General features: G+C 40.0%; 1 protein-coding gene across 2 annotated transcripts; it reads right to left on the bottom strand.

Moving 5' to 3' along the window:
• Positions 1–25,787: 25,787 nt before the first annotated feature.
• On the bottom strand, positions 25,788–136,699 carry ATP10A (ATPase phospholipid transporting 10A (putative)). Of its 2 annotated transcripts, XM_051806897.1 has the most exons (21): positions 136,067–136,699; positions 92,511–92,715; positions 76,179–76,264; positions 69,606–69,712; positions 69,372–69,503; positions 66,842–66,975; positions 64,929–65,181; positions 54,266–54,483; positions 52,544–52,738; positions 50,538–51,099; positions 45,645–45,748; positions 45,349–45,475; positions 42,798–42,982; positions 41,125–41,446; positions 39,119–39,195; positions 35,229–35,354; positions 30,797–30,997; positions 28,509–28,589; positions 28,314–28,418; positions 27,785–27,972; positions 25,788–27,099 (listed from the first exon to the last, which is right to left on the bottom strand). In XM_051806897.1, the coding sequence occupies exons 1-21, from the start codon at positions 136,504–136,506 to the stop codon at positions 26,394–26,396; spliced, it is 4,554 nt and encodes a 1,517-aa protein (XP_051662857.1). In that variant the 5' UTR covers positions 136,507–136,699; the 3' UTR covers positions 25,788–26,393. The 2 variants fall into 2 exon arrangements, 1 of the variants encoding a protein (XP_051662857.1); XR_007907641.1 differs by lacking the exons at positions 25,788–27,099; positions 27,785–27,972 and adding an exon at positions 30,068–30,182 and having other exon boundaries at positions 28,404–28,418.
• Positions 136,700–144,179: the final 7,480 nt, after the last annotated feature.

Here is a 144,179-nt window from a genome sequence, read left to right as displayed (position 1 = left end):
TTGCCAAGTGGGAAGACAAACTTCGTACTTAACTTCAGAGGGTTTGGAATTAGTTTCTATCAAGCAGAGACTATTAGTTTCTATTAGCAGAGACCATTAAGCAATTCTGAGTATTGTTAAGAATCTAAAACTCTAATTCTTTTCTAAATTCTACTTCCATGGGAATATCCATGTGAAGGTTTTCACAGAGATCTGAGTAACATTCAAAATAAATCTTGCAACATTTGTCAATCCTTGTTTTAAGAGAACTTTTTAAAATGTTCAAATGAAAGAATTTCCAAAAATGGTTAGCCATTATATAGAAAACAAAAAGTTTGTGGACAGATAAGAAGGGACAAAAACCAAGCTGTGACATAAACTAAGTTGTTTCAGTATATGAAACATCCACTTTGTATCTTTGACTTCTGCAGCATCCTGTGGCAATGAGTTCAATGGCTTCATTATGTACTTTGTACAGAGTATGCCTTCAGAAGTCTTTGTTCATGTTATTTTCACTCTCTTCTTTCCCATGTATTGGCAGGTACTGTGCTGGAGCAGCACTTCAGCAAGCAGCAGCAGCAGCTCATGGGGCAAACCATAGTGAGGGGCTGGGAAGTTACCTATTCTTCCCCTTCTGGCAATTACCACTTGGCCCAGGATTAAAGCTTGCCTTGATTAAAGTGTCCCCCTGGATCACCTAGGATCTGCCCAGCCCTCCCTCTGTGTGGAGCAGCTTTCCTGGTGTGTTCTCCAAAGAGCATCTTGACTCTGAAAACTGCAGAGCTGCATTTCCTCTGCACAGCACTTGTTAAGTCATGCCGGAGGGTAAGAGGGTCTTAAGAACATCTGGATTATAATTAAACAGGAATTTACAGTAACTAGACCTAAATGGCTTGAACAACAAATTTACTGCTGATAAAGCGAGATGAATTTACCAGGGTAATCCTCTGTGTTTTCTTCTGTCTTGAATAAAATGTAGCTTTGTAATTTATATTGGGGAACACTGGGAAAGCTTCATTTTCACTTGAGGGCTAATTGCAGGTCCAATCAAGACTTTATCAATGACATTATCCAGCAGTATTACTGTTTGCCTGAGTTCACTGGGCTCATCGGAGAAATATAGCGTTCAAGCTGCTGATTAAGAAGTGCAAAACCAGATTCAGGGCAGATAAACCCTCACTCGTGATGTTTTAAATTATCCCATTAAAGCTACAGCGAAAGTACACAAAGAGTTTGCAGCATGGCCTGTAGTTTATTTTTCTAAAGACCTCCTCATTCAGCAGAGGCACATCAGGATAAATTCTCAACACTCAGACTCAATGCTTGCATGTCACTGATATTCATAATCTGATACTCATAACAGGGTAGGACATTGAGGTTACACCTGAATTAAACACACTTGGGACTCCTCTCTGGCAACAGGCCAGCAAGTATGAGTCCACACTCATCACATTTTTCAGTATCTCTTCCTTTTGGGAAATAATATTAATGCTGATGCCTTACACTTGCCATATCTCTGTGCTGTTACAGTTAGATGTCATTTTTGATGAACGGCAGACAACGTTTTTACTCCTTTAATGCATGGGGAACTGCTAAAGAGGGGGTTCCCAATACACTGCTAACAGAAAACGAGGCTCTGAGAGGCTGACTTTTAGGGCAGCACTTGTTTGATGTCACACAGCCCTCAGTGCTGTGTCCTCATACACTGCATCACAGATTCACTTTGGAAGGAGCCAATGGACTAATTTGGCATGTCAAAGCTAATGTTGCAAAATCCTTGGGCATATCAATGTTTCAAAGCACAGCCATAAATGTCAGCAACTTCAGCGATGGAATGAGTCACAACAAAATTATGGCTTGACCTGTCATGAAGAGTAGGCTCTGAAAAAGTGGTACTCCTGCCTGTGTTTTGCAATGTATGTCGTTGGCTGAGGTCACATTGAGAAGTCACTGTTGACTGTTTAACAGAAAGAAATGTTATACAACCTGGTGCTTAGAAACTATTCCTTAATTTTTGCTTGTGCTTTGCACATTCATTTATTTTTCCCATTTCTTTCCGCAAGGTTATCCCTGCTGTATGAACGTCCCTGTGACATGCTACTGCCTTTCAGTGTTAATGTCACAGATACAGGGCTTTTTCGCACTGTGACTCTGTTCCTGTATGTAAAACAACACAGCTAACCTTGGAAGACCACAAAAAAAGCTATTGGTCCTCCCTTTATCATTGTCACCCAATCCATTAATAATTGAGTCTTCATTTATGGCCTATCCCTGCTCAGTAAGTTCAGGATTAAATGGAAGGGTTTCCTTAACTGAACTCCTCAGGGCTCATTCCTTTCCTCTGGCAAAAGGACTTGTGAGATAAGATTCAAGCTTGATGTCTTGGATGTGTGGAAAAAGTCCCATCCCTTATTTCCAACAGCTTTTTCTTCTAACAGTTCAAGTCCTTCTTAAGGTCATTCTGAGGGCTCAAGGGGATCCTTTGTTCTTGTGCCAGCTCTGTGTGGATGCAAACCATCACCTCAGGACACTAAATTTTCCAGTTTGCGAAGGTGGAAATCTGCTTCTGCTTCAGAAAATGGGGTCTGACTTGTGAGGGCATTTGGGAATGAATGGGAGGTGCCATCTTTGTGACTCACTCTGTCAGGCAAGATGCAAAGTAGGGTAAAGACTGTATAGCAGCAACAGGGAATAAATAGGTTTCTGTTTTGCATAGCTGTTATCCAGGGAGATAGGGCTAGAGCAAACATATTCAGTGATAAGTCTCCTTTTTTTGTCTCATCACTGGGTGTAAAAATCACTGCTCTAAGCTTGAGCAGGAAGGATTTGATGCACAGCAAGAAGTGGCCAGAATAAATGAGGAGGCATGAACACGGACCAAAGTGGGTTTGTGCTGAGAGGAGCACCTGCAGTTCTTGCGAAGACAACTACAGGGATGTCTCTGCAAATCCAGCCTCTTTATTTTTATTGTAAAAAAATTAGAAAACCTGCACAGCAGGGAAATGAAACTCCCCATGCGTCTCTAGAAATGGTGGTTCACACTCCTCCAGAGGTTCTTATTCCCTTGATAGTCTTTAGAGGGCAATGAGGTGATCTGTGGAGGACTCCTTCAGCTATTAGTCTTCCTGGGACTGAGTGGTACTGCAGAGAATTAAAACTCCCAGAAGACAATGGCCATTCCCATGGCCTCAATACATTTTATTTCTGTAAGTGGAAGAAAGGTTACAACAGAATTATTCATCCTACCCCCACCCCCATAACTTCCTTCATTGCTGCTGTATAAATTAAAGCTTGCAAGGGTTTTTCTCCTGAGCAGATTCTCAGGGAGAGTGCAAAACTCATTAAATCGAAACAAATGTTCAACCCTTTCCTGTTATTTCCCTCTCCAGTTGGCCTGTTAAAGAAAATAAAAAAAATCCTAAAACCGAAATAGAAAAAGGTAGGAGTTTCCTGTTCTGCTAACTAAAGGGAAAGGCCAAGCTGAACCATGGTGCAAACAGTGAGACCATCCATCCAAGCCTTCAACTGGGGCTGACCAAGAAGGGAGAAGTAGTCTCAGGAGTGGGTGGAGGGATGCTGAGCCCCAGGAATAGCTGGTGGACAACGGGGAATGAGGCATGTGTCTCCTTCCTGGAGCACTCTCTCGGGCCACCCCTAGGTGGAGACCTCTGTGCAGGCAGCATGCCAACAACCAGCAGCTTGAGGAAAGGCTTTAGTTCAGAATCACAAATCACAGAATATTCTGAGTTGGAAGGGGCCCACAAGAAGCATGGAGTCCAACTCATAAGGGAATGGCCCCTCTGGGGATCAAACCCACAACCCTGGCATTATTAGCACTGTACTGTAACCACTGCCATTTACTGAGAGAAGCAGCACTCAGGTTGACTCCAGCCATGGTGCAATGAAGAAAAATGCCACAGAGATACATTGGCTTCATGGAAACATGGAGTAAGCTTGCCCCTGCAGCAATTAGATGGAATTGTAAACAATGAAACTGCATAAGGAATTTGAAGGGGTAAAATGGCCACACAATGCCAAACAGAGACCTTCACAATCTCAAGTTGTGAAAACACAATACCAATGAACAAAATACAGGTAAACCCACAATTTCCTGGAAACTTTGGGTGGACTTTACTGGGGTCCATTGGTGCTGGAAATAGCTGTATTTCTGCATGGTAACTTGCCAGCACTGTAGGTATGGGTTTGGTAGGAACACCAGAGCCCACATGGCAGTTTTCCTTTGCCCTGGTGTGAACTAATGTCTTCATAACTCTCTGTCAGTGAATTGTATTAGCTACAGTTCAGAGTAATCAGTCTCTCTTGGGAAGTTACCATTTGACTTTAGCACTTGCCCTTACTAAGTAATACTATAAATCTTTGAATCATCTGGCTGCCTTTGATCTAGCTGGAAGTCTGTTGAATACTTGGTGACTGGAGTGGAGGAGAGAGAGAGAGAAGTACCTCTTTGCTGTGCTAAAGTCATTCAGAGTGCTGAAAAAAGGGAGAGGGCTTATCTTCCTAATGAAATTAGTTCAGTTTGCAATGTTACAATTTGTGTTATCACACTTCAGAGCTGGGGAGGAATAATTATTTTCTTAAGTGTATATTTTTTTGGAAAGTGAAAAGATATATTTAGTTGTATCTTAAAATGACTTCAAAATAAGATCCTGCCAATAGCATAACTCACAGGTTGTTTGTAAGTGGCACTTCGATGCATTATAAAACAAAATATTTGAATAAGACAGATTCAGGGGGAGGGTGGGGCATATACTCTTTGCAGGTGGAGCACCCACGGCACCCACATGGGGAACCAGGTGCTAGAGTAGAGTATGCTACATTTGTAACATAAAACCTCTGAGTCATAAATTTAAGAAATTGCAATCCAGAAAAAGCACTGGATTTCCCGAGGGTGCAATTTAACTCATTAAGTTCAGATCTTGCACAGTCATCTGGAGTCCCTTAGAAGCTAACGAACAGACTCAGCTCATTGCACGTGTACCGGAATGTGGAACTGACCTTGCTTCTTCTTCCTAGTTACCTGAGTGCTGCTGTTGGCCCTACCCCTTCACACAGGCAAAGAGGCAATTTCTTGTCCCCTGCACACTTGTTACCTATGTTCTTGTGACATTGTGAATAGGAGAACAGACCCAAATCCTATAACCGGCTTAGCATGGGCTGTATCAGCATTTGGAATAGATAGTATCTGGTGGGCAGCTCTCTTGGGGTGGATCAGTCATTAGTAAAGGGTATTAGGTGCAGCACTGCAAGATGTTCTGTGGGAGGTGCTTTAATGAGAGCCAACGTGTTCTGTTGAAGCTATATTGGCCTTATCACACCACAGCAACATCACAGAGACCACTTTGCCCCGAAATCTGTTCAGAAAAATGAGAGTGATGGCTCTGCCAAACAATGCATAAAAAAAAAACACAAAAGGAAAAGAAGCTCATTGTACTCAATATTTGCAAGACCATCAGCCACACCCATCAGCAATCATATCTATTAACATGATTACTATTGATAATGTACCCTTCAGTTCCGAGCTTCCTTAATTTGAATATTCATGGCACTCAGGTACCAGCTGAAAAGCTTCTGATTTTTTTTCCCTGAATATTACTGGGCAAAATTATTATCACTGATGAGAAATTTTTGAAAAATGCCTTTCTCTGAGAATTTAATTTTGGCATCCTTTTTTGTAATATTTGGTACTCTGTGAGTGCCTGCAACAAGAGCAGAAATGGGAAAGAAATGCATCCTTGAGCACATGTTTGGTGCTCAAATTCAGCTGCAGCACCAGATCTGAATGACACAGCAAAGTAGGAAAATCATCTTTTACTCCTGAATGCTCTTGAGGTCAAAAGGGAGAAAATGCACCATTCAGCTATAGAGACTTCCAGTTTCTGAGGCAATCACTTCTTTTTTGCTGTTTTCAGCTACTTGTGCTACCGTCTGTTATAAAAAATTACTCCCACACCCTTTATATCCTTGTACTATGCTTGTTTATGCAGTTCTGCTGAGGCACTTATGAAACAAACTGAGGAAGCTTGAAACTAATCTTCCTGTTAAATTACACACATGTGTGAATACATATATATTTCTCTGGAGACTGGTACTCAGGCATCCCTGGATACCTTTATATATCTCCTAAGGAGAAAAGTGTATCTGCCTATACCAAAAGCTTATGTTTATCTGTATACCTATACCTATATCTATATCATAGAATCAAAGAATGGCTTGGGTTGGAAGGGACCTTGAAAATCGTCTAGTTCCAACTCCTGTTCAGTGGGCAGGGACACCTTTCACTAGACCAGGTTGCTCAGAGTTCCAGTTCAACCTGGCCTTGAACACTTCCAGGGATGGGGCATCCACAACTTTTCTGGCAACCTGTTCCAGTGCCCCACCACCCTCATAGTAAAGAATTTCTTCCTCATATCAAATCTAAACCTATTCTCTTTCACTTTGAAGCCATTCTCCCTTGTCCTGTCCCTACACACCCTTGTGAGAAATCCCTCTCTGTCTTTCTTGTAGGCTCCCTTCAGGTACTGGGGGGCCGCAATTAGGTCACAACGAAACTGTTTCTTTTCCAGGCTGAATAATCTCAAATCTCTTAGCCTTTCCTCATAGGAGGGTTGCTCCATCAGTTTGAGAGAGGTGCTCTAATCAACTTGGTAGCCCTTCTCTGGTCAATGTTCTTCCTGTGATGGGTGATAGTCCAGATGTTCCCAGAGCTGTATGATCTCTGTTTCCACACACAAAGAAAAAGTAGAAATAAATGTGTGAAATAGACAAAACTCCAATGTTTATTCCTGTATTTGAAATTAAATCATCGAGGGCTCTGATTTGCTCATGCAAAGCAACAGTGGGATCCTTGCCTCAGACAATCTTACATGGACTCAAGCCTTCTGCAACTTAGAAATGCTCAGAGGGAAATTATGAGCTCAGTCTATATTGTTGCAGGTATGTCCACAAATGTGTTATGCAGTGTAGTTTTCTGGTTACCTACTCCTAAAATGTATGTTGTACATAGGTCTATAAATACCCCAGAAGAAAGAAGGGCTGTATGCCTTGTGACTAGCTTTCCAGTCCTTATGGGAAATATTAGTTTCAGCTTAAAATATACCAGGGTTTAGTGGTCTTGAATTTCTTATGAAAAAGGAAAGCTTTTGATCTTCAGGAAGGAATGCTGATTGGAAAACAAGTTTGATTTGTATTTTTTGAGGAAAAACATTGGTATTTTTTATTATATGCCAGGACAACACTAACTCTTTCCCATTTTTTTGTGAGCAGTAGGGAAAGTGTATTTTGTGAAACACACTTTAACTGTCTTTATGGTTTGATGTATGTGAGACTCAGCACACTGACAAAATGTGTTTGGTGAAAACAACAGGCAAGAAAGCCATGTGCCAGACTACTGAGAATCGGGCAATGAAAGAACTTTTCTCTCCTGTAACAGAATCAGAGGTGTAAGTTACAAAAACCACACTGCCTGCTTTCCTCCAATATGTGTGACTCACCTCTGTGACTGCTCACCTGGATGCAATATGGGACATTTGAGGAGGGAAAGTGTTGCAACAATAGTTGTAAAAAAGTGAAGGAAAACCAAAGAGTAGGTGTTGTGGTGCATTTTCTGCCTCCTTTAGTTAGTTCACTCTACCATTAGAAAGTGGTCCCCTCTTCCCACACTTGCAACAGAGCACTCCCACAGTGTAAAACAAGCCAAAGCAACAACCTTCAGCCCAGCTGTCAGGATCAGCTCACTAGCCAGTGCTGGTGTCTGAAGATAAAATGTCAGGAGGAGGTTGTATGAGAAATACTAATTCCCACTAATGGTTGAGAGCAGAGGCATGAGCAACAGTTTGATATGATGCATTTTCTTCCGTACTGAAACAGGTCATCTTGGATCTGTTCCAGACAGCTTATTCTTGGCTTGTAATAGAGTGAATAAATATCACTCCTTGCTTGTAAGGCAGGTCCAAGCAGGTAGCTTTCCCCTGAGGATGCTCCATCAACCACTGTTCAGCTCTACCATGTTCCTTTGATTAGGTTGAGTGCATTATATAGTAATAACCCTCTTCAGAACTTCAAAAATCTGTATTAGAACCAGCAAACAGGGATTGCTTGGCAGCGTGGATGGATGATCAGCCTGGGTCTGGTGACAGCAGCAGCATCAGCAACAGCAGCAGGGTATCATTACTTGGCAAAAGCTGCAGCAGGCCAAAAACAAGAGTGAGTTCAAGGAAGCTTAAAAAACATGTCCCTGGAGGTTGTTGTTGCAGCTCAAGTCCTTATATCTGTATCCACAGACCGTGTAAGTGAGCAGTGGCAGCGATCACTCCCTAAGGGAGATGCCACTGACCTGCTTGCCCAGGGCAGCTACTCTCTTACACCTGCCCTGTGGCTACCTCTGCCTCCAAATATCCCTCCTATGTAAATGACCACAGAGACCATTTATATACCTGTTTAATTTGCAACTAAACTCTGCATGGGTAAAGCAGAAGAACTCCTTCTGTGGGGAGGTGTGATGCCAGGAGAAAAAGTCCTTGTGATGGAGTGAAGAAGGAAGGGGCACTTCAGTTCTCCTTTGACTATTTGTTCCCCTCTTTGTGTTAATTGGTAACCAAAAAAAAAAAAAAAAAGAAAAAGGTAATGTAGAAACAATAAGCAAAATGAACAAACCTAGAATCCATCCTTTGCTGTCAAGAATTCTGCACCACAAATGCCAAAAAGCCACCAAAATACCCAAGGCTGCAGGTGCAGGTCCTTGCTCTGAGGGCACTGCAGCCAAGCTAAGCACATGCCCTGTGAGAGGGAAGAACAGCTCATGTCACTTTTGTGGCGACAGTGAGCACAGCACTGCAGCATATTTGCTGCAGGAGCAACACTCTCACTGTTGTGTTTTATGTGGCAATGAAGCACCTTCCAAGAGTGTAAAGCTGCTGGGTCAAAGCCCATGGGGAGCTGTGTTCTTGCTGGTGTTAATTATAACCAAGTGGAATCAGGGTGAGGTATGGCAGCCATTACACTGGGGCACAAGCCACTACCTCAAAAAAAAAAAAAAGGCATTTCTGACTGTCTTTTTTCCAAGCCTACACAAGAGTTCAGATTTCCCAGGATAGACACGCTGACCTCTGCAGTTCCCAAGCACAGCCAGATTGCTCTAGGCTGTTGGCCCTCACATCACTAACTTTTTAAAGGAAGGGAAAACCCCTTAGAAAATCCAGAGTTTTCCTTTAAGCTTTACTTTATCCTTCTATAGAATCACCGGAGGCTTCCTTTAAAATGAATAGGGTAATGTCTACCTCTTTCCAGTATCCATACTGCCTGGCAAAGACATAATACATGTCTGTTACTGCTGTGGTGGTCTCTTGGGGGTGCAGCATTTTCCTCCAAAGCCTTTCAGGGACTCTTGATAGCCCTCTGGGGCAGAGCCTGAAAGCACCTCACAACCAACCCAAGGGATATCCTCTAGCCTTCTGGAGAAGCCTGAAGTAATCTCATTTCCCTTACAAATAAACTCTCCCCAGGAAAACCTCTGATCTCACGATTTGGAATAATACTCTTCATGTAGATCCTGCTACAAAGGATGAAGAGCTCTGCCTGGAATTGGAAGGGTGCACTTAAAATAAGAAACCTTGGTCCTATTGAGTGCCTTGTACATGCTTTTGGTTGCTCAGCCAGCAGGTCCAGACAGCAGTGTGCTGCAGGCTGGACATTTGCAGCCCTTCAGGAAATCCAGGACTGAGAACCAGTGTGCTGATCGCCAGCACTCACCCCCTCATCACGTGCTGCCTTCTCATGTCTCTTCTTGTCCACCTTAAAGATTATGCAATGAATGAAAATCCATCTAATGGAGCTTGGTCTGCAAACATGGCAGGCTGGGGAGGTCTGGATGGTCCCCAGAGCACCACATGATATTTAGGGCCATTTTAAATTATTTTTAATAGAGCAAGTGTCTCTAGTTTAACCATGTTGAAAGCATCTGAATTATGTCTACAAACCTAACAGGTACCAAAAGGAATTCCTGCTGAGCTTTTACATGAAAGATTTCTTCTGCTCGTTGCTGAAGGCAATCATCTCTACATCTTTTCAGGGCTTGTAACCTCAAAGATCAAAACCCAAATCCCTTAGTCATATTTTTGTCCCTGAAATCCTGTATCCTGCTTTTTACCTTTTACCAGCAAAGGTCTGTGATTTCAGAGTGCAGCTGGTGGCCCCTGTACCTCTCTGGGCTCAGCCCTTTTCTTCTCCTTTCTTTTGTGTATACGTACTTCTTCCAGTTTACCAGCTTCATTAAATAAATGGATGGCTGTTATGATTATGCTCCATGCTGAGTTAAATGTTACTAGCAGTGTTAAAGGATTGCTATAGAACAAAATGCCTTCGGGGTAAAAATACAGTAGTCAAAATACAATTTAAAGCAGATGGGTTTCAAAAGTGCTTTAGTTGGGCAAACATAATGCATACTTTTTTTATCAAAATATATCCAGATCAATATTTGAAATCACATGGGGTCTCTGCTGGAATATGACTGCAATAAAAATTACTCTGTCTGAGATTTCACACTGGGCTTTCTTTGCTCTTTAATTGAGGGAGAGGTTAGAGAAATGCTGATGCTGAGGGTACCGGGATACCTCTGAAAGTCCTTCAGCTTTTCTTTGGTATTTTCTGACCAAGGGATATAAGGAAATGGAAGTCAGGCATAGCATTTTCTTCAGGCCCTGCGAAGTTGCAAGACACAGGGTTATAAAGTTATGATGTTACTGAGCCCTAAAAGCGGTTGTTTTTTGAAAGTAACATTCATTAATTATGATTTTCTTTTCTCGTTGGGATACTTGTACTTGGATTTGTGCTACCCTCAACTTTTCAGAAAGAAAAAAAACAGAAGAAAGTGTTTAACAGCACTTTAACACTGTAAACTTTCAAGGTCTTTATTTTTTTTTTTCAGTGGGAATGGTTGTTCTGACTGATGTGCACGGTTTGCAAAAATCTAGTAGGAACATGTGGATATTGGAAAAACCCATGTAATTTCTAACTGTTAATGTCCCATCTACCTCCCTAAGACTCCAAGCCCTCTGCAATTTATCTCATCCTGGTCTTGATGTGGCTTTTTATATTATTACCCCTGCAGGGATGAAAACAAGCCCCACTGACAAATAACTACATGCACCACAGAAATGCAGCTTCTGGACCAACCTCCCCATCTGTACCTTGGGCCAAGGGCCAGACACTGGAGCTGAGAAAAAAAAAAGAGATAAAACTCTGATTTACTCATTTTCTATACACCTGCACGCAAGCAGATGCAGAATATCCTTGCCATGGTGATGCAAGTGCACACATTGTCAAAGAATTTAAAGGATGGATAATAACTTCCTAACTGCATTTTTAAGGAAAGTGCATATGCCTGCTAACAAGCTGTAGAGGAGTAGCATGGAAATCGGCATCCCTCTGCCCTACTGAGCCTAGCAAATGCTATTTAGAGCAGTTTGTTTTAATTTTATTGGAGAGATTTGCTTTAAAAGCTTGTATTCTCTATAGTATTATGCAACATATGCCCTGAAAGGCATGTTATTTAATCTGTTTTCTTGTTTGTGTACAAGATAGTTAATGCAAAAGGGAAAAAAGGGAATGCAGAGGTTTTCTACTGTCCTCCCCTTAGCAGCTTTTTGAGGAGGGTTGAGCAGAAAAAGCAAGGGACATAGTGTTTCTGCTCTGGTAAAAATGACTCTGAGTGGATGCACTTTGGATGGGCAGGGATGAAACCTGGAGGTGTGGAGTCAAACTCTGCCTAGCTCCTTGTGAAGGAGGGGAGACTGTGCTGTCCATTAGCATAAACAAGATAAGGATTGTCTGTTTTGGTGTTTCACAGGCACTCCAGCCATTTCAGGGCATGGCAACAACCTTACAGGGCAACTGCTATCTGACACTGTTGACAAGTCGCATGGGTACAGCTGGGCCTCCTCACACGATAGCATTGATGCCTCAGTCCAAATCTTCAACCAGAAAGTGGTGAAACTTGGAAAAAAAGATCTTATTTTTTAGCACAAACCAAAATGCAGGATTGTTTCTGTTGCTAACCCCAAGAATGAATGGCTCTATAGGCCCTGTCTGTACCATGTCATGAAAAGAAATCTAGGACAATTTCTACTGGAAAGAGACTTTCATTTGGGGGTGGAGTGGGCTGTGTGTGAGGTGCTGCTCTACAGAAAGCAGTCTCCTTCCTTGGTTCAGCTTCAGGCTTTCTGTCTGGTATTCAGCTTCTGGCCTCATCCTGCACTTATCCCATGGAATGAACTGAAATGGCTATGCTCACACAGGGCTCTGGAGAGCACCCTCAGCCCTGTGTTCAGATGTGGTTGCTGAAGCATTGCCAGGGTGGTGTTTTGGGGTGTTTCTGCTCTCAGGAAAGGCAGCTCCATTTTCCCACATTTTGCCAGCAAGAAGTGATTCCCAGGAACAAAAGTACATAAAAGCCCTGTCGGTGGAGATGTTTTCCCAAGGAGAGATTGGGAGGATATAAGGTTGAAGAAAGGTGAAAAGGGAAAAGGCTGTATGCAGTTTCTGGACAGGTATTATATAGAAAAAATTCCTATGCCATTGTTGGTGTCCTCAGCAGCTGACTCTTTGCCAAGACACGAACCAAACCTTCAGGGCCCGAGCAACTTTGGTGAGGCCCAGAGACCCAGCAGGTTCCCCACCACTGGCCGTAACTTCATCCAAGACAGGTAGTTCTCCATCTTAAAAAAGCACAATAAAATGGGATACCAAACTTTTGCTGATCCCCAGTCCTTTGTGACAAGCTCGTGGTGGTGGAAGCAGTCACAGCTCCAGGCCCTTGATACTGCTGGACTCTGCAGGACTCCTCACCTGCATGATGTAGTTGTGATTAAAATACCCAGGGCAGCACCTCACTTGGCTAATTAAAGGATTTTTCTTGGCACAAAGGAACCTTCTCAAGCAGTGGCTGAAGGAAATAGGACAAATCCTGACATCAGAAGTGGCAGTGCTTCAGCTTGAGCCTCCTAAATCCTTTATCTTTTGTGGGATGATCTGACTGCCACGAGTGACCATACTTTGAAAAATTTGTAAAATTTCTGATAGCAAAATTCCTCTTAAACATACTTGGCATCAGGCCATGCTGGCCTTTTTCATGCTGCCAGGGTATCCCTGGCAGTGACGGTGCCCAGGAGGATGTGAGGTGCATGAGAGTAATGGCAGCTCTGGTGAGGGAATGCAAAAAAGATCTGAGATTTCACTAAATACTTCCATAGAGATCCAGAGTGCTGCTCAGATTGACAGGAATTTTCCCATGGAGCAAGGCTTGTACTATAGCTTCCTACCATGAGGGGAGAGAATAAAACAGGGCTCTCATTTTTTGAGAGCATGAGGAAGGACCCACTCCTCAGGAAGAGGTTTTCCTTCAATAACTGAGTATGAAAACAAGCCCTCCAAAAAAATGAAAAGGGGAAAAACAAGGTAGTGGCCAGGCTCAAAAGCAATATTTGGGGTGGAATGCTTTGTAATCATGCACAGCTATGTTCTAGGTTCTTGATCTACCTCACAGATGTGTTGTGGCCAGTAACTCTAGATGTACTTCAGTTAGAAAATAATAATAGTAAAAAAAATGCACAGTACTCAGCTGGCACCTTCCTAAATCAATTCAGATGATGGAAATCAAATTATGGGAAAGAAAAAGTACTTGATTTTGTTTACCTTTTGATATTTTTAGGGAAACAAGCACTTTAAAAACCTGATGGTATTTTACCGAGTAGATGAAAAAATATATGGTGGGCTGATCCTGACTGGACAGCAGGATTACTCTCCTCCTCAGTTGACAGGGGAAAGAAAATATAAGAAAAGACTCGTGGGTGGAAATAAGGACAGGGAAAGATCACTCATCAGTTATTGTCACTGGCAAAACAGACTTAACTTGAGGAAATTAATTAAATTTATTACCAATCAAATGAGAGTAGGATAATGACAAACAAAACCAAATCTTAAAACACCTTCCCCTCAACCCTACCTTCTTCCCACATTCAACCTCACTCCTGCTTTCCTCTGCATCCTCCCCACCACCTGCACAGGGGGACAGGGAATGGAGTCTGGGACCAGTACATCACTCATCATCTCTGCCACTCCCTCCTCCTCAGGGGGAGGACTCCTTGCACTCTTCCCCTGCTCCCGTATGGGGTCCCTTCCATGGGAGACAATCTTCCATGAACTTCTCCAATGTGAGTCCTTCCCACAGGCTGCAGTTCTTCATAAACTGCTCCAGGGCGAGTCCCTTCCATGGGGTGCAGTCCTTTATGAACAGGTTACTCCAGAGTGGGTCCAACCCTGGAGCAGGTTTGCTGGCAGGACCTCTGACCCCAGGGGGGATCCATGCCACAGGTCCTGTCCTGCCAGGAGCCTGCTCCAGTGTGGGCTTCCCATGGGGTCACAGCCTCCTTTGGGCATCGTTCTGCTCCAGTGTGGGGTCCTCCATGGGCTGCAGGGGGACAGGCTGCCTCACCACAGTTTTCTGTGCAAGGCTAAGAGTTGGACTTGATGATCCTTGTGGGTCCCTTCCTACTCAGCATATTCTGTGATCCTGTGATTCACCATGGGTTGCAGGGGAACCTCTGCTCCAGCGCCTGGAGCACCTCCTCCCTGCTTCTTTACTGACCTCAGTTTCTTCAGGGTTGTTGCTGTTACATATTCTCATTCCTCTCTTTCAGCTGCTGTTGCACAGGGGGTTTTGCCCCTTCTTAAATCTGTTATGCCAGAGGCCTGCCGTTGTCACTGATGGGCTCAGCCTTGGCCAGCAGCAGGTCTTTATTGGAGCTGGCTGGCATTGGCTCCACTGGACACAGGGGAAGCTTTTGGCATCTTCTCACAGAAGCCACCCCCGTAGCCCCCTCATTACCAAAACCCTGCCATGCAAAACCCAATACAAAATAAAAAAAGAAACCTGAATATTCCTAGACAAGCCCAAATTAATTCATACATTGAGGGGAAACAAATTGAAGTGCTGGTAGTTTAATAACAAAAAAATCATACAAATTTTTTTGAGTTGTGGAAAAAGTTGGGGAGTGTCCCCAAGTTAAGGCAGCCTGTGGAGTAACAGGAAAAGAAAGGGTCAAGCTTTTCCCAGCTACCTTCAGCTGCATCGTTTAAACAATGTGCTTTCTCAGGTTGGTGGAAAGAGATGGATAATTGTGAAAACAGGGGTGTAAAAAGAGAGGGTGTATCTGCACAGATGCAAAGGCTGGATGCTGAGCATAAAAACTTCAATTTTAGGGTAGTCTAAGCCTGTGTGTCTAATCCAGCTTTTTTTTCTCCTTTCTTAAACTGTGCTAAATCCCAAGATGATGTTTGATGGTAGGTGCTTTGATATAACCTTCTTACCTTCTCAGAGCAAGCACATGTGGAAGATACAAAAAGGGGCTGCCAGCAGGTGCTTCCTGAAGGGGAACTTCTGGCTGCAGAGGTGGTCGGCACTTTTCGGCTGTGGGGTGAGAGGTTGCACGAGAGTCAGGAGAGTTGCTCTGTTCCTGCTGGGTTTCATTTCATGGTTTGAATGGGAGTCATCAGTCAGTTTTCCTCCTGGGCACGTGGCTGAAACAAGCAAGGAACCTCTGTCCTGGTAGTCTGATAGATGAACAGTTCAGTCTATGACTCTTACACGGGCCTTGAGGCAATTTGCTCTGGCCTGCAAATACAAGATACAGCCATGCTGGGTGCCAAAATGAGATGTCAAGTTGCGCTGCCCTTTTCAGCGAGATGAGAAATATGCCTCAGACATGAACACAAATATCTCGGAGGCCTGCCTACAAACCCTGCAGGTTTTTGTATAAGGGAGTAAACCTGACATCTGTACATAGAGCAGGCTCTCAAATACAGGCATACCCAGCTCCTCTGCTCGTTCACTGGGCTTTCATCTGCACACTAGGAATTTGGGCAGGGAAGATGGCAGCTGCCTCTGCAGGGGTGGCATTCTGTCCCTACCAGTAGCCCGGAGAGACCATGGCAGCACCTGCAGCACACACACATCTTGTACCCTGCCAGGCTCTGCTGCATCCTGTGGCACCCAACAGCACTCTGCTGCATCCTGTCATGTCCCCCTACAGCCTGCTGCCCTGACACTGAAGCAGAGTTCATTTACTCTTTCTGCCTGTGCTGGGGCAGGGGAAAGGTGCTGCCTTCCCAACCAGCCCTCCTTGGTTAGTGCAGAGATGGCAGCTAAATGTGAGTGGGATGGTTTATTCAGCTGTACCCGTTGACTGAATACATGTCACTGAGGTAATTTAGGCCGGGGAGATGGCTCACTCCTCAGCTGGTCTATAAAGGACTGGAGAGAGGGACTCTGAATGCCAAGATTTGTGGAGCCACACGTGTTATCAAGGAGAGGAAAAGAAAGAAAACACCTTACTAAAACTGATCAGCATTGTGGCTTCTTTTATTTTGTAATGCTAGAAACAAAATTAATTCCCCCCACTATTACTCTTTCTCTGCTGGCTTGTGTGTTATTTCTTTGTTTGGTCTAAAGCCTGCACTACCAGGGAAAAGCTCTAGAACCAGCCCCACATGGGAAGCTCCTGATGACCTGTGGGAGGCAGCAGACAAGTTTGCCTTTGTGTGATGGTTTATTTTGGAGGTTTATTTTGGAAGTTTATTTTGGAGGTTTGACACAGCCTGACACAGATGAACACCTGCTGTGCCCATTCCCCTGTGCAGACCAAAGGGACCCTTGGTGCCTTTGGGCTGAGGACAGCTTTCCCAGAAACTCAGACCCTTGAAAAAATGGGGAGAGGAGATAAAAGTAGTAATTAGGTATAGGGTTAGCTAGCAGTGCATATGCTCTTTTGGGAAACTTGAAAAACAATTTCAATATAGTATGGCACTTTTCCATATTAACGGTAGTGTAAAAATATCCTGACCTTTGACATGGTCTTCATAAACCTGTCTCAAATTGGTTTCTTAAGGATAAGTTGCACATAAATCTGAAGCAAATATAATTGAAAATATTACAGATTTTAACTTTGTAAGGAGCAAAATCTGGTTTTCCTACTTGGAGGCACCTTGTTACAGGTTTAAAATATCCACACTGCTTTCAAATTAATGGAACAAGTTTTTTTTTAATTAACTTTTTTTTTCTCCCTCTGTGCAGAAGCATTTTCTATTTGTAGATAACAAGTGTCTGGAAAAGAAGGTCAGTACTGGGAATAGAGGGATACAAGGGCTTTTTTGGACTTAAAGCAGGTGATAAATAAAAAATAAAAATAAAAAAGCCCACTCTGTGGTAATATAGTCACTCATATTTTTCCTGTTTTTTGTTTTTGTTTGTTTTTTTTTTTTTTTCCTGCTTCAAACACCAGGAAATGTAAATTGCCTCTTTCTTCAGACAGCACTAAATTACCTCTAAGTAGTGTTTAAGAGCCTATTATTTAGAACTGAAGAAGTCTGCACGCTCCCTTCTGCTTGCTTTGAAAAACAAAAGTGTTCTTCTCTTCAAAACCCAGTAGTGGGTTCCAATGGCTCCGGAGAGCTGTGCTGCCCCTGGCCTGACCCAGTTGGAAACAGTATCCTCTGGGCTGTGCTGTGGACCCATCCTTGAGGATGGATGAGGATGATGAGCTGAAGAACTGCTGCTGGTGCAGGGCTGCTGAGCAGGAGAATTTCTGCACTCAGAGAAGAAGACAGGCTGATTTTTGTTATTTTTTAGCAGCCTTTCTCTCCATTCTGTGGTGCCAGGGGATGAAAAATATGGGTGGTGCACTTATGCATAAAAATTTATGTGGTAAAGCACCTCCTGGTGTACACAGGCTTAGGAGGGCTTCTGTCCCCAAGCTGTCCCTTGTCAACCACCCTTCCACTCATAAAAATGTGATATTTTGTATTTTATTTTTATAAAGGATCTCTGGGACAAAGAACAAACCCTGGCTGCAGTACATGGGATGAAATTGCTGTAGTGCTACACAGAGAAGTAAAATTGGCTGGAACAAGATCTGAGTGAATGTTTATATCAGACTGAGGAGAGAACAGGGAGCTGGGGGGAGAAGAAGAGTCCATGAGTGCTTGTTTGGAATGCATTTGGGTGAGGCTTAGGTTGGCTATTAGGAAGAAATTCTTTACAGAGAGGGTAATGAGGCATTGGAATGGGCTGCCCAGGGAAGTGGTGGATTCTCCATCCCTGGGGGTTTTTAAGATGAGACTGGATGTGGCACTTAGTGCCATGGTCTAGTAACCATGGTCATAGTGGATCAAGAGTTGGACTTGATGATCTTGGAGGTCCTTTCCAACCCAGCTGACTCTATGATTCTATGATTCTGTGTGTTTCCTCTGCTTGTGCTGCTGCCCCTGGAGGGAGATGTGCAGGGCCTGGAGGTGCCCCGTGCAATAGGGAAGGGGCAGATTTGCCAGAGGCTGGGAGAGGGCTGGGATGGTCCCCCACCTCCACTGTCACCTCTTCCCAGTGGGGACCGGTGGGGGCAGAGGTGTCTACCGAAACCTCTTGATATTTGATGTGCCCCCAAAACCTCATGACAGGAGACATCATTTGACTTCAGTCTTGGATGATCTGGCAAGGTAGTGGTTGCTGATGGGCTACAACAGCAGCCAACTGAATGTGATAAAACCACATGGGGTATTTTTGGAAAATCCAACATATTTCTTTCTCTCCTTAGCACAGAATAATCCAAGACCCTGGCTTCCTTGCATTGTGGGCCTTGCTTAAAGCAACACTTAATGGGCAGAAAATGCTCCACCTGGTTTTGATGGTTGTAGATCCATGAATTAGTTCACTCTTAATCTCCAAAACTCAGAAAAATTCACATAATCTGAAGCTCTTGGTACCTTCACTGATTTCGATAATTTCCACAGGGACCCAGGGGAGAGAGTCTTTCCCTGCAGTACCTCCAGTAGTGTCGTCGTTCGCCCTTGTTTTCAGCATGACACCAACTCAAACTTTCTATTTCCATCATCTTTCAAGGAGCCGAATATTGAATTTCTTTCAGTTATAATGGTTCTATTGAATTCCTGGGTGTTTAGTACAACAAACCAGCTACAAAGTTAATTGTGTCTGCGAAATGACAGGGATCTTACAAACTGCAAACACCCAACCCACTCGGGATAAAATTAGTTCATGGAGCTTTAACAGTACACACGGCTGATTGAAAGAGTTTTTTTGGTAATTTGGGTTTTTAGTAAACACAACCCCCATATTTTCATCAGCATTTTGATTAAAAAAAGGAAGAGCTTTACATTTTCAGGTTTTTAAGGTGAAAAGCTCAATATCCCCCTTCTTGCTCTGAAATGTGGGAGCATTTGCACATAACCAATAGGATGAGAAGCAGTGTCAGTCCCTTCAGCGGGCAGCTGGAGGGGGTTGTGAAGGACGTGCCGGACAAGACACTACTTAAACTAGAGGCATCTCTACTGTTTCCATTAGCACACTCCTGTTTTGTTTCTAGGTGTGTAAATAGTGAGCAATATCTCAGTTACGGTTTGAGTTTCTGAAAGTCCAAGCGGCTTTTTGTGGGCATTGTGTTTTGGGGAGGAAAATGAGGAAGGGTGGAAAGGTGGGAACTGCATCCAAGCAAGTCTGGCTGCAAGGACAGTTCAGTGCCTTTGTGCACGTAAAACAGGTTGTCCAGGAATAAACCAGAAACTTTAAAACCTTCAGCTTTTGGAAAATGTGATGAATAAGCACGAATAATATACCACTGGGAATTTTGGGCCAGGAAACGCTAACTTTAGCTACAGCAGTGCTGTGTGAAAGGATTGCAGGGCCAGAGTGAGAGGCCCCTTGGTCCAGTTTTGAGTCAACACTGCCTCTGGAAACCCGCACTCTGTCCTAGCTAGGGCAACTGCCCAGATAATAAAGAGAAGTTAAAGTGCCAACTCGTCTCCCTGTTGAGGGAACAGGCACTCCACCCAGTTTGAGTGGTTTTTATTTGCCTTGTGCCAGCTCTTCACTGACACCTTTTCCAGTCTCTCAGAGGGCTCTTCCAAGCATTTTATGTTCGCTAAGAGACTATTTCCATGCATGGTGTATTTCCATGCATTGTATATTTCCAGGTATGCTGCAGCAACAGCCATGACCAAGCTAAATGTTGATGTCTTTAATTTCCTTTTAAGAAGGTTCTTCTTTAGTCAGACCTTGCACAGGGCTACATCATAGGCAGGCGCATGCAAGATAGGCTGATGAAACAGGACTATTATAGGTGACCCAACTAAAGTCCTTCCACCAGCAGAGTTGGCTGCAGGACCTGGCTGTCTTTGTCTGCCCTGGCTATAATATGCTAAACCTCCTCTTGAAAGGATTTATGGAGGGCTGGACTTCATGTATCAGGAAGACATTACTGCACGGAGCAAAAAGCTGTGCTTAAAGACACACGGAAGCTGCTGTTCAAAATAGAGATAATTCCTCATGCAACTGTGTGAAAAACCTTCCTTAAAAGTTAGTCCTTTCTTTTAACTGCTCTTTTCCCATGTAAATTAAACACACTCTTCATGACACTGTTACCATTTTCAACAACTGCTTCTAATTCTATATTTTGAGATTTAGGGGTGGCCACTCCCACAGAAAACTCCAGGAAATTTTGAAACACACAAAGTACCAGTGATCCCTCTGAATGTGTGATACACTACAGGGTTTCGCAGCCCAGGACAGCTGGAAAACACTCAATTTGATATGGTTTTCCAGACCTAGAGACACTTCTACATCTTTCCCTGTTGAACCTCTTAAGCCAGGGCAAAATATTATGCTGGGTTTTTTTCAACTGAAGATACATGGGCTGTGATCATGCAGTCTCCTTCAGCATGAAGAACCCTCATGAGAGGCACATGAGATGACCACTGGAGCTATTGCTAATGGAAAAGGTGCCTGTACCTACAGTGCAGCAACATCATGTATATGTGCTTCAAGGGGCCCCTTCAGATGGCAGCAGAGGACTCCCCATAGTGTCTTTAACTGCCAGAAGTGCAGCCATCCCAGGGGCTTTCCAATGCTCAGGATTTATATTAGCATGGGAGAGAAACAAGGAGTCATTTATGCAATAAATGAGATTCCTCATGGAGCAGATAGTTTCCCTGTCATGTTATCTGCTGCTTCTCTTCCCAGTCACTAGCAGCCCAAAGTTGTCCTGGACACTGCAAGCACATTTGTGGTCTCAGCCTAGTGAGCAGTGGAGGGCTGCTTGCATCCTGCGTGCATGGGTGAGCACTGGGGTCCCCACTGCTCTGGCTCCCGCCCTGGTTTTTGACACAGGGAGGAACACTGGAACTAGTACTGGGACCTGCCCTGGTCCCTGGTTTGGGAAAACTCCTGACCAGGGTACAGCCAGCATGTTCCTGTTTGCAAAGCAAGTGCCAACCTACCTCCATCCGAGTCATCATTAGTTTGGCATCCAATCCCATTATCCGTTCTCAGCTGCAAGTAACATGTCGAATTCGCTTGTGGTGCAGCTCTAGTGAAATTTAAGCCCCATGGAGTAAAGTCCACCAGCAGGCAGAAAGGAAGATGTGCAGAACCTTCGCAAAGGCAAACACAATGTGGCTGGAAAACTCTGAAGATCCCCTCATCTCTCCAACAGCCTTGGGACTTATGAATAGCATCCAACAGTGCCTTTCCTTCTCCACTTTGCTACATCTGCGTGACCCTTTCTCTAGAAGGTTCTGCAGTGTCTTTGGCATATACTTGCTACTGCTCCATCACAGCTCATGGCTTGTATCAGAATAATTTTCTGGAACTGCCACTTGCACTGTTACAAAAGCACAGTGCTGAATTTAATGCTGGACTGAACAATGCCCAAGACACAGATCAGTCTGAATCAAGAACTAACTGCTGCAAAAACATGAGGCTTTTAAAAATTCATTTATTTAGTTCAAATTTTGATGCAGATTTTATGTTTGTTTTATGAATTGTCAATCCCAGATGATTCAACCACACGCACTTCTGACAGAGTTTAAGTTGAACATCTCCACATACTGAAATCAGTATTTGTGCAAAACCCTTTCATAAAGCAATTTTAATGGATAAACCTCAAATCCTACCTATCTGCTGTATGTGGATCAGGTGGTCAGCCTATAATGTTTAGAATGTATAAGCCTGGAGTAGAGCAAAAAGTGATCATGACACTAGAAAGGTGGCTCAAGGCATAACAAAGCAGTACTTGCTGATTAAGTGGGTACAGCCTTCAGGAGATGTACTGGGAGCAAGCACGGACTGCTGCCCTTGGCAGTGAATTGGGTGTGAATAAAGGACAAGTCGAGCTTCTGTGCAAGGTAGTTGAGGAAGTTATATAATAGAAGCAAGAGCTGTCTCTCTTTGAATAATTTGAAAGAGTCTGAGGAAATTTTAATCAGGGAGTAGGGCTGTGGTTCCCCAGCCTGTGCAGGAGAGTGGCAAGCAGGTTCATGACTGTCTGGGCACCCAGAGCAGTGATGTATAGCTGGAAAATCTTGAGAAACATATTGGTGCATTATTTTGCTCCTGTTTTGACATTTATGTGCCCTGTTCTAGTGCCCTGGTATATGTGGGAGATATGATTTCTGAGATTAGAGTCCCAACCTGATAGAAGAGTTCTGGCTGTTTGTAAAACATATCCAGAAGAAATTTTAAAATGGTTAAATCACCAAGAAGTTGGTTCACATAAATAAGAGTAAGAAATATGGAACACTGTGATGCTTAATTCACAAGTCGCTTCTTCTCAGTCATCAATTTCACCTGGACTACTTCAGCCAGCAATGGTGAGCAGATGTAGAAGTGCTTGCTGAGTTCACTGCAAATATTTGAAACAGTGTGCAGGGGGCTGTTGTTGGTAAAAGACCAAGCACAGGTATTGTTTTAATTGCCTTGTGGAATCTTTTAATAAATAGCTGCATGCTTTTTGTGGATTGGCCTCACAAATTTAAAGCTTTGTTTTGCCTGATATAACAACTGCTCAACTGCACCAACAGGAATAACTTTAAAAGTTTACTGCTATTTTATTAAAATCAATGTATACAGCTTCAAAAGGCAATTAGTATTTATTTAGCTAAAATGTTTCAAATATTAATCGCAACTTCAAAATGTTGACAAGCACTAAAGCCCAGCAAGTAACATGCTTTGATGTGTTTGTCTTCTGGCAGCTGCAGAGAGAACTGATTTAAAATGTAAATAATTAGTTTGCCTAATATTTTCTTTCAAAATGTGAAATCTGTTTGGTTTTTTCCCCCTCAAAATTGTGGTTTAAATTACATATATATAAATATATGATTTTACAATGTGTCTCCCAAAAGAAAATGGATTCAACTTGCTTCCTGACATCTTACTGACTTAGTTCTGTGCCTCTAGGTAACTCACTGTTTAGATTTGGCACATGTTGGCCTCAGTGTGGCAAATTTTCCTATTTATCTGTAGGCACACAAGCAACCCTGCTGAGGCCACTTCTCCATTAAGGTCAGCAGGATTACTTAGTTTATTTAAGATTAAATTCATACATTTTTTAAGGATTGCTGCCATGATAAAGATATTTTGTCTTTTAGTATGAAGGGAATATTTACACCTTAGGCATTTCAAAATATACTTTTAAGGAAATTTTGCAACAAAATAGACCAATTATTGAGGCCTGATTCCCAGCTGGGGTAAGTCAGCTTGCAGACATTAGAGGGGCTATGGTGGTTGTAGCAGCTGAGGTTCTAGATCCACAGTTTCCCTAAATATATGATGCAGATGTACAACTTTTATACTCACAGTGGCAACTAAACAGATATCCGGCAATGCAGGAACACCTCGCAGTCCCAAAGGAACCCTTTTAACGCCTTACCTACACAAATAGTCTTTGAAACACTGAAAGCACAACAACTAAACTGAATTTTGTATCACAAAGGCATGACCAGAGAGGAATTTCAGTTCTTTTCGAAAAGGATATAATGACATAGAGCTCAGTGATGCTCCAGGTCTTTCTGCTGCCAGCATGAGGCAAGTCCCATGAAGGCCTGTGGGACACCAATCCTGCTTGTGGAAAGATGCAGAGGAGTCAAAAAGCTCGAGAGAGCCTCACTAGGCTGTTGGGGCTGCTGCAGTAACTGATAGAGGGCACACACATGTGACATCCCTGGTAAGCTCCTGCTATGACTGAATTTAACGCCCTGCAAACCTATGAATTCTGCCCACGTCATATTGGATACTGTGTCCTTCTGTGATATCCTGTTTTACAAGCAGATGAAGGTTTCTAACCAGATGGCAATATTTACACATTTCAAAGTGGCATTCAATTTCCCCTCTGACATTAAAAGACGCTGAAGCTCCACACAGATAAGTTATTTACAATGGCAATCTTTGCACAGTCTGTGTTAAATACAGCCAGCTGACCTTGCAAAAAATTACCTACAAAGTCATCCCAACAGAGTTTCTATCAAGACTGAGAAGGCTGGTAGAGCAAGTAGAGATGTCTGGGCCTACCTCACCTGACTAGAGACCTTTGCAAAGGCGGTCTACAGCTGAGATGAGTCCTGCAGGCTCCCTTCCCAGTGACTGGAGGGTGTGTGTCAACACCGACACCCCAGAGGCTCCTGGCTTGTGTTGGCATCTGCCCACCTACCTTTGTGGAAACCATGTGCCCACTAACTGTACCATTTTTATCACAATTAATATAAAGCAGAGCAACGTCAAGAGTTTTCAGTCAGTAACAAATTAGTTGAAGGGTGTGCCTTCCTCTGCTAAAATCTACACACATAAACCCATGTTCCTCTTTAACTCAAGGGTAAAAGGAAGAGGTTCTGCTTCACATTCATTTTTTTCAACTCAAATCATGTGCTAAAAGCTATTCACAGGAGACTGCAATAGCGAGTCCCTTAGTGTCTTTGCCCTGTCTCTAGTCAATTCTAATCCCAAAATGCAGTTTAGCTACGTGTGGATGTGTCATGTTTCATCAGGGTAACACATTTACAGACTGACTGCTCTTATTTACATTGCTTTCATCTCTCCCTTTCATTGGCATTTTACAGGATCATATTATCAATTCAGCCTTTGGGAAAGAGGCCAGTGTATAAATCTTTAGAAAAAAAAAGATCCTGAGTAGATTAGCAAGTGACAGATGGTAGGCACCGTGTCTTACCATGCTGAGGCAATCCACATGGGAGGCAGGTTGCCAGGCACAGAGTATGTCATGAACAAGTTCTGGCCTCACACAACTGATGGCGAGCAAGGCAAAGGCCATCCAAAAACTTGTGATGAGGAAAAGAAGTGCAGCAGCTGCTTCATACGCAGTCATGGTGACCAGGTATGAAAGAACCAACCAGCTTTCCAAGGCTAAACCCCCCAGGATCCACAGGGCTGGCACAGTGCAGCTGCACACCCACGTACCAGTGGCAGTTTGTGATTCACAAGCAATGGCTCAGGCATAAGCTCAGAAAGCAGCTCCCTGCTTTTGGGACTGGAGCTAGCCTGCTTTAGACCAGGCTCAAATACTCTGCATAGCACTGCACCCTTGCAGCTGGTCATTCCCCTTCACCATCCCCAAGGACTCAATTTAATCTGGCTGAAACAACAGCAAAGGTGCCTAACAAAATTCCACCCTGCCGGTCCTCCACCCCAGCAGCAAGCAGGACAGACCTCTTAAGCAACAGCAGCCTATTCATGGTAGTGCTCCAGCACAGATCACAGGTTTCCCACCTCAAATGCTACAGCAGACACAATATACCAGTTCTTTGCCACCAAATCCTCCCTCATAAACAAGCAGCAGCTTTTTGTTGGAAGTTGAACAGCCTGATGCAAGGCTATGCCCAGCCAAATGCTACCTACTCCAAGTGAAGGGCTGACTTACAATTAACGCCAGACTGGGAAGTCATTTTGCAATATGGATGCTTATTTATTTATTGTTTTATCATGACACATAAAATACTATGGCTGCAATATCAGAACATGGTGTCATTTATAAAATACCAGTATTATTAATGCGTTGGAAAGATACTGTTAACATTTACAGAGAGGTGTATAATAATTCCATAGCTTTGCTTAATGGGTTGCTTCAGTGACAAAACACCCTGGCAAGCAAATGATGGGTGGAATACAGTAACTCTTTATTATCATGATTTTCCTCCTTAATTACTAAATGGCCTATAATGATATCAATAATTGTTGCTGAATCTAATCCTTTTGAATATGGTAGATAGATCCTTTGCTTTTACAGTATGTGTCAGAATAAAAGAGAAGCATCTGAAAAATAAGGAGATGGCATTTCCTTACAAAATGAGATGAAAAAATAAAACAATATATGGAACTTTCAAGTGTTTCTTTTCATATTTAAAGCTCTTATTTCAATATACTGTATTTAAACATTCTTAAATAATCATTCTGTACCTTTGATCTTCTGTTTCACCTTTGGAAACAAATAGAGTAATCTCACTATAAATGTGTGCAAATAGAAAATATATAAATATATTTACGGCCCACATCATAAAAAGGTGGTCTCGGAATTGTCATTTTTACAGTGATCAGTTGGGGTTCCTTTCATTTTGTCCTGCAAGTTATTTGAGCTCTGTTCTTTTAAGCCTTTGAAGTCCACATGAAGAGAAGAGCCAAGCACACACATACTGTCCTGTGTTTCATTTTGTAAACTGCTTGATGACGCCTGTAAAACAGTCCCAATGTGACTGAACAGTGGAGTTGATGTGATCCACTTCAACAAACTGAAGTCTGCTTGGTCGACTGCTGAGCTCCATGGGAATGTTGTTGCCACAGGCAACGTCTCCACCTCTGAAGTGCCGCATCTAACTTCATGAAATCCCATGGACCTTTCCAGACTACTTGCTGATGAGGGGAGCTTGTTTTCCCCATACAATACAGCACCGTGGGGAGAGACAGCCACAGTCTGATCTGTTTTATGTTCTGCCTTTGTTTGCTCTTGGAAAAGTGACTCACTTGTTTGAGGAGATGTTGGCAAAGGTGTGCTTTGGTTATTAGCCTTATAACAATCACTAGCATTTGAGCCAAGGCTTGGTGAGAAACTGTCTGCAAAGGGTTGTGTCTGACGTATCGTCTCCTTTACATTCAACTTGGTCAGAAGTTGGGTGCGAATCTCTGGGGCCAGTTTACTCAACTGGCGTCCAAGCTGAAGCTGGGTTGGGAATAGTGTTCCCTGAAGGGTTCTGTACAGGAATCTGCAAGAGGAGAATGTGCATGTGAAAAGAAATGAAAGAAGGAAATACCCAATATGTTATTAAGAGAAAATATTCAAGACAAAAGTACAACACAGAAAAATAAGAATGTTCTATATGTTTTTCTTATGCTTGACACAAGCAAGCTTGCAGATGGAAAGCTCTGAGTGCTATGCTAATATTTTGATTAATAACAAGCAGAGTAATAAATCTATGTCTTTAGCCAGTGATCCACCTTGTGATTACACGCAGTCTTTCATCCTTCCTGGTGAGGAATCAAAGGCAATGGGGATCAGCCTCCTACATCCACAAATAGCCAAGTAGGTCTACAACATACTATCAGAAATTCTGTACTGTGCACTTTATGTGAGGATGGATTGAATCCGGAAGCATCACAGAAAACCTCACAGGGTAGCAAATCTCTGCATGGCCAGGAATTTCAACCAACAGTCTATAATTATCCTGATCCTGTGGTCTATGGCCATGAGCTGTGGTCTTTTCTTGTGGTCAGGAGCACAGAATAGGTTAGACAACCTGACTTCATAAAATCAGCTGCTGAAAAAAACTGATTTGGCTGGTAAGGCAAAATGAAAGAGAGGGAGTGGAAAAAGAAATGCTTCTTGCCCTCCCAATCACATGCATAAAGTGCCTTCATATATGAGAAAAGATATGAGAGAAGATACAATACCTGGGCAGCAATGCAACGACTGGTGATATAATGCAAGTGAAATAGAATATAGGGTCTCCCATCAGCCTTTCCATAGTCCAGTAGGGATTGGATGGAGGATGGCAGACTGGGCAGGAAGCATTGTAAACCAGAGCCACAAAGAAAAATAAAATGATACTAAAGATGCAAGATGACCAGTGGAGAAAAGTCTATACCAAAACAAAAAAAAACAACAACAAAAGTATAATGAATCTTTATATTCTGAGAAATTTGCTGTGACTCTTAATTAAAACTTAATTTCTGGAGTCAAATCCATGCACAGCAAAGAGTTTAGAACCTTGTATACTTAAAAATTCTTATTATAGATAAAACTCTACAAAGCTGTTTGCAGATCACAGTTTAAAACCTTTTTCATGTTTGTTTAAAATGCTTACTAAAAATAGAATATGCTGAGGGAAAGAAACAACAATCTTCTGTTTTTTAAAGATAGTCCTAAGGGAAGAATTATGTACATGCCAGTGAGTTTCAGTGTAGGCTGTGGGTACCTTACCCAAGTTTTGGTTTCGATAGCCAAATGCAGTATGATGGTGAAAAGAGCTATTGTGGTGATGGGAGTTCCCCAGGAGAAGATGTCCACCTCCGAATCATAGTAAGTCTGTAAGAAAGGAGACAGAACTTAGCCTAAGCTGTATTGCCAGTTCTCCTCAAAATGCTTAAAATAGAAAGGCTTAAACCAAACACTTACAAAATAGGGTATGAAGAAGCAAACCAGACTTTGGTACATAGCATCAATCATGTTCATCCAAAACATGTGTGGTTGGTACTCCTGTGCCATTAAAAAAAAAAAAAGAAAATCAGATCATAACGAAAATGCTATTTGCCAGGATAGTTATTTTGAGGGGTATATTTCAATGGGCAGTTTTAAGGGCTTGGGCAAATACCTTCATAACTTCGCCAATCACTCAGCTAAGCTGGGGGATGAAGCCTGAAGAGTCTACCTGCAAGTCACTCTGTTCTGGGATAAAAGTCATTTGCCTCTTTTCTTTATTTTTTTTCCTGGTAGAGGGTATAAATTGATGCTCAGGCCAGGAAACATTTATGAATGTGCCCAACTTTATGCACTACAGTTAGACTGCTGATTTCAGGAGGAGCTCTGAGAGTTTTAAGAACATGAATAAATGGCTTCTACATCACATACACACAAGCACAGAGTATTTATTCACAAAAGAGAAACCAGAAAATTCACATATACTTAGAGAAGAAGATCCACAACGTCAAGCTTTAGTGGTAATTCATGCATCAATATATGATATGTTACAAATATGTACATAAAACATACATACATATATCTTTATGCATGTGCAGAAAATTGATTGCTAAAAACAATATTAAACTAACATTTTGGTTTAAAGAACTATACAGTTGCAGAGGTATGGATGGTCATTTAAAGTACCCAGATATAAGAAAAAATAGTTTGTAAATGGCAAAAGTTTTATTTAATTTTGGGATATAGTCTACATCTCAAACCACTAGGTTCATCAGGGCTCCTTCCCTTTATGGAGAATATCAGTGCAGCCTAAAAATGGGAATTAAAAGATGCTTGGAAAAAATTATGGTGATATTTGGCTTACTGAACTAACACGTAGTTAATTACTGCATCAGGTTGTTCAGAGGGACTATGGAATTACCACTGTTGGAGACATTCAAAACTAGACTAGTTAAAGACCTGAGAAACTTCATTTAGGTTTGAAGCTGTTTTGACCAGGGGTCTGGATCAGATGGCCTCCAGAGCCATTTAAATTATTCTGTAATTCTATAGGCTTCGAATTGGTGATATTTTTTTGAAAGAGATCCTACCTGAAGCAGGATTTTTAAGTTTTTAAAATGCCTTTTTAGGTAATTATGTGAAGAATATGACCAATAGATTCCAAAAAAAACTTAGATTGATCTCTGGGCTTGTCTATGAGAAATAATTGTACTGTGAACCTGGGAGAGTTCTCAGTTTGCCAGCTGAAGATAGACACAACCTCCAACAAGCTTAAGCCATTACAAGATTTCTATCACCTTAAAAATATGCAAGAAAGGAAGGTATTAATATTACAGATTTTTAAAGTGCAATGCACTGGAACAGAAGAAATATAGAAAATGGAAAACAACAGATGAAAAAGACAGAACTTGGACTAACAGACTAAAAATAAGTTACACTAAAATGCTCTTTTCATGTTTCCAGGACGATGTCTACAATGCCACTACATGTGTGGGGTACCAAATGCAGGTGTACACTTAGAGGTAAAAAACACTCACTGTCTCCTCTCAGAAGACACAATGTCAGACACTTTTAAGAAGGTTTTTCCTTGGAAGGAATGTCTCTGTATGGATAGTTTTGCCAAGCAGCAAGATTTCCCACAGTACACTGTATCTGTAATTACCAGAAATGGTTTGGCTTGAATCCCTCCTGGAATTCCTTCTGTTTTCATTGTACAATTCAAGCAGGTGAGGATGAGGTGTTTTCAACAGATATTTCAGCTGAATCTGTCATCTGCTGGTGACTACCTCCCTCAGATACTAAGTCTATTGACCATGCTTACTTCCAAAGCCATCTTTCTCTTCAGACTGTTTGTAAAGGGTTGGGGCCTGAAGTTTTGAGTAAGTACTTTGAGGTTATTCTGTGAAAGCACTAAGTTGCAAGGTGCAATCCGTTTTACCTTTATGGTTATTTGTGAGCCTGAGAGATGTTCAGCTTAGACTGACTTAAAGCATCCAGCCTTCTCTCCTGTCACATATTAACAATATAGCTGGTTGGGGGTTTTTTGTTCATTTGTTGGAAGGGGGGTGGTTTTGTTTATGTTTTGGCTTCATTTTTTGTTTAAGTGTACTTCTGACATTTTGACTCAAATAAGAAATATCACAAAATAATAATACTGACTTCTCAGACTGTTTTTATCAGTCAATTAGCCTTTGGGACCTGGGTTGGTTTTCAGTTGAAACTAAAGATGTTTAGTAAAGAAATTACAATAAGCAAGAAGTTTTTACCTCCATATTCTGTCCACTTTTATAAAGCTGAGGTACAGCAATTAACACTTCAGCGGGCACATCCTTATCCAGAACACCAGTGATGAGTTGTGGAAGAGAAGAGAAGAGTAAATTAAAGAAGATGAGATACCACTGGTCAATCATTGATGAGCCAGAGAATCCACAGTAGAACTGGTACCAGAAGAGAAGGGCCACAAACATCTGAAAAAAAATCAATAATGCTGTAAATACAAGAAGATAAGGAGGATCATCATCCCATTGTGTTCTGAAATGATTCCAATTTCAGTTTCTGCAAGGACTTATCTATGAATGCTAAACTTATGAACAATCCTTCTGAGGATACCTAGTCTAACTCATTTCCTGATGTATGGACCTCTTAGCTAAGCTGCAAACATTTGGCATGCCTGCAAGCCTTTGTGCTGCTGGAACCTCAGATCTCAGGCATCAGGGATGACTTCACATAAAATTAACTTTTGGTTCAAGTGAAATGATGAGGTGCAATTTAACTAACTGTAAAAAGCTCTCCCAACCACCACTGACCTCTAGGTATATGAATACTGATGTCATAGCACTCACATGACTATTATAAGAACAAACATTTCCATAATAATATCCTCTGCTGGCTTGAGATGTTTTGGGAGGCTTTTCTGGTCTACAATAGATAAATGAAAAGCTTTTTAGCAAGGCCAACATGAGACCAGCAGCAGCAAGGAAGATTAAACTGTAAGGTCTAGAAAAGTTGTCTTAACTATTCTATCTCTGTATTTTGACATTCAGCAAATTAGCAGTGCTGTAAAGATTTCTCAGTCTCCCTTACTCTTCACCTCTGTAAAGAAATCAGCTGCATACACAGCTGCAGGGGGATGGTTCGTGTAGTTGGGCTGGAATCACTCAAAAAGAAACAAACCAGACAACTGATTTCTTCTACGCTCTCTTCGGCATGAAGAATCTTGAGGGTTTTAGGGCTCAGGAGAGGTGCTAACCTCACCTGTTGATGGAGGATTTGAGGCCTAGGAAAAGACAGGCAGCTTCCAAGAAAAGGAAATAAACTCCCAGGCTTGGTTCTCCTAAAACTACAATTTTTATTATTCTCTGTAAAGGGATTAACACTAAACGAAAGGCAACTAGACAAATGTTGGAAACTGTTCCTCAAGGGTTTTCCTCATTTTAACCATGAAGAAGGGAAATGACATGACCTTTCCTTTCACTTCCTCCTCATTTTGCATTCTGTTCTCAAAAAGCTTTCAGCCAGCTGAAGAACATTAACCCTTCACGAATTTTAGACATACAGAGGAAAATATAGATCTGTTCTATCTGTGCGCAAAAATGTGGTTGAAATTTAAACACAGGAGGAAAAACTGTCTATGGTCTGCTTAGTCAGTGAAAGCTGCTGTAAAGAAAGTAAGCCTATCTTGTGAAGTGAAATTGCCACACTGTAAGAAGGTCAGTCCTGCAGTACATAAATGTATATATTTGTGTATATACATAGTAGACATATGCTCAGGTAATGTTTGCATACTACATTGAAGTGGCTTGTATATCAGAGGCAACATACATCTCACTGTTTGCAAGCTCATACTATAAATTAACCTATTAAAAGTTAAATAGTAGTATTTTTTTAAGGATCATCTCCAGAAATGTTTCTGTAAATACCTTTCAAGAAAAATATCTTCCTCTGGCCCAAATTGAGTTACCAAAGCTTCAGTACAGTTGGGTGGGACATGGCAATTTCATTCCAAAATTGAACATATTTAGAAAATTATTTCCTTTCCACACCCAAAACCAAACAAAATTCCTTGCGTTATTTCTCAAAAAGAAATTGCAATAAATACATAAATTTAGATACCTTTCTCTCACTCATTTAAAATAAAAGAAAATGCAGCTAATCCAGGAACTAAGAAATTTTCTCTCTAGAGCCTTGCTAATAGCAACCTCTCTTGGAAACAGTTTGGTTCTGACAAAAATGGGTAGTCTGATTAAAATACAGTCAGCTGAAAATTTTACTAGCACCTCTAGTATGGGTCTCAGCAGTACTGTTGAAGAAAGCTGTACAAACAAATGAAATTTCAGCAGCCAAGCTTAAATCAGACTTTTTTCCCCTGAAATTTTATTTTGTATTAAATAAATGTTTAATTCAATTTCAGAAAACATGTTCTCTTTTGCTTCTGTGCATTACCCCCCGAATAAGATAAAACAAATTTAGATAAAGATTTTAAATAAAAAAGGTTTCCTTTCTTTCCCTGCCAGATGAGACTGTTTTACGAAATGTGGTCCCAGACAGAATCTCTCAGTGAATGAACAGGATGTCAAAAAATGTTCAGTGCTGTCTTGCAGACATAATGTCTAAAGAGGAAGATGTGCATGCTTGTGGAAGTAGAATTTTGTTTACATGAAATCCCTTTTCATCAAGCTCATATATTTCTAGTAATTCTATATTTTAGTTTATATTTTACTTGTATTTTTATCGTCTCCACCAAGCCAAACACCTTTTTGTATAAGTCATTGAAGTTTCCAAATGGCTTTTGCAGCAATGTGGAGTTTAAACTTTGAGTTAAGCAGGTTCTAGTGGAGAACGGAGAGTTTCATAGTATGAGCAAATGGCGAAAAACACACTTGAAGAAACAGAAAACTTGCAGAACATTTGCAGTGTAGCTATCTCAAGTCTCTGTGGAGAATCATCCAGAATAGTCTCTTGCAAAACGATCAGGTTTCCTTTTATAATAATCTTTCCTTCAGGGCAGGCACTGTGTCAGACATATTCACGTCTATATGCTGGATACCCAATTACAGCTTTAGAGTCAGTAGCAACAAGTATTTCTCAGAAAGCTCTAAAGGGCATCAAAACAGAGCCAACACAAAGAGATTTCCTCAGTTATTTTCTAGCCTTGAGGCGGGAGCGTCTGAAAATGTCTTACTAAAACTGGCATAAGTAATCAAGGGGAGTTGTACCAAAGAAAATGGAAGATTTTAAAAAACTGAACAAAAATGTAGATGTATAAATGGCATCTCTGACTGCTTATTGCTGGAATGTCTTATGTTTTTTACTTCTGGTTTTTTTTAGCTATTATTTTGATATAAGATGGCTATGCATACACTTCTTGGAAGTTCAGACTTGATACCGTCAATTGGTATCTTGAAATATCCAGCACTGCGGGTGGGAGTACAGATGTTCGGCATCATTCAGGATCAAGCCTTAAAATTCAGGTCTTTGAACACCGGCACATATTTCACTGCTGTCCTTCAACTGGTGTCTCTCCACTCAGTGCAGCATTACTTGAATCTGCTTGCTAGTTCTGACTCAGGCAGCACCTCAGACCGCAAAGTCCCTTCTTTCTTCTGTGTCTGGAAGGACATTTGCATGCAGTTTCTGGTCTGACCACAGAAGGCATTCTAACATGCTTGTTTTAACACAAAGATGCTTTATTAATTCTTTAACACCCTTAGGTACTCCTGTGATGTTCAAAATTTTGAGCAAATTATAGTTTTCTCCTGATAAAAACTGAGGATTAGATTAAAATTGGAAAGCAACTTTTACAAAACTGAAAGCTACTTTTTTTTTTCTGATACTGAGGATAAAATCCAGCCTCCTGCACACAATTCATATATTGCCCTCTGGAGCAAACAGAGGTGTGAGTGGTCTAGTTCTCCTCTTTTTCCTGCTTCTTCATATGCCTTGCTCCCAAGGTGATTTGCAGCTGTTGCAAGTGAGCAAATCTACGTGCCTGTCAGTGACTGCCACCCAGCTGGTGGAGTTCTTAGTTGTCTTGTTAGGCAGCTTTCAATCAATCATCTTTGTACTTCAAGATCAATGCAAAGGGCCTTTGTTGAGGCGAAGGAGTTGAGCTGCCAGTGGCTCAATGCCCAGTACTGGATTCACTCCTGTTTCATACACCAGGGAAGAAATACAGACCCCTTGTCTGTTCTTTACCATGGTGTGCTTCCTTGCTAATGCACTCTTTTGCTTAGCTGGGTGTAAGATAAATCAGGAAAACAACTTCCTGGTTTCTGCATCTGAGACACAGAAAGGACTCAAATTATCTCAAGTCACTAGAGAATATGTGCAGCGATTCATAAGCAATGATGAGATATGGTCAGAAAGAGAAAACACATTCAACCACTACTTTGGACCAATGCTGGTGGCTTTGGCATTACAGACTCCTGTATCTAGCCAACTAAATTCTGCAAAACTACTTTATAAAGAAACTTCTCTGAAGCAGTGCTTGTTATTTCTGTTACCTAATTTGCACATTCAGCAGCACACTGTAGCTGTTATGGAGTGGGTCCTGTATTTCTGCAAATGGCAGCCAGCTGTCTTTCAACTCTGCAAATTTCTTTGCAAATAAACCATTTTAAGGCTGACCTAATGCTCACTTAGCACAAAATAAACCCTGGAAACATGTGGTGCTACAAAGGTTCCAAGTCAAACACTTACTGCATTTTTGTAGAAGAAATACAGCACCATGTTGGCGAGTCGAGAATAACACCAGTGGCCATGAACAAGCAAAAGCTTCTCCAAATGCCTGAACCTTGGGATTGCAAAGTCACTTGCCATCACCGCCTTAAATGAAAGAAAAGTTGGAATCCTTAATGTAAAGCGTCACTTTCAACAACAATGAATTTAGTCATCTTCTCGACTCATACAGTCAATAGAAACTGTACTCATGAGGAATGAAATCCATTACAGCGCACATGAAAGGCAGCTATTGCTCCTTTGATTTGAAATACCCGTGAGCAAACCCAGCAGCTTGGCAGAACACGCGATGCGACCTGGTCGTCGCCCAAAGGAGATTACAGTCTACATTCCAGATGGTGAAAAGCAACAGCAAAAGGCGAGAGGTGGGAGAAAGGTTGGCAATGGCAGTTGCCTGAGCATGAAGGCTCAGGGTCTGTGTGTGAACATCTTGGTGGCTGTAACATCTTTCTCTGTGAAAACTACAGTATGCTTACAGGGCAAAATGAATTTCCAAAGAATAAAATGGAAAAGTACAATTAAGTGGTTGCATCATAATTACTGGACATTAAAAGACAAAACAGTAAAAAGATTAGTTTTAATTACATTTGCTATGCTGGTTTATGAAGTTTACTGGGCTGTCCTGAGATATCAGGATTTTGAGGGATTTTTAAAATTGCACATTTTCTATAACTGTAAATGGAAAAAAATACACTAGATGAGACTACCAGGGGACTGTGCAGACTGTCAGATCACACTGACAAAATTAATCACCCAGTTTCTCTCTAATTCTGACTAAATTTCAGGGTACTGTACATCTAGATGAGACCTTCTTGTGTTATCACAGCTATTTCATGATTTTCCTTAGCCCTAGGATCACACTAAGATTTCATTTAATATTGTTTTACATTTCATTTCCTATTTTGGTATCATCTTTCTTTTCACAATTTGGCAAAAACATGAAGAAAGGTGAAAACCTCCAAAGGGGCAATATCACACTCTACTGGGTATATTTTGACTGTATTTTTAAATGAGACATCTTTCCTTTTAAGTTTTCGTAATTCCCTTTCTTGGTAAATCATCATAAGGGCTCCGTTTTCCCAAGTAAGTGCTTGTATAAGCTATTAAAATAAACTTTAAAACAGTATGCAAGAGAAGGCATAGGAATGCATTGCAATTTAAGAAGTAGATGTATATAAGCACTGAGACATTTTTTAATATGTTGACACATTCTAGGATTTCTCAGGTACTGAGACACACTTGTTATAACCACCCAGCACAGAAGTCTGATTTGTCTTGCAGACATACAGCTATCTTGCAGTCTGAGGAGAACAGAGCTATGCTATGTCTGCTCCCTTGTCCTCCACACCATCTCAGCCTATTCCAATGTCAAAACAAACCCGTTGGCTTCGTTTGTACTTCTAACATAGTACTTCACAGCACACTGTGAGAAGTGTCAGGATCTTTTTCTTTTTTTATTCCATTTTTATTGCAGTGAGGAACACAGTAAGGAAGATAGTGTTATCCAATTACATTTGCATGTTTACTTAGTCTCAAAATATCCCCTCGATTTTCACGTTTTATTTTTTTCTTCCAGTTTTTTCACAGGAAAAAGTGAATCATGCTCCACATGCTTCCATAGAATGTGGAAGGAAAATGAATCAGACAGTATTACTGTTTTGGACATCTCAATGCTCAACGCCTTCTGAGTACCTGCGTGTGTACGAATCTGACAGTTGTTTATAGCAGAGAGTTCTGCATGATTCCTTAGAACCTGGCAGAAAAGGAAGGGATCTATAAACATCTTCCACTCTGTTGAACTTTCATTTAGAAAAAAACAGATAGTTTAATGAGTTAATGAGAAAATAGCTTTCAGATCTGAATAACTGCAAAGGCCAGGGGCATTTGAGGACTGGTTGTTGTAAGTGCATGAGCTCAACTGAAAGTGGCATAAAGGGGAGAGGAGTCAAAAAAATGCTACAAGCACTATATGTTTGCATTAGCAAAAAAAAAAAAATGATCTGAATACATAGGTGGCAAGAGCTGGTAAGTTCTTAAGAGATGATAAGACCAAGCAGTTTGGGGGAGACTTTTTTTAACTGATAGGCTTGGCGGGGCCCCACAAAACCAGTCTTCTCTGGGCTCTCTGGAATTTGTACTGCAGAAGTCATGCAGAACTCTCAGAACCTGATGAAGGCTGAGGAACAACAAATACACTTGGCATCAGCTTAGTCCAAGAATTCCTTTTCTCCTGCTCTCTCCAGCCACCAAAGTCAGACTCACAAGGTCTATGGCTGGGATGCCATAGGCACGAGTGAATATTTTTACAGTAGGGTTTTTTTGAGTCTAATTTACAGCTGCTAACATGTTTGGAGAACTATTCTTAACAGATTACAGCCCTGAAAACTGTCTGTTTGAAGTGCACTGATGGCCTTTTATTCGCCCTGGAGATTACTTTGATTGAACTCACTGGATGATCAGAAGAAGAACAAGTGTAAGTGCTCTGCTGGGTCAGGCTGAAGCCTGTCTTCCCTAGTATCCAGGATTCAAGAATGGCCAAGAGAGGATTCAAGGATTCATACACATTGAAAGAGAGCATGAATAAATAAGAAAAATCTCTACTGACTTTTCTCCAGTGTACTGTCCTAGCTTCTGGTGATCTGCACGACAGAAAATGCATAAGTTGACACTCAAGTTCATAGCTCACTTAAATTTTTGTTTCATAAGTTTGTGTGTTGAGCCAAATAAATAAATTATAGCATTAACGCAGTCCCATGGAATAAAATTCCATAGCCAACGTGTGCACTGTGGGAAGGAGGCCTCTCTTCTCTTTGGAGCAAAACATCCAGTCAACATTGCAAAAAATGCAATGTGGGTCAGAGAACCACCCACTGGTAACTAAGTTAAGGAGCATGCTCATCTGCTCAGGTCCTCAGGATGGAAACACTTCCCACTTTCTCTGAAGAGCTCTTTTGACATAAACTCAACTACTCTATTTTCTCATGCAGTCAGTCTGCCCAAATACAGGGTAGGTTGTGGAAATGAGGTATCTTCCTCATTCTCTGCATCTTACTGCCATGTCTGGTACTAATGTGGCAACTGAACTGCACTAGCAGTAGAGGAGGTGGAGGTAATAGATAATACATTCCATACATACATATCCTCTCTTCTGGGGATGAGAGAAGTGCCTCTTATTCAGTGGTAAATACATTAATCAGGGGCAGAACGCATCCAGAAGACTACAACGCAAGTCCCCTTATCCTGCTGTTCCCTGTGACAGGAGACGTGGAGAAAACCAACTCTTGGTATAATGTATAGGGAGCAGTGGTTCTGCAAAGGGCTGCAATTTCCTCTTTCTTCACTGTTTTGCTGTCTGAATAGGCTGAGTGAGTGAGATGTGTGAGTGGCTGGGCTAAGGGCCACCACTACACATGCAAATAAGCTGCAGGAGTTGTATTGTTGTGTGCAGCCACTCCACAGAAGAAGTATATCCAAGCAATATAGGAGAGAGGAGAATAAAAGCCAGAATAAGATGAACCTTTATTTCCTAAATAATGCATAGCTGAGCTTTTTTCCTCCTTTAAACCAGTATTTAGCTAATTATTTCTTTAATCATTTTGCTTAGAGGGATCGGGTAAGTTGAATTTTCTGAGATAGTGTGTTCAAACTCACCACAGATCTGAGAACAAGCACAAGCTCAAACTTAAGCTGAAAGCACCCTTATGAAACACAACTGGCACTCCTCAGCACAACTTCCTCCTTCTCCTTTATTTGTGCTGACAATCCCAGAGGCAGCTTGATCAATCTGACCTGTGGGAAGTGCCTGTTTCACCCCTTCATAGGAGTGCCTTCCACTGAATGAGCAACATTACCTGCATGCCTTCTTGACCAGAGATCCCCACACCAACATCTGCCACTTGAATCATGCTGACATCATTAGCACCATCACCTAAAGATGACAAAACACAGTTTTGTAGTCACTAGTAGACCAGGAACACTTAGCAGCAACAAAGCAAAGGAAAAACAGTTGTTACTGAGTTGTTACTCATGGTTGAGTAGAGTAAGGGGAGTGTGTACTAAGTGTTGGTGGCTTTATTAAGGGAGATGTGGGGTAGAAAAGGATATATCTTTGGAATATAAAGTTCAAAGGGCAAAGTTTCCAAGACATTGTGATCTTTGTAGACCTTTTTATCATAGAAAAGTAAAAATAAACCGAATCTATCTCTTTTTAGTTCAAGTATTGGGCCTGAACTGCACCAATAGTAAAACAGTGGAAGGCTGAGAATGAGCTTCTCAGTACTTTTGCTTCCTGATTAACTGTCTGCCTACAATCAGGTATGACTAAGAATTATATGTGCAAGGAGGCCTAAAGCCAATGAGGATGTGTACACAGTCCAAAAAAAAATTTTAAAAGTAGATGAATGAAAGAAAAAGTCAAGAGACTAGGGTTTACAGTCCAAGATCTACCATTAAATCTACTATAACTGGTAGATTTAATTGGAATGGTTGCACAGTTACCACTCCTTGCTCTGCTTCCACTCATGATACCACAAGTGATAGGTGCCATAGAAAGGATACCAGAATGAGACGTATCTATTCTGAACCTCTTAAATTTACAAATGATGTACTAGTGGAAAATGAGACCCTATTAGCTGATGAGAAGACACTTGGTTTTAAACTTCAGTGGCTGAGGTGTACATCACTTCTCCCCACAGTTTCCCTGTTGTTGGCACACATAAGAGCGGTATCCGATCGCCTGATGTCTTTGTGACTGTGTGACATAGCCCCGAGTTAGCTCATGTTGGTCAAAAGGAAAGATGCATACAGCTAGGCTTTTAAGCCAGAACAGGAGCTTGTGCTCAATTCCTAGGCTCAAGATGTTCAGAAAGAATGAAAATACCAGCTACCCAGTCTCCTAAAACTAGTGTTTTTAAGCATTCTGGATAATTCAAGTAAAGGAGCCAGACGTTTTTTACAACATATGCAAATGGTTATGTCCACAGTCAGTCAGCCACAGATATAAATTCAGTAGGAGGGAGGCATAATTGAGCAAGATATAATACATTAAGCATGAGGATTATGATAATCAGCACATGTTTGGTGATGAGGGTGTGACACGAGTCTGGCAATTATTATATGTACTTAGGGTTACTCATGGGTTGGTCCAACCCACATGTGTTCCTGCTATGACTAATCAATACAGGTAGATGAAAGCAAGTGTGTTTGGGACAAAATATGCTGCAATCATATTGTCTAATGCAACAAGAGCCTAAATTTCAGATAGGGAAAGAAGAGCTGGTTGACTTTTCTTGTGTAAAAATCATGGAAACATGGAAGACCATGTCAAATTTAAGACAGGTTGACTGACCCTTCGCCAATTGAGTGATTAGCTGGGAAGAAGGGTAGGTGTTGGCATGATGTCAGTCGTAAATCCACTCTCTGTACTAACGAGGCCAAGTCATACCCTGTGCTGTATGGTTGATTTGTGACAAAAAACACAGAACCTTGAGTTTAAGCATGATTGGACGAAACAGTACTGAGCATAGCATTTTTTCTGTGCAATACAGTGATTGCAAAATGGTGCTTTGCACAGCATCAGCTAACCCAGGTCTTCACAACTGTGTTCAGACATGTCAAAATCTCATAGCATACCTGGGTTCTGATTACCTAACTTCTGTAGGATGAAATCCCAAATACTACTTCAGAGTTCTATCTTGGTTTTCATTAAATAAGTTAGAATAAATATGTTAGAGCTGTCTAACATGTTTTCAGACAAAACTGGAAGGCTGTTTCAGTTGTGAGGAAGCTGGAAGGGTCCTACTGGAAGTCAAAAAAATCAAAACTCTCAAGACAGGCTAGTTTAAACTGAGGTATTTACCTATTGCCAAGGTCATTGCTTTGAGTTTGTCTCTGACTAGTTTCACTACCATGCTCTTTTGGAGTGGGGTAGAGCGACAACACAGTACTGAACGGCATCGCTTGGCTAGTGCAAGAAATTTATCTTCTAGCGTAGGTTCCAGGGCATAAGCTAGAGTCCTTCCATCAATCACTAGGCCCAAGCTGGAAAGCACAGAGGCAGAGGGTGGATAGAGAGGGGTGAACCCAACAGTCATGTTTCCAGTAGCTTCATCTATTGTGTTGTTTGAAAATTTAGACTCTACGCATTGCAGACACTGTTCCAGCAAGACAGCACATGTCTCCTGAAAAAAAATTCAAAATAAACATGCTTGAGAGAAAGGAACATGTATTCAAAGGCTTCTGTTTGCTGCATGATTAGGCATAATGAATATGGGGAATGTGTTCTATTTGCTGCACTGCTGAAGTTATAATTTCTAAAAATTTTCTTTTCTATTTGCTCCAAACACAATTCTTGCAGAAGTTATGACAACAATAAGGAGTAGAAAGGCTTAAAATCTAATTCTTCTTTAACATGCAGTATTGTATGCTAAACTTATTTCTTTTAGCTCCTTCTCAGAATAACAGTGCTGGGAAATGATATATAATTGGTACTAAGTTAAGTATGGTGATGAACACCATTATGTATACGCCCACAACTCAGATCAAAGTGTTATGCATAGTTAAAGGCCAATTAAAGGTTATTTAAGAGCTTAATTCTCTCTCCTAGCCATACTTAACTAAAAGATGTTATTGAGAATATATGAACATTTAAAAGAAATGCTATTTGTCTTACAGCAAAGTATGACTTACAAGAAAAAAACATGGAAAATTAATTTACCAGTTCAGTTGATAACTCAAGAACCGAAAATGCTGTTATCTTTTCTTCCTTTTTGAAAGAAATTGGAGCTGGATACTGATGGCCTACCTCTCCTCTGCTGATCTGTAGTCCAACTTTATCACCTCATTTAAGGACTATAGCACTATCAGTCTGGTTCCTTGTATGTTAGACTGTATCAGTAACCAATTTGTGACTGTCTGCTTGCAACGAGTTGAGCACAGAAAAGATCAGTAATTCAGAAGGATTAGAAAAGGTATATTAGGAAGCAAGGCATTACTGTAGATGTGGTTTTCTGCCTCTCAGTGTTAGCATCGAGATTTAAGTATTGCTTCTATCTCCAGAGAAAAAGCCACCTGAGAAAACATGAATGACTGAGTTATCTAAATACTACATATCAGTGGCAAAAAATAAAGCACAAATTCTCAAGAGGTTATCAACTGCTTTTTTCCTCAACATGTGTTTAATAACAGGCCTTTTAGACCCATTAGTACCAATAAACAAAACTAGAAATGTTTTGAGAATGCATACCAAAGACAGGCATTTATGCTGCTATGGCATATTTTCACTCATGGTGGAATTCACTATACAAAGTTACATATCTTCAGTAAATTTATGATACATGAGACTATGATTTAGAAGCACGATTCACTGAAAAGTATTCAAAGACGTGTCCTACCTGAAAATTATGGACGAAGCAGGAAAAGAAGAAAAAAAAAAAGAGGGAAAGGAAAAAAAGCCATCAAATTTTTAGTTGTACAAATTGAAAATAAGGCAAAACTAGTTCATTGGTAAACTTGTATATTGGATCTGCTTACTGGTGATTCAGCATTCAAAGTGATGATTTCTTCATCGTGATCTAGTAGCTTGCAGGCATATGCGATATTAACAGCTGTTTCTTGCTTGTCTCCAGTAAGAACCCAAATCTGCAACCCAGCTTTGCGCAAGTTTGCAATGGTTTCTGGAACACCATCCTGTAAACGGTCTTCAATGCCAGTGGCACCTAAGCATATAAAGAAAGTGAAATATTCTCTATTAAATGAACACTTAGGGTTCCCCAGTTCCCCTGAAATTGTAAGCTTGAATTTTAAAAAAAAACAAAACAAAACCAAAACAACCAGCAGTCATTTTTACTGGGAAACAGCTAAATTACCAATGGTTGCAAGATTTGGGCAGCTTTTTGGGGCTATTGAGAAAGAGGAGAGGAAAGTAGCAGGGGTAAACCCTTGCATCAAGAGTCAGCAAATCTAGAATTCAAAACTTCAAAAGCAACTTGTTGCCACTTCTAGTCCCAGAGGTTCACAAGGCTTATTGTCTCTATGCTCTGTGCTATCTTCATCATTTCTTCTGGATGTTGCTAGAGAAGGCATTGGTTCTCAGAGATATTTCAGTTCTTAAGGGTCCTTAAGACCCTTTTCTCAGTGAGAAGAGGCTGCGTCACTAGAGATTTCTCCTTTTTGAAGGGGAATGACAGCAGGACTGCACCTTGGCAACAGCACATTAGGCTGCAGACATAAACCTTCTCCTGCCTTGTTGCTGCTCATTGCTCTTGCAGAAAGACACTAGTGGCCAAATGAGATATAGCAGAAAATAAATCATAAATCTGTTGGCCATGATGAGAAAGTAAAATGTGTCTTTTTCATGCTTTCACTGTATCTTTTCACCTGTTTATAAGAGGTTGGGTCTCTTTTTTATGCTTACATAAATCAATTGACAGAGACAAGATTTTCATATATATGAAAAGCGGTAAAAAGCCACTCAGGACCAAGCTCAGTGTAACCACTGATACATCAGTGCTCCACTGAGTGTCAGAGAGATTTCAATGTGAGGAAATGCAAGCCTAGCTACTAGAGAGTGAGGAGGTGACAGACATGCAAACTACCTGGAACAACAGGAAAACCAAAATAAACTTTTCTCAGCTATTTATTATTCCTATGGTTGTTCCTTGAAAAAAAACCAATTAACAATAGAAGTCCACCAGTCATTTATGTGAAAACACATTCTTAGGGCAATGTTGGGAAAGCTATTATTATCCAAACTGAGGAAAATATATTCCTTTTCCAGTCTCACTTCTTATTCCCACAACCTAATCATAACTGATCATTGCAAGATACAACCCACAGTATGAGGTTCTTGGGGAATGACTGAGCTGACAGTTTACTACTGGCTAGAGCTCACTTGTTTTTCTGGCAGCTCAATTTCACTTTTTTTTTTTCACCCTAGAGTGCAGCCAGCACCAACAGGTACAACCATGGTGGAATGTTTTTCATAGAATCATAGAATCATCTGGGTTGGAAGGGACCTCCGAGATCGTCAAGTCCAACCCTTGATCCACTACCGCCGTGGTTGCTTAGCCATGGCACTAAGTGCCACATCCAGTCTTATCTTAAAAACCTCCAGGGACTAACCACTTCCCTGGGCAGCCCATTCCAAAGCCTGAGCAGCCCATTCCAATGCCTGATTGGCATTGATTACTGTGGTCCAAATTAGGCAACTCATGCCCCCCTTTAAGTCAGGAGAGAGTACCAGACACTTCAAGGCACGATTCATCTAACCCTAAAGTGGATATCTAAGACAGATCAAATGAACTGCACTTTCTTTTTTTGTCTCTCCATTGGCTGTATGTCGAGCCTTAGAGATCTGTATTAGAGAGATCAAAAGTTGGGTGAGGTGGATCTGTCTCCCAGAGACAGGTATGTTGGCAATTAGTGAAGGTTGTTTTCTTTGACAGTGTTGTGGCTGTCCCAGTTTCTTCGCCAGACAAAGCAGCTGGATGCATGGAGTAATAGTGACTATACATACATTTTAGAATCTTTCAACATCTCAGCTCAGAAAAGTATGAGCAATACTTTTTACATACACTGATTTTAACTGCAAACCCTTGCCACAGAACACACAGGCCCTGAGTGCATGTGCTGAGAATGATGTGTATGAGAGTTGATGCCTCTCACAAATGCAGTTTATGAGCCTTGCTTTATGCATGTCTCTGGTGTCCCTGGAGTCATGGAAGTCTCTGACATGTTGAAGCGGCACTAAGCTAATGAAATTCTGTAGACAGTTTGGGCCAAGTCCTCCTCTTGTTTAGAGCAGCAGTTCCCATTTATGATATTATGTCAAATTCATCCCTGGTATACTCCACTCATTTCACTAGTGATAAAATGACGGCAGGAGCAAGGAATACAGGGTATGTCTGCTATGTTAATTATATCCCATTCCTTTGTGATGCTTCACATGACAGCCACGATAAAGTCCCAAAGAAGCCAATTTCTGTACTGTCAGAAACAATTTAAGGGAAAGAACAGATTTCATAGCCAAGCTTCCAGAAATTTTATCACATTTTAATTTCATGTCCAGCTCTCATTTCATTACCTAAGAGATGCAGATTCTTCTCTATCCGCAGTGCAGACTGAAACAGAAGCTCTTCGCGATTTTCAATAGAGGATTCTGCTTCTAAATGAGTTTTTAACCAACAGGCATACTCTTCTTTGCTGAGAACCTATTTAAGAGTATGTGAGGGCACAGTCAATGTGATGCAGAGGCATTCATACTTTACTGAATAAAATGAAAGAGAAGTTATGAATCAAGAACAATAAATTAATAAGTGCCTTCAGTAATCTTTGTCAAGACTCTCCTTAAAAGCAAACTAAAAGGCTTCATTTACTTACTCTTTTTGCGATACAGAGAGTCCGCAGCCCATCTACAGCATACAGATTAAGGTAATTCTGAGTTTTGCTTCGGATTTTTTTTTGATGTTTGCCCTGAGGGTCATCTAGATAAGAAGAAAAAAATAAATTAGATTGAAAAATAACAGCAGTTGAATGGCCTCAGAGAATAAAAACTTGTATACAGTACTCATTGTACCAGCATTTTATGACTGATACTTTTAAAGAGCTGTTGATGTTTCCTGGGAAACTCAAGTAAAACATTCCATTTGAAAAAAAAATAATCCTTTTGTTCTATCTTTTCTGTCTTCCCTCTTTAAAAAAGTCACTGTGAATGTATGTGAGAAAGACCTTCTTTTTATTACTCCTTAAGTATTTCTTTGGCTTGAATATTTTAAGAAATCATGATAATGTTCACAGCAAACAATAATGTTAGAAATAGAAGTATGATTTCACATACACTACTAGTAAACACTTTTCCACAGCTCCTAATGTGCAGAAAAATGACAGTTAAAAATAGCACTTACTTTTTCACCAAGGTTAATATCTCAAAAGAAGAGGAAACAGTGCTCTGTTTTGTGCAGTGCTCTGTTTTGTATATGTAAGTGCATGAAGGTCCTTCTGTCCATTAGTGCTGTATTAATACTACCTATCAGCCTGAATCATCGCAAGAAGTTCTGGGTATGACTATGATTTTTAGAAGAGAATTTACATGCAGAGAGCTCAGAGATAGTTTCTACCTTGCATACATCAGCACAACTTCCACTTACCTTTACTCTTCATTTAAAGTCATTTGTAAGAACTCAAAACCAGGACTGAGCATCTGTTTATTTTCTCTCTTTAGCTGGGATTGGTTCAATGTGCTCCAGCACAAACACATATGTGTATTCCAAACTGGGAGCTTGGAATCCCAATATTCTGGTTTTTGTTCCATTTATATCAACCACGTATCTAAACATTTCACTCACTGTATAGCTATTTCCTCACCTTTAAGGACTATCCTATCCTCTCCAGACCTGTAAAGCTGGGAGTGTACATACTAGTTGTTCCTAAGGGACTCTGTGAAGATTGTGTTATTTTCTGCATACCTTCATTTCAGTTCCATCTCTGATTAAGGTCATGTGGTGAATACTGAAAGGAATATTCTCATGGGCCTGTCAACCTATCTATTAATGCCACCTATGCTATCACTGTTGATTTTCTCAAAGGGACAATATAGATATTCTATTACAGAAGAACTTCCCTACAAATATTATTTGCAACTGGAAAGTCTTTTCTTACACTATAGCTTTCAGCTCCAACACACACCACCAGCTTACTTCATAAGCTATTAAAACAGCTCACAACTAGATTCTGCTGCAACAGAAAGTGGAATATGCATATACAGAACTAGCAGCCTAACACAGTTTCATTTAGCTTCTTTTCTACTTGTGCATGATAATCTTTTTGGCATATGTGACTTTGCTGTGTAATATAAGAAACTTTTTTTTCTGGAAGAAGTACTGCAGCAAACCTTCTTCAAGACTTCCTGTATTAGTGAGTTATCTTTTTTAACTTTAGAACAATAAAGCAGGCAAACATTCTTCCTAATTTATTGTGATACCTTACCATTCTAGAGAAAAATGCCATATTTTTTGCACATCCCATATGGGAGTGGCTTATTTCAGTGGCTCACTGATTCTAAATGATGAAAACTTCAATAGGTGCTTAAACACATCAAAAGTTGTTTCTTTCCCTTTAAGGTTACGTGGTGTTAATCACTTCAGATCCATCTGAATACCATGGGTGCTAATGCATGCATTGATCATAATGTCAAATGCTTATACCTCCTTCAATGAACAAAGACAGTAATTCTCTACAAGTAGAGACGTGCACACCATTTTCTGTGCGAATTCTCAATTCCAGTGTGGAAGGCTGCATCTCCCTCCTTCACCAGCAAACCAATGACAGCTAAACCCCCTTCTAGCTGCTCGTGTGCCTCATCAGTCCTACCCTGAGATTTATCTTGTGCTCTGAAGTTAGAAGTTAGGGGGGAAGGAATCTCTTGCAGACAAAACCCAGCTGTGGAGATCCTTTTTATCTGGGATGCAGTGTCTATGCTGAGCAGTGTGACCACATGCACCCTGTCAGTGAAAAGCAGCAAGTAAATCTTCTCAAGAAAAATGATGGAGCACTGGTGGCCTTCTGCTTGCTTCATTTCCTTCCATAATCTCAAGCTGCAGAAAGCCAGCCCAGTCATTGTTTTCTCAATGGCTTATGTTCACAGTTCCTGTGCGAGCTGGGTATTGACTCAAACAGTAACTTTCTTATTTATGAACACAGTGTCTGTTGAGATAAAGTAAAAATAATACACTCTTGGGAATAATTTCAAGGCTTTTGGAAATATTTGTACGCTATCAGAATACATCAGGTTCACAGTCTTAACTAGATATACAGGCAGAGCAAATGGAGTCAATTCATAAACATTCTAAGTTCTGAAGTTCATAGTGATTTACACTTTTCTGTAAGACACAAATGAAGCTAAAACATAATACTTCTGATTTTGGGCTCTTCCTCATGTCATATTTTAAAATACTCTTCCTCCCAAACAGGCACTTCTGTATCTAACAGGACCCAGTCATGCCATGTGGCGTTTGAGCTGGGAGATTATGGAAACAGTGTTGCCTCGGTCCTTCAGTCGAAGGGCACAAATACTCCGAAGTCTGAAGATACAGGTTTGACTGGTGTAGAGTTCACATGTCCCTGAAGCACTAAGAGCAAAGAGCAAGCTGTGGGATTGTCATGTCAATTCACTTATCGGAATTTCCTTGAAATGATAAATGCCTGAATTCTCGTAGCATTACATCTCCTCTCACACTCATGTTTCACTGTCACCAGAGAACACGGATGAAACCAGTGACACATCCTACAATATAGATAATAGCCACAGCATAAATCATCTGAGGCTCCCTTTACCTGGAAAAGATCTCTCTGTAAGGGGAAAAAGATGCCATACTCGAGGGAATAAACAACACATCCACTGACATTAGGATACTGAAGGCAGAGACTGCGAATTCAGTTCCAGGAGTGAAAGCTGCTCAAGACAAATGTCAAAAGTTTTTCAGACAGATCTGCTGAAACATACAGAATTACTGAAGCCAGCAGTGGCTTAAGAGGACTAGAAAGCAAGGGTAACTGCTTATCATGTTCTAGTGGCCGCACTTTACATTGTTTGCAAAAGCAAAGTATACTAAAACTTATAGTTCAGTTTGGGTTAAAAATGAAAAAAAAAAAACCAAACAAAAAACCTCCAAAAAACCAAAATCAAACAAAAACACTCGCACAGTTTCACAGCCACCTTGAATTTGATTGCCTGTAATGATGGTGGAATTTGTATTTGCCCAGCTACAGAAATTGCTCATTCCCACACTGACCTTCAGGAACTCTGCTTCCCCCTCTCTGAAGTATACCACCTTTGATAACGTTGTTGTTTGCTTTTCTGACTGGTTTTACTGTTCTTACCCAGGTGGGTCCTAGACCTGCTTGAAATTTCTCTGAAAATTCCTTGATCCATTGAATCTACTGTTAATGGACACTGAAGCTTCAAATGTAGTCTGTTATATGGTGATAAAATATTTAAGATTTGGCATAAAATAATTTCTTCTTTTCCTTTTAAAATTCAGTTCCCATTCTGAGAACTCATTTCCAAACATTATTTTCTAGGTATATTATTAGAAATTCTCAGTGCTACAAATTCTGCATTAGTATTAGTACTTTGGAGGGAAACAAGTTTCCACAGATGCTCTATGTGCCTTCTGTGATATCAGATCTTTGCTAGAAAATTATTCATGAATACTTTGTTTTTAGTTAAGGACAAGTTGTTCTTAATTTTTCTGGCTCAGCTTTGATTAATATGGTTGTAAACAGAACACTAATGCCAAACTTTTCTGTATTTCACTGAACTAAAATTACACAGTGTAAGTCTTTCACAATTGTTTACTCCAATTAATGTCAAAGTAACCACAAAGTCAATGTGTTAGTCAAACATGGGAAGTACCTCTAGCACTTTTGGGCTCTGTCCATACATACTGGGGTAATCTTTAAACACTGGATGAAATTCAGGGTTGAAAATACAGTAAGTTAGATGCAAACTGATTAATGCAAACTGATTAATGCAAACTGAAACCAGTGTGTCTCTGAAAGCTTACAGAGTTCTTCTGGAATCCAACTGATTACAATTAGTAGCTATTTAAAGTTGTCCCTGTTTCATATGACATCCGGATGCTGGAGAATTCTCCGTTCTTTAGGGAAGTTTTGGGTTCACATCTACTGCTAGTCAACTATGTATTTGAAGCCAAGATTTCTTGTCTGAACAGCATCTCTCCTTCTTTTGCCACAATCTTTTTGTTTTGATGGCTGATTGATTCAGTAGTCCTTTAGCAGCATAGTCAAACACATATAAATGTGCTTATTTATGCAACACATTGCAACAAAAGAATGTAAAGATTCACAAATGAAACAGAGGGAATCTGCAATAGGAAGTGCTTGGGTTTCATATAAAATACTTAACTGTCCAAGCACCGGCAGTCAGGTTTTCCTGACAAATGCAAAATACTTTGGAAAGTTTCAATAAATTCTCTCAAAATAAAATTTGCTAGTAGAAGGTCTTCTACAGAAATTATTTTGACTTATTCTTGTGAGGTAAGGAACCCTCAATTTGTTGCAGAAAATTTACTATAATAGCAAAATATTATAAAAGAATAGAGACAGCTGCCATTCTACCATTCACTACATTCACAACAAAAGCAGGCAGGTCTACTTGCTAGAGAAGGCAATAAGATATGATGACATCTTCAGCAGTTAAAGAGAACTGCCTCACGCCCCCAGCCCCACTCCAAAGGTAAGTAAGAAGTGTACCTGAAGAGCAGGGTAGAAGAAGATCCATAATAACTGAATCTGCTCCTTTAGTGTAAACATTTATTTCATCTGTGAGAGGATGCCTGACCACTACTGACATCCTCTTCCTGACGGAATCAAAGCCCAATGTATGTAATACTTCAAAGCTTAAGGTTCCCAGGTGAGGTAGCTCCACTGATACCTGGTCAGACAGCCTTCCAACCAGAGAACAGTTATATGCCCTTGCTGCATAGACAAGAGCAGCTTCATCTGGACTCTCTGCTTCATAACGGAGTTCTCCTTCCTCAGGTGCACTCCTCACAGCTGTCCTGCCTTGCTGGGAGCTGTAGCCATTGTTATTTATCTGCACAGAGTATGCCAGCTTCTCGTCCAGTTTTATTAAAGTGCTCTCTGTAGATGTAGATGAAAGCACACTTAACCCAAATCTGTGCATTGATTTGCTTGTAGCTAGACTAGATGAACTGCTGCTGTTAGATCCAGAGGTCAAGCGACTTGGAGTGAATCTTCGTATGAAGTCTTCAATGGTTTTTACTGGAGATTTTAGTTCAAATCGGTCTCTAACCTTGAGAAGTTAAAAAAGAAAAATGAAAACCAACAATGAACAAACCCCAAAGAAAAGCTATAGAAGAATTCTGACATGGATATTCAGTCTAACCATCTCCAGCTAAAGAGCAGAATTTCTTTGAGAGCAAAAAGTAATGGTATTTGTATTTTGAGAAAGGAAAGTAAATGGACAAAACTGACTCAACACAAATAAAACCCCAGACTTACTAGAACTTCAGAATTGTACCTGTGTGTGAAAGCACATGCTTCTATTAAAACTGTTTTTTCTTCTTTCACCTCCTCAGCTATGACTGATGGATAGTCTATCAATGTCGCACCACCAACACCATCAGTAGTGTATACTAAAAGCTACCATTAATATGAAACATAGTCATTCTTTGTGCATATTCAGTGAAGGTATTAAAAAAATAAAAGTTCATGCAAGATTTTTCTAATGAGAAGTGTGGTATCAGGAAAGTTTTACGAAAATATGCCAATCTTGACAACATTCTCAATAGACACATGTTGAGATAAATAATTCCCCTGTCTTACCTTTCAGCATCAAAGCATTTTCCTTCAGTTTTATCATTCATGTCAGTTTACATAATTCTGTTCTACAGATACTATAGTATTAACAGTAATAGCATATTCATAGCAACATACATTATATTATTGTATAACAGTGTAGCATTCCTGAAACAGCAGAATTGAGCATTCTCCAAATGTTTCCTTGGCACAAAACCACATCATTTTGCAGACTAGTTCACTTCTTACTCCAATCTGGAACAGAAGCAAATTGTAGAATTTTCTCCAGAATGGAAATTCCAGCTGCTGGCAAGCATTAATATTACATTCCATTATAGTTCTGTGTTACAGATCATCTTGGGATTGCATTCTTGAAATTCTCATTCATCAATGACACTGGTTTAGGCCAATTTAAGCAGTAATGATCACTATTTCTCATAATGAGCTTAAGATGCATCTTTTATATAATTTGAAAGTTTTAAGTGATGTTTTTCAAGTATATTCTCTTTTTAAAAGTTTTAAAAAATGTGTCAGCCTTTTCTTAATTTAATCCATACATATGAAATATTCACTGACAGCCTATGTCCTTTTCTGGTAAGTCTTGAACATTTACAAATCAGTTTCCATACACACAGACATATTTATGCTTATTAAATAAATACGTTACAGTACAAGAAATCAGGGAAGTTTCAGAAGTACCTTGAAACTGTTGATGAAAGCATATCTTACCATGGATGTAAGTGAAATAGCTGACATACTCTATTCAGCTAATGCTTCACTAAACCCTTTGAGTCACACAGTGGTTCTACAAGTCTTCTCGCAACTAGTTTTAGTTGTCCCTCACTAGAACAGGAGGTTTTAGTTTCCCTAGCTTACAAGATAAATTAGTATCAAGACAAAAGAAGCTCAAACTCTCTTTTTCTGTTTCTTTAACCCACCTTCTGTCGGGGCTGATTCGGTGCAGTAACCACAACTGTATTACATATAGTCAAAGCTATGAAGAAGTCAAAAACGTCACATAGTTCTGGACTCAGATGGGATAATGGCTGTTCATGGCTCCTCATGACCTCCAGATGCTTTGCACATTCATTCACCTTTTCTAACAACCTTGGGTCAGGTGTAATGTCCTTTTCCTAAGAATAAATAGCAGTGTTTAATATTCTGTGATTCTGCAAATTTCCAAAGCAGCAACAAGAAATTAAAACATCCAAAGCAGTGTCAATCTCAAGAATTTTGTAGTGGCTTTACACCACAGAGCAGAGGTGAGAAGAACTGTAAGACACCCATTCTAGACAATAAACAGTTAACAGTGAGCCTACTGGTAGAAATGGAAATGTGAGTAATGTGTTACTAACTTTTTCACTACAGATAATTATAACAGCAATATTTATCTACTTTGGAGGGAGTGGATAGGAGAAGAGTTACATACTAATTTTCCTCCCTCTCTCCTGTCTAATTCAAGACATATATTATCTATTACTAAAGAGTGGTACACTACAGAGACCAAAAGTGTGGAAAAAATAGACAGCAATGACATTTAAAGCTTGGCCTTACATCAGAACAATAAGATGAAACCATCTTCGATTATTTGTTAGAGAACAACAACCATCCACACATTTGAAGTTAATTCACGTGGGTTTTTTACATTGAAACACAGAGCACTTTCAACTTTACTTCATCAGTACTTTCCACTTATTTAATATATTTCTTGTGAGAGCAAGCTCCAGTACTTCTTAACACAGGCAGAGGCAAAGATACAAAAGATTAAAAGATAAACTGATCTAAGCCTCTTTTCTCAGTAGAATTTTATCTCCTGATGCTCAGCAGTTGATGAATATGAGTAACCACAGAACCCCATGTGTAAAAACTGCAGCTTGGAATTTTATCAAAAGAGCTTACTCCTGACTGAAATCAAGAAGTTCCAGTAGTGCAAACAGCATCTTTCAATTGTCCATATTTGTAATTTGCTTTAAGGGTGAATTTGTGTTAACAGTGCAACAATGCAAACCCCCTAGATAGACAAGATTTGGCTTCCCTCCTCTCTTATTACCATTCAGCTCATGTAAAACTCCTACAGAATTACAATAGTATAAAATAAACAAAACGAAGTTGCAAGGACATTAACTCACCATCATTTTGAAATGTAAAGATTTTTACCTTTTAAAATACAACACATGCAAACGTTTGATAACCACTGAAACACAGTAAAAATTATGTTATGGTGTATGTCAACAGTGTCTGAGAATTGAAATACATAGTGTCCACCCCAGCACTTGCTAGTTTTAAAATCCTCAGACAAAAGAGAAAAGAGGCATATGCAGAACAATTAGAGCCCTTGACCTCAAACCTTACGCAACTTTCAGCTTCTGTAGATAAAAGCAAGGCATAAATTTTCTTTCCAAAATCAAGGTGTAACTAAACCCAAAGGTTTCAGATTGTCTTTACCTTCAGCTTGTTCCCACAGGAAAGGTATTTAGATAAGATCTATGCCAACGTTTGATTGTTTTTGTACAAACAGCTGTGACTGCAGAAGCAAAAACACCAAAATGAAGTCTATAAGAAGTACATAATGTGTTACAGATTTCTTTACCTTTTTTTTTTTTAGAACAGAGTTCTATTAAAAGATTCAGGACATTGTGCATTTAGTTCTCATGACTTACCATTGGGCTACTGAATGCAGTGTGCTTTGAGAGTATGCTTGCTCTTTTTGCTTCAGCCCTGCTACCTGTGCGCCGGTGGGTTTTGGTGCTCTGGCTCCTGTGTATTACTTTGATGCTCTGATGGCTGCAGATACTATCGCGCTGGGATACAGTTCCTCCTTTTGGGGCTGCCTCATCTTCCTCAGAATCAGGTTCTTGGTACATTGCTAAGCGCTTGGCTATCAGTAAAAATAAAGAGGAACAAATGTGGCTTAGAAGGAGGGAGAGGGACATCATGACTTTGTTCAACTGATCCGGTTTTAATATTATACTGTGCTTTCACAGTAATAATGAATGATTCTGTTATCAGGAGATAACAAAGTGTAGTCTTAATTGAATGGTAGTATCTAATGGAGGATACAGATAACATAATTAGAAATGTAACACAATACAGTGTCTCCCTTATCATCACACTCTGAAAGGCAGTTAGGCTTTGCAGTAATTCACTGCATTCCTACAGACTATTCCACAGCTCTGCCTGATGAAATCAACCAACTAATTTAGCCTTCACTTGCAGTATGAGTAGGAAATAAACAATCCAGAAAATTTTCCTGTCCTTTCCAACAGAATACAGAAATTTCACAGAAAGTATTTTCCAGCAAAAATGTCACATCTACCAAGAACCAGTTAACTGACATCTGAAATGTCTTCGGAACAACACATCTACAGAGCACTACTGCCTTTATTTTATATACAGAGATGAGCTACAAACAGTGTAAAAAGCCTTGTTCAAGGTCAGGGCAATCTGTTGCAGAGTGGAGACATGAACACAGGTTCTTGAATCCTAGCCTAGTGTTAAAACTACCTGGGAGTCTGTCCCTTTCTCTCTGCATGACAGGCAGGACAATGCAGCACGTAGTAGGAAAATGAGGGTACCCTCACCTGCTGCAACACTTGTTTCTATCGCCATTTGCTGCAATGGCTTACACGGAATAAAAGAGTTTTTTCAAATGATGTATCTTAGATGAATGCTTCCTCAGTCAAGAATCCAACTAAAACAATGTTAACAAACCAATTCTGGCAGTTTGTTATATAGAAATCAAAAAGAAAACAGAAAGAAGAGGTGTGAAACAGATGTGGAATCCTGCCCATCTAATGACAAGCTCTGTTTAGCTCTAACTGACAGAAAACATATTTTTTCATTCCTAAAGACCATGGGAATTTAATAATCTGGGTTATTCATTAGGCAGACAAATGCCACTTTAACGAGTATCTATTTATTCCTTCATTATGTATTAATTGAAAGGCTCTTCATTATACTTTCAAAATAATCCACACTATCCAGATATACAGTACAAGTTACATACTTGTGGCTCAGCTTTGTTTTCCCTCTCTAGTGTAACAAATTAGATTTGGTTAATAACAAATGATAAATCACTAGAATGTAGGTTAATTATTAAGGCATTTAAAAAAATAAAAGAAAAAAATGCTTTCAAAATACTTCCTGAGAAAAATCTTGCATTACATAGGGTGAGTTTGGCACAGGATCACTTTTAACTTAGCTAGCTTTACGATCAAAGAAAAACCCATCCTCACCATGCGCTACAATTTCCAAACACGTTTTAGCTGTCAGACAGCAGTTGGAGGAGTTGAAACCAGACCACACACAGTACACGGTGATAGTTTCATCAGTACAGAATCGTAAATCAGAGTTTTTTCCAGCTCCATTTGGAATATGTTAGGCTTTGTCTGAAATATGGGAAACGGGAGAGTTTCCCAGTGCTGGACATGAAAGCACACCTGGTCGTTGCTCTAACTGAATGCCCAGGTATGCAACATCTTCCATTGCACTCTGGCTCCTAATGGCAGAAAATTCAGACAATGGAGGTAGAAAGAGCCATAGACAGTTCATTCTACCTGCACAGGCTGCTGCAACTTCTTGCACATACTTTGGGCTAGCACAGTTCTAAGCTGTCCTAGGACTCCTGCCCACTACTTTCCACTTTGTTCTGCTCTGTAAGCCTCTATTCATTTTCCCAGTGGAAATGAAGATCCCTATATTGTGAATTTAATTCAACTGATTATAGGTTTGTCTGTATAAGAAGGAATCTGCACCAAGGACCCAAAGTGATCTGCAGCATATACTAAGCACAGATCCAGGCCCTCGATCAAGATGAGAGCCAGACTGCTCACTGCTCCCCCCAGTATCACAGGTTCCTTCCAAAGAAAACCCAGGCATTCAAGGAAGAAAGGAAGGAGGGAGCCATGTGGACATCACAGTGTGTTTCTTTAGGATGATGCCTCAAAAACCAGAATGCAGCAGAACATTGAAGGGCTTTTGTCCTTCTCTGCACTGGGGAGGTATAATGGAGTGCACATCTGGGGAGATATGATGGGGTGTACATCCTGGGATGAGGCTTGTGTGAGGGCAGTGCCCAGTCCGACAGTGCAAGCTCTGCCTTCATTATCTTCTGCAGGCTCCCAGTTACATGCTGCAAACTCCAGGCTGAAAAAACATTGCTCAAGATGACACATCTCTAATGTTTTCTGCACTTTACCAAGATTTAAGATTTAAATAAATCATAGGAAAAAAACATTTTTGTGCCTCATTTTTACTAGGGCTCTCAGCAGCAAAATCAGTCTTGAGCAGAGTCAGCACGATGTGTGGACATGGCTACTGTGAGGAAAAGCATAAAAAAGGTTTGTATTTGCCTTAGGGATAATCTTTTCCCTGTAGATGCTAGACATTTGAATGGTACACTGATAGAATGTTGTGCTGCTGCATCTCATAACAGGTAATATTCCCTGGGAAAGGACTGGCTACAATTACTTACTTCAGCTTTGCAAAATGTGCTAGCCAGTTGGTCCAACTTCTTTCTGAACAGAGTTTTTTAAAAAAGGATATATTTTCTTAAATAATCATACCTAATTTAAGCTTCTGCTCTGAAAATACGTATTGAAATATAAGACCTCAAAGACCCTGAACTGAATCATTTTATTCCATGTATAAAAACTCCATGGTTAAGCAGAGAATGCATTTCATGTACAATACATTGTTATGCTTGCATACCGTATCTCTTGATTCCTCATTGCTCTTTCTTCTTTCTTGCATTACATCTAAAAATATTTTGTTTATACAACACAGCTGCTGTTTCCTAATGCAGCACTCATCTTATTTATTAGCATTATATCAACAGCATAGTCCTTTTTAGTCTATGTAATAATACCTATCTCTTGCTCTCTATATAGGTTTTCATTGTAGCACATTGATTTAATTGTTCCTGCCATTTAGAAAAAGGAGGAAAAGGGGTAGTATGAACTAGACTAGAACCTCATTTAACCAAGTCAAATGTAATTCTTTTGATACAAATGGTGTTATTTCAGTTTATACCAAAGTAAGCTTGACAACAAAAACCAGGCCTGAGTACCTTTCGACATTTTCTCAAGTGCTGTCTTACATATTATGCAGCAAGAATTAAGAAGTTTGAAGAAATAATGAAACCTGGTTCAATCATTATGCTACGGTTAAGGTTCATATTGCTTCAGCTGTGCATAGAGTGCTTCTTTGGGAACATGCTGCTCTCTCCACCCACTCAGCCCTCTCCAATTCAGAACCTTTTCCTGTGAACATGATAACCTGAAAGACATTGTTGTGGGATGCTTTTCAGTTTCAGCACTGAAAATTGATGTCCTTCAATAGAGTTTCTTATTAAGGGCAAAGACACAAACAACTTTGAAAACACAGCAATGTAATTCATGAAAGTCAAATTTTACTATGCTCCAGTTAATTTTATATTTATGGCATAAAGAAGAAACAATAATTAATACTTATTCCATTAACTCTCTTCCATCTTTCTGAAGACAACAGGAAGCTATAAATAACACTTCTGTAATAGTTGCTAAGTATTTGAAGATACATTCTTTTATTTTAAAAACCCATTTCTTTAATTTCATTTTGACTTTGCTTTTTTCTGTTTTATCTTCCATGCCTATGTTCTATGACAAGGCATCTATGACAGATACAGGGGGGATCTGTTGCCTTGGAATTTTTGATTTTTAATTTTTATTGGTTTTAGAAATAGTAATTTAGTGAATGTAGGTTTAAGATGTAGCTGTATTACATCCCTTACCCTTTAGCATAGTAGTTACACATATCCAACTCTACTACCCCACTCTATATCAATTCCCCCTAAATTCCAGCAGCATATTTAGTCTCTTTTTCAAGGCAGGTCTTCATTCTGTTTAAGAACATCTGCCCCCTGGCCTGGACAACAAGATATTACCCAGCCAAAGCAACCTTCAAACCCAGAACTTTGGAAAGCCTCCAAGGCTGAAGAAGATGAAGATAAGGAAGAGAGGGTCCTAAAACACCCCCAGACTCAATTCCCGAGGGGAGGGTTGGGGGGCGGAACGAGGCAAAGGCCGGGGGGTGGACGGACAGGGATCGGATGGACATAATTAGAAAAATTGTAGCACCTGGGTCAGGAGGCAGGTGCCTGAGCGGCTTCATTAAAACCTTCCCTTATCTTACCTCCTCCTTAAATTGCCCTGGAGTTTTTTTTCTCCCTGAATCTTTTAGGCAACAGTTGCCACACAGCCAGATGTTCCACTATCTAGAAACATAGGATCAGGAAGCTGTAAAGAACTTTCCTTCAAGCAGAATAAAATGGCAGACCTCCTAAACCAGAATAATTCAGCTGTCAGTGTGTGGGCCCTATTTCACTATGGGAAAATTCCATTTTGCCTCAAACTCTTGAACTGTTACTAAACTATCATGAAGTAAATCTAGATGTGCAGCACTTACTCACACCACCGCACCACTTTATTTCCTAATTATTTTGTAAGTGCAAGCTTATTTCACTTTGAAGTGCACTCTAGTGTCTACATAAAGATTCAGTCAAGCAGCTAGCATGCTATAAATTTGTACAAGTGTGCTAACATAATCTTAATTCACTTTTCAAGAACTTCCCTGTAAGGACAAGTCTTGAGATCAGAAAACACCAAGATTTCCCTTCCTCTCACCTCTTGGCATTAATAAACTTAAGTCCTTCATTAAGAACTCTTTACTCCATTTAGAAATAGAGACAATTCCTTCTTTTCTTGAAATTTTTCAGAAAAATTGTCACTGTAGGTATATGCTTAGAGAAAAGTATTCCTTGTCTCTAAATATGAGTTATTCTGGGTTTTATAGGATTTAAAATGGGGTACTCCCAATGTGTTCTACATCTGCTCACACTGATTCTCTCCTTAGTTATCAATGAAAATTTTTCAAAAAGCAATAAAAAATGTAAAGAGAAACTACAAATAAGTTATACAGAGTGCCTGAAGCACCCAGTTCTGCTAAAGGTTTTGAGCTTTCTGGGGAAGTCCTAAATGGACTATTCTGGTTTCTGAAGATTGTCAAATTGTAAAGGTGGCAGGTAAGTCCCCTTGGAAGCAACAGCTGCATTTATGGAAAAGGCTTTTTCGATTTTTATGCCTTTAAAAGAAAAAAAAATCAAATTCTCCAGCATGGCTGGAATATGCAGTCTATGTTCTCTTGACTACACACAAAAAGAGTAAGAAAGCTCCACTACAAAACAGGCCCCCAAACTAAGAAAGAGATTTTTTTAACATAATGCACTTTCCTATGAAAATTACTTGCTAGCCAACCTTTATCAAGAAAAGGTGGAAAGCAGAAACTCTTTCTTAGATTTAGTGATTAAGAAACTTTGCTAGGCAAGAGAAAATCACCGAGGTTTTCATCATCTGCCTTCATTCCTATAAACTTCTCTTATTATTATGTTGTCTAGAGTTTTTTTTCATAGTCATTGAAAGGAAGGGGGAGGAATTCAAAGACTGACAAATTCTGATTTTTCAGATTTGTGTGGTTGTATTCATGGAGATTCAACTCATGTTTTGTCAACAGTTTCATACAAAGGGTAGCTAAAACTATAAAAACAGAGATCACATCCCATAGGCAAGAGTGTGATTAATTCAGCATCTGGAAAACAACTAGGACAAATGTCAGGCCAGGACCATCTGGTTGTAGCTAAATCACGTAACAACTTTCAGAAGCACCGTCAGTTTTTGGACTTACTGTCTCTGGAATTAGCACACAGACTTGGGGCATGGCCAGTTCCAAGAATTGTTAGAAGCTGTCTACTAGCCTGAATGGAAGAGCTAATGGAATGGCCATGCAATTTGCCATATGGGGAAACAACTCCTTCGGGTTTTTTGTGGATTTTTTGTGGTTGTTGTTATTATTGCTGTTGTGCAGTTTTTTTGGTGTTAACATTCATTTGGGCTAGAAGGTAGTACTAATTGGAAGAATAATTCTGGGATTTGACCAGAGTACAGTGCCAATGGGCATTGCATAAATACCCAGGACATTTATGAATGGGACGATCATTCTTTAACTGGAGAGGCCCATGACATATCTTGCTCCTGAATTAACACTGCAAATCAAGAATAACCTTTGGAAGAGACCACAGAGCAGAATTAAGAACTCAGGTCACACAGACATGAGGTGAGAATTCTCTTCATCTGTATTGAGAATTCCAAACCACAGAGATATAGACATGTATTGGAGAACCATCACAGATGAACAACAACAAGCCTGATAAATTACATCCCACAAATGCTTAATTTTCTCCACTACCTGTAAGGTTATTGGATGACTATCTTCCATGCAAATAACTACAAATAGGTCAGTAGAATCCCATCCCTATCAACATAGCCTCCCCCGGACCCAAACATGCAGCATGAATTCCCATATTTTGATCCAAATACGTGCATAATCCGCCACCAAAATACTGTGACTTCAACAGTGATGAATATTTTATAGCGCTTGCATCATGGAACTGTCGGTGAGTATGCTCAAACTTTCTCCTACAGCCTTCACAAGCATTCCTGGATTCCTCTTCAGCACTAAGCTCTCACATAGCAGTACCCATGAGTAATACTTTGTACTACCTCCAGTTGGCCAAGAGATTCTGTCCCACAATAGTGCAATTTATTGTCCTCTATTATTCATGTTTTTGTCACCTCTTGTCTAGACTAAAACAATGCAATACTCCTGCGCATACCACAATCAGCCTCATAAGAAACTTAGAGCTAATAGACAATTCTGTAGGAAAATATTTTCTTCAGCAAATTCATGAAACTGCCCCTTGTTTCCCATACTTAAAATAAAATATTAAGTCTCGCTCAGGGTTTCAGTTTTTATTTTAGAAGAATGCAATTGCTTCAACCCTGCATAAGGTCTGCATAAGCCTCTGTGATGAAAACCATGATTAACATGTCCGTGTCTGATGCAAAACAGAACTCTCCTTCACAATCATAAAGCTCACCTTTCACATGGGGAATTTATACAGCTTTGTGGTACAAATTTCCAAAGACCACTCAAGAAAAAGACATGCCACCTCAAACATGCCAAACCTAATACAGCAGAGCGTATACCTTCTAAGTAGCTCCCAAACCCAAAAAACTGCACTGCACACACAGGCAGAGGAAGAAGGGGAAGGACCAAGCTACATTTAAGGGAAGTCACGTGCCTTGCTTAATGCACTAGTGGATGGAACAGAGATATGCTGATGTTAACTACAGTATAATAACAATCCCTAGGACATAAAAGAATGGGATAATTTTTCATAACTGTGAATAAATTTTAGGGAGAAAAGCTTATAATGCAGCATTAGAGAAAATTTATGAAGGTTATGCACAATCTGTTGGTTGAGTAATTAATAGACATGCAGTAGTCCTAGATTATGCTGAAAAAAATGCTTCAAAAGAAAAGTTCCAAAGTGAAGAAATTTCAGAGCTCAATCTGCCAGTGTAGATATAACTGTCCCCCCCTGTGTGTGTGCATGGCTCAGCCCCAGAATATAGGGCCTCCAAATGACTTCAGAGAAAAATTCGCCAGAAAGTCTTACCGTGGGGAAAAAAGGTGTGCTACATCTTACCCTTGTTGTTTGATATGGCTGAATGGTGCTGTTATAACTGAAATTTCTCTCCCAGAATTTATGCCTGAGGTAAACATCTGGCATGGAAAACTTGAACCAAACAGTTAAAAGTTTAGTAAAGCTATCCATAACTGAAAACAGGATCTTATAATGAGCAGAGCCAAGCAACTGGAGTAAGAGGCACTGCTACCCAGCCATAGCAGAATAACAAACTTAGGCCAAGGAGCTCAGAACAAGGATATTTCCATCCAGAGCTATCTATTTTTACAGTAGAAAATGACCTGTTATCTTCAGCTTTTGAATCGTGATTGATGTACAATAATTTTAAACTAATTTCTTAATCTAAAGCACTGCTCAAAGTTTCATTCCAAGTAACAAACCACCATTCCTGAAAAAAATACTCATATAAGCGAAGAAAGACACAAGATCATCTTTGAAATAGATAAGAAAAGACAGAGGCATTTGACTTGGTTTTCTTGCATATATGGCAGCCTTAGGTCTCTTGCTAAGTGACACATTTTAGAATTTTCTAATTCTTGAAATCTTTAACAAAACCTCAGGTGCAGAGCAGGATGGTGTCAGTTATAACATATGCCCCTATACATATGAGGAAAATTCAGATAACTCTGGTATAAGACACAGAAAAGCAGCTGACAAATCATTTGCAGGTAAGCACACGGCAATGATATGTTGTTAATGTACGCCATAAAACTAGAAAGAGCTGTGATAGATAGACATTTTCTATCTAAACAAGAAGGTTTCATCAGCAGAAAAAATAACTTATGGTTATAAAATCAGACTGCAGAACTGAGCTAACAAAATACTTGATGGAAGCATAGTTTTCATTGTGTTATTAACACTGATTATAGAAAACATAATCAATAGAAATTATCCCCATTTATATAAAGAATTATAGAGAAAGATCTACTTTCTGTAGAGCAGAAAAAAAGAATAAAATACTGTGTAAAGGTACTGTGTATAAATGCTGTGTTGATTTAAAAATTGTATTTGTCAGAAGTTTTATAGTGACTGGAGTTACAAGTAAGGTCAAACACAGCCAAAGGTGAAAAGAATGACTGAAAAAAGAATTAGTTTATGTATTTATTTGACACCTCTGTTCATGTGAAATTCACTCTTCTTTCACTAACATTTATATTGCAATCTGAAATCATAAGAGGAAAGCATGCACAAACTAAGATTTCTGTTAAATACATTACATTTGAAGAAAAAAGATCTGAAAACTCAACACTCAGATTCAGGAGCCTCAGTTCAGTCTACATATTAGCTGATGATACCAAGCTCTTAAAAATGCAGTGTTTCAGTCAGAAATACCATCTTTCTGCACTATTTCAGTTGGCAATACCATCATTCCCACAGGGAACAAAGTACACTCGGAAATTAGCATGAACAAGTAAATGATCAATGGCAAGGAAGAAGTAAAAAAGAATTAATAATCAGAGTGTCACAAGCAGTATCAGGAGTACAGCAACATACTCCTGGTTCTAATTCTTCTCTCTTTCTTACCTACTGTGTAGAAGTAGGAAGTCACAGCTTCTCCCTGCTTAATTCTTTTCTGTAACACTGGGATAGTAACACTAGCCAAACATCCAGTTTCTTAAAAAAGAGTGCCTTAACTGTAAGGTCTCAGTACTACTTTAAAGTAGGAGAAAAAAAGAACAATCCTTGCATAATCCGAAACTTCAATCTTGTTCCAATTTGAAATCTTATCATCTTTCTAAAGCGTGTTTTAGGTTTCCCAGTCTATTTTTACTATCTCTCTTATTCTGTATCTTATTTGTAAACTGAAATTCTGTAGTGGTCTTTGAGAAAACTTTCTAATAAGTGATCTTTATATGTTGCGTAGAATAAGAAACTTATTTTTTGCAAACGGGAATGCAATATTGTAGCTGTCAATATATTCCTGAATACAGACTGTGATTTGAAGAGTTAAGATTGATTATTTCAAAAATTATAACAAAAAATGTTAGAGAAAAAAATCCACAAATCACAAACAAATCACAAAATTGGAAATTAGTTCAGAATTTTAAAAGGTGATGAGGTAACAGGGTTGACAGGGGTAACAATCCTAACATTTCCTTGTGACAAACAGTGACTTTTTACTGTTTCAAGAACCTGATACTTATAGATATTCTCTCAACTGCAGTGTTCACACAGCAGTGAAGATACCTTGAGACAGACACCTGTCACACAGGAGCACTGAAAAGAATCTGACAAAGGTAACATAAAATATGCTGTTTGATCAGATTATGTTTCTTGTTAGTATGTAAACTTGCAGTTTTGTTTACATTTATTTTGCAGTACAAAAAGATTCCATGTTTCAATCAGACACTAATCTGGCTGTATGCTTAAAGCTGTTATTTTACACTGTATACTTCAAACACAGCAAACGACTGTGATACCAGTAGCACTATTTGATTTGCTTAAATTAGCCATGTGCTCAAGTGCTTTATTACATCAAGAGCTAAAGCCAGAAGCTTTAACTGTCTTGACAACATACTCGTACTAGGTATTACAGAATTCTCTGATAAAATTGTCATTGCTAGCTGAACACAGCCATCAAATTACTCTAATCTGAAAACAGTTGTTATGGAGTTTGCTGAGTGTGCACATGTGCAACTTCTTTTGTTTTTCTTTTTGATTTAAGATTACAGCAACTTTTATAACTACTTCAGATTGCCCAAGGTACAACTGTTAGATAGAAAACAAGACCATGAGCTCACCGTTATCATCATGGGAATACTCTGTTCCAGAAACAGTGCATCTTCGGAAAACCATCTTGTTTTCAGTAAGTGTCCCAGTCTTGTCAGAAAAGATAAACTGCACCTGCCCTAAGTCTTCTGTGATATTTAAAGCTCGGCACTGCAGTTGAGAGTCTGTTTCTTCATCATATAAATCTTTATCTTGATGAATAAAGTATACTTGGCAGATTTTAACTATTTCAATGGATACATACAAAGAAATTGGAATCAAAACCTAGAATACACAAAAGGAAAGAATTAGGAGAAAAGAGAAGCAAGGATACAATAAATTATTAAAGCTTGTTAACTTCGTACTAAACTAGAACATAAAGAGGCTATGTACTTTAAGCATCTACTGTAAAGTTACTATCATGTTTGAAAGAGTTTATTTACAGTGTTAGATGAAGAAAATCTGTGGTGAGTTGCAGAGCTGGAATGCATTATTATGTCTAGAAGGTTGATTATCAACACTTGGACAGAACCAAATCTTTTTGAGGCTAATAAGCTGAGCTTGAAACTAGCTGGGAAAGGAAAAGAAAAATAAAAACCTCAAGCCAAAACAGAAAATACAGTCAGAATACTGCAAATGTAAAGGGACTGAATAAATTTGTTCTGCATAAATAATAGACTGTTTACAGATTCACTTGGCAGGAATAGGAGAAACTAAATGAGAAGTGCTAATCTCTCCATAGGAACAATTTCTTTGGCCTGCAAATTATTTGAATGAAGATCACATCTCATAATTGCTGCAGAAAGAGAGGTGAAAAATTTTCAACTGTTTCTTGAGGACTGTCAAATGAAATAATTTAATTTGTACCTGAGTTTTCCTCTGCAGATGTTTTTTCAGTACAGAAGTTCCTGAGTGCATACCTTACTCAGTTTGCTGAATTAGATATGAGGGATAAATTATAGCATGTGTGTAGGTGGCAAATGTGTTCACTTAAACAGAAACTACAGTGAAAGGTAGATGTTTAAAGAATTCTGTTGTGAATTTTCTTAACCAATATCATAAACCAATCCTTCAGAGTAAAAAGTACTTTAACATCCTTTTTCACTCCCTTTTATAAAGGAGTTGCTGCCTCCAGTAAAGCAACCTCTTCGAGTGTCCCACTAGGCAAACTTCCCTATATCCCAGTGACATGAGATTCTACTACCTCTCTTAACTTACTGCCACCTTTACCATTCAAGATACTTCTTATCAGGACCTAAAACTTTTAACAGAGTTTGCTATCTGGCTGTGATATGGATTTGCTAAGAGCAGTATATTTGGAAAGATGTTAAAAAATGCTGGCAATGCTTTTCCTAAGGCACTCCAGGATACCATTTGCCTTAGCTCCAAGGACACATTGCTGGCTCACAGATAGCTTTGTTGTCCAGCAGGACCCCCTCTTCAGAGCTGCTTTCCAGCAGCTTGGCCCCCAGCCTGCTCTGGTGCCTGAGGTTGTTCCTCCCCTTGTGCAGGACCCTGCACTTGCCTTTGTTGTATTTCAGACAGTTCTTCTCTGCCTCTCTCTCCAGCCTGTCAAGGTCCTTCTGAAAGGCTGCACAGCCCTCTGGGGTATTGGCCACTCCTGCCAGCTTTGTGTCATCGGTGAACTTGTTGAGGCGGCCTCTGCCCCTTCATCCAAATCATTGATGACTAAGTTAAACAATACTGAGCCCAGTATTGAACCTGGGGGGGATACCACTAGTGACAGGCATTCAACTAGACCCTGTGCCACCGATTACGACCCTCTGGGATCTGCTGTTCAGCCAGTTCTCAGTGGATTTCTTTTTAGTCCTTGATTTACTTCTTACATGCCTTAGTGGTAAAAGGGATACTACACATACTGCACATATGTAGCTCTATTACCACAAGCTATGAACAGAGGTGACAGCACATACAACTTGATTACCTGGAAAACTATGATCACTGTCAGAAATAAATATAATGAAGCTAAAACAGGCGATAAATATTTGCCATCAGGCCCTGGAACATCAAAAATTGGTTTCTTCTTTTCACCATATTGCCATACCCATAGACCATGACCTGCAGAAGAATTGAAAGAGAGAAAAAAAGCAAATTGACTCCAAGGAAAAGTGCTTATTGTATGAATTTCTTCTTAGAGCTATGTGGGAAATTGGTGTTTGTTTTCTACTATTCTGCATGACTTCTGCAAAATGCCCCAAACCCATGTCTTTTTCTGCCTTGGGATTTGGGGTTTGAGAAAGGTGTTTGTCTGGCCTTAAGGACAGCATGCAAGACTCATTTCACATAACTTTATCCAAACAAAGTGAGCTGGCTAGTCTGATTTAGTAGTTTAGACAATTTCTGTAATCACCAAAGAAAACTACATTTCTTCAGAAAGTGATTAATTTCAGTGATATTCTGTGTTTAAATAAAAGAACTCCACTGACTGCACTAGGTCTATCACTAGTCAGCTATCACTAAACTAGTTTCTGATGGATAAAGTCAGAAGAGACTTTAATTTTACTGTGTGAATCTTGTCCACCACCTGTACAGAACTAATGAAATAACAGCATCAGCAGAATCAATAGCATGGAAGCTGAGGAATGAAAAACAGAAAAATACTGAGCTGTGCTCAAAACATTTTTTCAATTGATTGTGCTGATAACTAAATAAAGATAAGATTGTTATTATTTCAGGAAAATTACGTTCTTGCTAAAGGGACAGAACGTTGCCTTTTCCAGTACAGCACTAAAAATTCTAAAATGGTATGCCTGACGCTTTTAAGGTTAAAAAAGGAAGAATTCTGCCTCAATAAGACGCATTCAAACTATTTTCACGATTTGTCAGAAATTAGAAAAAAAGGACAAAGGTCTACTTAAAAAGTAATCTTTTGTAAGCCACCTTTGACAAGATCCCTTACATCTTGATACAGAAACCCAGCATTGAACTCTTGAAAAATAAATCTGCCAAGTGAGCACATTATTTTGTCCTTATACGACCAGTATGAATGGATTGCCATCATGTCTTTATTGACGAGTATATTTTTAGTCTTGAGAGCAAAAATCAAAAGCTCCACACTGAGAATGACCTACATAAAGACTTGTTTTATAAATATCCTTAGATTTTCAAAAGAATTAAGTGTTGTACCTCCACTTACAGTTTCTCAACAGAAGCTACAAAAATTGCCTGACTTCTACAGAACACAGCTTTTAACGTCTTGAAGCACCAGGCATCTCTGGTTTCCAAGGGCTCGAGTAAATGTCTTTCCAGCTGTCTGTGGTTGTTACCACCTCCAGCAGTTTTCTTTGGCCCTCTGCTGGTGGCTTCCAGCCTTGTAGCAGACGGGACACAAGGGAAGACACCCCTGTCACCTACCGTGCGCCAACTCCTTCCCTTCACATTCTCGCCTCTCAGGAGTTTCAGATGAACTGAAGCTGCTCTCAGGGCACACCCCACTGCTGCTGCCCTGGGGGCAACACCTCGGATGCAGTGGCAGAGGGGATAGCTGCAGGCAGCGGCTCCCTGCAATTGGAACCTAACCATGATACTTCAGCCTTGCAGACTGGCTGCCCGGCACTGAGACACTACAAAAGTGTGTCATGAACTCAGTGGAAATAAATATGCTGGGTGATTCACAGCTGGAAATACTCATCTTTAAACAGTATTTAACAATACCTGGAAAAAGGCACACAGAGATATATTTAAATGGCATAAGATTGTTATTAAACTACACCATGGTTGTTAGGAAACATTCTGGTGTTTATGCCATATGACTCACATACAAACATTACAGAACACACAAATATTAAGGACATGGAATTCATATGCCATACATAAAGAGTAATTTTGGGTGCCAAATGTAAAACTCAATTCCTCCTTGCAAATGAATAGAAAAAAAAAGGTCTGAAGAGCATTAACCTGAACTCCAGCAGTTCCTTTAAGCACTCCAAGAAGTCTAGAGAGTATTCTACTTCTAATTTATGCAGACTTACACTTTTACTTATTTCTTCTATGTTAAAGCTGTAGCCTTAGGGATAGCTTTTCCATGTTGTACACTGTGCTCTGCATTTAATAAATAGTACTGGGTAATAGTACTGTGCTAATTATGGTGATTTTCTGCTCATAAATTACATTGTTGACTGATTAATGGCATGTTACACTCCACCACCTGCAATTTCGATGGGAGTACATATAAAGTGGGTTTTTTTGGACTTGGTATTCTTGAATGGGTAGTAGAATCTAAGCCTTCAGATCTCTGTGCTAATAGCATATATTCAATTGACACTAAGAAGCTATTTAGATCAGCTTATGTATCGACACATTTTGATTTCAAAGAAGAAAACACAACAAAAATTAGCATGGAGGTAGCTTTATGGATTTCATGTTTTGGCAGATACATATGTTTTCAATAAAGCTAAGTGCATGAATCCCAAGACAGTGTGACACTTAAATTCCTATTTGTAAAGAGCACTTACCAATGGCAGAGAACAGACACATGATTAGAAGTATGAGGACACACCAAAGGACATCAGCATTCATCTGTCTTTCAAGCTTACTGCGTTTGTAACGTGGTCCATTATTATTTAACAAAGCTTTTGTCTCATGCCCTGCAGAAGGAATTGCATCAAATGTGTCATACGGAATTTTGTTATTATTTTAAGGAAACTTTAAAAGGGCAGAATCTCTTAAGACAGAAAAACAGCTTTTACCTGCATAGATTACTATTCCTGCAACTTCTTCTGTATTTCTAATGGTACATCCACGTAACAAAAGATTATCTTTGAACAGTCCATCCTTTTTTCCACTTTTGTGTATACTACAGAAAGTTTAAAAACAGAACAAAACACAGAATATCAAAACATTAAGCTTGTTAAATCATACTGCTCTGTAATACAGCAAGCCCAGGAAACATCTTCAAATTTAAGAAGTCTTTTTCTATCTGATGACAAAATATTTCCTTAGATCTTCCTCCTGGGAAGATTCTCTGTCAGATTTTGAAAACTGAGAATACTTACCGAAGGATCCCTGACACGCAGCCGCCCAGCTGGAGCAGCACCAGTTGTTGTTAGATATACAAATGTACTGGACAAATGCTCACTAGAGATATGCAGGCCAAATCGACAGCATGTGTGCAGCCTAGCTAATGCTTTGAAAATGCACTGGACTTCCTGTGCATGTGCAAACTGGCTGAGCAATTACAGTTAATCCAGTCCACCTAAAAGCAGCTGTGCAGTGGATATATGATTAACCCACTATTCACATGTTCTTACCAAAGAAATCCTAGAAAGAAATACGGTGAAATTATGAAAGGGCTACTTCAGAAGCAGCAATACTAAGAAAGATGTGCCAGGGATAATATGTATTAGTTCAGTTAAAAGGAAAAATATTCCATGTATTCATCAGCACGGACAACAGAAATTCCTTTCAGAACTGTCTCACCAACTATCTAAGAAAAACCAAAATCGCCTGCACCCTGGTGATTCTTGTTGATCAACACCAAAACACATGAAAAAAATGTAAAAAGTAACATTTCCACTACAACTTATTAACTACTGTGTATGAACTGACAGAGAAACACAGAAAACAGCCTTACGAGACTTAATAGGGAAATGCTAAACAATAATAACAATCAAAAAGGGTATTAGAATATTTTTAAGGTAAAAAAGACAAACCAAATAATAATTTCAAACCATTTTTAAATGAATAAAATTTCATGTAATCAAGTGCAGTATCCCAATACCTCAGAGAATATTAAAGCAAAGTCTGAAATGTTTAAATGTTCTGACCTCACTTTCAGGCGTCAAAACCATCACACTTTCAAAGTCTAAAAAATGGACTGCTATAAAAAACTAGCAAAAGCTGGGAGTCCAAGAGAAATCCTGAAAAGCACATGTGCTATCCTAAAATTAACACTGTGCTGCTGCAACACTGAATTTTATGTCTACCTGGATTTGAGCACTTAAAATTGTGTGTCCTCTGAAATCTGCAAACTGGTTTAAAATTGTGCTTTTTTTATAAAGATGGAGTTCTTTTTATTTGCTTCCAATTTTCTAAGCCTTCACACCTGGGTTACATATTTATATTTTTTTCTGTTAGACTCTTTTTGTAAATGAGGACCAAAACTCTAACTTTAGTACATACTGCTAGGATCTCAGGCCTAAGAACTATATCAAATATCCTGAGATATGTAAGAAGAAAAGGTTCACATTGGTAAATTCTTTGTACTTGTTTCCAATCTAGTAGGACTACTTCCAGATTATTCTGTAACGCTGATTATGCTATGTAACCTCAGTGGTCAATGCTTTTAGTGAGCAGAATATATCTGTAATATATACACACATTTATAAATAAGTTTATAAATATACATACATGCATATAAAGTCTTTTTTAGTTCAGTGCAATATATTATACCCACCCTCTACTCAAAAAAATACATATATTAAAAGCATTGGTGTTTCGACAAGTGTGCTCAGCTTTTCACTTCAGAGATGGAGAAAAAGTATTAGGTTTGACAGCTGAGGTAGCTGCACTAGTGATAAGACTAGAAATGACCAGAAATGGAGAAGGAAGAAGTAGATAATATCAAGTTTGCAATTCTAACACAAAAACGAAAGGTGACTTTTTCATCAGGAGAGAATTTCCCCTGCTCAGCCCATCTTCCCTGCCAGCCTCAGATACAAGAACAGAGGTTTTACTTCTGTTCTCTTCAGCAAACCTCCTTAACCCACTGCCTCACCTTTTGCCAAAGAAACTTCAAAAACTGGGGGCTGCCCAGCATCCCTCTTACAGTATGCCAATAGGTGTCAACTCGTCTGGGCCTAAACTATGCAAAATAATTTCTTAATGATTTTATATTGTCAAAATTACATTGCTACCAAGATTCTGATATTCCACTGCCCTTAAAAGCTGAATTTACATTAGCCTTTCTCATAAATCATGAGGATATTTGAATTCCCAATAAAGTCTCCAAATGATTGTTATGATTCCTGTTAATAAATGGGACTTTTAAAAGATAAACCTACTTAAGTAGTAATTGCTCTGGCTTATAATTTTATAGCCTTCATCAAGTTTTTACACTTCACAGTAACAGTGGACTGTGCCAGGTATATTGCACATGGCAAACTTTATATATAATTACTTGCTTATTTGTTCTTATTATCTCATTTTACAAAACTCCCCCAAAGCAATGGTACAACATCTGAAATGAACCTGTAGGTGTCAATACCCCAATCTACTGCCCTGACCCACAGGCTAAGCCTTCTGACCACATCTCATCCTTACATGCACTTGGTGCTGCTTTTTACTTTTCCATATCCAAATGAAGTCAGATAACTTAACTGTTGCTCATCAGATCTTTAGAAAACATGGGTGAAATCAAAATCTAGGAGAAAGAAGCTGGTAGAGGCTGGAGGAAACTCTTGTTTCCCTCTTGTCTACAATCACGTCCAATGACTCACTAACAGAATATACATATAAGACAGTTGGGCATTGATGCTAAAAGGAAGAAAAAATTATACACATAAAGATCTGGATTAAAATAATAATGAAAACTAGAGCTAGATAAAACTGCTCATTTTGATAACAAACCTGTCAATTCTACAACTTTATGTCTGGGTTCAGAGATGGCCTAGATCCCATTTCTAGCCCTGCAGAGTTATAAACTTTAAGCTTATTACAAAAGTTGAATGGTCTGTTTTCCCCTATCTGGATTCAGGCTAGTATAAGTTATAGGCAAAGAAGGAAAATTTTCTAGGTCATTATTTAAAACAGTGTCCAGCTGAAGCCTCTCAGATGCCTGGAATGCAAAGGCTAAGCTGTGAGGAAACGTGCTGGCAAGTGCAGGTGCAACGCTCTTTTTCTCTACAATTTCTCACATGGATGACACTGCAATGTGTAGTATCTAAGCATCTAAAATACAAATGCACCACGAAGTAGGAGAAATGGGCAGATCAGATGCAGTTAGCTACTACTATGCTACAGTACCCTGAAAGTGTTTGTATAGAAGTAAGAGTTTGGGTTTAATACAGCAACACAAAAATAAGTCCAATGGTAGCTCACTGTTTTTCCTTGTTATGCGTTTACCAGCATTAAATAACAAGGAAATGTATCCAACCTATGTTCAAATGAGAGTATTTTCTTTCACTTTTTGTTTTCTCATCTTACAAAGCAAACGATAGAGCTGGTATTACTTTCCAAGGCTTGACACTCCCAAAGAAAATATTCAACAATATTAAACATAGTTTCAGTGATCAGTCAGAAACTTCCTGACTCTAAAGTGTGATGAAACTTAGTCTAGGTTGTTTTGTGTTTTTTTTTCCAGAAAAGGTGGCATTACTGTAGCACACTAGAGACATCACTGTACATATATATATATATATATATATATATATATATATATATATATATATATACACATATATATATATAAAAAATTGTTTTTCCTTAAAAAACTATAACATGATTTTATATCAATTTGGTTTTGATATGACAAGCTTTGAAATAGAAATACACACATGTATCCATATGATTCATCTTCATCTTCATGTTATTATTAATATCATAATTATTATCATTATTGTTACAATTCCATGCTATACCTATTTAAGTATGATTAGGTAAAGTTTTATGTCCTTGTCTAATAATACTTTTTTTATTTTCAGAGTAAAGCTGAAAAGTCAGAATGCCAACTATGACTTTTCTTTTTCCCTTGCCCATATACACACAAAAAGGTAAAAACATGACTTTAAGGCCAGTTTTGCTATTTTTGGAAGCTGGCACGGGATTTTGAATTTTTGCCATACGTACTGGCTAGACCCATACAGGCAGGGGGCATGCTAGGTTTTATTCTATTCTTTTTACACAGAATACTTCTTATAGGGGAAATAAAAGTGAGGGAATATGCTTGGAATATCTGAAGGTACAGAAACTGCAAAGCAGTATTTAAGTAAACACCTGAGCAAAACTGCTACTCTGTCTGTGTGTCTGCACACCCCAACTGTGTTCAATGCAGACCGTGGCAATACAGCTGAAGAAGTCATATGTAGTAATGTGCTTGCTACGCTTTTGCAGATAAAGGGGAGGGCCAAGCCCATCTCAGTGCATTTTGTAGTATTTTTAATTTTTTTTTTTTAATATTGTGTCTCCTTTTATTCTTGCCTGCCTGTGCTACATTGGTTACCTATAGTGATCGTGTTTCAGAAAAATTGTGGGGAACAGAGTTTTTTACATGTTTAGAGCACACATACAAAAACATTTCTGTTCCCCAAAAGATTTGTCAGCACAGACATTAGAACCAAAGAGCATTTCATATTTCAAACAGAAAAAAAAAAGTCTTAGTCAAAAGTGGAAACTTACTAAGTGGTCAAAACTTCAAGCAAACTTTGGGAGTAATGTCTCAGCAAAGCTTTTACATATGGATTTCTTGACAGTCTATTATTTCATGGCACTCCTATTTAAATATCTCAGTATTATTTCTTTTCAGTTGAGCTATTATTGGCTGGAAGCTATCTGAACCATTCTTTCAAGCAGCAACCATTGGTAAGACTTTGAACAGGAATTAAGATCTGAGTTTAACATAGAAATGATATGTTTCAATGCTATATGTTGCTACTGTATGATTTGAAATAGATCCATGATTTCATTATACTAATGAAGGAAATCTAAAAAGGGGGGGAGAAGCCTTTATCTGTGATAAATTAGGAGACTGAGAATTTATTTGCTGAGGGGTTGGTCTCCCCTATTTACTTCAAACGGCCCATGGTCCTTCAGCTGTAAATCTCTTGCAGCATAGCTGATGAGAGTTGGAAATTACCTGTTGCTTTCTGCCATATTCAGAATTTGTGTCTTTTTTGTTGTGTCAAAATATATTCACATCATTTGTGAAACAATAAAATATGAAGAAGATTAAATATAACCAATATTGAATAATAGCCATCCAAAAGATAACACCATGTTTTCTGCTACATAAATGGTTCTGTAACTTACATGCCACAGGCCTTTTCCATATGGAGTAAATAAGTAAAAATATAATGAAAAACAAATTTACGCATATTTTCTATGGTTTTCAACCTCTGCTCAATATTTTGGGGACTAAGATTCACACAGAGTGTGCTAGAAAAGCTGCCACACTTTCCATTTCCATATCTGGAAATCGCATTTCTGCAGTACAGCAGGCTTTCTATTAATGGAGACAGTTACACACCCTCATGCAGTAATGTCTAATACTAAACTTTTATCTTTACATGAACTGTAGGGCTTTGTGCTGCTAAATAAAGGAACACGTTTTCCCACACTACAACTTGCTGTAGTTTCAAAGAAACTGTCCCGATTTACACCAGTTGACAGTACATCCTACACAATCTGTGACATCTGAGAGTAGTAACTGAGGTGGTAAATGGTACCACTACAAAAAACTTCCCAAGTTCCAGCAATTTACCTTGTGACATTTACAGAATTTAATACTGTTTATCACTTCTAATCAATATGGGTGGGAAACCATTGTATTTGAAACACAATTATTTTGTGCTTAACTCTCTTCAGGCAAATCTGGGCTCTCTCCATGTGGTAACTGTATAGAAAAATAAGTTTGCAAGAATCCATCTTCTAAGTCACCACAATCAGCTATGTTACAAGCAAAGGGCTTTGCACATCCTAAAACATTTCTTTTGGAGAAGGACTGATTGGCCAGATATGAGCACCCAGTTAATGCAGTTCTGTTTGTTTAGAATTAAGTCAAGTGGGCATAGGTGATGTGGTAATAATGTACAAGCACATCTATCATGTGAGCCAATAATTTTTTTTTGTCTGAATGAGAAGAAAAGAATAATGTCATAGCTGGAGAAATATATGATTTTCCTCAATGACACATATATTAAAAGAAACATGCAACAGATCCATCTTCATAAAAGCAGTGTCCAATGAATTGTGTTTGTTTGTTGCCTCTCTTGGACTGGTTTTCTATTTCCTCCCATTTCCAGATGGGCGTTTTTTGATGCATGGAGGGAAGGGAGAAGAGTGTCTATAACTGCAGTGAGTTTATGCCTTCATTTCTAGAGTGTAAACTGATTGAAGATAACAACTAAATCCATCCTAAGGAATGGAAACGTGAGGCTCCCATCTCACCTTAAAGTGGAGATCCTCTACAAGGGCTTTAAATATGCAGCTCTATTTAGATGCGATGATGATGCAACTTACATAAGTCAGTGCAAAACAAAACAGCATTTATTTTATTCCATATTAGAGAAAAAAAGTGTATACTGAAGGATATTATATGAAATACTCACATGTAACCTCGAAACCTACTTAAGTCGTTGTTTGGCTTCTCACATTCAATGACACTGGTGAACTTCAAAGGGTCAAACTCTGAGTCCTGGAATAATAAAAATGTTAATTACTTAGAGCAAATACTTGCAAATTATATCCAAAATCTCTTTCTTTTCTAGCTTTTGTAATGTTAAAGTCCAGTTTTTTTCCAAAGGCAATCAAAGCAAACACACTGATGACTGGCGCTGAAAACCAAAGGGACCTGAGAAAATATCCCTTACAAGGATGACTTTTGTTCTGCAACTGGAAGATGTGAGTTTCTATAAGCATTAGATAAAAGATGCTGAGCCCAGCAATCAAATGAATTTGGTCTGGAGTAGGAAAATGAAATTTACCTGGGAAAGCTCAAAATTCAATAGCATCATTATACTTCATGTTCAGTGAAGCTACTGAAAATCTAGGACAAATAAGTCAATATACTGCCAATTACGGCAACGCTAATATGAGCTTTTGAAATATTAGCAAGACTTCTTAATTGCTTTATGCCAACAGAGATAAATGAATCTACTACAGTAAATTACACACATATAGCAGAATACCTCTTTCTTAATTATCACTTAAAAACATTCTTGATTGTCTAGCTCATTATTCTGATGCTGGTATTTTTGCTGACTATATAAGTTTACCTGTAGTTAGCACCTTGTTGTGTTTGAGGAAAAACATCATATCAGAGCATAATTACTTTATTTTGTTAAATAAAAATCAAGGTTCTCCTTTCTTTGCCAGATCAAACAAACTATGCAGTGAAAGCAGAGATATCTGATCCTGGTGCTGTGGAGAAGGCTGTCTCCATCAACAAGGACTACCTTTATAAAGCTGCTTTGCATCACAATTAGATAAAAGAACCAATTGTATATTGTCATATTACTAAGCTCTCAACAGTGCTAGCACTTCATATCTTACGTTTCATAATGGTTTTTCTGAGCAGCTGTAGATCCCAACCACTACTTTTTAGAGCACACTTATGAGACTGAGAATCACTAACCAAAGGACAAACACAATCTTATTGCCAGCTTCTCTGAAACACACAGGTGTCTGGTTTTTTGATATTGACTCTACTCAGAAGAGGTGAAAGAAACCAGATTTTAAATTAGAGATAAAAGAAACTAGAGGATATGTCAGAATAACCACTGGCACCCTCCTTCATTTTCCTACCAGTTACACCTGGAAGAACGACAGACTTACAGTATACAGGAGACAATTCGAACCACCCACGCCTGACACTTTTGAAAATCTTTTCTGTATTTTCAAGAAACAAAAGATGATAAAGAGAACTGTGAAGATGGGTTGTCACTTAGAGACAGCTACAGCCCACTGGAGGAAAGAAAAACTTTTACATGCAGAATTCTGCTTGTAAACAAGGAAGAAAAAAAAAGGAGTAAAACCAAAAGACAGCTTTGAGCAAAGACTGCTATGCCGAGAATCAGACTCCCCAAATTATGTCAAGGCTGACAGCCAAGTACCTGAGCCATTGCAAGAAATCCAGATGATCTTCTCAGAACTAAATACTATTGGTATTTCAGCTCATTAGCTGTATCTCCTGGTCAGCCTTAAACTTCTCTAGGTGACTGAAGTTTGATGCCGAGAATGCTTGGAAGTACCTAGTTCTATAGAGATACCTAAGACATAATTAGGCTGTAGAACGGGGCAGGTATTGTAAAGCCACACATTCACACCCCTTTTGACCCTTGTTCCTTACCTGCTCACTTCAGACAGACACAGACACCAGCAGTCACAAGGAAGCAACCACTGCTTAGAACAGACATCACAGAGCTTTCAGGCTTTGACATCTGAAATCTGCTACTACAGCTCCTAACTTTACACACTCCAGCAGTCACAGGTTCATGTTACAGAGACACTATACTAGCAGCCAGGGTTATCTGGCAGCTGGCTTTGCCTGAGCTTGTTGGAGAAGGTGAAGTTTTCCCAAGTCACATCAAAGCTTGCTGTGCTGGGAAAGCCTGTTTTCTCTACATAAGGCCTGCTCTGCTCTTCCAGAAGACTATCTTTTCCTTCCTTGCTCCAATATGTTCCTTGGTAGAAAAAAAATGGTACAGAAAAAAATAACCTACAACTATTCACCACTGTAGCTTAAACTGCATTTGTAAGTTGGAGGGAAAAGACTGGAATAGGAATCATTTCTTGTCTTTTTATTATAACATACTATATATATTACATTTAATTTAGCACAAAATTTCATTCAGTGGTCTTAAAAAAAGAAAAGAAAGAAATTTTAACATCTTTGATGAATGCCCTGAGGGAATCCTAGACACCTAATAATAAAACGTAATGTAATCAAATGCAGGCTTTGTATGGCTGCTGAACTCAGCAGAGAGAGCATGTTTTCAGTGCAGTACAGACACATTAACTTCTAGAGTAACTGGAAGCTTGCAGACTGGATTCCCTTTCTGCTAAGAAAACTTGCCAGCAAGGCCAGTTATTTAACAAAAAAAAAAAAAGGTACTTAAAATCTAGAGGCTTCTAAAGTCTTCACAAAAAAAGAAAGATCTTGTAAAGATCAGAGAGGACTAAGCGTACCCAACTTACCCATCACTACTATGGAATATATTGTCTTTCTCCCTCCTTTGTTGAATTCTTTTAATTTATTACTCAGCTTTGGAACTAAAAGTACTTTATCACTAAATCTAACTGTCTGTATATTTGTATTATGTTACACTTAACTTGACATACGTGATTATGGACTTTAACCAGACAATATCTGGGAGGAAAGAAAATCTAATTAGAATAGTAGTTTACATAAGGAAACAAAGCTGAAGAATTCTGATTTATGGCAAAAGCTCTTTGGTTTATTAATAAATCACTCCATCTCTCCATCTCTTCCCTGTGAAACAGAAGGGTAGATCTACACTGTATATTACAGCTGATGACACTGTTTTGATGTGAAAATGCTTTTTGGTATATGAAAGAACAAATATGTTAAATACAGCCTGTATGTGACTGCTTTTAGTGGCTAGAAAGAAGCACAAAGTTAATGCAAGATTTCACAACGATCAAGGTTATGTTCCTTTTTATGCTGCTACCTACACTTTGGCAGCAATTGAAACATAAACTGTAATGATGTTCTCTCTCATAACATAGAAGTTAAAGCCAAAAGTGTTTTTTCACAGTGCACAAATCACTATTTGTGCTATTTTCTTTGTAAAAGTCCATGAAAAGAAATTATCCCCCACTGCTTTTAATTTTTCTCTTACGCTGAATTTCTGCATCACTGTTAAGACACAAAAAACAAGATCAAAATATGGTCAAACATTGAACTTCTCCAGATCTTTGTGTACTACTTATCTGGTATGCCTTATTTTCCTTATCTTACTTCCCACTTAGAGAACTACTGGGCATTAAAGCCATTTCAGTCTCAAGAGGGATGAAAAGCTCCATGCCTAGATAGACTGCAATCTGAAATGAGGCTTTCCAGTGCCTAATTTCCCTGAAATCTTGACTTATGTGCTATTCTCATTGTCTCCCTGTGCACACTAACAAGGCCAGGTCATTCACAAAAAGCAGCTGAAGGTATTTTTTTTATTTTCTGAAAGTAGGTGTCATATTTATTATTTGGTACCTCAGCAGGTGTCCCAAACTTGTGCCTTGTACACCACTGATCTGAACAACTTACTTTCTGGTTGATACAAACCTGGGAGAGATTCAAACATTGAGTATTTTATGTACTCAGGGATTCTGTAGAATGTATTTCATTTCTTCAGGATGCCTCTTGCAAGGAAAACATTTAACATCCTATCCATAAATCCTACTTCTTCTACTTAAAACTTAGGGAAACTCATTTTTAGTCTAAGTGGAATAATGGAAAAGTTTATTTTCCTTACATAAGCAGACTTAGTCAAAAGCAAAAAGCTGCTAAATATCGATTCCTTCAAAACTGAATTTCAAATTAAAGTTAAATTGCAGATGCAAAGGGTTTTGTGGTTAGGCTTTTAAGAATGCTCCAGCTATTAAATCTGATGAAGAGTTCCATTTAAAACAGTATCTTGAGCTGTGTCATAGATCCTAAAAAGGCAAAGTGTTGAGGAGAAGAAAATGTTACAATGCTTCTACAGAGTAGGGAATCAACAGGTAGACAGATGAAGAGACTATAAAGATTTGTCACAGAAAAAGCAGACTGAATTTAGCTCTCTCCAGCATGACTTTGTAGCTTCAGCCGTAAAATCATTCTGAATCTCTACAGTGAAATGCCAACCTTTTCGATTCTGCTGGCAACCTCACAAAACTGTCATAGCTCAAGGAGCAAAGCATGCTGCTCTGCCAGATGAGTTTGACAATTACACAATGTTCAAACAACATATTTCCCTTCATTAAATGCCTGTTGTATGAGTGATTTAATAGTCTGCTAGTGATATTAATAATGCATAGTTATTAAAATGTTTTCCTTTATGCATCTGCCCTACTTTACTTCTGCAAAAACCTGACTTTGATGTTCGGTCCTTCCTTCCAATAGGACAGCAATGAGTAAATACCCAGGACACCCTTGGGTGACAGTTACCCACTTATCCCATTCTGTTTCCTGGCTATGTTGGGTATCTTATCCAGACTTCTCCCTGCAGTACAATTGCTGATGAGGGCTCTGGGATTTGTTTTGGCATGTATGCCTGGAGGAAACAAAAAGGGAGAAATGGAGTCATGGAGACAACTCAAAGAAAATATTTAATAGACAGAAATCTGCCTCAGCCAGAAAAATAGCTTTTCCAGCTTAAAAGCTTTTAAGTGCACTAAGAACTCATGCTCCTAATGCATTGGTTCATCCTATTACTGCTTTATATAGCAGTACCCTGCATTTACCATATAAAATTAATCTGACCTTTTATTAATGTGCAACTGGGATTACATACTGATGTTATGTATCCAAAGCATACAGACTGTTTATATACTAAAAGAGTGAAATGTTTTAAATGTCTAAACTGCATTAGTCTCTCTGGTACAATTTATCTGTGCCACTAATTCACAAGAAAAGGAAGAAACAGTTTGATCTATGCTGTTTAGGAACTAAGAATATCCATCTGTACAACAGAATTTAATAGTTTTGTTTTCCACACTGACAGCTACTACTACAATTGGATTTCTTTTTTTTTTTTAGTATTGTTTGTTTAAAAGTAACTCATGTTCAGTATTCATTGGAATATTAGATCTCATGTTCAGTAAACACTGGAACACCTGAGCAAGTCAAATACATATTAGGGGGCTGATCTTCCTCTGGCTGACCTAAGTTTTCCCCTTTGTAGAAAATAATATGAAGGAATAATGCAATATCCAGCCTGCGGGAGAGAAAATGTTGCAAGTGTTGCTTGCAAGGCCTAGAAAGACCTCAATAATTCTATGACAGCCAGCTGAAGAAACTGTTGTTACTCAATCATGGGACAAAAGTATAAAAAAAAAATGTCAACAATGCTGAAAATACACACATGCAAGTTCTAATGTCTCTTGGGATGACGACCACCCTTAGCAACACACCAAAAATTACAGGGGTGTGAATGAATTCATTCATGGACCTTAGTAGTGTTGGAGAGTGGTAAGAGAACAGTGTTTGTCAAGGCTGAAATACAGACCCAGATCTGGACAATTAAGAAAGTGGTATCTGCCTGTTCCAAAAGCCAGTCACTGAAATAAATGAATGGGCTCACACCTTGTAAGAGCCAACCTCAGCATTAGCTCAGCGCTTCAACTAAACCACAAACGAAGCCTCTCAAGGGCTCACAAAACTCTGTGTACAACCCACACTGCTCCTGCAGAGGCTGTTCACTTCATGGTTACAGACAGATATAACTGTTCCAACTCTTCAGTTCTTCCCCCTTTCTGGAGAGATTTCCAGCAGTCTTTCTGCTGCATTTTGTAACTGCTGGATGAAAACGTCACTTGATTAGTAGCAGAAGCATCGCACACTCATTTTAAAGGAGAAGGACAACAGCTCAGATCAGCTTCTGAATATACCTTGCCCTACTCCTGCTCTGGTCCAGGCTGCTGGCCAGTCTGACTTCTTGTGGGATGAAGTTCTGCCAGAAGAAATGGCGGTGGGAAGGACTAAGACTCTTCAACCAGAAGAGGAAATGTTAAGCACTGCTCTTACATCATTCTACAAATCAAACCCAAAACATCAGAGTCCTGAAAGGAGAGAGATTGTTTGGTAATGCAGGGGTTTCCTTATGAATGGTAAAATCTAAAAGTAGCAGCTGTAGTGTCAGGATGCAGTTAAACAGACCAAAGCTTGATGAGCCCACCTCAACCTGAAGACAGGATATCTAGATGAAAGCATCTTTACCTTGCAAGTTATTATGTTTAAGAAACACCTCTAGGATGTGAAGGAAACCTGTAACATACAGCAATTGCCTAAGGAACTGAGAGACTTCAGGTCCTGGCAATGGCAGGGGAGCGCAGAGGGAAAGAAGCAGTCCTAATGAAAAGACACCTTTTATTCCACATACTACAAGGCAGCATTTATATCGGCACTATCACAGTTTTTTCAGCCTTTCCACAGGCATTTCCAGTTGAGAAGGCGTTATAACCAAGTCAAAACTCCCCAAGTTGGACACTGGCATGATGTCTTCACTTGGATTTGTATTTTGTTTCAACATTCACCATCACATGCCTGCCCTACTGCAAACACGGCAAGAAGAGTGCACCTTCTCCACTTAATCCCAGCTGTTTCTGTTCTGTCCTCTTAGCCCTGTGGAGAGAGTGGAGGAAAGATTAAGTGCAGTGTGAAGATTAAGTCAGTCTGAAGGCAACAGGGCTGTGGTTGCCATGTACAGTACATGGGGGAAGTTGGGATGTCTGCAGAATACTTTGGCTAAAAGCTTCCCCTCTGAACTATTTTCATCTTCTATCTATTCTACTGAACAAGTTCCTTTTCAATCAACATGCTAAAGTCATGGGTAGCAAAGTGGAGTACACCTTTTCAAGGAATTCAAGAGTGACTTTTTTTCAGATACCAGCTGATTGCATGTATTTTATGAAGAGAAATTCACAATGGCCTTGCCAGTTCCAAAACTGGGAAATGAGCTGAGGGGAATGAAAATGTATCACTGTGGTAGAGGTGAGGTTCACTTCCCAGTTCAGCACTCTAGTCAGCCTCACATTTCAGGCACACACAATGGTTACAAAGTTCCTGCATAGTCTTGCCTTCAGTAGTCTATATGCTTTGTTCAGGTAAGTGTGGACGTAAGACATACATGAATATGACCTGTTCAATCAGAGCACAGCAGAACAAAGGAGTCTATTATTCTTGTTCAGGTTTTCCTCACAAATTATTCTCTGGGTATATGTCATCTACTTGGGACTTCTGCAAGGATTTTGATATGTTCCTCCACAACATTCTTGCCACTAAATCTGAGAGACACAGGTTTAATGGATGGTCTCATAGATGGATAAGGAATTTGCTGGATGGCCCTGTCCAATGAGGTGTAGTCAATGCTTTGATGTCCAAGAGGAAACCAGTGAGTGGTGTCCGTCAAGGGTTTGTACTGGGGACCACCGGACATCAGTGACATAGACAGTGGGACTGAATGCATTCCCAGCAAGCTTGCAGATGACACCAAGCTGTGTGGTGTGTTTGGCACACTGGAGGGAAGCGATGCCACCCAGAGAGACCTTGACAGGCTTGAAAGGTGGGCCTGTGCAAACCTCATGAAGTTCAACAAGGCTATGGGGAAGGTCCTGCACGTGGGTCAAGGCAACTTCCAGTATCAATACAGGCCGGGGGATGAATGGATTGACAGCAGCCCTGGGGATTAGGATTGGGGATACTAATGGATGAAAAACTGAACATGAGCTGACAATGTGTGCTGGCAACCCAGAAAACCAGCTGTATCCTGGGTTGCATCAAAAAAAGCGTGGCCAGGAGGTTGAGGGAGGTGATTCTGCCCCTCTACTCCACTCTTGTGAGACCCCACCTGGAGTACTGTATCCAGCTCTGCTATAAGTAAGACATGTAACTGGTAAGAGTGGATCCAGAGGAGGGCCACAAAAATGATATGAGGGCTGGAACACTTCTCCTACGAAAAAAGAAGCATAACCACTACAGTTCTGTGTGGAGAACAGTCCAGTGTCCAGTCATGCACGTACAGGATAACCACAGTTCGCTCTTTCATGAGCACATACACATAATGTGAAGTATCTGACCATCACAGAGTCATAGCAGAGCTTGAAAGTATGAACCCAAGTATAACCAATGAATGCAAATTTTCATGTTTTATTGAAATAAGTTTTGAGACATACAGCCAGCCACTTCCCATGTAATTTTAATGCAAATTTGTACTGACCTCTGTGGTCTTATCAGTACTAAACTGTGTAAAAGACTTGGAGGGTAGCAGCAGGTGGAGAAAAGAGAAGTGGGATGAGGGTTCATATTGTTGATGCTGAAATAAATAGAGGAGTTCCTCATATCATTGCTCTGCCTTTTCTGGCAGAAAAGCAGACCCCTTCTCCACCTCAGTACTTTCAAAGGAAAGTGAGACCATACTATTATAGCTGGAGTTACATGTGGTTTAATACTGTGAACCCTTCTGCTCTGGAAAAAAAGGTCTTTCCATCCTTTTCTAACTACTGATACTGTCACCTGGGATGGTGGTATCAGAGGGAAGTGTAATATGATGTATTTCCAGCTCAAAATCCCGGTCCTAAAATCAGGGAGTTCTCAGTGTCATATTAGAAAATCTCATTTCCAAGAACATATTCCAAATATTTCCTATTCTCAGGCATATGTATGGCTAAGGAATAAACAGTTCTAGAAATAAGCTTTTGTTCAGTAAAACTGAATTAGGCTACATCAGAAAAGTCAAGACAAAAAAAAATTGGAAAATTTCTTCTTAACTTGCTTTAAATGTAGATGTTTACTTTTCTATAACAGGAAAGCCATATAGCATTTTATACTCTCTATGGACCTGAAATGCTCTCTTGTTTTCTAATGCTTTTTCAAAGAAACAGCAGAATGAAGAAATGCTGAGCTATTGATATACAGAATGAAATATCCTGCCTCTCTAGAGGTCAGATGCAGCATAAGCACTGGCATAATGCATTTCCTTACATGGATTTACCACTGTTCCACCAGTGCTGGAAGGATTACTCTAGGGATGAGAGGTCCTTCACAACCATGACACTCAAACTTAGATTCATCAATTTTGCCCCTTTAACCTATATTTAAACACAAAACTAAACGACCAATGGCAATGGTAGAAGTACTCCAGCACTCTTCAGAACTGGACTCTCTCTCTGCCCTCCCCCTCTTCCCCCAATGCTTAGATTATTCTATCCAAAATTTTCGCTTACAGTTATTCAAATTCTTTGTCCCTCTAATGGTGCTCTCTCGAAACTCAAACTTGTGGCCTGGACACCTGCACAATGGAAACTAGAAAGAGATGTTAACCTTGCTCAAGGCTGACCAAAGAGGAAGTGAACCATCATTCTTGAGTTTTTATTTCCCCATCCCTTCCAGTGCGAGACTACTGACTAAATGGCATGGAGTGAAAAACTGTTCTCAGCCTTCCTTTAGGACTTTTAGTTCACAAAAAGTTTGCCACAGCACTGATTTCGGTCCTACTCTGCATCAGGTTGTTCTGCATGCATCTGTTATACATTTGTTTCTCTGTTAAAGAGGCAGTATTACTTCCTCTTTAACTAGACATGCCCATGGTTTCCACACAAGTCATCTCTGAACACAATACTATCCAATAAAAGATATAACAATATAGGTGTAGAGATTTTCATAGGAATTCACCCCTCATCAAAGAAACAAATGTTCAAGGCATGACCTCAAACAAAAGACCTTCATAGGGTGTGATATGCTTGCATTTTGCACTGAGAAACACACGTTTTTACAAGGCTTATCTTCAGCTAAAGTGTAAAACTAAAGAAAAAAAAGTTTTAATTTTATATCCTGGCAGAGCATAGGGAAAATCATTGTTTATTTTTGCTTGTTGGTTTTTTTTTTTTTTTAAACTGTCTTTTCCCTTAGGGAAATCTAATTTTGGCAACATGTGTGGGATGGAGCACTAATCTGCTATTTTAACATGTGCATATCTGGAATTTTCAAGCCACTTTTCATCACCTTATGAACCTTCTCAAAATACTGCAAAAAAGAAAGGCACAAGGAATAACCCCCAAAAGAGAGACAGTGGCTGTTCTTGTGGCCTGATTCTTCCCTGTTAAAGTACTTACAGTCAAAACAACACTGAGTCAAACAACACTGATTAGTTCACATCTACTTGATTATAATAGTGTACTATTCCCAGTAAATTGCAGGGAGATGATAGCCTGAGGGTACTCGTAGGACAGGAAGCAACAGTGAGAGTATAGCTATATCTGCTCTTGTCTTGCTTTAAAAGATCCAATCACACTCTTTGAGATAACAAGCTCATATCAACAGGTAAGTCTAAAACTAGCCTGCCTGGAAGTTGAGCTGGTTTAACTTCAGCTGTTCTCTCAAACTGGGCTAGTTTAGTCAATGCAGACTAATGCACAAGAAATCTTAGATCAGTTTAGACTAAACCAAAATTTGAAAATCACTTTATTTTCTTTTCTTTTTTATTTTAATTTTTCTTTAAGTGAGTAAAAACTGAATGCAAAAGCAATATCTACACTGAGATACCAAGGCTGTCCTGTGAGTTGTTTACATGCAATTAGCATGAATTGCCCTTGCCAAAGTACAGAGCAGCCTGGAGCCACCAACAGTCAGGCTTACAAGGCAGCCCTTCTAGAAAGCAATCTTTGCTTCTCTTCTGGGTCAGCTTCTGCCTAGGACTCATAGGGAAAGAAATAAATGGTATAAATGGCCTAATGCTTAGAACAGGGAGCTGTGGGACTGTTTTCTCTAAGTTCAGCTGTACCCAGTGTATTTCCAGCACAGCGCAGGAACATGTAGGGCTGGAATAAAAGCTGGATCTGTCAATTTAGCCCAACTTCCAGGCTGGGACAGATGAGCAAATATGCCTGCAGTAAGCATAGGTTCTGCGTTTATACATATTCCAAGAGGGTTCACAAACTGACTTGAGAGGAAATGAGACTCATGAGTTATTTTGGTGCTAGTCTGCATGCAAATGAACCCCCCAAACAGGCAGACAACAAATTCAGATGTGCTTTTTAGACAAAGTAAATAAGCAGTCACAGAGTCATTAGCAAGGCCTATCTAAACCTGTTTAATCATGCTACTATAAGCTTGTTTTAAACTAAGTTCTACTCTTGGAAAAAATGAGAGGGAAAAAAAAAATGCATCCCCTATCTTCACCACTTCTGAGAGAGATACATGCACCTCCTCACAGAGGATGGCAGCTGCTACATTTAGCTTAGCTTTCAGCTGAACTGAAGCTTTCCACATAAACATCCAGGACACAGGCACTGGTTAATAAACCATAAGCTGCTCCAGAATCCACAGTGAGTTTTTGTGGATTTTGTTAAAGGCATAGTGAGTAAAAACAGTGGAGCAAGGAAATGTAAATGTTTTTCATGAGTCTAGATTCATACTATCAAAATATCCTAAATCAAGTTTATGAAATCTGAAAGGGAGTTTTGAGCTCTCACAGCCCAAAGTATCTGCTTATCCACTCTCTGAATAGCGGCTGACATGACGTCTCAGATGGCTGGAAAACATTCCATAAGCAATGTGGAGGGTGTGGTGGCACAGCAGCTTGCCGAGTAGCACAGAAAACACATTGATTCCTCCTGCCTACTGTGTCTCCTATTAGACCCAGCACACCAGAAATGGCTGCTGGGACTCGGCAGCAGTGAGACTGGGTTTGAAATTAGAAGGAAACTGGTAGAATACCAAGAAACAGTTGCTTTGTTTTTCTTTTTCCAAGAGATGTTTACTGGTCACTGCTAGCACTCTTAGATCACTCATGGTGAGATTTAGTACAGTGCTTTTCCTTAGCTGCACTTGCCAATGTGTCATGCTGCACACATGGACCTGATTTGTACTTCAGGGTGAAGACGGTGCACTATCCTTTTGGTTTTAAAGACATAGCATTCAGAAATATGTTTCTGACTATTTTAAACATTTCTAACACATCCTGTTGCTGTAGTAGCAGAATAACAAGAACACAGTATTTAAAGCCTTGGAGGAAAAAATGCCAAGGTCTTTGAAAACTCTCCTGTTTACTTTTTTCTTTTTTAACCTACTCACTGAGTGATTTTCTTTTTTCTTGACTGACTATTTTGAGTGTACAACAACAAGGTATAGATTCAAACTGGTGTCTTCAGGCATGGAAGCCACAGAGGAATATATCAAGCAGTCTTCTCACTGCTTGTGTACTGATACAGTATAGAATCATGTACAGAAAATACAGATTTATGTCAGACATATCCCATTCGTTAACAAACATACAAAGCTAACAAGCAGTGTGTTCCCAGTCTACCATAAATTACTCAGACAATTCAAAGCAGTACTAAAATAAACAATATTTCTGGTCACTTGCACTATAAAGGAAAGCAGTTTCTTGGAATTCACAAGCCCACAAATGCTGATCTTGGATCTTCTGAGCATATGTTTAAAGTAAAATAATGCCTCCAAAGCATTGGAGACGAGGATACAGAAAAGCTTCTATAATTGCTTATTGCTTCTTCAAGAGTCAGGCTAAAAAGATAGCAGAACTGTACTTTTGTGAACACAGATTTGGAAGGGAGAAGCCGTAAAACCGTTTACTCTCTGAGACTATGGACCTTATATGCTGTTGATTCTGAAAAGAGACACACAGAGATTCTTCAGAGGATGCTGGCAGAACAGTGGCCCTTCCAGAGGGCAGCTGTACCCAACATAACAGCACTGGGCTTGCTGGCCTTTGGAGAGGGCATTTAGAGAAAATGCTGTGGTTGCAAGAAAACCGTGCAGAGCACACCCCATTTCAGTGACCCCAAATTGGCTACCAGGCTCTCTATGAGAGCTCGGTGCAGACCTGTGGGACTGTAAATTGCATGAGTGCACACAGGGCAGGAACAGAATCAGAAAAGCATACAAGTAGCTTAAAACAACGGTTCCTACTCCCACCCCCACTCCATTCCCATGCCCAGCAGAATTACTGGTATAGAAATAGCTATCCTTTGTTGACCTGCTTCACTGGCATGTGTTCAGAAGTTATCAGTTAGCTCATATACAAAGCACAGACAGGCCAAGCTTTGTAAAAGTTTCTTTTAAATACTTAAGATACTGCTACAGAGACAGTATTCAAAGACAGCTATTGACAGTTGACGTTTTAAGAAGAAGCTTCCAAAAAAATCTATTTCTTGTCCTGTGATAAGCCACATGACAAGACACGTCATTCTGTAAGGGAGGTAGGGAAAGTGTTTAGCAGTGTGGGAAAGAGAGGGCCAGGACTACATAATCTATTTGTTTGTTTTCCTGCTTGAACAACAGGGTTGCAGAATGACACAGAACAAAACAGCTATGAACATGATGGAGAGTTGTTCTGCTGAGCACAATATTAATAAAAAATGTAAAAGCATTCTTGGACAATACATGAACAGGTTGGGATGCGGATCCTGTAAGACATTTGGGAATGAGCTTCTCTGAGGTTTGGCAAAAGGATGGTTAGCACTAGGTGCAAGAAAATTTTATGAGATCTAACAATAAGTTCTCTCTAGTTGTCACAACTTAAGACATATCCAAACAGGAACTACACTTCAATCCAACAGATAGGCATCACCATCCATGCTACTTGGCCATGGTCCTACTATTCATCCAACATTTCCCAAGCAGCTCCCTCAATTTCACTGGTCTCTCAGCAGGGCAGTATTTTCAAGAACGAGTATGAGTCTATCCCCACTAGTATGGAGTGTGAAAGCTAATGCTGCTGCATGAATTAACAGTTTGCATAGACAGGTTTTGCCCAGGACTTTAATGAGGATGGCAAGTATTCTCCTGGATAACTTATGGGGTGCTGTTACAGAGAGGTTCTGTGATGCTGCAGCTGCTGAAGACTTAGTACTTTCAAGTGTGCACTTTGCTACAACTTAGTTGATGCAGGAACCCAGGCTTGGATATTTCCTGCTTTCTCGGCTATTTTAAGAGAGTGGAGGTAGTCACATGTGGTTTTTTTACAGGCTCTCTTTCAATACTTGACTCCTTGAGGACCAGTCCTGTTTTCATTGGAATGAATGAGCATTCTGTCACTGCCCCCAGTTTAATCCCTGAAAATTTACTGTGGACCTCACTGCTATTGTAGCATGGCATCTTGTAATCTGAAATTTATTTAAAAAATTATTTATCCCCATTTTGCGGAGCACACTTCTGAGATAGAAAAGTTCCATAATCATCTTATAATAGAGAGAACTAAGATATGGAAGGACGATGAGCCAGAAATCCAAAGTGTGCCAGGTGTCTACAAAGCTGACTGTAAGTATCTCTATGATAACAGATTTCCTCAGTAAAGCAGGGTATGCTGAGCAAGCCACGCCACGTATACCCTGATGTGCTTGGCACATAAAGTTAGCTATGCTTCCCTAGGCAAGAACTGTCTCCTCAGCCTTCTTCCCCAACAGGACCCAATTCAATCTTTGATAACCTTTAACCTGTTTGAGGAGAAAATAGCACTGCCACTCACTTCCACACAACAGTCCAATGGTTACAGGTCCAGTCAAACTGTACAAAACCTCATCACATATGCCAAAGATGAGATTGCAGGGGTAGTCCCTCCTGGTTTTTCCTACTGTGTCAAAGTATGCATGTAATCACTGGCTGAAGACAAAGAAGTGTCTCCACAACTGATGGCTCAGGCACACATCTAGGCTCCACAGCTCACAGGAGCAGGGGAGTCTGTAGGGTTGGCAGGTGTCCTCTCAGCCTGCCAGCTTCCAGGAATAGAGCTGAGTCACTACATACTGCCAGGAGGCCTGGGATCCCAAGACAGCATAAGGGACTCCTTTGGGCAGCAAGAGTCTTGAAAGCTAATCTTCTGATGATTTGTACTTGGACACATTAATTCCTTTCACCATGTTTACCAACACCTACTGCTACGTGTCCAGTGGTCTTGGATTACAGAAATCCAACCATCTGCTGTGGATGAGTGGAGGACCTGGTGCCTTCCTGGGTCATTGTGAGACAGAGCTGGGACGTGTCCTTACCTTATAACTGTACCTACAAATGCAAAACATGCCTGTGTTCAGTAACCTAGATAAAATCTACAGATTTTGTTCTACGTAATGTACCTGAAGTCACAAAGGAACTCTATATTGGCACAAAACCGTGATACATCTTTGAGCACCTCCCTGATGCCCTATCCACTGGGAGAAATTTCCTCTCAGCGGGAACAGGATGGGATGTTTGAGAAGCAATTCAATTAACTTCTTTGAAACAATCAGAGTTTTTGAAACATTTGGCTTGCAGCTGATTAAGCTTCTTGCCATGTTGGTAGCTGTCATGTCATGTCTAAATTCTATGTGGAAATCACTGAAGATTAAACAAGTCTTTATCTCATGTTTTTACAAGCTATTCAGAGAAAGGATCTACCTACCATAAAGAATTATTTGGAAGGCACACTGACTTTTTTTCTCTTGGTTGGATTTTAACTTCATTAATGCTGATCTACCTCAGTACAAAATCTCTCAAATGAGAAGAGCTACTAGGAAAAAGATGTAGTGGAATTCTAAAAAATATTTTTTTTTTCTGACAAATACAGGAAACTGGAGTTAGTTGGTAAGAATGACGGGAGAGGAGTGCACACAAATAAATAGTATTTCAGTAACACCATTAAAGCAAGTAAAACTTCAGGTAATTTCCTCTAATTCTGCTGACAGTAACTGACCTGGATTATGTTTTGTTTCAAAATAGTACTGTTGGGCAGAGATAAGCACAGTGAGAGAGCAGTAAAACAGTTTTTGAACACAGACAACTCCAGAATGCATGCTCGCTGTCCCTTTAAATCTTGCAAGCTTTAATGCTCCAAGTGCTGGAGGGATATTCTGCAACACAGTTTCAGGCAAATTCCTAATTGAAACTGATCTGGTTTACAGGCAGGAAAAGTGTTTATTTATATTTAAGTATCTTCTCCTTGGGCAGTTAAAATGTGTTTTCAAGAATCAAGCTACAATAGAAGCCATTAAAAACCCCCAACATTTTCCAACCACACACAATTGCCCCAAATAATTCTTATTCAGATTCAGGGAAAAATTATGGTAAAACTTCTGATACTATGATGAGGTCAGTTGTTGGCAAGTGCTCTCATTTTAATGACAACCATAACAGTAATTCATTAGCACTACTAGAACAATCAGATTTAGCTGGTGTGGAGTGTATTGGTAAACAGCTACTTACTGTTTACCAATTCTTATCCTAAATGATGACTTACCAGCTCTAAGAACCTCCTCACCACCTGTCTTTGTTTTAAGTTAGTTTCACCATCCAGGTTAGCTGTTTCTATATGGCACAGCCCATCGGGATCACTCGAGGAGAGCAGCAATATGTCAGCAGGTATAATTTCATTACAGCGAAGCTGTACAAAGTCTCCGACTTTCACTTCTTTCCAGTATCTGCTTATATATTTCTTCTCATTTCTGAAAAAAAAGAGGACATTTACAGGACACATAAATCAAAAAAAATGCACAGACTGAGATGCTTCTGATAGATCTGGTTTGATTTGTATCAGGAGTACAGCGCCTTTGGAAGATTCTCAGGAACTCTCCAATCACTCTGGGAAAAGCCAATGCAGAGTGCCAGGAGGTCACTTCCCAATGACTCAGAACCAGGTCTGAGCTACCAAGACACTCTTTTAAGACCCAGAGGACATGCTGAGGTTAGACTTGACTAAGCAGGATAAACAGGAGCTTCACATATTCTCCTTTCCCTCCCTCCATGCTCTGAGTCACCCATCTGATCCCGTAAAGGGGAGGGAGCCATTGTCCATAATGTGTGGAGTCACTTTTATGGCAAGGGGGGGATATGAGAACAGGTCTGGGTGCAGAACACCTGCTTGACTCCTGAATGTCCTCCATCATGTGCCACCCTCTGATGCACCCTCAGACAGTTTCCACTTATTCCTTCTTACAACAGGGACAAACTCTGTATAGTGCTGCACATGATATCTGGACAAAGTTCCTAACTGAGAGAAATTTGCACTGTTCATCACTAAATGTAGAATTACAAGGACATGTCATGTGTGAAAATGCAGTCCCAGTTGCTCTTTTGAGAAAGGACACTGTCATTTCTTTAAAGTATTTCTGCTGTATTTCCATTCTAGCCTTAATGCTGTCTGTTACATAACTAATTTTTGCTTAGTTACCCTGAACCTTTCATTTTGGAAAAGAACCACTAAACCTCTCTAGTTTTAAAGGTCATGCTAGTTTGCTGCTTCTTTTATTTTTTAACTTTTTCTTGAGAGCCAGGGGAAAAAGGAACAGGTGATTGCTTAATTAATTTTAGCTAAAATTTCAGGTTTTAGTTTTATGGCACGCACAGACTCACCTGTTTTCTTGGCATTTGTGGAAATTGCTTTATTCTGTTGTGCTTTTGAAAGAAATTAATTTCAAAACAGCCACAATACTGACTTGGCAAAACACCTCCCGAAAATGGGAAGCTGCTATTCTAACACTTTTTTAAGCTCTCAGAAGGCCTTTGGCCGTGTGAGCAACAAGATGGTTGTCACTGCCACTGTCACCAGAGATGATCTCCTGGGATAGCACTTTCAGGGGAGATCTCATCACTCCCTACAACTACCTGAAAGGAGGTTGTAGCCAGGTGGGCGTTGGTCTCCTCCCAGGCAACCAGCAGTAGGACAAAAGGGCATGGTCTTAAGCTGTGCCAGGGGAGGTTTAGGTTGGATATTAGGAAGGAATTTTGTACAGAGAGAGTAATCAGACATTGTCATGGGCTGCCCAGGGAGGTGGTGGATTCACTGTCCCTAGAGGTTTTTAAGATGAGACTGGATGTAGCACTTAGTGCCATGGTCTAGCAACCACAACAAGGATCAAGGGTTGGTCTTTTCCAACCCAGTTGATTCTATGATTCTGTGATTTTAACTGGCAGAATGGGTTTCCGAGGGAGGGTTAGGAGTGGTGGCAGCTATTTTGTTTTTTAAAGTATATTATTTTAAAATACATCACTTTCAGTAGTAATATGAATAGATTTGTAACCAAGTGGAAACAAGGAAGTCCTAACAATGTTGTTTGGAGGTACTGATAGTCATGCCTTCGCTGGTGTTACAGGAATTAGTAACTTAATTGCCATTTATTCACATATTTAGCCCAAATCCTGAACAATAAAGGGTCAGGTAGCATAACAAGGATGTATCAGATCAGGTTTTTACCTCCCAGAATTTTTTCATTGTCTTTTCATTACTTCCAATTTATAAGGGGAAGAATGAAAATTATGGCTGTGATTTCCATTTTGATAAAGCCTGAAAAGGATTAGTAAGAGCCAAGTGTAAAACATGATAATCTAACAAAGGCAGGTAATGCACATACTAAGTGCTGAAATTACCCATTTTCTTCACAATCAGGCTGAAACAAACATTTAACTTGTCTTGCTAGTGAGTATGAATTGCTTTGAAACCCACTGCACCATAACAGTACAAATTACCGCACTGCAGATCTGAAGGGTTTGTTAGCTCTGCAATCGGTAACTCTGAATCCCTTTACATGTTCTGTTGTTTTTCATTCTTTTTAATTTAACTGTGCAACTGGCTGATGTACAAATGCATGTACAATGAGCAGCAGTACAAAAGCATGATCAGGCTAAAAACAGCAAGTAGTCCCATACTATGCTATAAGCACTACTATTTTTTATTTAATTTCTATTGTTTGAAAAGCATTGCTATTTTAGCATTTCCTCATCCCTCACATGCTTAGCAACTGCCACAACTGTATGCACTGTAGCAGGAAGGGTGGATATCGAGCAACACAAGGCCAAATGGCTCTGCTGGAATAAATGAAGTTGTTCAGCCTGGAGAAGAGAAAGCTGCAGGGAGACCTTATCGTGGCCTTTCAATATATAAAGGGGGCTTGTAAGAAAGACGGAGAATTTTTACCAGGGTCTGTAGTCATAGGACAAGAGGTAATGGTATTACCTGAAAGAGGGTAGGTTTAGATGAAACATAAGGGAGAAATTTCTTATGATGAGGCTGGCGGGACCTAGAACTCCTTGCCCAGTGTAGCTGTCAATGCCTCATCCCTGGAAGTGTTCAAAATGGAGCTTTGAGCAACCTGATATAATAATGAAGTGTGGCCCTGCCTCTGGCAGGGCTATTGTGCTATGATCTTTAAAGGCCCCTCCCAAGTCAAACCATTCTGTGATTCAATGAATCCACGAATGCAAGATCTCCTGCACATGCACCAGGGCCCGAGAGCACAACCGCCTTCATCAGACACACAGGAACAATTTGGCCCAGTATTCCACTCGATCAGCTCTAACAGGGGTCAGGTAGTGGATGGAAAATTGCTGTCTTCATGGAAAATTGCTTTCTAATCCTCTTCAAACAGGGTTGCTCTATGGCCTGTAGCACAGCTTTGAACTTGTCTCATTGCAGCCAATGAATAGTCACAGCAAGTGTTCTCTGCAGAGTATGGCATAACACTGTTTTCAGATGGGGTGGGTCACACTAGCTGAACTATGAATACATCAGTCCTTAAAGAGCATTCCTTTAACGTGATCAGCCTAATCTTCTGAACACGCAGGTTTGCTCACCTCGAGACAACCATCATACCTCTAGCCAGTGCAAACACAAGTGACCCCATTGATTCTGCAGAGACAGGACTTTGTTGTCCAAGTTTTATATCACCTACTAAATGTTTATTCTTGCTGTTATACTGCACCAGTAAAGTTTTATGATATAGAGAGTTAGGAATGATGGACTTTACATAAGAGAAGGAGCCCAAAATGATGACAGTCCTCTGCAGTCTCAGTACAGGGTTCCTGTGGTGGTGCATCCCCCACCCCTCTGCTCTACCTCATCAAGTCTGTTCTACAATCTCAGTAATTCTTGTTAGTCCTTAGCCTTTGTGTAATGACTTGGGCGGTGAAGTGTCCCTTGACCATACCAGGAACTCTCATGTGGCTGAGTGACACTGTTTATATCAGGAACACCTGTTGCCTGACCAAGGAGAGGAACGAGAAATAATCAGTCATCCCCTAATAGCCTTAGAACATTACTCACCTGTATCATAACTCCAGTGGAATGGTACCCCATTGTTACTGGACTTTTGAATAATTTCAGGAATTATCGACTTGGGTTATGGTCAGGATGGAAGCTGATTAATGACTGAAGCCAATCATCTTATGACCCTTTAAAGAGAGGTCCTAAGTGAGGCCCTTTGAGCTCTCCTGAACCACAGCAGGCTGCATCAGCATCAGAGTGGGATGCCTCTCAGAGCTCACAAGCTCTCAAGCTGCAATACTCCGAGGACTGTCACCAAAAGCTGATGACTGGTCCTGGGCTGATATCTCCCACTCCTTGAGGTTCAAGCTTCTCCCATTGAGAAATGCCAAATGAGTAATAAACTGATACTCAAGTGGAATTTTTAACAGGTACCTTTGTGCATATATATATATACACGTAACATCTTCGTGTCTGTGTGTGTGCATGTGTGAATTGATTTAAACACCCTACAGATAAACTGAGTTACTCTTGTGATTATAGTTAATCTTACTGAATCACTAAATTAAGTCAATAATTGACTTCTGCTAAATCCTCCAGACATAAACTTTTGCCCAGGTCTGAGGCTAAGACTGGACTCAGCCACACCTAGGCTCCATCAGGACTTTAGAAAGCAACGGGATCTATTCTGAATCTTGTGACCCAACAGCAGGATTTCCCTATTAAATCCCTTAGATATCCTGTTGACCAAGTCTGAGACTAAGTTTGGATTGAGCTGCACCTAGGTTCCATGAGAAGTTTAGAAAGCAAGAGGGTCCACTCCAAACCTCATGACTCAACAGAGAAATCTCCATTACCCCATGCGACCTTACCCTTTTGCATCCCTGACCCCTTTGTAAATCACACAAAATTGATTCTATTTTCCTTGAATGCGTCATCAACATAGTAATAGAATGAACCTTGCCATCAAACTCTGTTAAGTCACACTTTCACAAATTTACATTAAACCCTGCTTTTGCTAATACCTTTGATGGTGACTATTAAAGTGGACTAAACCACTCATTTGTGGCAGCTGCAGGCACTGTTTGCAAGGGCCTTTTTAACAAAAGCTTTCGGCAAGTTTAAGTAAACATCATCAAGCCTCCTGAAATATTTTGCTGAAAGGCTTGAAGAATTCTGGCAGGAACAAGGAATAGGAGGCACCATCTCAGTGAATCCAGTTCCCTTCAGTGGTTGCATAAAACCATGACACGGATATTTAGCCCAGAAGCTAACAGCCCACAACTCTAGTTCTACCTGCCTTCATTTATCACAAGCCTGAAGATACATTTTATTACCTATAATAGGCTGATGCTACAAGAAACAAATGCTGCAAACCACGATGAACCACAAGAAGAAGTCAGAGATACTAAATCTTTCAAACCTGGAGAGTTACATAAAAGTCCTGCAAATCAATATGCTGCCATGAACTACTGACATTCTGCAAAAGGAATGGATGTTTTTGTTACTTGCTAGTTAAATCACCATGACGAACTATTAATTTTAGACCAGCTATGCCCAGCTACTATAATGTGTTGTGTTGAGCTCACATTAATAATGTGCGTCCTCCTGCACACAACCTAATCTTTATCAATACATTTGCATGCAAAGAATTTATCTGTCATCTGTGGTTTAAAACCACGGTCATGTAAATCTTCATGCTTCTCTCTGCCACAATTGGAAGCAGAACTTGCCAGTGCTTTCACTTTTCTGAGCATATCGTTGCAGGTAAACATTGACTGAAATGTAAAGATAAATAGCTAAAAAGTCAGCTGGTACAGCTGCATTGACATCAACACTTGTTAGCCGACAACAAATGTCGCCCAGGCAGGAGTCAAACTCCTCTAGAGGTTAATGTTATTTTGCCATGATAAAGCATATCTGCTTTTGAACATTAAAAGGAAACTCTGAAAGATCCTTTCAAGTGTATGAACACAGAGAAAAATATGTTATTGCTAATAAAAATTTGTATTAGTCTACCTACTGCACATATTTGACCTATGCTCTGTTTTAAAATAGAACAACCTACAGGTTTGTGCCAGATTTGAGATTGGCTTTGGTTAGCAGCAAACCTGCTGCTTTGTTCAGCAAAAACTGAACAAATCAAAAAATATTGATGACTTTTTTCTTCGAATGTCAGTTTATAATTTGGAAACACAGAAACTCATAAATTACATTTTCTTTTCCTATTAACTATGCTTTTCCCTCTTCTGGTCTCCTTTGCAACGTGAGCTGATAAAGATCATGCCCATAATTTTGGTCTCTGGACATGTAGATACCAGTTTATATCTACACAAGGCTGAAGATTTTCAAACCGTCTCCATTCAAATATTACAAAAATAATTGTTTACTTCTTTTGAATGTCTTTTTACTGTTTTGGCACAATAAGGAATTATTAAAAATTACTTAAGATAACAAAACTAAACATCTTGCCTCTTTTTTTTTTTTTTTTAAGTTTGGGAAAATTATCATAAGTAATGCACAGTAAAGAAATATGAAGGCTATGCAGCTGTAATCTGTTCCACTTGAGCGAGGCCAGCATACTAGAAATTTTATACATTAAATTAAGAGGATGGGGACTACTGGGTAATCATTCTTTGTTCTTCATTTCCAGTACTTTTCCAATGACAAAAATTACAGTTAATGAGTGGGATGGCTGATGCAGATTTTCTCCATCAAATCCAGTGAGTGACTGGGGCATCTGTGCTTCTATGTAACTCTGCCCTAGCTTAGTCCCAACTAAGCTCCCATATTCATCTTAGCAGGTTTTGTAGAATACATTTACGAGAAGATTAGAAGATATTCTCTTGTACCTTTTGAGGTGTTCAGCCTGTTCTATCTGGCTTACACAGCATAACTCTTCTTACATATGTTGTGGCTGCAACCCAGAGATTTTCAAGCCTCTCAAAACATCCAAGTGAAATCTTGTTTCCCAGTCCAAGCCCATCCGCTGACCAGCTTTTGAAGTAACAATCTCTTCACTTCAAAAGAAATCTGACTCCTTTGCCTTTCCTGCCAGCTGAGGCTGGCCACTGAACCAGTAGGATTTTAAAGAAACACAGCAAGAAATTAAGTCTGTGGAAGAGGAAAAGCCCTCCACAAAAGACAGGTGAAAGAGTTGTTCGGCATGTACAAGGCATACTTTGGACTGATCCTTGATGTCAGCCAGGTCCTTCATCTCAGGAGGTAGAAATAAACTGGGGTAGCACAAAATACGTTTCAGGTACATCTCTGCTCTCAGTGACTTAAAATATGTTCAAATCAGTTGGCTACAAGTGCCGTGACAAGTCTTCTGGTTAGAAGCAAGCGAATTAAAAAACACTTGAAGCTAATTAGCAGGACCCAAGCAGAACAGCAACTTCTGAAAGAGAACCTCAAACTGTAACACAAATACAGAAGTGTCATATCAGCCCAAACTATCTTTAGAGAGGCTCCAGCATCCAGCTGTTTGTCAACAGGTACTTCATGCTCATACAGTTCTCCCAAATTGTCTGTTCTTTCCCTTGCCTGGGTTGGAGCCTTCACCTTCAATCCCCCACCTCTCCACTTCCCACACTCCTGTAGGTGTGAAGAGGGTTCACACTAATTGAGTTCATAGCACTCTATAAACACTTCAGTGGCAAGCAGAGATTTGCATGAACTCATCACAGCCTACAACAGCAGAGCTGGTAGACAGTACCAAAATATGTGAACAAAACTGCTGTAATTTATAACCAGTACCAATTATGATTTGAAAACTACGGGTGTAGCAGTTCTCGGAGTTTAAAAACAAGCTATCTGTGAGACCAAGGCATACACTGCACAAAGTCTGAACATGTCAAGTATCTATGGAAACATGCTGAGAACCATTTGTGTACAAGTACAATGTTGTGGCAAAATGAAGGAAAAACATGTAGCGTAAGTTAATGCCAAAGGAGGTTACATAGTGCCCAGAATATGTCTCCATTTCACCACACATGATAACATCTGTTTCTATGAAAATAAATCATGAAGAGACTCTGAATCTGATATTAATCAGACAAAACAGATTAATAGTGTGTGTTTTGGAGAAACATTGAAGAGAATGAAATCTCTCCATGACTGAAGTTTCTAAATACACTCCGTAATCTTCACATTATTTTAATGGCACTTAAAACATATTTTCATTGACTTCAAATACTTCAAATATAATTTTTTTCTTTTTTTTGAGGATTAGCATGTGCTAATGTATTTTACAGTTGCAAGAAGCAAATATGCATGTATAGCAATGATGAGGCATAAAGGCTTTCTGAAAGTTGTTAATTTTTCTGCTATTAGTCAAACTTGCTATGAAATAAAAAGCACTCAGGAAACCGCAATGATTCAGGCTTATAATGTGGAAGTAATAATTTAACTTCTCTTGGCAGTGTTATCTCCATTATTATACCTCGTGTTGAAAGAAACCTCACTATTGTTAACTATAATGAAATATTTGCTACCCGGAATAAATGATTTTTCAGCCAAGAAACTTGTTGTTGCAATAACAACATAAAACATAAAAGCAGAACATGTAATGAAACTTTATACAAACTGAAGAAAGAAAAAGCTGCCTTTTAGAATTTGATTTTAAAACTAATGCTGTTCCAGAGAGACAATCTAGTATTAGGATCTCTGTAAGTGGTATGATTCTCAACACTCTTATGTCTACTGGCAAAAATGCTAATAAAGTCCTATCACTCTTCCAGAAAAGAGATATACTGGGAGAGATGACTATCAGTTGCTTTATATATAGCAGGACAGACAAGTAACGTTTAGTGTTGAGGCTTTCTAAAAGGATATCACACAAGGAGGTGGAGAAGTGGAAGAACGGCCTGGATGTGACCATGCTCACAGCCAGGTAAGATTCTCATCCTGATTACCAGAACCATCACAGATATTAACACTGAATGTTTACATTACAGTGCTGCTCCAAGCCACTGCAAAAAGATTCAGTAGAGCTTGGTGCTCTGAAAACATGGAAGAAGAAACAATTCCCTGCCTGAAGGGAAGCCACTCAAATAGTAGATACGCAATGACACAAATCTCCTGCATCTTCCTAAACAATCAAAGAAAAGCAGGGACTCTTCCTACAGCGATCCTAGGTGCCAAATTTTGGTAAGACATGAGCTCTATGTAGAAGCCTTCCAGGGTCCTCGTCCCCTAAACCAATAATTAATAGCATGAGGACACTTGAGAATACCATCCAAGTGCCTAACATTCAGGTGCTAGCTGGACGAACAAATCTGGGGAACTAAATCCTCCAGTGGACCAACTCCTGCATTTGGTGCTCTCTCCCACTGCATTTTAAGGCAGTGACCATTCCAAGGGATTTCTTCGTATCTTAATGGTACATCCTAAAAGGTAAATTTAGCATGGCTCTGCACAGTTACTGAGGAAAACACCATTCTTTAACAGATTCAGGCATTTCAATGGAAATTTTATTCCTTCTCATTCCTGTTGTTCTACACATCTGCCTCATTTGATCTCAGGACAACCTGACCCACGACATAACAATGCATCAGTATATTCACTACATATACACAAAAAACCATTTGTACAGAATTTCTAAAGAAATGTACTTCTGAAGAAGTGCAACAGTTTTTCAGATTAACATGAGACAGCTGAAAGATTTTTTATCAGAAAAGGTACTTACTGCTAATTACATACATGGTCCTGATGGAGTTGTTCACTGATACTCAGTTGGGTAAACTACTTTTCTGCACATAACTGCACATATCCTTTAAAATTCTAAAGGGCATATGTTACCTAACCACTGCAGTAAAGCACTCTAGAAGTTAACATAGTTTGGCTATTTAATGTTAACAAGAGAATTAGTGAAAAGAACATTTGTAATTCATCATTTTCACATTTAACAGGCAAAAACAATGTCTCAGACTGAATATAAGTGTTCAACTTTCTCCAGTTCCCCCTGAAATCATTAAGTTTTACATTTTCCTTCTAATTCTGTTCTTGTCTGGGTAACATTCATCCATGACATCCATCTCATTTGGATGTTCTCATCTGTTCTCATCTGGACAATCTAAAGCACAGGTTGAGGACAGGAAAAATACTGAATACCAACTGAGATCTCAGTGGGTCCCAGGGTGCAGTGGTCACATTCAGAACAACTGAGGTTATGTTTTTCATGTTGTTGCCTCTAAATTTCTTCTGGTTGCAATTCCAGAAATTAGCTTTAGCCTATACACTGGACTTTGTTACTCCAGTGCCACACAAAACTAAACTGCTTACAGAACTGGTGATGATTAAAAGAAAAAAAAATTTAGAAAAAACCTCTTAGCTGTAATATTATTGGAACAATCTTGCAGAGGAAAACAAATTTGGATGCTACTGTATATTTGCAGAAAAGTTTTTTCTACTCTAAACTAAGGTGTGAGACTGTATAATATGTGGGTTACTGACTTGCAAGGATATTGGAAGGTGCATTGGTGCACTTGTTTGTAATCTTATGAATTATATTTAACTGTAGAGTTTCTAAGAAATTCCTTTCTCATTGTATGAGGACATGCATTCAATGGAGATAAACAGGAAAACCTCAAACTCAGGCACACTCAGGCACACCTCTGTTGACAGCAAGAGGTACAGAGGGAGATTTATGGTGCTATCCTAGATAAAATTTGGGTCTATCTCCACATCTTTTCAGTGAGAAGAAAGACACTGGGGTGCTGGAGCATGTCCAGAGGCCAATGGAGCTGGTGAAGGGTCTAGGGCACAAGTCTTATGAGGAGCAGCTGAGGGAGCTGGAGTTGTTTAGACTGGAGAAAAGGAGTCTCAGAGGTGACCTTATCACTCTCTACAGCTACCTGAAAGGAGGTTGTAGTGAGGTGGGGGTTGGTCTCTTCTTCCACGCAATAAGTGACAGCACAAGAGGAAATGGCCCCAAGCTGTGCCACAGGAGGTTTAGATTAGATATCAGGAAAAATTTCTTCCCCAAAAGGATAGTTAGGCATTGGAACAGGATGCCCAGGGAAGGGGCTGAGACACCATCCCTGGAGGTATTTAGGATGTGTAGATGTGGCACTTAGGAAGCGGTTTAGTGGTGGACTTGGCAGTGCTGGATTAACGGTTGGACTCGATGATCTTAGCATTTTTTTCCAACCTAAATGACACGGTAATTCTATGATAAATCCCTGAGTGGCTCCCTGAATTCAAGCATAACATCCACCTCCAGCATCAGTACACTCTCAAGAGGGAAGGAGCAGTAAAAGGAACTACAACTCAGAAGAATCCTAATATTTCCATGTAGCTGGCAAAGAATAGGCCTTAACTTGTTCTTCGGGCTGATGTGAAATGCAAAGCTGAAGTTTGACACCTAGTGACTTCTCTTAGGCTATATCTAGCCAATTCTTCTATATTTAGCTGCTCTCATAGGTTATAGAGCCTGTCTTTATGTTTCTGGATCACTGCTTGCCCCAGCAAGACAAGAATACAAATGCCAGGAAAAGCAAACAGCCTTCAGGCTGTATCTTAGTAATAACAGACGTTTAAATTACCATATTGTTCTCAAAACAAAATTGAAAAATCTGAAAATCTCTAAAATTCTGCTATAACATAATAACAAGGTGTTTCCCAAGAATGCTTTCTTAATGAAAGTCATTTAAGCCCCATCTAAACTGGGATGTGGGAGCACTTCCCAGTATTCATGCCCAAGTACACAGACTGGGTTAGATTCTGCATTAGATTGAAACCAGGATGCGTGTAAGCCTCAATTTGCTACGCTCTAGGTCCTAAAACACTTTGAATTCAGCCTTATATAAGGCTGTTTCACAGAAATTCACAGAATATAAAAATGTTCCTGCCTTCCATCAGAGAAGAATTAGGAGACCAAGCTCCATGCAAATCATATGCAGTGATATGAATCTTTGAAGGTTTGAGTCAAAACAATTATGCTTAGACATGCAAATTTTATATTCAAAATTCTTGGTGAAAGTAAATAATAGAGATCCATATTGAAGAAGTGAGAAACAGAAAATGCAAAATTCTACTATTTAAAGGAAACGTAGGATGCCTTTAGTAACATTTGGGTAGTTCAGATTCAACAACTTGACTACTGTAGGTACCTACATATAAAAAACTCAGGATAAGAATTCATTTAATGCTTTCAGTGTCAACTTGACTATGTTTACATACTATCTGTTGCTTCCCTTGAATTAAAGATGTTGGTCTTCATCTCATTAATATTCCAAACTTACTGAAGCCAGTCAATGAGTGTAGTTGAATATGAAATACTAAGCTAGAATAATACTTTTCACAATAATGTTTTCACAGAGAGAAATACAGTCCTTTCCTGTCCCACTGATTTACAATCAAAATGACTATGAATTATAGTGAGCCCAATGGAATTATGAGTTACAGTCCCCTAATGCAGACAGTACATCTCATCCTGTTAATGACCTTGTAATTACAGAGCTCTGCAGGGAAGCACCTTTGCCACTTGATCACAGCTACTGAACTATCATCAATAAAAAGGTTAATTTATAAAGAACAACACACCATCAGTACAAATTTTGATAGCCTGTTTCCATCAGTTTACCAGACAATACATTTTCACAATGAAGTATATATTCCCATAATTCCCATAATAATTATCCACACTTCTAAAAAAACATTGAGATTATAACATGATTATTTTCAAGAGCTTTTTAGTTGTCAGATGTGTACATATTTCTACATATTTAAACAAAAAACTTAAAAATATAAACTCTTCTTAACTATTGCCCTATTATAAAGAAATAGCATTATTTGTTAACACTGTTTCACGTAACCTCTTTTTTTAATTAATTTTGAAGATTTTAAAATCTAAGCAGGTCAACTAACAGGAATCTATATTGTGCTTTGATTCTTTTTTCATAAAAGGGTTACCTCACCAAGTTCAATCTTCCTTGGAAATTACTAAATAAATTATTTGCAAATATTGTTCCCACAATTAGAAAAAAAAGTTCATGCATGATTTTCACTTATTGTTCACTGAACTCTAAAACCAAGCTACAAATCTTGGCCCAAATTCAGCAATGTATCTAAACAGATGTCTAAACTCAGGCAGCAAAGCATTCTTTCTGGCCAAACTTCAGAAAGACAAATTCTCTGTAGTTCACATTCATACCTTCCTTGGGGGAAAAATGATAAAACATCGAAATTCAATACCCTAGAAAAAATAAATTTCAAGGCCTTTATTGCAGCCAAAAGAAGAAAGTGACTGGCTTTTGAAATGCCCAGAAACTGAGTGCAGAGCAAGCCATTTCAAAGAGACTACTTACTGAAAGGGTTTGAAACAGAGAGGAAACAAACAGCCTAAAAGAGCTTGTGAGATCTGAAACACCTTAGCAGGTGGCAGCTATCCTGGTTGTGGGAAGAGAAAAACAGCACTCAGCAGCTTGGCATACACAGACCAAAATGTTTATGCCACAACCTCTATGCGGAAGCTAACTTAGAAAGACAAGAATATTAGTTTTGAAACTGAACTTCAATCTGATCTCACAATATGCTGTTCCAAATGAAACCAATCTAGTCCTGCAGACAAAAGTTGTGGACCTAATGAAAGAAATTTTTCCCCATAGCCCTTCCTCACAAGTCTGTAAGAAATTAAAAAGAAATTAAAATATTTGAATCCCAGTTTTTTAGAGCTCATACATCACCATTTTCATCTCTATTACTCAAAGCAGTAACCAAGGGTTATTTTTCACTCCTCTCCCCATCATAAAAAACATATCTTAAATGCGTGCCTTTCGTTCCCTCCCTAATGCAAACTCTTATCAAGACACTCATTTCCAGTCTTGCCTCCATCCTTTTTCCCCAGTTGTTTTGCTACAATCACATTCCTTCTTTATCCTCAGCAATTAGTGGTTTTGAACACAATGGCTCTTTGCTGCATCCAGTTGAAAGCTAAATCCTCTACAAAACACCTTCCACCTCCTTACCTAGTCTTTGCTATACCTCAGTAAGCATTGATCTTTCCTGTTAGCACCTCATGCTTGATCATTCCAGACATTAAGTGGATTGCATTTAGTTCTTATCTGTGAAGTTAACTATGGAGAAGTCTTTGTAAGGAAGACACCCCAGTTTGTAAAACTCCTAAAACTGAAAGTCATGGTTGCAATCTCCCTCTGATATGGGGCTTACTCATCAAAGGAAAATAATCTCTTATCTGCAGGCATGAATTTAGACCAAGCCTCTTTGTAAATGCACAGTACAAATTCTGAAAATGCTTTCCCAACTATCCTCAACACAATCCATTTCTTGTGTAAACATACATCAAGAATTACTCATGTCATCAGGACAGAAATTCATTCTAGACACCTTCCAACATACACTTGTCACTGCACCAGCGTGCTACTGGCGTGCGTGCTGCCTAAAGCTGTTTGTCTATAGAGACAACAGCCATACATCACTGCACTTTCAGAACTCTCTGACTTACATATAAGCTGTGATATTAGACCAAGAGTGTGGTGTGAGAAAGTTGCATAAATTCTTCAGAGTTAAGCTATTGTAATTTTTTTTTTGCTTAATCCAAACAAATATGTTTCCTTGACATTTTTAGACTTATATTCATTTATTCTGCATAAAAATAAGCAAAATGTTTTATGGAGTACTGGAAAGCATCTCTAGTCATTTTTTGTTTAAGATGAGAAAATAAATTGCTATTGGCCCAAAACCTTGTTTGAGAACTCTGCATAGAGAGTATCATTTTCCTTCATCTTTTCAAACAAGACACAGCAGAAACAGTGATATCATCTTAATCCGTAGGCAGCTCCAAAATCTTCCTGTCCTACAGAGCATGCCTTAAAAAATCCAACCTGATAAATTCTAAAAGTAAAAGGAAACCACTGAGTTCTGCAAAAGTTAAAGTATTTGTCACATACATATACACAGGCATATTTAGTCTCTGGAGACTGTCAAGTGAATCTGTCAAATTCACATGCTGAATATATATTGAGGGCTGCACTCCTGAAGTGACTTCCAAGAAAGTAGACAGGAGACATTAAAAATAATCTGTGGACTATTTACATTCATTTTCATACACAGGGCATACTAGTTTTTAGAGAGAGGCTACAGAAAAATTGTCAGTGTTGCAAAGATCCACCTCTGAGCAGCAAGACTTGCTCAGTTACTCCCAAGAAATGTAGTGAGGGAAAACAAATTTCTTTATTTGTCTTTCACAGCCAGTTTTAGTTCATTTGGTAAAGCATGTTGAGTTCTGTACATTTAATGACATACAAAACTAAAGGAAACAGGAATATTTGTGTATGTGCAATATGTACAATACATCCTACTACACTTTGTTATCAATCACACTTTACTTCCACGAGTTCATTTGTGAAACATTACAGAAACAGCATACATCCAGTTTTCATGCTTTGATTTAGAATTAATTTGAATTTATTTTTTTAATAAATCTGGAAACTGAGGATAGTGACACTGAAAAGTCTTCCCAAAGGATAGAGGCATAATGATATAATCCATAGATTGGGATTTTATGATTAATACAGTTTATCAATAGACTCTATTTCTTATTAGAGTGAATTTTATGTAAAGAAATACTACAATCAAAACTGATAATAGAATGTATCATTCTAGCTGGTCTACCTTGATACAGTAGCTCTGTGCCCCTTAAACCCTAAACAGAGAGGTAAGTAAAGTATGGCAGTAGATAGGAAAGTGGAAATCCAACAGGATCCAAATTTTCAGTGAAAATACTTTATCTTTTCATATGCAAATACTGATAGCTATCTTTGAGTCAAAAAGCCTCAAATGATTTAGCCTTACAGTGGAATTAATATTCTGTACTCAGTTTAACCACCTTAAACTTCAATGCTCAGCTCAGCAGAGCTCTATCTGCTGACAGCTATCCCTAAAGTTACCCAGTATTTAGCTGGACTCAGGTGCTTGGAACTCAGGTTGGACTCAGTATTTCCCCAGCAAAACATTACAAGACATTTCGAACCACACAAGTCCAGACTGGACTTCAAAACCTGTCTGAAGTCCTGTTTGTTGGAACAAGTGATTATTTATTTGAGCTAGCATGCACAGTAACAGCTTCAAAATGAAAGGTTTTAAATATGGGCCCTAAAAAAAAATGGGACATTTTAATGGCATTGCTGTCATTTTGCTTTCAGTGGAAGCTTTTCTTAAGGTCTTAGGATAGACACAATGTCTGTACTCCAACAGAAGATGGAATACCATCTCTAAGTATCACTAAATCTATTATTCCTGGTCTAACAAAACCTATTGCCCATAGATCAGAAAATACAAAAAGGTGTTCCTCTGAGGTTAATCAATTTGAGCAAATCTAAGAAATTAACCTAAGTTCAATAATAATGTCTACAATCTGTGGAGGTAAATTCTCTAATTCCTTTACACTAAAAACCTATGGCTCTTTTTTATACAAAGACAAGCAATTCTCCCTTCAAGAAGAATTGTATGTTTTGGTATTTGTTTTGATTTTTTTCCCTAAAATAGCGTAGTGGAAAAATGAGAAAAGATATAATTGTCTGCAGACTGTGACTATTTTAACTATTAATGCGCCTTATTCAACTCTATGCCTAAAATAGATGACTTAGCAAGGTCACCATTTATGTCTTTTTATGGGTGAATAACTCCCTGCAAATAAAACTACTGGTTGCATTGTACTGATCATGATTTGATAGTATTTAGCCAATCTTTACCTAAAAAAAATATTCTGTTGCAGTCTCTGAGAAATTCTGGAGTTTATGTAAAAGTGTGGACTATTATGGTGGTTGAAGTGCTGTGTATTAATTGAAGTGACATGATGAGCCATGTGAGTCTGGATTTTGTCACCAGTTGTAACAGGGTATACAGATCCACTCTAAATCCCCACTTTTTTGATTTTGGGTTTGGGTGGGGTTTTTTTATCTTTAAGAGATTTAGGTACTATGAGTTTCAAAACTTACAATCATATTTTTAGGGTGATGGTATAACACATGAAGAAATCATTAAGTGCCAGAATGAATAACAATGTCAAAAGAATCGCAGACCTCTCAAAGAGTTACATTTCAGAATTCTCACGACAATTGCAGATTTTTGGCTGGCTTCTCTGGCAATAAACAGCTGCAGAAAAACACCTACAAGGACGTAATTCTAAATGTGATTGCATTTCCAAAAGCTTAAAAGTAAAAGAAAAAAAGAGAGCACACAGAAAACTGACTGTAAGTGCTGCCATCAATATAGTATTTCACAAAAGGTTTCTGGAAATGTTACTTTTAATAGCATCAAGTGTAAAGAGCGGTGTAACATGGCTTATAAATTACTAGAAGGGCTGTTGACACAGGTTAATAATAAACGACAGCATATGCAATAGAGAGAGTCACAGAGGAGTGCTTGATTACTCCAGTTTTAGTCACCGTCAAAGCTAATGGTCTGTAGGCAGTGGTGTGCATCACGGTAAACTAGACCCATCAAATACACAGAGTACAGGACCTAGTGAGGTAAGTTATCATCTATCTGCTTTATTGCACAGCCATGTTAAATTAAACTGATGGGTTTATTAGCATGAGGCTGTATTCAGTCAGGTTTTAAGACAGCTCCTCATTTCAGAGTCTTAATTCAGTGCTTGCAGAAAGACGCAGGATACTCAGGTTAAGTATAAGATTTGTTATCACTGTAATCAGCTCTGAAGAACCCCTCTCCTGAAAACTCTCTGAAAATTATGTGTATGAAAAAGAAATGAAGTGAGCTACTAAATACAACACATAAGCCTGGGTTTGTAGTCCATGGATGGAAGAGGGTTGTGGTATCTGCCCATCATGTCACAGGTCAAGATGACATAGAGATTAGGACGTGAGAACACACCAAAAGACATGAGTCCCACTCACACTAGATGAGGGTGTGGATGGCAATGCTATCTTGAAACACAACAGTTGAAGGTCAGCACAATTTGTAGCTAAACACAGAGATTATTCGATCATTTAGCAGGGATTTGTACTCCTCTGACTGCTCTGCAGGGACCTCAGCAGTCCCTGGAATGAAAGGGATGAGAATCTGGGCAGAGTTCAAAGAACACAAACATGCAAACATCTTAATAAGGAAATATAAAAATAACTAAGTATGTTGCACAGCACATTCAAATAATCTGCTGAGGTGTGATAACCTTACAAATACTGGGAGCTGTTCTGTGAAAGAGGGAAAGCATATTAAGTGTGATACAAAGGGGCACATACAGAGCAAAAGAATGAAAATCCATCAGGTGTTTTACATCTGAACAGTAAATACACTAACATAAACTATTAGATTGGGGGCTACTAGACTATTGTGCTCAAGTAGCACAACATCCACACATGTTGACAGAAACTTATTTTATTCACACTTGCGGAAGGCTGGATAGCCCCATAGCTCATCCCAAACACTAGCACAAAAGGGGCAGTGGAACTTCATGTTTTCCCTGTGTTGCTCTAGGAAGATAGGGCTTTGCATGTTCTGAACACAACTGGGTCAAGTTGAGTGGTTACCCTGTGCAGTTCACCACAGACTGCTCACCACTGCCTTCCTGTAAGATGTGACTGATCATCACACCAATTGCTGACACAACTGCTGGTGTAGCTGCTTCTTAGGTCAGGACAGTTAGGAAAATACAGAATCCCACTATGAGAAGTGCTGGAGTTCATCTGGATCATTTTGACTGAACAAAGCTAGGAAGAGACCTTAAAAGCAGCTAAACTGAGCAGCGGAGGGAGTGGAAGGGGGTCCTGGGGATAACCAGATCTGCAAGGCTCAGCTTCAACTAGAACAGGTTGTGTAACCACAATGCTGCCCCGCTTTATGTCAGAGAGGGTGTTTCTGCTGGAGGAAAGCAATTCTTTCTTTGAGCCTTTTCAAATCCTCTCAGCTGAGAAAGCATCACAGTTTCCATAACTGTGGTGGCCTGTCCACTGCCCACTAACCTAAGACCACAAACTATCCAACACCTCAATTGCTACCAGAAAATATGGAATGTTCCTTATTGTTACTAGTCTGCACAGGATTTAAAAAAAACCCAAACCAACCAATCAACCTCAAATAAGAAACTCCACCATGTTTATGATCCCCTGCCTCATCTAGCATTTTACCTTAACCGAGTATGACATGAAGAAAACAAAAACATCCTCCCTGACCCCTTCATGCTCTCCAAGACTTGTTTTTCTGGGGGGGTTACTTGACACGTAGCTTAAAAATGAGGTATTAAACAGAACTGCTGAGTGAGGATGTCTGTCATGGACAAGCATCTCTGAAAACTTCTAGTACAAACCCAAACCTGACCAGAGAGCCTTCCTCTACAGCCACTGTCTGAGAGCTGTGACCTTTCAGTGATTCAGCTTTGTCCCTAGTGCACTGCAACATTACAACATGCTCAGAATGCTCTGTTAGGAGGATAAATGAGTTTAATGAGTAGTTCCATTCTGGGAGACTGCCCTGCCAGTATATTCTGGGTTGTGTGGTTCATTTCTTAAACTAAAATATTCCCTAGGAAAAAAAAAAGAGGACAATTCTTGGCTGCAGGGTGGATACAGAAAGGTGGTTTTCCTAAATAATAAATTAGGTCAGTCTTTAAATAAGTCATCTCCTTCTGCCTGGATAAATATTTACTCCTTCCAAACTAATATTAGGTTTATGTGTCTCCCAACAATTTTGTTCTGTTCTGGTTTTTATTAGTTCTGGAGTCAGCCATGACAGAAATCTATTAGATAAATTCTGGGGATTAAAAAAAAGGAACACCAAAATAACAAAACAACCCACTTGGTTTCTAGTTTTCAATAAAACAGCCCCTGTTAATTCAGCAGCTAGGCAGCACACATTTTAAGGTAAGCTTTTTCCTCAACAAAAATGACAGCTGGAACAAACTAAACCCAAGAATCTCCAAATGGAACTTTAACATTGGAAGACAGGAGTTTGCATTTTCAAAAACAGCTGATAATTTATTACAAATTGAATATTAGAGAGGTCTTATCCTTCCAAGGCCCAGGGCTCTAAAAGACAGTTGTGTCAAAGTCACTGTTTCAAGGGCACAAGGCCCTGCTGTATGGCAGGGTGGTATGTCACCTGGGCTCAGGACAGAGCCCAGAGAACTACTAGAGAAATTCAACAGGGATTACTTGAGAATGAAAAATTAAAGGGAAGGCTATTCCACAGCACACTGAATCTTAAAGATGCCTGATGGCAGACAGACCGTAATTTTCAGAAGTTAGATGCTTTTCTGGTTTACAAGAATTTTTGTTTCAAATTGCTGTTCCCTAACTAATGATTTTAGTTCATCATAGAATCATAGAATGGTTTGGGTTGGAAGGAACCTTGAAGATCATTGTTACAACCCCCCTGCCATGGGGACGGATGTCACTCACTAGATCAGGTTGCTCAGGGCACCATCCAACCTGGCCTTGAATGAACCTGGCCTTTATCCAGAATGAAGAACAGTTTCAAAGTTTTCAGTGATCATTTTGTGTTCATGAAAAAACTTTTGGATCCATTTTGAGCTTTTAGAATGATCTAAAAGTAAATCAAAGAAACATTTATTTTCAACTAACTATGCTTGGTTTTCATGGTGAACAAAACAAAGCCAAGAGAGTGGCTCAATTACTTCCAGGAGAGCAAACTTGAGAGGAAGAGAATGGATGCTTAACCACGAGGGGGTAAATCCCTGGACAAGACCAAGTAGGTATAAAACTGTCCATGAAAAAATGGAGGCTGCAAAGAACGGGATTTTTAAGGACCAGAGAAAAGCACAGTAGGGCACCCTTCTCAGAGCAGTAGTCTGTGCAAGTAGTGCAGGCACTTTAAGGCAGAGTGTGGTGCACACATGAAGGAGGCACACAGGTAGCAGGGACAGGGCATCATGAGACAGTTCTGCCTCAGCCACACAGTAACACATTTTCTGAAAATAAAGATCCTGACACTATAGTGAACCCTAGGCAGCCCTAGGCTTCTGCTGGCAGACAAGTTTCTGTCCCCACTGAGCTCAGTAAGGCATTGAAACCTACATCAGTTGCAAAATGGTCAGCAAAAAGAGCACATAGGAGCTTATCACCAGGCTTTGCTGCAATTCACAGCTCCTCCCTCTAAAGAAGAAAGGCTAACAAAAACCTGAGGAATGGAAATTTGAACATTTACCTTTGAATTTTAGGACAAAGAAGAGAATTTTCTCATCTCTATATATTCTTCCCTAAAACTGGGAACTGTAAGAGCACATAGGCCTGGTATCACTAAGCCTTTCATGCAAGAAAAGCCAAGCAACAGCAACCTAAGTCAGGTTAAGCTCTCAGTGGTTTTTATGAAGAGAGTTTTCAATGTAGGGTCTCTTGTTCTGAACCAAATACAAAGCTGTACTTGTTTTTCCTTTCTACCATAGTGTGTGCATAGCTGAAGCAGAACAATCAGCTTGATGAAACATTCCTAAAAAAAAAGTTTAATTTTTTTATTATTCAAAAGAGGGGAGAAAAACAAACATGTAATTTCAGTATACGCCCAAGAGCTTTTTTCCAAAAACATTTGTATTTGTTATTAGATCAAGTATTATTAGTAAGTATGCTTTGCTGGCCACATCAAAGCTCTTTAATTTATCTGTGATCAATCTGCGGTAAGCTTTTAAGAGAATACCTTTTTTTTTCTCCATCAACTAAAAAGAATAAGCAGGAAAAAAATATCCTAGACATCAAACTAATCAAATTATACATGTTTTTGGTCTCTAGCAGCTCCTTAAAAGTAATTCTGGAGAACAAAGTGGTCTGCTTTAAAATTACTTACAATTAGAAATATTTGCCATTTATTTTCCTTTCAGGAAAGTCCCAGTGCTTTATCCCAAACTCACTGAAGTTACTGAGGTTTTTTGCAGTGTTTTTTCCATTGTGCTTTGGAGCAGGTCAGCTATGTTCAGATTTCTGTCAAGCAAAAGGCTCTGAACCAACCCCTACATTCCTATGCTACGATGGGTGGGAATGGGTTTGATCTCACTGTGCTCAGAATATTGTGCACAATGTTTGACACTGCAAATTTCCCCCCGTATTAATAGCTGATTTGTTATTGGGCAAAATACAGTCTTCAGTAAATAGTGAAAAACAGAATACTGTGCTAAAGTGATAAAATAACATGTAATTTATGGTCTTAAAATATGATAAATAGATTAAGTAAATTTTATTTACTTTAACAGTTCACATTACTTCTGATGCTTATACTTTTACCATACAAAAAGAGGAAATTAATTCCAGATCCATTAGAAATACTGGGACTTGTGCTATTTAGTCCAAGCAGGAGAAGCCTCTAGATTTTGGTACTATTTATAATTTGGGTTGTCAAGAGTAGATTAACAGTTAAATGAAGAACTTTGCTTTGTAATATGAATAGATAATGTGAGGCTATGTAGGAGGAAAATCTAACTAAATCGTGACCTTGTGAATGATGGGGATAATACTAAGTTTCTAACCCATGGATCAATTTAACTAATTAAGAAAGGATGAGAAATGACCTGATCAAAATTTGTTAACAGAGCAAGGCTTTCTGAAGGAGGTAATGAGGCAAGGAAAGAATAAGATTCACTCGTTAAGACCTAAATATAAACAAAGTTCAGATGGAAAACAATGCACAAGTTTTTCATTGTACTACATCAGGATGATTCCAAAAGGGATGTGGTGGATTTGCATTCAGATAAAATCTTTAAGACAAGATTTTCTGCATCAAACAGCAAATGATGCAGAAATCTTTTAAAAAAGTTACATCCCATGTCATGAAGAAAACATAGTTATCAGACAATTATCTTGGTATCACGAACTGTAATCTGTTTTCCCTGGTGCATTGCCTTTACATTTTTTAGGCTTTGATCAAAACATAAGTTTTTGTACCTGAAGTGCCCATCAACATGCTATGCTCCAGCATGGAGGTCTTGAGACTACTTTTAAATGACTTTATTCCTAGTGACAGATCAGAAATAGGAAGCTGCTAATTTGTAGGAGAACACTTTTCAAAATTCAGCTTCCTCACACCATTTTCCCCTCTTAATTAGGAAAACAGTAGTAAAATTAGGCATTTGTAGATTGTGATTCTTAGAATTACTCGGATGCCTTTGCAATCTGAAAGGTTAAAACAGCTTTATTTCAAAACACCTGCCGTGTTACTACTGGAAATAGTGCTTTTCTACAGCAATTCGCACCCTAATCACTTCCCATCTGACAAAAGTCTGACTACCACTGTTACTCCGCAAAAGCTGTAATGAGATTGAAGCACAGTGTGAAAACAAAACTTTTACAGATAGTTGGAACACTTCCATTTTTTGTTTATTTGTCTGGCATATTTTTTTTTTCCCAAGAAAAAGCGATTAAGTACTCTCTGGAGGAAAGAGACTTAACTCATCATCCTTACCTGTCGAGTAAGGATCTCTCTGTTTAAAGCATGCCTCACAGCCCTCCTCAGAGAAAATGTGCACCTCAGCCCTTCCTACAAGTTTGTTCAGGTTGTATTTATAGAATAAACTTACAGCTTCTCATCTCATAGAAACACCAAAAACCTCTTTTGTTCAATATCACTGTCTTGAAATAAACAATGGCATGACAGCAGTAAGTGTGATAGCAGAATGACTGGGTACAGGTTTGGGGGGTTTTTTTGCAGTAGAATATACTAAATTAGATTTTATCCCTTTGTTATATTTGTAATGTTCCAAAATTGCGCAAAAGGGTACTGGGACAACAACTTAGCTGAGATGGACCAAAATAGCTGAACCAAATAGGTTCAAATAAGCAGACCGTCTTGTAGTCTTTGTAGTGTTCAGTCCCAAAACTGGAAGCAGTTTCAGCCCCAAAAACACGACAGCAGAAAATTTACCATTTTACTTGCCTAAGCGATAGCAGAGGGTTTTGTGATTTTTCTTACTTTTTTATGCGCAAGCATTTTTCTAGTGAAGTACAGATCCAGCATTTTAAGCCTACTGACAATAAGCTTGTTTTTATCTTTCACGGAACCAACGCGTAATGCCTCCCGCATCTCCTGGCATTTGTAGATGCAGGTGGAAAATTACTGCTGGGTGCATTTCAGGAGATGTCCAAGAGCACATAGGCAGATTGTCAGAGTTGGGGACAGGAACAGACTTTAACACTGCTGAGTTCCAGCACTGAAGTAATTCTGTACCTGAACTGCTATAGTCCAAAGCCCTTCTATGGGCCTGGTAGGAAAGATGTCTTTCATTTCCAAAGTTTAGATCTTGTACATGTGCTTTTCGGGATGCATATTCTGTTTTGAAAAATAAAATTGCTCCTTCTTTTCCCGTCTTATTTAAAAACTTGCCCTTCTTTTCCCTCTCCTTCCTGCCCTGTGAAGATCAAAACAGAAGTCTTGGAAAGAAGCAGAAAGATGTGCCCCTATGACCAAAAAAATGTAGAGAAAGTCACATTTGATTTAAATTTTTCTGTTACGTGTTTCTTCACAGAACAATTTATCTCTATCAGCTCTTTTACAATGTCTCTTTCCCTTCTACATAAAGCAGAACATTAGTATTGGTCCAAATGGCCTAATGTTTACAAAATTATTATAGAGGTACAGAAGACATCAGGGGCACATCAGGAGACTCTTTGAGGTATGTGACATTTTCCCTCCTTTTATGGAGGATACCGTTCTGCAGAGATGTCAATGCTATTGAAAATGAAAATGCATTTTAAATGCCTGTATATATCTGAGAGGGGAATGCTTCCTGTAGCATCATCAAAGCTTTTAGCACTTAATTTTAAATGACCATGAATAGCATTTTAGTATCCCATTTTTTATAAGAAAACCTGAGATATTCAGGAAATGTAAGAAGGTCACCAAAGTAATTTTCTAGAAGGATACTACAAAGGGTTAACCTAACATTTTTCCTTTGGCAGTAGATCTGAGTGAACTTAGATACGCTCACAGCTTTGGAAAGCCTGTGTTTCTTGGGTGAGTGGTGACAGAGGTACATTGGCAGAAAGGCTCCATTCACCAGTAAGACGAGGTTGACTTTGGAGGGCTCCCTCGGCACCATGCTGATGCGGGGCTGGGGGTGGCCTGGGTCTGGACTTGCTGCTGGGTTTGCTAGCTTCAATCACACTTGATAGGAAAAGTCTCTCCAGTGAGAAATGAACCATGACAATTGCTGGAAAAACAGCAGGTGTACTAACAAAATTACAGGAGTTTTGACAAAATTGGGCCTATAATGGAGCATGGGATTTGGTGCTAATAAGCAGTTTAGTGATACAGGCAGCATGATGAGAAGAGCTGCTTCAGAGAGAGCACATCCTGGCCTGTATAAAGCAATAGAACCACAGTAATTAGGCCTAAAACTCAGTTACGTTTAGGTTAAAACTGGTAACAAAGTTTGATATTTACAACAAAGTCAAACAGAGGAGGGGTCTGTTAGTATGACTCAATTTTTTTATCATCAGTGTAAAGGTAAAATACTGTCCTGTTAAGACCATCTTTACGCACATCCACATCCACCCTCCTGGTGAGACAAGGTTTTCATTTCACCTTATTTGAGTTGTCCAGAAATGAGGGATCTCATCTCCTCTACCTGCTTAGATGTCTCCACAGCAGATGGCAAGAGGGGTGAGGACACCTATGGTGGGTGATTCTTCCTAGCAGAAGATGGATAGGATCAAGAGCTATCTGGAGATGCCCATCTTTTTGCACAGGCTAATGTGTAGAAACAAGAGTTTAGTGGGACTGAATGCCTAATTTCCAAATAGCTGAAGACACGTAAGAGAAATCTCATGCTGATCTAGATGGTTTCAGAGAACAACAAACAACTTCAGCAGCTTAAAGGAAATTTGGCTGGTGGATACAGAGGCTAATTTATGCCTTACTCTCACCCCTTCCGAGAACCCCAACTTCCTTTTGAGCAAAAGACATGTAAGTCTTTTATTTTGCTGGATAGAATCACAGAATGGTTTAGACTGGAAGGGATCTTCAAAGACTATCTAGTCCAATGTCTCAACTATGGGCAGGGAGGCCTTCAACTCAACCAGGCTGCTCAAAGCCCCACTCAAACTGACCTTGAACACTTCCAGGGATGGGGCATCCACAACTTCCCTGGGCAACCTGTTCCAGTGCCTCATCACCCTCAAAATAAAGAATTTCTTCTTAACGTGCAATCTAAATATCTGAGTTTAAAACTGTTGCATAGTCCAGTCCTAGAGAAGGTAAGTGAACACTGAATTTGGCTTCATGTTTCCCTCACTTAACAGCACTTCCTCCAAACAAGTTTTCCAAAAACACTCCCCTTGTTTTCAGTTTGATGACATAAATTTATTAATTCTCATGGCCAGGCATTTGCGGAACTCCTCATTACCTACAGCTAAAACCTGTAAGACTGTTGCATTAATAAGGTTTGTCATCTTCTGAAATATTTTCAGAATAAACATGCTAGAGACAGTTTCAGTATTAACCTTTTTGCTTTGAAGTCTTTATTTGACCTTTGGAACAGATATTTCACAAGATTATTTGTAGCTAAGGAATATGATGAACTTGAAATATTCTCTCTTACTGTGTGCAGTTTTGGTCACTGCAATCTAAGAAAGATGTTAAGCTATTAGAGACCCTCCAATGGAGGGCAACGAAGATGGTGAAGGGCCTTGAGGGGAAGCTGTATGAGGAGTGGCTGAGGCCACTTGGTCTGTTCAGCCTGGAGAAGAGGAGACTGAGGGGAGACCTCATCCCAGTCTACAACTTCCTTGTGAGGGGAAGAGGAGGGGCAGGCACTGATCTCTTCTCTGTGGTGACCAGTGACAGAACCAGAGGGAATGGCCTGAAGTTGTGTCAGGGGAGGTTTCGGTCAGATATTAGAAAGAGGTTCTTCACCCAGAGGGTGGCTGAGCACTGGAACAGGTTCCCCAGAGAAGTGGTCACAGCACCAAGCCTGACAGAATGCAAGAAGCATTTGGACAATACTCTGAGGCACATGGTGTGACTCTTGGGGATGGTCCTGTGCAGGGCCAGTAGTTGGACTCAATGATCCTTGTGGGTCCCTTCCAACTTGGCATATTCTGTGATTCTGCCCAAAATTTGTTACAGCACATACGTTTTTATTCTGTACTGTGCCTTTACTTCTAAAGTGTTACACCTCTACCAGCTGGCAACTGTTATTGTGCAGTGACATTTTTTCAGTAAACAGGCATTTCTGAAGTGGTTATTTCTGCATATGGCACTTCCAAATGTTTTGCTTTGTCTTAACTAGCCCACCTTTTTTTTTTTTCTGGGGTGCCTGACAATGCTCTTTAAAAATCTTTTTTATTTCACAGTTTCCCTGGGAATTGTGGAAGAAGTACAGTAATTATAATCCATTTACCACAGTAGTGTTGGGACTAATCAGGCCCTTACAGATGGTAGATACAGATTTCTTTATAACTGAAACTACATAGTCTCTCCATAACCTATAACAGTAGTTTTTCCATAATCTATTTGCAACTTCATTTAAAGAGATTGTGAAATCAGATCTCTAATAATGCAAAAATCCAAGAAAAAAATTAAAAATCAAGCTTTTCCACATAAGATAGCTGATTTGAATATCCCTGGAATGAGAAAATCAAGACATTGAACTTCCATTTGGTTTCAAGGGGAATCAAATCACAACAAAGACCTCTTTTAAAAGTTGCGGTTCAAACTGCAAAACCTCTGAGATAAACCATGATTTTCCCATTTTGAAGACTATGACTTTGACAACAGAAAGGGTTATGCAGCTTGCTCAAGATCCTTTTGAAGACCCTAGTGGACACCTGCTGATTCCCTGTAAGTGCCCTTAAGATTCAATACTGTCCTCTTTCCCAAAATGATTGCCAAGGCCTTTGAGCAATTCAGTAAGACACTAGATCAAACAACAAAAGATAAAAGGGGGCAGGAGGGAACATGACTCTAGCATAGATGGGATATTTAACAGTGTTCTGGATCAACAGGAAGGGAACAGTAAGCACATCTTCCTTTACCAATGCCCCTGAAGCCCAGACTTGGGGAGGACATAGCTTGCCTTGGGACTGTTGATTTTCTCACACAGGTGATGTTCCCATTGTGCTACAGAGAGAGTTCGTGTGCTTGTGAAGTAACATTAGTCTGTCATGATATAACAAAGTGTCGATCAAAAAAGAAATCAAGGGTTGGATGTAAAGCAAAACCATCACAGAGCCCTAGTTTTCTCCCAGGGCTCATTTCAAGGCCCAGTTACAAAGCACTAAGAGTTCATTTTTCTGACATTAGAGAACACAACTACATTTGTCTTTTTCCTTACTTTTTAATTTATCTTAACATTGGTCTTATCTTAAGAGACATTCTAATAATCAGATTTTGTATATTTTTCTCTGTCTCTTCCCTAGCTGATCTCTACAGTACTAACTAAAAAGCCATTGGTTTTTTCTATCTTGCAAACACAATGTTTTGTTCACAGAGGCTGGTAAGAAATACTCTGTTTTTAAAAACATGCAAGTAGAAAATAACTCAAGAATGCTGATGTAAAAAATAACTTGTTTTGGCAAGTTTAAGTATTTTGTGTGTGTGTATCTGCAAGGTGTTGGTAGGAAAGCTAATCTCTACTTCATCCTAAATATTGTAGAAGAATAAATAAAATACAAAACCCCCAAATACCAGTGCTTGCCAAGTGGGGAAAAAAACCCAAAACACAGTGGTAGAAGAAAAATATTTACTTCCCAGCATCTGAAATTGTTATGGGTATTAGAGAGTATTTAGGAAAATGTCTTTTAAAAAAACACTGAAGTGTTATTTTAATAACTTGAAACAGGAGACCGAGTCAGTGCTATTCATGTGTGAAGTCTGGCTCTGTTCTTCCTTCTCTTAGCAGGTTGAATTAAAGACTGCTTGTACCACCCTTGCAGACTGATCTCTTTGTCAACCATCGGCCCTCTCTGTGCCAAGAGAGTTCAAAGCACAACTTCAGAAGTAAAGCACCGCTCCTGGAAATGTAAGCCCAGGACCAAAAGTTTGAGCTGGCCAAAGCATAATCCCAGGACATGATGAAAATATTGGATTTCCAATTTCTTGGCTGTTGTGCACTGCCTGTTCCCGGGACCATAAAAAACCTGGTTTTTTCGGCCATCAGTTCCTGGACTCTTTGAAGGCCTGCAGACAAAGACCTACCTCTGCTATTTTGTAATGGCTACCCATTCAGTGGCTGTTTGCTGTCTATTGCTCAGAGGTTTCTTGATAAACAGCACAGCTATGCAAACAGAGAGCTGTCCCAGCGTACAAACTGCTAAGACAGCAAAACTGTCACCCTGGCCATTTTCTCCTATAACTCCTCAACTGCAAAGCGCCCAATTGATGTTTACAAAATGCCCTCTGCTTCCTCACAAAGAAACAGCCATGACTCCACTCATATCCATTTTAAGACTTATTAAACTCCCAATCATATTTTTAACTTTCTCAGTCCAAGAATTGATCAGTTAATGGTCAATTCTACAGCTGTAAACATTGTAACCTCAGTATTTCTTCTTGATTAGAATGTGTATGTCAACCAGGCTCACAGAGTCTTCTGAGGTGGAAAATAATCTTGAAATTCAAGTTGGACACTTCTGAACCAACTGCTGTACAGTCAGCTTTCCTCCTAAAGCAGTGTGACTGTAACAAAATGTTACGTGCCTCATGCAGGCTACCTTACCAGCCTTACTGAACAGCTCAGAGACATAAACCTGAGTCATTCTGTGCTGGGTTTGCCACACCAACACAGCAGCCTGCTGCACTGCTGATACAGACCTACTTGCACGGTGGAATAAATGTGTCTTTTAGTTCCGCATACAAATTACCCCATACTGCCCTTACAACAGAGAGAGATGCAGACAGACGTCAAGTATGAAAGCCAGTGATGTTTAAGGCCATGGGAGGTGATCCCAAAAATCATAAGGAGGGCATTATATTGACCAAAGGAAGGGCTGACTTGCAAGACGTGTCTTATTTTTGAAAGCCAGGTGAAAACTCATGGTTCAAAGTGTTCTCCTGTAGACTTCTTTCAGGGTAAACATTACTCTGGAACATGAACTGCCTACACTGCTGTGGCACAAATAGGCTACTTTTCTGAAGCTTCATAAAACTCCTAAAAATATTGTACTCCCTTCCTAAAAATTTAAAGGCAGCTTTTTCACTTAATTTAAGTTCTCAGCAAAAATGGACTCGGCAGAAATATGGCAGAAGGATAGCAACTTGCAGAAGCACTTGTTTACTTCTACTTCACTTGAATATCTTAAGCCTATATCCAACTTGCTTCATTTCCTTTTCAACCCTGCATCATGAGTCTCCTGATAATGTGACCTGTGCTGATGTGGTAGATCACACCTGTTATCCACGTGTCTGAAAAAAACAAAGGAGTGTTTTGATAGGGTTCTATTTCTTACAATATACTTTCTGATCCAAAGTCATTAAGGAAACAATGCTGCATTAACTGCCAGTATTGAGAATGATGGCTTACTATGCATTTCAATTAAGCTGAAATAACCCCACAAAATTAAGCACAGTCATGCAACTTGTAAATGCATTTACTGAACATTCTTACTGTCTTTTTTCAGTCTAAGAACAGTAAATTAGAGCAGGGTGCAGGGTCCTGTACTCCCACCAGCTGTGCCCCATCCACACACAGAAAACTGTTAGTCATGTGAACTTGGCCATGTTTGAGCTGACAAATTCTCTTACAAGACAGCACAGCAGTAATGGCCCATATTGTGTCCACAGGAACAAGCACCTCTGCATGGTGCTCTGAAGGTGTTTCGACATACCAGCTGGGTATGAATGTGTGCTGTATAAACACACCTTTTACAGCTGGGAGTTTTAAGGACTGGCATCCATGTAACCAACTGCACAGGAAGTCATAAGAAAAAAAAATCTCTCTTTTTCTGAGCTTTGTCTCTTATTTGATTTAGACTTGGGCAAAAAGATGAAAAGACTAAGCTTTCTAGATACCTGGTGCACACTGCATATCACCTTAGAGCTCCCACTAAATATGTGCAGGTGTGTAGCACCATAATAAAAGTTACAGCAAACACTGACTGGGGACCCTTCTTGCACAGACGGTGTTTTCATATTGTGTATGATCTCGGTGGAATAATCTGCTGTGGACAAAAGCAGATCAGAAAGGAGTTAGACATCAATGAAGACACATCCCACAGAAGTCTTGGACATCTGGATATATACTCAGTAAATGGAAAAGTAAGAACTCTACTCCCCAAAAAATCAGCAATCAAATTTGCATCTAGTTTGAATAATGCTCAACTAGGAGGGTCAATGCATCATTGGTCTTAACCACTTCTCTCTGTAGATTTGACTGCATTTCTAAACTTTCTGCCAGTGGTGAAAAGAATGTTTTGTAATTTTTTTGCTTAAAACTTTTCGGTAGTGTGCAGCACTATCAACTCAGGCATGCTTTCTGTAATTGCAGATACTGGTTAAAAACAAAACAAACGAACAAACAAAACCCCAAACACGAAACCTTTCTAGAAGTTGCCAGATAGGACAGCTGAAGGGAATGCTATTATGACTAACAGGCTGGATTCCATGCACAAAACAGCTATTTCTAGTGATAAAGCATAAAGGTTAAACAACTGAGGACAAGACTGCCAGATGTAAAATGGAAAGTTTCCAATTTAAGAGCAGCAGAGGAAGAATATGAATTAATATGGGAGGACCAAATTAGCATTTTAAAAATCCTCCATGCCAAACCAAATGCCACTGCAAATAAACTCAGGAATTCTCCTCCTCCTCTTCTGCTCCCTGCATTCCAAGGAGGATTGAATTTAGAATAACCATGGGGAATTTTAGAGAAATCTTACACTTAAATGAAGTGCAAAGTCTTTGAAAGAGACTGTATGTTCTTCAAAGACACTAGTACTGTCTTTATCATGGTAGATTCTTCTTCAGTAAGTCTGTTTAAAAAGAAATAAATGTTTTGGACTTAAGTTTTCTCTTTAGTTTTATCTTTAGAGAAATTGGTAAAGATAAGATGAATTCTTTAACAGTTTTGAAATAGGGTATTAACTACCTTTTTGTTAACTGGAAGAAAAAACAAACACACACATACCCACCCCCACACTCACCAAAAAACTCAAACAAAAAAACCCCAAAAAACGAACAAACAAGAAAACCCCCAACCAAAATAAAAAACACATTAAAAATGAAACACTTTGCAAATACACAAAATCCTCCTAGACTACATTTCAGCACTACTTTTGTTAGTTCTACATATAGAGATACACTGTCAGTCTGGGGATTCTATACTGCAATGTTCTTTGCAGATGGGTCTTACTGATCTTACACACATCTTTCTGGCATGAGCTGGCAGGTATCAGTCCACTGTGGTATTCCTCAAATTGAAGATATATCATGGATTGTACAGTCCATGACAAGGATTATTACAGACTTTAAACTGGACTCTCAAAAAATGGGTGCACCCATCAGCACTACTAGATTGATGGTTGGCTGGGCTGCGGTACAGTTTTTCTGTTGAACCTGCATTTTGGAAATCTCCCACAGGATCTGACAGAAAGAGGAACTTCCACACACAGCCATGATTCCAACACAAAAAGCAGACAGACACAGGGAACTGCACTGAAAATAAGTGAGAGACATTTATAAGATAAAACCTGATAGGATACAGTACATTTAAGCCTGAATGATCAGGAAGACCAGAGTGTCAAATGCTGCAATTAGATTAACAGGATTCAGAACTTTTAAGACAGCAAACAGTGGCATGACATCTTATGATGCTGCACCTCTTATATGGCTACATGGTATATCTGCATGAGCCTATGCTCCCATATGGACAGGCACTAAAATTCCAGCACATAAATTGGTAACCAAAGATGAATCAGTAATTATCAAAATAAGCAGAATAATTTCACCACTGACCTCTCTGATTCACGTAGCAGTACCACCTGCAGGTCTGAACATCTGAGCCTACTGGACGGAAAACAGAAGCCCAGTAGCCCTACATGATATTTGTGAGACATCTGACAGTGAAGTCCCACTTTCACGCTTGTAATGTCCACAATTATGTCAAGCACACAACTGCCCTCTGCATTTTACAGACACAGTTTACAAAGTGGTTTTAGTTACCTAATATTTAGGTACACCCAGACAAATAGAAGAAAGCAGAACTAGGAACCTCCTACCTTGTTGCAACACTCATCCCCAAAAGCTGCATCTGAAATTAAAGAGCAAATAACATCCCAAAATACAAAGATTCCTCCCATTATGAGGACAGCCTGAAAAACTCCACAGAAATGCAAATGCAATCTGCCATTAAAAGAGGAAAATTATCTGACAAGAACTCATTGTTTCTCAGCACTGAGATAAATGATATAAATACATTTCACAAGTATGAACAATAAGGTAATGTCTATTGCTGAAGGCAGAATGTGGCAGAAGATGAAGCAGGGGATACTGGGTTATCCCCTTCACCTGACAGGTGAACATACTTGCATCTGTGATTCTCCAAGCTTAGTTCTTAAATAAATCGTAAAGTATATTGAGCAGGACAGGCTACTTACTCTTCTACAGTCAAAAAATCATACAAAGCATTAACAGGAATTAAAATCTATCCCTTCTGAGATTAATGATGGGATGGATTCATCTTGCCTGAACTTAGTTGTATAAGCAAGTCAGCTAGTTCAGCTTCACCTGTATCATCATAGGAGAGAGAAGGACCTCTTGATTCAAACTTTCTAAGGCGTCTCAAATAAGCTGGAAAGATTTCCCCCTGCTCCCCCAGACCACTCAGTGCTCTCCACTGATTTTGGCACAAGCATAGATGACTCGGTCAGACTGGACATATACTTTTAGCTAAGAGACACATGAAATAAACCTCACCTAAAGAATATGACAAATTCTGTTAGGAAATACCTTTGTCAGGTCAGAGAGAACCTGATTAACACTTGAGAGGGCTTCTTGCCAGGGAGCTACAATCAGCAGCTCACTACTGTTTACAGGGAAGACAACTAATGGCATATGCAGAAGGGTCAATATGCAAATCAGTGGCTCTGTCAGGAGACAGGCAGCACAGTCCAAGCTCCTCTGATAAAACAGGAACCTATGATAGTGAAGGAAGGAATATCAAGATGCTCTCAAACATGCAAATAAAATCAATATAGATCTTTATTCTGATAAACAGCTTTAGGTTCACAACTCTGCAGGTATACATCAGAAGGAAGTATAGCAAGGAGAAGTTGACAATTAGAACATGGAAATCCTAAAAAGGGAGAAAAAGAAAATATAGAAAGCATCTGAACTTCCAAATGTAAGTGTAGGCCCATGCAAAAATAATGCACTACAACCGAAAGATTAGACTTAGGTGAATTATACTTGATTTCTTATAATCTATTTTTTCCCAAAATACATTACACTTTTCTAATGTACTTACTGAACTTTCCGAGTCTATAAGGGTTTGTCTGCTAAATTTGCCTGCTAAATTTGTTCACTGTCATCTCTTCTGAGGCATCTTACTCTATGTTTAGATTTTGAGAACATGTTCACAGATGTATTTAGGTGACTGCTGTTCAGCCCTTCCTGTGTTGGCCTCAATATTTTGGGAGTTTTTGCAACAACTTTCTCAATGACTTGTTCGTGAACACATAAAACCAGCTAACACAGACAAAATAGGCATAGTCAGGTTGCTACTGGAAGGCAGAAAGGTGAACAGACAAGGGTCAAGCATACAGGTATATGGCTGTGCAACCTGGGAAAGGCCCAGGAAGCATAAGAGAATATACAAAGGCAAAAGACCTGTGTTTACAAATGCTGTCACTTCACAGTGGACTTTCTATCCAAAAGGTCCAAGCTAAAACCTCCACCAAAACTCCAGAAATACCAAATATTCTACAATAGTGTTGACACCCTCAGTGTTAATGTATCAGCACAGATATGTAAGAACTGGAGTGCAGTTGTCAGTCAAACATTTAAACTCTTCCTTGAAGTACAAAAACAAGTGACCTCCATGCCTGTCATAACAAATCTCCGGCAGAGTCTGGGTTTATGAAATGACTGGGCATAATACAAATGTTGGCCACAGCACTGAAGAAAGTAGCCTGCTTGTCACTCTAGAGAAATTGTGGTCAGACAAGAATAAAATTATAACAAAATAGCAGACAAGAGGAAGATGTTTCCCACCCTTGAAAACGCATGCCTTGCCAGTTCAACACTGTCCTTTAACCAACATGGCCTGAAGGATGTGGGCTGACCATTGCAGAGATGTTCACCCGCAACAGTTCTGAGAAACAGAGTAAAACATTGCTCCTGTCGGAGCAAAGAGCCACATGGTAGTTTGCCAGCTCAAAAGGGCTGGATATCCCCAGCAGCTCACAGGACAGAACACTCTATTAGCTGGGTGGCTAGCAGCTTTCTGTGGACAGGTTGTGTAGCTATAACCTAGAAAGAGTAAAAAAGACAAAGACATTCCTCTCAGCTCATATCTTACAGGCACTGTAAGCTCTGAGTTTGAACCCCACTCATTGCCACTTCCTGGACACACAGCAAAGATGAAACCAATTCACTCAGAAATATATAGGTGATCTTCTTAAAACTAAATCTGAGGTTTGCTTTATCTAATCTTTCAGAAGAAAAGATACACATGTAAATGTACATTTCCTCAGTTGAGCTCCATATTAGGGCTATTCAAGCTTCTCCTTTGCATGTCCTCTCCCCTGTGCACCACTACTAGCACCTACTTAGGAAAAGCTGCTAGCTAACATCTTTTACACTTATGCATTGTGGCTGCATTCTGGGTGTGAGTCAACTTTTGTCCTTGATATGCATCAGAGGAAGTTGCTGCCCATAACTACACAAATTTACCCATAAGAGGGGAGTGTCCTGGCTTCTAGCATCAAGGTGGCTCCTCACTTTATGTTTATGCCATTCACTGCAGTGAAGCTCTCCCTGGCTCACTGCACAGACTCCCACTATCTTGCTTCAACATTCTGGCAAGACAAGGTGAGGCAGTGTTGATGGGCAGCAGGGTACAAAAAATGTTTTTGCTGTGTATCTCTTCTGGGTAAAAACATGACTGGCCACTAACACAGCTGCATTGGTGACAATGCCCAGGTGAAAACACTGAGGCTGAAGGTAAGCCATGAAAACTGGTTCACTTCCCCAACTATATGAAGTGAAACAAATTGTTCTGCTTTTCATGTACTTAATTGCTTTCAATATATGTGATTGCTAAAACCAAGTCTAGACAGCATAAATCCAGCAAACTGAGCATAACCCTGAAGCCACGCATTTGGCTTGCCAGCTGCATTGACTATACTGTGTATATACACCTGTCCTAGTTAGAACACCTGGGACCACTTCATCACTGTGTGGGTGTAATCCAAAACTGTGTATTCTATGCCATCAGTAGACCCTTTACAGCAGCCACCCAGAGCATGCCTGACCCCTCAGGCTATAAGCTGGGTGTTAAGAGGCCTGTGAGATAGGAGGATGCTCCTGTCCTCATACCCAGTGTGGAACTCCCCACCCTGAGGGAGGTACTGGGCATTCCTGCCTGAACCTGAGGATATATAATCTTGGGAGTCTTGGGACTTCTGTACCACTCGTGGGATCCAGAGAAGGACCGGAACTTGGACTGGACTGAGACCACCACTCTCAACCTAACTGTGACTACCACTCTCAACTAGACTGCAACAGCACTCCCAACCAGACTGAGATCACCACCCTCGACCGAACTGCGACCAGCACTCTCACCAACAGGTTTTCCCTCTCCTTTTACTTTTTGGACTCAGAGGGACCACATGGAGCCCCGCACAGGGAGGGGAGCCCAATGAACACCACTCTGTTCATGCCCCGGAGTGCTGGGTTATACATCTCGGTTTTGTGGCTTAAAACCAATTCTTTGTCTGTGTAATTGTATTTATTGTATTATTTTTATTAAATTGTTATTCTGACTTATAATCTCTTTTGAGTTGGGTTCATTTCCCCTGCCGGTTTACCTTTAAACCAGCACAACACCAAAGCCTCACATACCCAAAAGGCCTGGTATTGTAAGGAAAGTTGCTCTTGCTCAGAGCAACTACCCTGCAAATTGGGAGTATGCTGGATTACATGACAAGGAGAGATTTGTCACTCAGACTTCTCCTATTGCTGTGTCCATGTAAGCAACCTGTTCATCCAGGAATGAGGAGGGTCTGTAAGCCTGGAGGAAGCTCACTCCTACCCAGTGACAGGGACCCTTCCTATTTCTCTAGAGGACTGGTCTGCAAGTGGGAGGAATGTCCTGGCTAAGTTATGCCATGCTAGCTAGTAAGCAGTTCCATAAATGTTGATTTTTGCGTGGTTGTCATGGGTTTCAATTCTGGTTTTCAGTTCTGCTGACTCAATGACACTTGAAAGGTAGAATCTGGAATCTAGTATCAGGCAGAGTTGAACAATACATGCAATTCTTTTCTCCTGCATAGGTTCTCTGGAAATGCCCTCTGACAGAATCAAGTAGAGCTGTTATTCTTTTGGCCACCTTTAACAATAATCATGGTCTCAAGATAATAAAGACACATGACAGGAAGTAGATCTGCACACAAGGTGGCCACCTATAATTCTGGGCTGTGGTCTGTAATCATGGTGTCTCTCTGGAGCAGGATGTGTAAGTGCAAAAATTAATTTGGGGACATCACAGGTCTTTCAGTGCAGATTAATAGCATCTTCTTTGGCAGTTAGCCAGAGGCATGTGAGACAGCCTACAACGGCTCTCATGACAGCCTGTACAAATGAAAGAGCTTAGTAAAAATAGGAAAGCATTTTTCTTTTCCAGTAGAGAAGCTCAGGCACTTAGAAAATTTGCCCTACACTGATTAGCAAATGAACTGCATACATACAGTTGGAGAGAGAGATGGGTTCTCCTGTGCATTGCAGCTGGCTACATCTCAGAAGATTAGCACAGACACTCCTTGCTACTTGGATAAACTGTACTGCAGAATAAAATTGCTCCCTATCAATCTAATGGAGAAGCCTCTACTACATCTCCCACTGAGTTTACTCACTGTCAGGCCAGCTAAAACTGAAGCAAAGGACAAAGTAAGATGAACAGAGCACTTTTTCTCTGAAATTCAAGGAGGGAACACTGACTTCACCAACAGATTCAGACTGTTACTTTCTGCTGTCAGCTTTCTGTGCACTAAACTCACTCACAGAGGAAACTGAGTAATTCCAGGTAGTTTCCTTTTCAATCACATCAAGTGACATTTGTGTTCTGGGAGAGATGAGACAAGCATATTTCTTTTGGTAAGAAATGTCTTATCTACCAGCACGTTTTGGGACAAGAAGCTACTCTGGACTATTTGGATAGTACTCCTCAGAGACTGGTGTTGTCAGCAAAATAAAGCACATAAGAAGCGAAGTGATTACAGGGCAAGTCATCATCTGGCTATTTTAGAGGCCATGAGTGGAATCTGCTGTGCATTTGCGAGGATTTGGTAACACTGCTGTACCTTGTTCTCCAAGGCTGGAATTGCTTTCACTGTCGGGTTGACAGAGGGGAGGAAGAAGAGAGAGTATTTTGGAAACTATAGAAAACACGTTGACTATGTCAAACTCTCTTCTCTCCTCCTCTTCAGTTTTGCAGAAATAAATTAACATTTAATGTAAAACAGTCTGCTTTGATAGCTGCCTGAATGCCCCATTAAACATTTTCCACACCTCAGGGGAGTCGAATATCCTGTAGTAAATTGCAATTTGTCATGGATTTTCTAAGTCACAGGTTGACACAAGAAGCAGTTATCAGTCTCTGATCAGTATGCAGAGGCCATTACAGTCTTTAGCAATACTCCTCCATGGACACAGCAAGAGTTAGAGAGCAGATTTAAAAAGCAAAGCTCTTTGGTTTTGAACATATGGCTCCTACAAAAATGTTAGCGGAATTTATTTCACCAACATAGCACTGAGTCAGTAATAAAATGTAATTCCCTGAAGGACAAGTGCCATTGTTTGTTGTGATTGTAGTTATCACTATTCATCTTCTATTTACATACCATGTAAATGTATACCATACTTTGTAACAGCACAATGAAAACAAAGCCCCTGCTTAGAAGAGTCTTAACACTTCTGCCCCAGTGACAAATCTAGTTCTATAAAATATTTAAGAGTAGCAGCAGCATGCAACCTGGAATTACTTGGAGCAAACCTTTACATGTGTGATCCACAACTGCAACCAGAGCCAGTGAGCACTGGAGGACAGTAACTGCAAAGAAAAAATCACCATCCTATCCTCCAAGTCCAAGATAACAACGCAGAAAAGTAACTAGCCAAACAAGACTTCACTGTTAAGACTGAAAATCTGTAATCTCCGTTCTTCAACCTCCATCCCTGGGTGATGGAAATGAGGAAGAGGAACAAAGAGAGGGGACTAAGATCATCACAGGTTTGCAAAACCAATTTTCTGCAGGCTGGGCTCTAATGTCTTTTTAACTTCCCTCCATTTAAATCAACTAAGGGTTTTGGCTGTGATCCAGCATTCCGAGCATAAGCACCTGTACAGAATTGAAATTCTAGGTGACCTGTAAAACTGTCCTCCTAAAGTAAGTGCCTCATTTCCTCTGTATTGCCAAATGAGAGACGAGCCCGTAAAGGCCTCTGGAGAGAGGCCCTATTAACTCCTTTTGGCTAAGAAATCTTCCCTCTTTGCCTGTCAAGACCTTGACTGCTCTAACAGGCACACCTGCAAAGTCCATCACAGAGCAATACAAGACTGCAATTCTTCTGCATGTTTCATTCCTCAACATATGCTGCCAATTCAAATTCAACAGCTTATTTCAATTTATTCAAAGAATCAGATCTTTTCCCTTTCCACCATCTGACCCTAGAAAGCAATAATCTTCTGAAGGACTCTCCACAACATTCAGAATTTCTAAAGGAAAGCTGTCTTCTTTCTGTGAAAAGAAGCTGCAACTCTCTTCAACGTTTTACTTTAGGTTGCTGTATTGGGTCTGGCTGAGCTGGAGTTCATTTTCCCATAGTAGCCCTCACAGTGCTGTGCTTTGCATTGATAACACACCGGTGTTTTGGCTACTGCTGAGCACAGCATCAGTTGTGGGCAAGATCCTGGGAGGGGGCACAGCCAGGCTAGCTGACCCGAACTGACCAAAGGGATATTCCATACTGTGTGACATCAGCTCAGATATAAAAGCTAAGGCAAGGAACAGGAAGGCGGGCATTCATTGTCTCCAAGGGCTGCCTGCTGAGAAACCACTATTTGTGCTGAAGCCCTGCTTCTCAGAGGTGGCCAACCACCGCTGCTCATGGGAAGTAGAGAACAAACCGTGTTACGTTTTGTTTTGCTTTGCTTTTGCGCATGCAAACTTCTGCTTTGCTTTTACTTTAAATAAAATGCCTTATCCCAACCCACGAGTTGTTTTTCCACCTTACTGTCTCCCCTGTCTGGCTGGGAAGGGGAGTGATAGAGCAGCGGGGTGGGCACCTAGCAATCAGCCAAGGTCAACCCACCACAGCTGCATCATCCTTTGCTGTTCTGTTGTCTCATAAGTGTTGCTAACTATGAGCCATGGAGTCATTGATTCAGCAGTGGCTGTATGAAAATGGGTCATCTGAGTCCACACCACTGGGCAGGCAGGAGGAAGAAGGTCTAGTCATTGTACCAGCTGTCAAGCAGTCAGAATAGCAGGAGAACAGCATTTTCCCCCAGATCAGTTACTGTGCCAGAGGACCTCAAAGTAGACTCTGCTTGTGTGCTGTTGAACCTCCTCTTGATGAGCTGCCCTGAGCAGCAGTAGGCTCTGCCTATCGCTGCATTCTCTGTCTTGTAGATCTTGCATCATTAATTGCTGCTTGTATCTAACAGGGGACAGGTACCTCAACAGCCAGGAAAGCATGTATGGATTATATATAAAAAGTATACATGACAGAACACACAGTATCCAACTCAAATCTTTCCTTGGTCACTAAACAGTACATAAAATGAGACGGAGGGCTTTTCTCTGCTACTGTGAAGCAAAAGTCCCTGTCTCCATTTGCTGACTGTTATAATTCAATGTTGTTTTGCTGTAGTCTATGTTTGAGGTGGCTCTCTTGCAGCTGTGTGGGAGGCTGGCAGGAGAGGGAGTGCATCACAGCACAGTCCTGGCACTCAGATGCCGTCTTGTAGAAGGCCTCTTTACAAGCTAGGAAGTACTGACCAGCAAGAGCAGAGTCACTGCCCCCTGACAGCCCTAGGGCAGCACTTTCATTAACCTGCCCTACCTTCAGCAGCATCTCTATCGAGGACAGCATTTGCATCAAAGTCTGCCTTCACAGAGAGGAAGTGGCAAAGCAGGGGGAGGGAGAGACAGAGAGAGTCTAGCTTGCTTAAAAGGTAGTAAAACTGATAAAGGATCAACATTGAACAGATGTGAGGAAAAAACTGTCATTTATTACTTCCTTATGCAACGCACTTCAACTTTTTTCCAGAAACAAAGAGACTAAGGAAACAAAGTAAAAGTCACGATCAATCCCTTGTGTTTCTCCTGGCATGACACCTTTCTGAGAAAACAGCTTTTCTGAACTCACGCCCAGCAACTTCAATGACCTTGACACAAATCTCTCACTCTTGGTACCCTGTCACTCAAGTTAACAAGAATCTTAGCTTTCATCTGCAAAAGTAGCAAGTTTCTAGTTCCATCTTGCTCACTGGGGCTGAAGGGTGTTCAAAAAGGTGACTTGCTGAAGCTTTAAAAATGGGCAGATTAAAAATATGTAAACAAATTATTTTAACCACATATTTTGATTGGATTTTTTAGTTGTGGGAGGGAAGCTTTTCCTAGGGACTACTGGAAGCTGAAAACAGGTGAGCTGCTACTGGCAACCAGGCTTCTGCAGTGGGCTGTAAGCGTGCATTGTTCAGCTCTGCTTCCAGCCAGAAAGCTGTGCCTGAATAGGTGATGGAGCTCTTAAACTTCCAGGTTCGCTGCCCCACAAGGGCTTGGCCGACACGTGCCTTTGATGCAAATGCAAAGGAAAACCACTCCCAAATTAATCTTGTGTAAGTGTCACTCAGCAGCAATCTAAACTATGCAGTAAAAGGAACAATTCTGACTTTTACTCTGCAACACAAGTGTTACAAAGGGCAGTGCACTTAGTTGGGATTCCCAAAAGACCACAAGTAATATTAACACCAAAGGTACACCTTTTCTCATAGTCATGTTGGCATATGGAGAATTGCTGGGAGAAAAACATTCCAGAATTAACATCCCAATTCTAGTATACATTAATATTTTTAACATCTTCTGCAGCAGGTACTTATTTCTTTTCAACCTAGGAGACACAAGAGCTTATTTCTAAACTGATTTTGTTTGGAAAAGGCTAGACTGAGCATCTTAATTAGCACTATTTTACTTTACTGCGTGAAGACCCTTAAAAGACCTCCTGCCACCCATCTCCCTCAACACCAGAAGAGGTCAGAGTTAAAGACAACTACAGGCAAGAAAGGCACTAGAAAAAGGCATAGGTTAGCAATGCCTGTTTGTGTGATTTGACTAGGCTGCTTTCAGTTTAGTACAGAAATAAGTCCATTTTATTTGTGTTTTCATGCATGCATATCTGTTGATGAAGAAATATCTCTGGGTGAGATTTCTTATGTGATGTTAGTTTATGAAATAACCTGAGTCTGCTGATCTTAAAAAATGCAGTCTGTTCTGAGTTCTTTTTCAGCATTTTTTTTCACAGAAAACCCAGCCTATTTCGAGTTTTTTTCAGTGTATTTTTTCACATGCCTTTCTTGCAATAGGAAAGTTGCTCTGTCTCAGTGCTTACGTCAGTACAGGGGACCACTCCCAGCTAGACTGTGGAATTAGAGTGTAAGCTTCTTGGCACGTGTTTTGTTTCTGTTCAACTTAGAAGCATCAGAAAAAGAACTAAAATCTGCTTTCTCGGAAAATATATTCTTCTCTCATTCCCCAGTAGCCTTAGCCTACTAGGAGATGACAGTCTAGCATTCAGAGAAAAGCAAAACAAATATTCTGTAAAGCTGGATTCTGAGCACATAAACGTTGATGCAAAAGTCCTTTCAGTCTGACTCACAAATACCAACACAGTGCTCTAAATGTACTGCCCAGATCATTAAAAAAATAATAATTCTTAAGGACATAAATGACCTAATGCTCCATCACAAGCACTGGGAAATAGCAAAGTCACAGGGAATGATGACACTTGCGACGATAAATGAAAGTGAATGTTCAATGGAAAGACTGGTTCATTCTTTAGAAAGAGAAACAAAGTTTAGGCTTGTTAATTCACGTCATGAAACCTCACATACCTAACTGAAATTCAGGAGCCTCTAGCCTCTATCCGTCCTTCACTCATTGAAGATTTAATAGCAGATTGAGTGAGGTCTCATATTATTATAACAAAATTCATGCCTGAAACTATACACGAGTGTAGTTTACTGCTCACATCGAGAAGTGTTTTCATAAAGGCTTGCAAATCAAACACTGCTGTGATGCTTACATGCACTTTGCAATGCAGTGTCCTTCCTTTAAAGTATAAAACACAAGTCCAGAGCATACGTGTAGACCTATAAAAAATGTTTCTTACTCATAAATCAGTGATTCACTGTGGGACTCCACCAGTTAGAGAAGCTTCACTTTCACCTGCAGGACTGTATGAACTCCCGCAGTAGTGAGCAAAGAGCTGGGAGATACCAGTTCCCGGGGCAACTGGAAGTTACTTTGCACTTGAAGTGGAAATGCAAGCCCTCCACAACGGACCTGCTCACTGCCCTGCTTCCACATCTCCACTCGCCTGAGTCCTCGTGCCCGGCGGGACCCCAACGCTGGCTGCCACCACAGCACTGCCGTCCCCGGCACTCACCCTCCATGCCTCACCTGTTGTACACCAGGCACTCCATGTGGTTGATCTCCTGGTCGGAGCGGTAGCGGCTGTAATCCTCCCAGAGGTCCTTGATGGCGGTGACCGCCAAGATGAAGAGCACGGGGGCCAAGGCCAGCTCCGGCTGGAAGGCATTGACGGCTGGCACGAAGTTGAGGAGGGCGATAAATACAAAGTAGACGTTGGCCAGGCGGTGGAATTGCTCAAAGAGGTTCTTGGGCAAGAAGGACAGTGCCGTGTACTTCGTGGTCTTGAGGCGGTTGCAGGCCAGGACCGTCTTCTTGGGCTTCTCCGTCTCGGCCTCAGGTAACAGCAGGCTGGAGCGCACCAGGCGCGTCTTACTCTCCTTCTTCCTCCGCCTCCTCTTCCTCTGCCTCTCCTGCCCCTCCGGTAGCACCTGGGGCGCTCCCTCTCCTCCTGCCGTGCCCTGAGACATCGCTGCCGCCCCGTTGTCCTCGCCGGGGCAGCGCGGGCAGCTCCCACCGCCAGGCACGGCCCTAAGTTATCATCCTCCGCCGCCCGCCACGGCTCTCCTTTCCTCTTCCCCTTCGGGCGCGGGCGGGGGGGAGGAGGGCTCTTTCGAACCCGCTCCCAACCGCTCTGCTGGGACCTCTCTCGCTTTCCCCTCCTCCTCGTGGGCCGGGGATGGGACGTGGGCAGGCGGCGAGCCGAGCCCTCCTCCCGCGGGCCTCGCCCCGTCCCGGGCGCGGGGGATGCGGGGGATGCGGGGCTGCCGTGCCGTGGCCCCGGCGCGGCGCTGTCGGGGCGCGGGCAGGGCCGGGGGGAACGGCGGGGGCCGCCCGCCGGGAATGGGGAGCGGCGCTTCCGCGAACAGCCTGCCCCGAGCGCCGCGCCGCCCCGGGGCACAGACCCGGGGTGGGACACTTTCGTCGGCTGCTTTTGACTTTTAGTTACGTGTGGAAAGCAGGAGGAGGGGGTTTGAGTGAGGAAATTAGAAGTTCCTACTGAAGCGTCGGCGCTCCGCACCGGCGTTCATCCACTGTGCTGCAGCAGCAGCTGGTGGGAGTTTTTACCATCTGACTCACGTCAAAATACTCCACTTTCTGACTGAGACCGTGTGCCGTGGTTGTACCCAACCCTGTGCTTGGTCTGGGAGATGCAGTGCAACATCTCCCCGCTGCTCACGTCATCTCCATTGGTGGTGGACCTGGGACAACCCCAAAGGTGGGAACCGAAAATGTTAGAGTACACCACTGCCAGCCCCACACACGTCCAGGCAGTGGTGTACTCTAACACGTGTTCGCCTCTATCGGAGTTTTCTATTCCCTTGTAGTAGGGTAGGTCTTTCCAGTAAGGGGTGGAAAATGCCAACCTCTCACTCTGAGGTTTGCACTCCACACTTTCTGGAGAGAGATGCAGTTGCGGGTGATGACAGAAAGCATGAGGGATAGACAAGAAATACAGATGAGGATAATCCAGATTGAAAGACTTAGTCTAAAGTCACAAGTAAATAAACGTAGTAAATAAATGCAGAAGTTTAAAGAACAAATAATATATGAAAATAATGAAATTATTTCTACCAGGTGTGACATAAATCTTTGCAGCATCACTTCAGGCTGGGATTTAAGAGCAGACCCTTTAGATAAGGGATTCCTTAGATAGCATGAAAGGCTGCACCAGGTCACTCCAGGATGTGTCTAAATGATAGCACAGATGCATTTTGCGGTGTGACCCTTGGTCCTGATCCTGTGATATCTTAAGGTGGGTTCATATTGAGTACAATAGCAAACCCCTGATACCTGTCAGTGTGTTTCTTGTTATCACAGAAAAAAGGCATGAAGTATGCACATCTGGTCTTGATATGAAGTCATGCTGTGTCTCCATCCTTCCTTCTCCCATTTGCAATATGTTTGCAGTTTGCTTTTTAAAGTCCAGATAATTATGAACCTCCTTCAGACCCTGAGGCACTAGGTGAGTGCTAGTTCAGCACATAACCTGATATTGGTGCTGTGTGAAGTCACAAACCCTTTACCAGTCCTGTTGTCAACTCTTCTGATGCTACTGCAAACCTAATAGGGATTTCCTGGGTTCCTCAGCTCTTGGAATATGGAAACAACAAGGTTTTACTTAGTGCAAGGGGAAAGGGGAGAACTGGCCTGGATTTCTTTGCTAAGTCTGCTCCTTTGTTGATAAGGGAAAAAGTACAAAAATATTAACAGAAAAAAATGAGATAAATTAAAAAGACCCTTCTGATTTCAGTTTTCTGTCTTTATTTTTTGTTTGGTTTTTTGTTTGTTTTGCTTACACTTGGGGCTAACTTCAAGAGTGAGCTGGAATGAAAAAAAATCCTTTTCCTGTGCTTCAGAAATGCTGAAATAGGATGAGAAGGACACATTATCACTCCACAATATCCCCACAAATTGAGCTTCACCCATCCAAGGGCTCCTTACAGGCAGCAGTGAATACTTCAAAAAGTGAGTTGCTGGGCTTTTTGCCACTTGCCTGCTGGCCTCTGCGATCCATTGCTGTGTGGAGCTCTGGTTCACCCCTGGCCCCCAGGAGCTCAAGCACTGTTCAGGCTTCATCTTTTCTCTAGACGGCCCTCTTAGAGCAAACTTTGTCTTTATTAATGCCAGGTGTTTCACGAGTGGCTTTAGTACAGCACATCTGACTAGAAGGATGCTGCAGACACCAATGTTGTGGCGTAGTGTGAACCTGTGCCGGGAGGGGAAGGGAGCCAGTTACGCAGTGTCTGAGAAACAGGTGAGTCCACCACATACTGATGCCACATAAGAAATGATGTATAGATCAAGTTTAGCACTGCAGATTCAGCAAACGGTAACTGAAAGTAAATTGAGGATTAGATATCTAGTAACATTAAACTTTCAATCACAGTGCTCAAGGCAAGGTAAGAAAAGATAAATTCTCATGTAAGTCTTAAGCTGCTTAAGGAAAACACTTGTGTATTGGGAAGTTTGGAGAGCCTAACCTGGCATGAATTGTACTTACACTTAGGGATATTGGCCAAATCTGCGACACCAGATATCCCAAAATTCTCAGTTACAACCCCATAGTTATAAGAAATAGTCCATAAGTCAGTGGGCTATACTGTAAAACCTGTTTTACTTGCATAGTTTTGGAGTGCTCAGGGTTCACCTTAACAGGCTTTTTTCTGCAATGGAGTAATAGGAGGGAAACTTAGTTTAAAGATATTAAACAGAAGCTGAAAGTTCTTATGTAATCCTCAGCTCACATAGCAGAGTTTTACAAGCAGATATAACAGCAGAAAGATAGCAAACAATTGGGTGAGAGCCTCTGAAGACTTCCGTGTTTGTTTACTAAATCGTTTATTTCAAAGCAGTTTAAAGCTTTGCATTTGAGTATGCCAGAGTTAAGGGCCACTCTTGCAAAGCTTCCCTATAAAAAAAAGTGGAAAGTATGCCACAGCCCACTGGTAAAAAGCTGAAAAGCTCTCCTCAAGTTATTAACTGGGACTTTATCTGTTGCTAGTAAACTGCTTTTTTATTAATACAGGCATGCTAGACTGTTGCAAGGCAGTGACATGAGGAAAGGATGTGGTACACCTCTGCTTTCCGTGCAGTCACATGAGGAATCCAAAATTCTGAATATTTATGCTAAAACTTGAGGACATGTAATCTGTGATAAATAAAAACAAGAGTTAACCTTATTTTAAAAAGCCTGTAAAATCTAGTGTTTGCCAGGCTTTTCTAGCCAAAAAATTTGGCAGCGTAGACACTTCCAGGAATTTAGTCTTTCCTTTCCATTTCTAAGTAAAACCATGCACTTAAGATTTGAGAAAGCATGAATATTTGTATCTGAACTCATATCTGAGCTCTTCCTACCCACACAGTCCAAGTGTGTGAGGTTCCAAATTAGAGGCAGGCAGGCAGTAAATTTAACTTTTAACTGGTACAAAATACACATTCGCATATCTGGCTCTAGCTTTTGGATTACAAAATGACAACTATGTTGCTTTTGTTGTCAACTGCAGTACACCTGCATCTTCTGTTAATGGGGTCTTCTGAAGGAAAGGGGGTGAAACAGTCCAGATGATGCACAGGCCCTACAAAGTATCACCCTCAAGAAACGTGAGCTAACTGGAAAAACCTGAGGAGCCAAGAACCAAAGACTAGATTTACTACATAACCTGAATTAAAATTTGGACCCTTTACTATTTTTTTCAGGGTCATTGGAGCAAAGCGTTAAAAATGGGCAGTGTCTGAGGATTGCTCTGTGCTCCAATTGCTCTCTGCCACTCAGTGATGTGTCTTTCTTTGTTGTCACATGACTGTTTCTGACTGTCCTTCATGTCCCTCATTTTGCTGGATGTCTGCTCTTTGATTTCTCCTGTCATTAATCTGAATCCAGCCTTTGGTGCCCAATAACTCTTGAATTTCTAGCTTTCCCCTGAGCCTTTCCCAGTGACTGACTCTTTTCTTCAACTGTGCACATTTTCTTCAGATCAAGGACTAAAGTTGAGGTTCTAAGCATGAATTATGCTGATAATATGCCTAATGAACTCATCTTTGATATCTTAGACCACTAAAAGCTGAGTCTTTAGGTATGACACTGCCTTTAAGGGTGGTAGGAACTATGGGATTGTCCAGCCCAAGATACTGTGCTAACTTGGCCTTTTAGATGCCACACACCCTCCAGCTTGAAATCATTATCAAATTGTTATGTGAACAAGATGCTTGCTTAGAGATCAGATATCCATTTTTATTCTTCTTCTCAGAGTCATCAGTTCTGATTATATTGGAAGTATTTTCTATGGTTTGAGGTTTTGTCAGTATGTAAGAATCATAACACCAATCAGAAAATGCCTTTAGCCTGATGGCTGCATGGAGCAGTTTGAAATTGGCATCCACCTGAATGCTAAGGATGAAGACCCCATAGACAAAGAAAAAAAATCCCAAATATGTTACTGATGTAATAACTCCTGATTTGACTTGTCATGGTTTTTATTCCATTTTAACAATTAACTTCTTCCTATCATAAGAAAATGAAGCAAATCTAATTTTAACATATTTTCTAATTTACTAGGTCACTTTTTTAATACTTATATGATCCTAAAATAAAGATTTTGCATCTTGGATATTGCCAGAAACATCTGTCAAGTTAGTCCTGATTCTCATGAAGAATCTGGACTTATTGTAGTATTAACATCCTTAATATGATGGAATCACCCTGAGGCCTCGGTCAGAGTCTGGGACTTTAAGAACTATAAAAACAACTGTAAAGACATGGTACCACGCATCAGACAAAATCTGTTCTACCCTTTGCAGATGAGACGTATTCCATCTGGCTCTCTGTAAAGGAGACAGGCACACACGTTTTGAACTAGCAGAAAGAAGGCAAGAGGCTTTCAGTGTGAACAGCCTGCTGAAAATGCCAGAATTTGCTGAGGAGAGACAGTAACCAAAATGGCATTATTCCTCATTTCCTTCCAGTCTCTAGGAGATACGTAGATAGACACAGACATGCACATACATGCATACATATATATATATATATACACACCACAAGCAGTCTGCAAATCATAGAATTATAGAATGGCTTGGGTTGGAAGGAACCTTAAAGATCATATAGTTCCAATCCCACTGTCATGGGCAGGGATGTCACCTCCCTCAACCTGCTGACCACACCTCTTTTGGTGCAACCCTTAATGTGGTTGACTTTCTGGTCTGCAAGTGCACATTGATAGGTCATGTCCAGTTTTTCATCCACCAGAACCCCTAAGTACTTCTCTGCAGGGCTGCTTTCAATGAGTTCTTTCTCCCAGTCTGTGCTCATGTCTGAGATTGCCCTGACCCACATGCAGCACCTTGCACTTGGTCTTGTTGAACCTCATGGGATTCATATGGGCCCACTTCTCAAGGTTTTCCAGGTCCCTCAGGATGGCATCCCTTCCTTCAGTTGTGTCAACTGCACTGCTCAAGCTTTGTGTCATCTTGCTGAGAGTGCACTCAATCTCACTATCCATGTAATTGATGAAGATATTGAAGAGCACTAGTTACAAGACAGAGCCCTAGGGGGGCACCACTCACCACTGATCTCCACCTGGACCTAGAGCCATTGACCATAGCTCTCTGTCTGCATCCAGAGAAATCCCATTTCTTTGTTTCTCAACAGGCAGAGAGGGGAGATTTGGGTCCCAAGGTGAGCAGGAGCCATGTGCAAAAGAGAGGAGTATTCAGTGTTGCAGCATTATGGGAAGGGAATCTTGTGCAGGGCCCAAGTAGCCCTGCTAGACCTTTTTGGTGCAATTGTAAGACATTATTGAGGAACAGCTTCTGCCTTTTGGAAGTGAGAGCAATGCTACAGAGACTTAGCAAGCCTCTCACAGTCTGCATGCATTTCACTGAAAGGTTTTTTCCATCTACCGTGCCCCAAGGGCACCTGCATCTTGCATCCTGCCAGCTATGTGTTGCAGAATCTCCTGCTCCATCGCACCATGAGCCCGACTCAGCTGTTCAGCCTGATGAGGGATTCACAGAGGCTGTCTTTTGTGTGTAAGAGACTGGAGTGGGAAGGAGGCTACAGCACTGTGGGGTATGTACCTTTGATCAGTGTCTTGTGTGGAAAGAAGCCTGCCCAGAGAGCAGAGGGGTGCCTTCCTCCACAGCCTGAAGAGCCATGTCCACTCTATAACCCTGTTTGCGTGCACACCCCTGGCAAATGGGCCAACCATTGAGCTGCAGGGACTGCAGATTTGGAAATCTGTACTACTGTATAATAAACTAGATAAGAAACTAGTCAAGGTGTGGGACAGCTGAAAAAATAAAGAAATAAAGCGTTCAGGTAGCTGTAGTTAGCTTCTAGGCATGATACTTATGGAAAAAAACATTTTGGAAATGCTTAATGAATATTTGAGTTGTAAGGAATAGCTATGAGGAGCCATTGATCAACATTTTGGCTTTCAAATCTGGAAATTTCCTCTAATGATCTCAAATAACTGAAAAAGTGCCACCACAGTTGGTGGAGAGAGACTGGCACTTCTAGGACACCAAGAACATCCTAAAGTGGGTCAGTAGGTAAACAGGTCAGGTGAAGCCTATGCTCAAAAGCACATCATTTTTCACTGACTGTAGAAGTCAGAAGTGATTAGTGCAGAGGAGATATTTCTCTGGTGGTGTCCAAAACTGGATGAAGTAAATTTTCCTCTAATGTCTTGCCCAAACCAGTCCAGAGCACGGAAAAAACAACACTCTGCTGTCAAAGACAAGAGTAAACTGGATGGGGCACACACAGTACAAGATGCATGCAGGAGAAATCCTAACCCTGTCAGGATCCTGTGGCCGCTCAGTTGTGCCTGGCACACCTGCCAAAAATGATAATACACAGTGGCAAGTTGCCCCCTTTGTGCAGTGGGAAATCAAAAGGCAGCTTCTTACCTGGTTAACCTCCCCACTTGCAGAAGTACTTTTATTTTTAATGTCAAAGATGTTTACTGGTTAGCATCTATAAGCATTGCTTTAGTCCACCAGCTAACATACTGATTCACAGGGACACTGCAGAAGAGGAAATGCAGGAAAATCTGTGTAATTAACTGCAGGAGTAAAAGCAGAGAGATGCTATTTATAGAAACTGCAGTTAGGGAGGACGTGGAAGTTAATATCCTTACTGCGCCAACTCTTGCTATTTCATGGCGATTCTCACAGTATTTGTTGCTGTTCTTAAAACTGCATATCCTTGTATAATGGGAACTTGCAACAATTTCAGCTTGCTAAGGCAAGAAAATATGGTTGGAAAAAACTCGAAAGTGAGAACCCCAGAATCAAAAAATAAAGAGGAGGATATGAAAAGATATAATTTAATGTTTTTGGAAACACTGTGATTTTTAACGTAATTCTGTGAGGTTTTTTTAATCTTATTAATTTTTAACACCAAGAACTTGGAAATTTGATTTGTATTGAAGCTGCTGTAGGAATTCCTGCATGCATAGAGTCAAAACCTGTTTCACACCTCCCTAAAAAGAAAATACTGTCTCAGGATATTGTTCCTGAATTCCAATTCAGGGTGTCTCTTCAAATGAAGAGATATTTAATGACATATCATACTTATATTTTGCTATATCTATGTTTCTTATAAACTGGCAAAAAAGCTAATTAGAGATGCTTGAATGAG

The sequence above is a fragment of the Manacus candei genome, unplaced genomic scaffold (assembly GCF_025592945.1).
Source record: "Manacus candei isolate 608988 ecotype Guabito, Panama unplaced genomic scaffold, ASM2559294v1 h1tg000069l, whole genome shotgun sequence".
NCBI lineage: Eukaryota > Metazoa > Chordata > Aves > Passeriformes > Pipridae > Manacus > Manacus candei.
Note: the sequence above shows the minus strand (reverse complement) of the source record. Positions and strands in the feature narration are given on the sequence as shown.

What these genes read in the sequence shown, in the direction of transcription:
- ATP10A (XM_051806897.1), bottom strand. Translation starts at nt 136,506, where the DNA reads ATGTCTCAGGGCACGGCAGGAGGAGAGGGAGCGCCCCAGGTGCTACCG. An exon ending in GTGTCTGTTCTCTGCCATTG is followed by an intron (nt 66,976 to 69,371) that starts GTAAGTGCTCTT and finishes ATTCTTCTGCAG; the next exon opens with GTCATGGTCTATGGGTATGG. An exon ending in AAAGTGGACAGAATATGGAG is followed by an intron (nt 28,590 to 30,796) that starts GTAAAAACTTCT and finishes TTAATGGCACAG; the next exon opens with GAGTACCAACCACACATGTT.